At 43.7% G+C, this 106,815-nt stretch overlaps 4 protein-coding genes across 5 annotated transcripts; 3 read left to right on the plus strand and 1 right to left on the minus strand.

The window, feature by feature from the left end:
* Positions 1–13,645: 13,645 nt before the first annotated feature.
* nr2e1 (nuclear receptor subfamily 2, group E, member 1) lies at positions 13,646–19,876 on the plus strand. 2 transcript variants are annotated; one of them, XM_061091855.1, is made up of 9 exons: positions 13,646–13,706; positions 16,250–16,395; positions 17,130–17,217; positions 17,543–17,778; positions 18,315–18,461; positions 18,760–18,856; positions 18,973–19,122; positions 19,352–19,457; positions 19,714–19,876. In XM_061091855.1, the coding sequence occupies exons 1-9, from the start codon at positions 13,646–13,648 to the stop codon at positions 19,874–19,876; spliced, it is 1,194 nt and encodes a 397-aa protein (XP_060947838.1). The 2 variants fall into 2 exon arrangements, with proteins under 2 accessions (XP_060947838.1, XP_060947839.1); XM_061091856.1 differs by having other exon boundaries at positions 13,649–13,673.
* A 1,317-nt stretch (positions 19,877–21,193) lies between these two features.
* snx3 (sorting nexin 3) lies at positions 21,194–33,619 on the minus strand. The gene is made up of 4 exons (XM_061091389.1): positions 33,418–33,619; positions 25,276–25,371; positions 24,904–25,028; positions 21,194–22,386 (listed from the first exon to the last, which is right to left on the minus strand). The coding sequence occupies exons 1-4, from the start codon at positions 33,577–33,579 to the stop codon at positions 22,281–22,283; spliced, it is 489 nt and encodes a 162-aa protein (XP_060947372.1). The 5' UTR covers positions 33,580–33,619; the 3' UTR covers positions 21,194–22,280.
* Positions 33,620–33,635: 16 nt separating this feature from the next.
* On the plus strand, positions 33,636–59,080 carry afg1lb (AFG1 like ATPase b). The gene is made up of 15 exons (XM_061092031.1): positions 33,636–33,662; positions 33,802–33,928; positions 34,351–34,500; positions 34,722–34,960; positions 38,154–38,208; positions 38,354–38,455; positions 38,709–38,836; positions 43,560–43,659; positions 46,533–46,591; positions 54,250–54,332; positions 55,211–55,281; positions 55,627–55,727; positions 56,616–56,756; positions 57,582–57,689; positions 58,230–59,080. The coding sequence occupies exons 1-15, from the start codon at positions 33,636–33,638 to the stop codon at positions 58,374–58,376; spliced, it is 1,638 nt and encodes a 545-aa protein (XP_060948014.1). The 3' UTR covers positions 58,377–59,080.
* A 3,746-nt stretch (positions 59,081–62,826) lies between these two features.
* foxo3b (forkhead box O3b) lies at positions 62,827–105,959 on the plus strand. The gene is made up of 4 exons (XM_061091143.1): positions 62,827–63,060; positions 63,298–64,008; positions 100,313–101,787; positions 102,526–105,959. The coding sequence occupies exons 2-3, from the start codon at positions 63,448–63,450 to the stop codon at positions 101,756–101,758; spliced, it is 2,007 nt and encodes a 668-aa protein (XP_060947126.1). The 5' UTR covers positions 62,827–63,060; positions 63,298–63,447; the 3' UTR covers positions 101,759–101,787; positions 102,526–105,959.
* Positions 105,960–106,815: the final 856 nt, after the last annotated feature.

Below are 106,815 nucleotides of genomic sequence, written 5' to 3' on the forward strand. Positions count from 1 at the left end.
TCTCCCGTGATTCTCCCCTTTTCCAGGGATTAGCCCTGACTTCGCCCGCTATACTGGCCACCGAAGTGCCCCTGAGCCCCGGAATGACAATTGACGCAGATCAAGGCAAGCCTATTCTGCGCCTTTTGAAAGAAAGGGACAGAACTGAGCCGGGTTTAAATGAAGGACTTTTAATGGGAGAATCAGATGGTCCCCACTGATTAGTCGCCATCATTTCACATTTCAGGTTGCAGGTTTTTTTGTTAGATACAAAAATGTCATATATTTTTAAAAAAAGACAAGATGCTGAATATCCCTTTTACGTTTAAAGGTCGTAGATTATTGACAAATTGAGAACCAGCAACAGATGTTAGTGACCCCCTGTGGAATTTAGGGACACATTATCAGTTGTGAACCCGTCAGAGTTAGCTATCTATTTGGTTTTAACACTGGCTTTGTACATTTCTATCTTTGGAATTTATTCTGAGTGAAGCGTTTTGCCTCCCCGGCTTTAGGTTTATCTTTCTCTAAATTCTAGGATACATCAGCAGTCATGGATGTGCACATCAGGGCTAAAGTTTCCTGGCCAACTACCTGTTTGCTCTCCTTGCCTGATTTGTGCCTGTGGAGAAAATATTTATTATTATTATTGTAGCTGCATAAATAAGACCTAAAGTTGACCAATATAAATTGCGATATTGCCCATTCATTACAGATTTTCTTTTTAAATGAAGCAAAACGATGCCTTTAACCCCTTATCATGTGACACTTGTCCATGCTGATGTTTAAGTCTGAATTAGCTAATTTAACTTTTTTACATTTTTTGCTTTACACGGTGTACGCAATTTAATTTGAATATTGTGTTTCAAATCAGACACAAGTAGTTTCCTCAAGACACAGAATCATATCGCTGCTTGACCAGTTTACAGGAAACTCTTTGTACTTTGATCTGCTCGTTTGATGGCATCTACAATTTGGAGTCAACGACAGGATTCAATTGACCAATCATGATATTATAGATTCTCCTGTAAACGATTTCAAATGTCTGACCTTCCACTTGATCGGCGCACACTGAGCATCCAGGGCAGCCCTAGTGTGGCCAATCAGGAGTCCTGGCCTCTCTCGGCATCCCACAGCTGCAGCCTCCATCTTGAAGGGATGGTTTCCCACAGGTTAAACCAATGATGATAAAGGCACATGTAGATCACTAAGACTGCATGAGGAAGATGATGGTTGGAGAGCTGGAGAAGATGTCGAAGCTGCTGATCATGTCAAGAGTGACAAGTGGACAGTGATGATAAGTATGATACGTGTGGAAATGTGAGTGACGATGATGATGATGAAGATGAAGAAAATGATGACAATGATTATCAGAATATTGTGTTGAGAATCACAGTGATGGTGGCTGGAGCAGACGTGCAGAGATGATGAAGACATTGATAGTGTGATGGCAGTGTTGATGCTGAAGATCAGGAGAATACAGTAGAGAAATCAGGGCAAAGCAGATCTGACCATAAAGTTGCAGATGAAAGGAACAGAGTAGATACAGTTTATTTGAAATATGGACGTAGACTAAGAGGTTTGCCCGACAAGTAGTTATTTAAAGATTTCCATTGAAAAATGTTCTACTGTTTACGTTGCATCTGGACGGATGTATCTTCTCTTCAGGTTTAGATGTACAAAATTTCCTAAAGGTGAACTCAGTGGTTTCCAACTGGATGAAACTTGGTGATAGTATGCAGCATGTGTCAGGGAAGAAGTCATTCATAGTTGGTGCAGATCCAGGACTTTTTTAACTCTCTTTAACATTGCAATTTAGGCCCTTTAAAAACATTTTCAGTTTTCTCAGAGAATAATTATTGGATTTGAATGAAAGAAATCAGGCATATTTAGGAAACTGATTTTTTTATGAGTGTGTGGGATTTGGATTTAATCGGTGGAGATATGTTAAAAAATGATTATATCAGGTTGGAAAATCAGCTCTAATGCAGCTTTTAAGGGTAAATGCTGCTAACACATTGATGCATTAAAACTAACAAAAAAGTTCACAAAAGTTAATAATGTGTAAGTCACAGGAGCAGGTTAGCTAAATTAGAACTTTTAGTTTTGATACTGAAAGTATATTTACCTACTGTTTTGTTACCTAAGTGGGATCTTGAATGCAGGTTTTTCTACATGAATTAAGTTGCATTATGTCGCATGATATTCTGAGTTAGAATAATGTGAGCAAGGAACAGCATGGATGTGCTGACAGTGAGTCTATCGGCTCTACAGGTGTCACTGTCTCAGCGCTGCAACAGTTTGACTCAGTCTGACCGAGCAGATCTGCTCATCATTGGCACGTCACACAAGAGAGAGTTTCATGTATTTGCCACGTCTCCCTCAATCAGGCATCTCCGCAGCACTGTGAGAAGTTAATCTGTGTTGATGGTGTGTTGTGCACTCTTCCGTGGGCCGGTTAGGCTGGGATCTCTCCTGGAAAGACTGGTCTGTGCTCAGATAGAGGGGGGATAATTACCAAACACGCAGCCGACAGCAGTGACACAAAAGCCGCTTTGACTTCCTCACTGCTGGTCGCCTCCAGGGGATGGTCCTGCTCCCTGATCACCCTGCTTGCCCAGACTCACTTCTCATCACTCCTGAGAGGCAGAGACGTCTTGTTCCATAACAAGACACGAAACTGACTTCTTTCAGCTCCAGTGAACTGGACATAAACCCAGTCTGACAACCTCCAGTGCCCAAACAGAACAGAGAGGGGACGGGTGGGCTGGGGCAGAGGACAGGAGAGGGGTGGGGGCAGCACTCTCTAAATAAAGTTGTTATTCACTGGAATCTTGCATTTGGAGAAGAAACTCCAGCAGAAGTTGACTTGCATAGTTCCCCAACAATAAACTGTGGCGTCCGACATGTGCATCTGTCTGTTTCAAACCACTTTCATCAACTTTTTATCTTTTCCCATGAGTAAAATTGATGATTCCTGAGCATGCCCCCCCCCCCCCTTCTCTCAGCACTCAGTGTGTTACAGCAATGAAAGCACGATGTGCTGTAATGTAATGGGCCGGGAGTGATTGTTTCTGACAAGCAACAAAACACATCGTCCCTCCCCTCAAATTAGTCCCCCACTGAGGGGGGATGGGGGGGTTCATGCCCCAGTAGATGCATGGACAGAGCAGCGTGACAGCACAGAGCATGAACATGCATGTGATTCCCAGCATCTGGACGTATAGGTGTGGGATTTCTTTGCTGCTTCCAGTGGTTTAGTGGGTTTGTGTGACTTTGTGATTAATGCAAATAAACCACAAGCACTGAAATCAAAGTCCAGTTCATTTTTGCTTTTCACTTCCGAGGACTTGTGTGATGGTATGTTGGCCTATGACATGAATGAATGACATAAAGAGGGATATTTTAAAGATCTTCTTTACTAAGAAACATTATTATTCACAAATGAATGTATCCTAATCTAAATGATGCAGCCCACTCCATTAAAGTCTTACTGAGTCACTGAAGTTAAAGGTTTACATTTTCTTCCTTATTGTTTTGGGGATATCGAAATAGGAGTGGAGTTGACGAGATACACTCACTATTTAAATGTTCACTCAAATTTTAAACTGTACAGAGATTAAACACATGGATTACCTATAAGAACTGTAGTTGTTATATTTGTGTACTAGTTAAGTACTTCTATTCAAAAAGAAAGTTGTTGAAAAACTTCAAAATATACTCTGGAATTTTGGAATTTTTGTTTCCCTACAAAGTTAAGTGTTTTGTATTATTATACATATTTAATTTAAATTTGTTTAAAAACGTTATTATAAAAGTTAATCTAACATGCATTTTTTAAAATAATATTTCACAAACAGGATTATTTATTTCAGAATATAATGTGCAACGGTTCTTCTTCTTCTCTCTAATTTATTGTTGCTTCACTGCCTTTTGTGGCCTGTTATCTCCACAAACTGTTGAAATCCTTCACTGCCTCAGCAGCCGCGAGAAATGTGTGCACGACGTCACTCGAGTGCTCTCAGAGTGCACGTGCTTGCTCGTGCACAGTCGGGAGATACAGCGTAAAATATGCAACAAAAACAATGGTCTTTGGCACCACTGGTGGACACGGGTCTGCTCCACCCGGTACCTTTGACAGTGTGTGAACAGAACCGCTGTTCTCAAACCCACATGTGGAAATGTACACAACCATGTTTGCATGTTGTTACAGAGAGTTAAGTAGATGTTGGTTAGTGTCATTAAAATGAAATTCATGAAGAAATTAATTGGATTTTTAAGATTAGCTGTTGGATTAACAATGCAGTTTGATAATTAGTAATGATCTTTAGACTTTTTTCTTAAATAAGCAAATACAACATATCTTTTTTTGTTTAATTTTAAATATGTCCTAATTGCTTTAAAAGTCAATTGTGGTTTAGAATAGAGAAGAATTGGGGGTAAAAAGTTACGGTACATGTTTGTGAAAGCAACATTTCAGCTCCTTGTGATCTAGCGATATTTATTCATTGTGGGCTTTAGAAATAATGGGCGGTTAGACCGGGAAGAAAAAGGCAGTTAGCTGGTCAGTTAGCGAGGGGTTAGCCTTAAAAGCGAGCCGTGATTTGTGAACGAGCGAGTAGGAGGAGTCGTGGAGGTCTTGGCGTTCAGGAAAGCCTCTCCTGGGCCGAGAAGAAAAGGATTTGGCCCGGTTGCAGGCAGCGATGTTAACTTTGAGTGGCCCCTGTGGCTCAAGCTCAGCACCCCCCCCTCTCCGCCTCCTCCCTCCCTCTTACTTCCCAAGCCCCCAGGTTGCCTTTGCATGACATCATCCCCAAACTATGCCCCCCATACCCATGTGAATCTGAGCTGTCACAATCGGCAGCCACCCCCCCACCATTAAACTGTACCGCGCCGCAAACCCATACGTTTCTTTTCTCCCCCCCCCCTGCTTCTCCTCACTCCCTCTCTTCTTCTACCACCAATCTCCTCCCTTCTTCTTCTTTTTTAACCCCCAGAAAGCCATTGTTTGAGTCAGGGCTTGATCAAAAAACTGTTGCCCGCCAACCACAGGGCTTTCTGTAAATTCAATAAGGCCACCTTAAAGATTTTCCTAATTAATGGATGACATCTTTGGCTGGAGGAGAGGCGAGGCATTCTGCTCCAGCTCGCTCTTTGTTCGCCTCCTAATTAACTTTCCTAGGTCACTCAGGTCCCCGCAACCTGAGAGTGAAGAGCCCCCATTGAGGAGGGAGTTGTAAACTTACTTTTTTTGCCTCGGCACTTAAAAGGGGAAAGCAACTATAGGGAACAGAAAATATCCTATTTAAGTCCTTTGTGAGTGAACTGCTTGCACATGTTCCAATAAAGGAAGTCTTCTAAATAAGCTGCCATGTTGCTCTCCGCTCCCCCCTTTTCTCCCTTATCCCACCTCTTTCACTCCCAGCTCCACAGAAAAGGTTATGAATGATAGCTCTGGGTTGAGGGGGGGGTGGAGGGGCTAAAGGACAGCATCTGGGCATTGTGGAGTGGTGGAGCATCTGAAACTTTGAGGGAATTTGAGGATGGGAAAGCGCTGAGCTGCTGGGTGGTGGGGTGGACGATTGAGAAAAATGTGGTGAATATGAGGAAAAGAAAAAAATAAGTGCCTCCTTGCCCTCGTCATTGTTGGGGTGTTTCTAAAAGACCCCATGTCTCCCAGCTGCTTTCATCACTCCTCATCTTCATCTTTCAAAGGCAAAAAAACAAGTCCCATAGAAACACAACTACGTATGAAAGGCCTTCACACGACAACTTCACACAATCTGCCGTGAGCCTTTGTTTAATCATAACTGGACGGATAGAGTCATTTATTTCATTATGAACAAGTAAAGACCCAATTAAATTGTTTTATTGTAACTGTTTGTAGATGCATCATAAGAACAGTGTTGATATTCATAATAATAATTAATAATTTGTATTGTGCAGTAGCATAATCAAAGCAACAAATCTTTAAATCACTTTAATTTGTTGTGTCATGATTGACTAAAAACATATTTTAATGCATTTTAGTGCAAAACAAGCTAATTATGTGAGTTAATGTTACACTCTGAGTTGCCTCTGTGCATGAAATATATATAAAAAAATAAAAAATTAAATTAGATTAAGATTAAATGAGATACCCTTAGATGGGATATGATACTATACGATAGATTAAGACGGGATAAGTGAAGATGCGATGGAATGCGATTAATTCTTTAAAAATCCCACATTGGATACATTTGCCAGTAAAAAATGAATTGAAAAGTTGAAAAAAAAAGCCAACAGGCTGCCCCTAGTGAGACGCCATCTTGTAAAAACAAATCAGTTAATGTTCCGAATTGTCCTTGAACCATTAGTCTAAACACGTCTCATTTCAATATCCACGTATTCCACAGCGTTTCTATCCCATGCGTGTGCTACATCGTGAAGCTAGATCAATAAATCAGCCAAACCAATATACTTTAGGTAATTTTCAGGCTTTACTATATATGCAAAGAACTAACAACAACACACTCACCCACAAATGACACATTCTCATCAATATTCCCATCATGTCACCTGACACACACTTATACACTGACCTAGATCTCCTCTCCAAAGAGCCTCATCCTGCACATTATAGCCCAACCTGAATACAGACGAGGTCACATGCCCTGATTCTATCAATGAATCACCAGTCCCCTGTGTGTGTGAGTGTGTGGGTGTGTGTGTGTATGTGTGTGTGGGTGTGTATTAAGAGCTGTGAGGTGAGTGTGAGGGTCCTGATGACAGCTCCTGTGCACCAGGGTCCCCGTGGGTTAATGACGAGTGGAAACGGTGACCCCCAGACCGTGACCGTTGAACCTGACCCGCGGAGCCGGCGGGACGGGATCAGGAGAAACGGGGCGGAAGCGAGACTGACTGCTGAACAGAGCTAGATAAACAGCAGAATGACTGTCAGAGTGACTCCAGGTGAACTGGGGCTGTGAAAGGAGCCGATGACAGCCATTCTGTCCTTAATCTGTCTGACGACCGCAACCATGCTCACACTGCTGCGGCGGCTGCTTTTTAAACACACTCGTTTAGACACTGTGTGTGTGAGAGAATGCCACATAGCCCATACAGTACGTGGAAGTTTGGCTTTTTTGTGCCACTACTGGGCAGTAGAAAATCCTTACACTGTGAAAAATGTGTGTTTTGCTAAAGCTACTTCACTTTTGTGCTGAATGATGCAGAGTTTGACGGAGAGATGATCATACATTTAAACCATAATTTTGAAGCCAGCCATGGTTCATGCTGCAACTTATACGAGTGAATACAAGATGTGGAAACTCAAAACCTTTGATTACAGTTACAACACAATCTAAATGGGAAGGACATAGACATTCAGGAGCAACTCTCAATGTAACATAGTCTAATTTATTGAGTTAGTACAAATATCCATACCTAATGAAATAGGAAATCACCAGACACCAGCTTATTGAAAACAAGCACAAATTGAATTATGACGATGCCTCAGAGCAGAGAGCAGTTAACTACAAACATCTGCCTGGTAAACAAAAGATAAAGTTGAAAAAACATGAATGCAATGTTAAGTTATTATACAGGTTCTCAAAAGCAACATCTGGAGATTGGTGTTTTTTTTTCATATTTTTATTTATTTTTAAATTGAAATACCTAACAGTCACAATTTTGAAACCGGTTTCATACTAACATTAATATTTATGGTGAGTGAGAGTCTGTCTTCTAATTTCTAATTGTACATGTAACATGTATCATGTATTATGTCTGCTGATAAAGAAAAGTATTAAAGTAAAATGTATTACCGTTCAAATTCAGAGTGAATGACCAACTTCTACAACTTATCCTCTGTTTATTTAGGTTGTGATCATTAATGTTGTCATAAAACATTATAATGACTGAACATGAGGAGTGAAAGGCTGTTATTGGCCTATTTGTCCCTTTGATTTTTATTGAATTATCATGTGAATCCAGAAAAAACAAGTTAAAAGTTCAACCTAAACTCCTGAAGGTAAATCCAGTGTTTGTAAATGTCATATTTAATACGTTACAGAGCATCTGACTTCATTACATATATTTGCATGTGTTTGATCACAGTCACCTCTGCTCGACTTAAACCTGTTTTTTCAACTCTGTTGCAAATCCTGGCACTTTCACACACCACAGGCCAAATATAAAACGAACTGTAGATACATTGATCACATGGCGGCCTCCTTGGCTCTCACATGTTTGTCTTTGCAGTGTGAACAGACTAAGCCCCTCTACTCAGCTGTCATAATTTGTTAACGAGTCTTTTCAGGGAGGGGGAATAAGAAAAAGAGAAGACAGGGGGAGAAAAAAGAAAAGAAGGCTCTTCACGAGTGACTGAAAGCAGAGATCCATCCAGAGAGGGAACCCAGGGGCGACATCAGACCGATTTCAGACCAGCCCGTGATGGCATCTCTGTATATTTTAATATTAATGACCTCGGCCGCAAAGCCGCCTCTAAGCCTCCAACAGGTGCCCCTGCCCCACTCGAGGCTGAAAACCCGGGATCATTCAACATCCCACTATCCACCACAACCAGCGGGCAATAAAGACTGCAAATGAAGAGGATGAAGGCAGAGAGGAGGGAAAAAAAGACATAAAGAGGAGAAGGGGAGTTAGAGAGTCAGCCATCTCTTGCAAATAAGTTTTTGAGTCACTTTCCCCAGCTGAAACACGGGTCGATATTCCCCCCCTCCCTTGAGAAAGAGATTGACTTTTGTTTGGAGTTTGTGAGAAGTGGGAATCAGAAGCGGGACAATGGGACTCCCCACGGTGAGAGGCTGAGAGGAGCCATCTCAAATCAGTCAGCCAGGGGACTGACTAATCCGTCCATTGTCCCTCCCTAGCCACCGGCCGCACATCAACACATTCGCCCCCCATTGTCCCCCACCCTCATGCAGCGGGATTTGCTCTCCCCAACAGCCAGTTTTGTCCACGGCAGTTCGAGCGGAAGTTTCTCACTGACAATTTGCCCCAAATAGATTTGTCAGAGCGTCCAACTGCACCGCACCGACTTGTGGGTTTCTGGGTTTGGGTCTGGGTCTCTGTCTTCCTTTTTCTGTGCATGTGGAGGTGTGCATGCAGGGGTGTGTAGATCTAGATTACACACCAGTGGAGGACCATCGGGAGTACAGTCATTTGAGTGGAGGTCCTGAGGGAATTGGACTTTAGGAAAATCCAGCCAGAGAGCGTGGATTTACTGTAACTAACATTATGTCTATGTTTCTTGATAAAATAAGTTCTGCTCCAACACATCCAGGGTGAAGCTGACAGGGACCAGTAAAGCTCCCAGTGTGAAAAACAATAGCCCCCACCTGTTGAGTGACGTTGTCTTATAACAGAACAGATACAGTCTTTACACTTGAGTAGAATTATGTCACAACAATGTACATTGATTGGGTCGTTTTTAAGTGGATTTGTCATATTGGGTGAAACTAAAATATATTGTCTTCACTAAAACTATGAGAAAAACAGTTACATCATCCTAATGTGCACTTGTCCTTAACAGAATAAGTTCACACAAAGCAAAACTATATCAATAGCAAATAAATAAATGAGAAAATTATGATAACTTTTATTTTACTGCAGTAGCTGAAGTCTCCTCATATATTTTAAATTACAGGCTGTAATTGTAGAGCAAAATATATTAATTCATCTTAATTCTGCATATTTGATATGTCTGCATGTTCATAAGATGTTATTAATCCCAGTAATACTTGTTATTAAGTCATTTACAGGTAAGTCTTACATCAGTTATAGGTCTATGAGGAGGACAGCATTTGAGTTGCCAGCTTTGACTCTTAGCTCTCAAGACTGAAGTTATTCGTGGTTATTACTTCTTCAGATTCTCTTCAGGTTTTGCTGAAGTCAAAGTGTCAAGGATCCTGCTGGAGGATAAACACCCACTGGGGGATTTCTCTGAACAACCTGGCAACCCAGTCAATGAGGCATTATTGAGATGATTATACTATTAATGCAGCCCATGAAAACTATTTACAAAAAAGGATATATTAGAAAGTGGCGTCAATATTTCAGTTTATGAAGTTAAAGAACAAACACAATGCCGCATCCTGATTTGGCTTAATTCCTGTGTCTGTGTGATTGTCAGGATCAGAGCAATTAGTGGATTAGAATCAGTCACAGTTTGAGATGCTGGGATTAGATTGTAAAATAAAGATGAAAAGGTTAAATGCAACCACGAGATCACTGTCAGATTTATACTTCACGTTGAATTCTTAAATAAATCAAGACTTTAGACCATTTCAAATCCAAACAAACACGTAGACAGGTGACCTCCATATGTTTACTGACTTCTGTTCCTGAACTGTCCTTGGTGCTGAAACCAAGCTCCGTATTTTACTCTTATTTTAAAAAGTGTAATCACATTTAACACTATTGAGTATGAATATTATCGCAGAGAGGCCTGTTGACATGTTGAAGAAGTTTCCCGTGTCAGCTTGAATCCCTTCACTCAGCACACTGACTGTATCTCTCACCATTGCATTAGTGGAGACGATCATCTGCTGATAAACACCAGTGGGGCCGTAAGATGACTAACAATGATCTCCCTGGTCATTTTAAAGAGGGTGGGCCTTTAGTCTCCTTGATTATTTGCTCCCCATTATTTGCTCTCTGGAGCTTAGTGACTTCTCCCGAAAGCCAATTGCTTTCCGCCTGGTTGGATATAGAGGCCTGCACAACAAGTGATAGCAGTGCCTACAAGAGTGGTTCAACTATGGCGCACGGGCAGGCGATGATTACCCACAGCAGCAACAATGGGAAATCAACTGTTAATCAAAAAGTGTGCTTTTATATATTTTAAATTGATGCATTAAACGAGTAAAGCTCGGATTTTGTCATTTCAACATGAGATGAGGGGGGAAATACTCAAATCAAGCCGCGAGTACATGTGCGTAAAACATGACAACAGCTCCTTTACACCTGGTTTAATTGGGTTTTAAAACTTTTTCTCTGATATGATCTTTCTGTATTACTTTGCAGTGACTTTCGTTGGACTCTCACTTGATCCTAGTTGTTAAAGTCGATCCTATAATGCGTCAAGTATCCGCATACTGATGCAGAGCCCCCCACCCATAAAAAAAACAGATACACAATCCACTGCCCCCTTTGTCAGCGTCATTTCATTGACTGCTGGAGGAGAACAGAGTCACTAATACAAAAAAAGTGAAAGAGGCAACCCCGGCAACCATGATGTTGGTTATATTTGTGTAAAGGCTATCAGTGAATGACGAGGATTAGGACGAGTTAAGGAGATTATGTCACACATTCACCATTCGCCCACACCGGCAGCCACCCACACACATGCGCGCACACGCACATTCACACCACACACACTTCAGAAATTACTGCAAAAATGTTATTGATCTGCGAGAATGGAAACGTGATTTCTAGTGATTTAAATTCAGTCAAGTCCAGTCTGGTTTTCGGGGCGTTGACTGTGTCATTTTCTGCTAATTAATGAAAAAAAGGCGCGGTGGTCACCTACAAAGAGCTAATCCTTCAAGAAAAAGGAGAAGTCGGCGAAATAGTCTTAATGATAAAGGTGCATTGAAGCCTTTATTGTGCGGACCATTTATAGAAGATAATAAAACCCGGGAGCAAAGGCTTTCTGTGGCTCTGCAGGAGAAATCAAAAGGAATATCATAGTGATTTCTCTTCAGGCTTGTTAGTCTCCAGCCGGAGCTGCTCAGCTAAAGGGCAGGTTGAAAGACACAACAATGGCTAATTGCAATTAACTACGCCTCTCCGCCTCGCCCCTGTCCGCTTAAATCGACACTTTGTGCGTCCATATGGCCTTCAGTGTACCGTGGGAATGAACACAATTAAAAACAGAATATGGATTTCTGGAGTTACCCGGTGAAAGCGCAGCAAGCTGTCAAGGTCAGAGTGTCAGTGCGCGCGGCCTCCGGCCTCCGGACAGCCGAGCACGGTGTGCACCCTCCCCGGTGTCCAGCTCCCAGTCCCCGGCCACAGGCAGGAGGAGCTGGAGGTGCTGGGGGGGGGGGCTGGGAGGTGCTGGGAGGTGCTGGGAGGTGTGCAACCCGAGGCTGGAGGGAAAACCACAACCTGTACACGCACGAGTTTGAGAAAATTCGAATGAATAACGCTGATGATAATGATGATTGGTTTAGATATTTAGTTTGATTTGGATTCAAATTGTTAAAAATAAATTGTGTTGACAGTAAAATGCACCAAAGAAGTGTAAAAAGTAGTTGAGGGGAAAGTGGAGTTTAATAAAGAGAAAATGTTACGTATAAAAAGTGCATTATAATATTATTAAATGAGAGTGCTCAGGGCAAAGTGGAGTTATGTATGAAACTGTTAAAAAATAAAATAACAATAACAAGAAAGTTATTATTATCGTTCTCATAACGTTAAACTCTTATCAGGATTGGATGTTTATTTATTGGTTTGTTTTAATTTATTATTAATTTATGTATTTAATGTGGCTCACTATAAACTATAATTTTGAAAATAGGAGAAAGTCCTATAATGACAGTATAATGTGGAAAGTCACATTTTGCTTTATTATACCTTTTAAATAGTTTGTTACTTCGACAAGTAAACACCTGATTAAAACGGATTAAAAACGAATTGATCAGGGTTGTTTTTTAAATTGATAAATTCTTCCAAATTAATTTTAATAGTTTGGTGGAATCAGTTCTTTCTTGTGATAATGTGACACCGATCAAGTTTAACTTCGATATAAGAGCTGCTGTATTTTTCTACCTGTTGACAGTTCTGAATGATCAGTGTCTATATTCAACACTTCACTCCCATAATGTGAACACATGGAACCAAACGTGATTGTTTCTGAGCTTCCGTAGAAAACACAGAGCGTAACACAGATTAACGTCTAAACCCTTAGTGAGATATTCACATCAATAAATATGGAGTAAACGCAAAATTCAAAATGCTGCAGAAAATATGTGCAACGAGCAACACGTGTTTTCCTCTCTCCTCTGGATCAATGAGCAAGGCACTTCACATCTCCTGCACACGCATTCACACCACCAGTCACACACACGCACACGCCAGTGACGTCAGGACTGGAGTTTGGAGTAGAAAGCCAAGTGGATGAAGGAAGTGGAGATCTCCACCCTCCAGCCTTCCCCTGACACTTCTCACAGATATTACCGAGGCTTATTTGGGGGGACTCGCACCACAAAGTCACATCGTGTCTTGGTTTTCAAAAAGTTTTCCATCCGCCACGATATCAGAAATCTGTTTTTTCTTTCTTTCTCGTTCTACTCTTCCCTGCTGCGGGTTGGTCGGTCCAGGCTCAGTCTCTCCATCTCTAACTTTTGTGCACCGAGCCGGAGCTCTGCCGGTCGCCGCTGATCCTCCTCTGTCCCTCGGGGCTGCACTCTGCCTCTCCTCCCGTCAGAAGAACCTGCACCTCGGAGGCGAAGACCGTCTGATGCCATGCACCACCGACTGTCTTCTACCGGGCTCGTCGATCGGAAATAAACTCTTGTCAAGTTGAGCAACTTGCGGGACTTGGAAACGCGCAGATCTCGTCACAAGAAAAGTGATTTGAAGAGAGAAGGAGGACGTTTTCTTTTTTTTCATTCCGAGCTAATTTTTATTTTTTATTTTTGAATAAAGTCGAGTATCCATGATGAGCAAACCCGCCGGCTCTACAAGTGGCTGTTTGGATATTCTGAACGTCAAATCAAGTAAGTGTCGCCTCTGTGTTCCCTGACGCTGCTGGAGAATACTGAGCAGCAGATTGTAAAAAAGGCCGTTCTCGACTTAAAGTCAACATAAAGCTGCTGCGCATGGATCCAACTCTTACTCTCATGTCATCAGAGCTTTATTACACTAATTCAAATAATTTCATTCCTCGTATTCGTTCAAAAAGCCGAGGAGTGATCCGTGTGGAGAATATCTGTTTCTTTCCCCGAGTGCGCACACACTCATTTACACACGCACGTAAACTCGAGCCAAAAGCGGATTCAGGCTGATTGGAATTTAAATAAACACATTTTCTCAAGCCTTTTTTGTTTTGTAGAAGAAATATAATAAAGTGCGTCCATGCTCTGATTTCTCCTTTTCATTCGCTCCATTTGCTTGATGACACTTGTTGCCTGTAATTTATTTTTTCCGTAAAGATTAATTATAATGGGGATCTGGAGGATATTTTACTTTTAATTTGATTTCGAGATATCCACAGCAGATCGTTCTCTTGTGTTGCCATTCAACCCACTTAAACAAAACTATTAAACGGTATACGTGTGTGTAAATGTTGTGCCCACACACACAGGCGTCTCTGCACTTAAACACACCAGTGCTATTCACTGTTTTTAAATTCAACCTTTTAAGATGTCCTCTTGATATTGAAGGATGTCTAGTGGTTTATATGCTGGGTGAAATTACACTGGGTGTCTTGTTTTGCTTAGTATTTGCAATTATCCCTCTGCAATAATTCAAATGGAATCTCTTATAATGTAAGGCCCAAAAGTTGCCTACTATTTTTGTTTTAAAAGAGATTCCCATTTTCTTTTCCGTGTGTTTCTTTCTGCATGTTTTACCAAATCCCCAAAACGTGTCATTCAAGTATAAAAAAAAGTTATATTTCTGCTGTATTCTAACCATTAAATTAGTTTCGAATACAACAACCCGGCCCCACAACATTACAGCTCCGTGTCATTATGGGTGGTCAGTGTGAGGAACATTTCCTTCTCTCAGTATAAAACTTAATTTCCAGTTCTTTCAGCAGGTTCTCGCCTTGATGGTGATTACGTTAATGGAATATGCCATATATCTTCAAGCAATTACTGCACACAATGGGGACGAATTGGACCCCCACAGCGGGAAGTTAAATACATTTCCCCCCTTACACAACATAACCGGGCGTCATTTTTATTTAACCGACTCTGCACTAAACACGGTTTTACATTTTGTTTGCACTTTGTTTTTCGCTATGAGCCTCTGCGCCATTTTGGCAATTTTTCATTTAAATTACGCATGGAGGTTTTATTCTGGGAGTGAAATGAAACCAGAGTGGTTTGTTTAATATCACCTAGTCAACAAGAGACTCTAATCAGTACAGTAATTATTTTTTTACAAGACATTCCTAGTTGGTTATGTTAGGCTACAGACTAGAAATGAGAACGTCCCTCTTTTACTATTTTTTAATTCTTGTGACTGACTCGCAATAGGCAATTCTCGCTCATATTAACCCCAAAAATACATAAATACAACTCTCCCTCCACTTTTAAAGCAGTGACACGGCTGTGGCCCGCACATGAAAGCCTATACATGGCCTTCTGATTCTTCATAATCTGCCAACTGAAGCCCTATAAACTCTCCCCTGAAGTCATTGTTTTTTGCTGCTGGGAGTTATTCCCATGCCACCCTTTTTGACGGGTCACTGGTGAATCAATGAGCAGGTGGCAAAACGTCAGTGTAATTACATAGACGGCGTTTCCCTCCAGAATAAAACACCCTCCCTCATATGCATACTTCTTTTTTAATAGATTTGAATACAAATGTTCAGCAAAAAAAAAAATAATCACATTTTTTTTCATCTACACCGGGGTCGATTTACATACACTTCATTTGAGTTGGTGAAACGAGTTGGTGCGCATTATTCTCATGGTGCAGTGTCACTCCCTAATCCTGGGGCCTATAGACCTGCGGGATAAAGCAGCTGTCGAGTCCCATTATGAAGGGGAGTTGGCAGCTTGTCGAGATCCAGGCAGTCAGACGAGGTTCAATGGGGGAAAATCATTAAGTTAACACTTTCCCCTAATGTCTCCATTGTGCGCCCTCGGGCTATTGTCTTAGAGAGCTCAGATATGACGCTTCCCACCGGACTTTATTCTTGAAATGTACGCGGTGAATTCCCATGGTCGAACGAGGCGTGGGGCGAAGTCCAGTGTGTGTGTGTGTGTGTGTGTTGTGGGTTTGTCCGACAAAAACAAGTCATTTGCAGGACGATGGTTCCTCATCTCCACCAGGGTCTCAACACAAGGTCATTTTGGGGGGTTTTACTGTACATCAACGAATGGCTGAAAAACTGCAAAACTAACTTCAAATTATTTTGCAGGATTTAATTGCAAAAGCAAGCAGGAGTTTCATTCTTTGCAATGTTTGTCCACGTGTTTTGTATCTTAGAAAGAAGCAAGTTGCCTTTGAATTGTATTCGTTTGAAATTGAGCAGAGTGTAGTCGCAGTGCTTGATCATTCATTTAACTGAAATACGGGCCGTCCCCAGGTCGGATTCTGGACATCCCATGCAAAGTGTGCGGCGACCGCAGCTCAGGGAAACACTACGGTGTTTACGCCTGTGACGGCTGCTCGGGATTCTTCAAGAGGAGCATCCGCAGAAACAGGACTTACGTGTGTAAATCTGGCTCCCAGGTGAGGCCTCCGCACAATTTATTCAAGTCATATATCCTCATGTTCTATTTATGTTTGAAGATGGCCCAAACTGGTTGTAAATGTGGGTGTATGTTTGATTATTTCATTGTATTATTATTCTTATGAAGCACGATGGAGGTACAGGCGAACACAGGGAATACAAAAAAAGAAGAGCCACATTAAAAATCAAACCAAGAGAGCATCCAGTGCTTCTAGTTGATCTTACATTTACCAAATGATATCCGAGCAACAAGCACTGCATTAATCTCCAGGGAAAAACGAGTGCTCTGGCTCCAAGTCTCATCCCAAACACATACCGGACGCTTTTACGCACTAGAGGTTAAATATTTACGCACAGATGTTTCCTGTTTGCTTTCCTCTCGTGGCGCATGTGTGAAGTCTCTCTTGATGAGACTAATTGAGTCACGCCTGGGGCCATTAAGCGTCGGGGGCTAAACACCTCGCTGCTGTAACATATCAGGTGTAATCCAATCTAATGTGATGACTCGAAGGCGAGGATTTAGGCAGCAGAGGGCGGGATGGAGTACTTATCCCGCGGGATCAGGCCGCAGTGGAGCCGCAGGGGTGTAGTCGATAACTACACGATAATAGCACGATCTTTCACCTGCAGATTGGCCTCCCAGGCAGATAATAGCACGACGCTTGGAAGCTATAAACCCCCTTTCTTTTCTCTCCCCCTCTCCCTCTCTCCCTCTCTCCCTTTCTCTGCACAGGGAGGTTGTCCCGTCGACAAAACTCACAGAAACCAGTGCCGAGCGTGCCGCTTGAAGAAGTGTCTGGAAGTGAACATGAATAAAGACGGTAAATGGGCATAATTGAATTACCACGTTGGCCATACACACGCCAGGCAACGGTGTTGGGACTGGAGGTGGGGAAAGTGCATTAAGGCTAATGATCCAGGCGGGAAAGTGATAATTACAAAGTATTTACCTTTTGAGCGATATTCATACTGATTATAGAGGATTGTTTTGTACAATTACAAACATTTGCACTTTGAATTATTGAAGGAATAGTTTGGAAATAAATGCAATAATTATAAAACATAGAAAAGTAGATAAACGAGTGATTACTCCTGCAGGGACCTCTCCTCCGCTCATGTGCTGCACGTTTGTGTCCCGTTTCACAGCCGTCCAGCACGAGAGGGGCCCCCGGACGTCCACCATCCGCAAACAGGTCGCCCTATATTTCCGGGGCCACAAAGAGGTGAACGGATCGTCGACCCACTTCTCGGGCTCCTCCATGGCCGGCCCTCCCTTCTTCACCACGGTCACGCAACTGGAGCCTCACAGCCTGGAGATGAGCAACGTGGCCACCACGCCGGAGAGACAGGCCATCGTTGGTCTGGCACAGCCCACCCCGAAGGTAGGCTACATTCTGAGATGGCTTAACAGTTATTTAATTAGATTTTCCCCCTATTTTTTTTATCTCCTTTGATTTGTATATTCTACTTTAGTTTCAAAAGTGAGTTTGTTGTGAATCTCTGATAAATAGAAATCAACAATCAATCGGTTTTCTTCAGGTTTTTCTGGCTATTTATAGTCATTTTTAAAAACCTTTAATTATCAGAATATACAAGTCCTTAATAGTTTATGATACCCCATTGATATTTGTATTATTTCCCAAATGTTATTATAAGATTACATTTTTTTTAGGATAAGGGTGAGAAGTTGAAATTCTTGTTCCGATTTAGCAGCCTGCTAAAAGCCACAAATCCGCCAATTAGGCTAGATTTCTCCCTGTAAATCCTTCCCGAGCAACACTAATAATTACAAAAACCTGCTGCTGGGGCTTTGAGTTTGATCATCGTCAAATATCCAGCAATTATCCGAACTGCAGTTTCGTGACAACACAAGCTGTTGCTGATACTAATGAAAATGATGATATTTCCATTCCTCCAGTATCCCCACGAAGTCAACGGGACCCCCATGTATCTGTACGAGGTGGCGACGGAGTCCGTGTGCGAGTCGGCGGCGCGCCTCCTCTTCATGAGCATCAAGTGGGCGAAAAGCGTCCCCGCATTCTCCACGCTGCCTTTATCTGACCAGGTACACTGTGGGTTCAAGGGCGCATTTCAAGCTTTCGATTTGGTCTTTATATTATGGGTCTATAGGAAAATAACTATATAGTTATAGTAGTCATATATATACTGTCAGATGATGGAAGCCAGGGGCCTTTCACAGGCCTAACCGAGAGAACAGCGCTGTGCGTAATATGGAATCCAACAGGTTTTACGCACGGGTTACTGTGATACTGTACGATCAAATGGGCTGAAATTTTTTCAAACCAATGCTTGATTCTGCTTTTCAATGTCGTTTTTAACCCTGCAATTCTATTTATTCGCAGCTGATTCTGCTGGAGGACGCGTGGAGGGAACTATTTGTTCTTGGCATCGCGCAGTGGGCCATTCCTGTGGACTCCACAACTCTTCTCGCTGTTTCTGGTGCGTATACGAGGCTCCTATCTGGTTACAGGCAACGACCAGCCTCATGAATGTTGAACAGTCAGTCAATTGCACATTTGAACTGCATAATGACGAGTTTCTATTTTTATTAACAGGAATGAACACTGAAAACACAGAGTCCCAGCGGATGAATAAAATCATGTCTGAGATTCAAGCACTTCAAGAGGTGGTCACCCGGTTCAGACAGATGCGTCTGGATGCAACGGAGTTCGCCTGTTTAAAATGTATCGTGACATTCAAAGCTGGTGAGTGCCATCATCTCCCTGGTTGTAGTTCAGCATTGTCATTTAACTTTAAGGCTCATAATGGAAACCATCGTTATTTATTTTGGAGTGCCCACATGTCCTTTCTGTCTAAACCTAAATCTGCAGAGGGGATCGAATGACAGCAGAAGTTCGAGTGGCTAATTGAACCTCGCGGCTTTATTTATCCAACACACCAGCACCGTTTTAAACCCTGCCTCTTTTCTTTCAGTTCCCACGCATGGCAGCACCGAGTTAAGAAGTTTCCGTAACGCCAGCGCCATCGCTGCGCTACAGGACGAGGCGCAGCTCACTCTCAACAGCTACATTCACACCAGGTGAGACACGTCATGAACCTGTGAGGATTAACTCACATGTGGCACCTTCCCCCTGCAGCCTATCTACGTTCATTATAAAGTTAATGAGGCAATAAGGCGCTGTGTTTTCCTGTAATCGTGCACATGCAGGTGCAGCATGTTATTCAATTGGCAGCACATTGGCACAGATGTGTGTTAATTGGAGACGCTGCTAGTGAACACACACAGAGGCCTAGTGTTTCCTTTCTGTCTCTTACCCCCTTGTGATGTGTTGCAGGTACCCGACTCAGCCCTGTCGCTTCGGGAAGCTGCTCCTGCTCCTGCCCGCGCTGCGCTCCGTCAACCCCACCACCATAGAGGAGGTGTTCTTCAAGAAGACCATCGGGAACGTGCCCATCACCAGGCTTCTCTCCGACATGTACAAGTCCAGCGATATATGAATTTCTCGCCATCTGTCCAGTGCGCATGGAAAAGAGCTGAGCCGAAGAGCCCATGCAGAGACTCACCCAGCAGTCGACAGAACGACAAATCCTAGCAGATGTAACCATGGGTTGATTTTTGATTTCGATTTTTTTTTTGCTAAGCACAAAATCTCTTTGGCTATATTTAAAAAATAGGCTCCATTGAAACAAAGACTGCGACACAAGCTGGAATTCACCGAGTAGCCAGTTAACAGTCTAGTTAAGGATTAGCCTGTAATGTTCATGATAGAAGTGACTTTATGAAACTGAAAGCTACAGTTTGAACGCGGCCTGAAGACTCTGGAGAGCACCTGTCTGACAAAGAATTGTTATATATAACGAAGTTTTTCGAGTGTCTGTGAGACCAATGAGCTTGATGACCAATTACATCTTTTATTGCTGTGTTCAGTCCCACTGGAGGAAAACCAAAAAAAAAAAAAAAAAAGATGGCGCATGCGTAATGTGGGGAAGATGCGAGTCGCTGTCCCTCGATCCGGTGCTGAAACCAAACGCACGGGGGCATCGATGAGGAGGTGGCAACTCAAATTATAAGGAGGCACAGAGGGCAAAGACTTTTAAAAGGATCCGCCTGCATTGCCCCCCCCCCCCCAACCCCACCCCTGAGTGTAAAAAGTACATTAATCTGAATATGTTTGTATTTAAGTGGTAACTGTCCATGTTTGTGTTGGTGTGTCCTGTTTGAGGCGCAACATTAAACTGCTTAGGTCGACTTTGTGAAGTTAGACACTAACACTGGAAGAAAAAAATTCAGCACTTGGGGATGTTTCTGTGACCTGTGATGTTTTTATTCTGTTGTAAATACTTAAGAGTTATAACTGTTTAGAGTTGTAACCAAGAGAATAAAATACACTGAATTAAACTGTTTTCATATCATCAAGATGTATAAATGATCAGCTGCAGTTACAAAGCAGTTTTCAAGTTATTGTGAATAGTGTTGCTTATCAAAGATTGAATTTTGTGGACATTGTTACATACAATTTCAATATATTTCCCGGTTGTAAAGGTGCTGAATTGCTTTAGTAACGAGTGAGTGTATTGTTACATGAGTTATCAAGTCACATTAAATCACAAATTAATCTATATCCCATCAATGAATGCATTAAACATTATCATTCATATGCTTGATCCGGCTCTAGAAGCAGAACATCACCTCTTCTCATAGAAAACATGAAGTGGTTTGCCTCCAATTGGAAGTCAGATGTAAGCATGTAGATGTCACTGCAAGAATCAACAGACCTCATTTTTATCACATTAAAAAAACTACAAGGTGGAAAATGTATTTAAAAATATATATTATAATGGGCCGACATGTTTAAGCAAACAGAAGCACCAAAGACATGCAAAAAAAGAGGATTTCATAGGTGTTAATCATACATCAAACATGAGTTAACTTGATTATTAGTGTTGTTGATTCCCTTTACAAGTACTTCGAACTATTTCAAAATCAAAACTCAAGGCAGTTTTAATAAATTCTAGTCAATAGGTCTGAAACCTCTTTGTAAAGGAAAGAGTAGATGATGTGTTTATTTAAAAAATAGACGTAAAAGCAAAAGGTTAAAATATCGGTTATAATGGCTGCAACAACTTGACAATCCAATGTGGCGCGGTAGACGGGTCAACAGTCCGAATCAACAAATGTACTTTCTGAGATATTTCACCTGTTTTATTGGAAAATCTTCAAAATAAAGAAAAATGGCACAGCAGTATACAAATCTCAAAATGCATATAGCCCGTAGAAATACTGCAGTTCCCTCTGTGTAAATTAAATTTTTCCTGCTAGAAAATCATCGTGATAACTGGGCAGGTGCTGGTTGATACACACACACACACATACACGTGCTTCCTTTTGAAGGGTGGATCAACCAAGTGTCAAGGCCCATCACATATATGTGTGTGTTTAGTTGCTAGTTATGGTGTATCGGATATATAAGATGGGAAATGTGGGTCTTTACAGGAGCATTGCATACATAGAAGTCTTATTCAAATGTTACTATATAAATGAATATATTCAAGACATAGCTAAATGATAAATACATAATATATCCATGTGAGTGGCATTTCCAGACATATAGAGAAATTACTATAAATTACTTTGAACCACAGTAATTGTGTAGAACATTCTTGACTCCAATTAGAAAGTGAAAACAAACACCGATCAGGGTCACTAATTTGACTAAAAGAGGAAGTGAACGATATTACTTTGTGGGGACGCGAGGAGGGGAAGTTGTCTTTGAAATGTTTATTGTCTGAGAGAAACCTGGAGCAGTGAAGAGAGCTTTGGGTTGTCGGGCCAGGCGGAGCCGAGCGGGGTCGAGCCAGACCAGGCCAAGCAGAGCCATCTTTTTGTTTTTTTCTTTTCTTTTCAGGCTTGTCGGATTTTGGATGGGGTGTAGGTCTTGTCCAAAGACTCGTCCTGTAGAAACATGTGCAGGCATCGTTCGTTCTGGGCTAAAGGGTGACCGGCCACTCTGAAACACACACAGGAGCAAAGGGCAGGTTTGAAGCAGGAGGATTTAGGAGTCCTTTGTAATGTGAAGGATATGAGGGAATATTTCAAGTGTATGAACATGTGAGTATATCTGCATGTGTTTACTGGAGTTATGGAACGCAGTGAACACGAGTTACATTTTCTAGGTTTAAGGTAAGATTTTAACATCGGCCATAAAAATTCATTTCAAAGATGTGCTTAAAAGTAAACAACAATTTTATTCATAATCTTGTGTTAAAATCCTGCACAATGAAACTTGTCTCTTTTTCTTCTTCTTCTTCTTCTTCTTATAAAAACAGAACATTGTAATTCTGTGGGCATTATTGCCAATTCAGTTGTTGTGTTATTGACATGCATACTATACTGTATACACCATGTAATATAAACTAATGTTCATGGTACACGCTTGTTACAGATAAACAAGAAATCAAAATACTTGTCAACAGGAGATAATACAGGAGAGGGATATAAAAGTGATTTATACTGCAAATCAGCGGTTTACCCAAGATTCAATAAAGTGTTCCTGGAGCTGTTTAAATAACATGCACGCATATATGGTTTTTATTAACAAGAGTAAACTACAATTAGTAACTTTTACAATGTTAACCCAGTACACACAATACCAATGTACGAATAGTGCGAGTATGGATTTGTGCCACAGATTTAGAATGGAAACGTGGTGTGTGTATGTGAGAGAGAGTAGGATGACTTGAAACAAGGGTCTCTATCTGGAGAAGTGCTGGGTATTCATCTTAAACACATGGCTACGAAGATGCTCCGAAAGCATTTGACAATCTGTGAAATAATCACAAAAATCAAAATGAATCTTGTTGATAAGATTCGGTAACGTGAACAGAAAAAGCAGAAATCATCATATCACAACTATGAAGAGGCCTATACTGTAAATTTAAGGACTGACTATACATTATATACTGACCTGTTGTACTGAACGGTATGTATAACAGACATTGGTTCGTGGTTATGAATGTGTGGTTGTGGCCACAAGCTTGTCTACTTTATTATAATATAAGTAATGAGTTTTTCTTTTCTGTCACCTTCAATAAACAAGAGAGAAAAATGTCAATTCCAGTAAAAATGTACTCATCAACTCCAACTCGGGAAATCACAGTTTTAAGGAATACAGTTGAAAAGTATTTGTGTTTTCCCCCCAACATCAATTTTTGATCCAAGTACGTTTTATTGAGATGAATCTGTTTATTACAGATGTATATTATCACATGCACTCCGTTAAAGCCATGCTGACATGAGGCTTCCCTTGAAGTCCCTTCAGATGACGCACAGCAGCTTGATGTGCATGAGCCTGTGCACCTGAGAGCCTCAAACATCTCATTTTATCCAGAACAGATCAACAGGATGACGTATGCATGTATGACCTCCAAATCGAAATATTTCAGTGAAATTAAGCTGCTCGGGCAGGAACCGACGGGTCAGATACCAGTGCAATCATCAGAAACCAGCTCTATTTAATAGGTTTTGGAAATTTTGCAGTTGACATTGAGGACAAGGTGCAGCAGAAGAATGTGAAAATCTGATGGTCCTTGCTTGCTTTTGGAAGCAGCGAGGGGTAAGCCCTTCTTTTTTCTATCTGAACCATGAATTACTCTACATTTGAGGATAGTTTTTTTCTTCTCTTCCTCACTTGTTTACAGTTCCTAGAAGATCTCTTCTCCACAATGCTCTCAATCACACATTAAAACAATGCTGCCAGCCATGTCGTCCAGTATTTCGTCTGAACAATGATATGATCAACAGCAGTTATTCATTCTCTGAGGAAAGTGTGTGTGTGTGTGTGTGTGTGGGGGGGGGGGGTCTTAATTGCCAGCACTTTCTCATCTCCTTGAGAAAAAAAACATATTTATGGATTTTAATTTTCTCAACTGTCTTTGCACACTTAATATTCCAGCAGGAAACATTGACGCATTTGCACATGAAACAAAGATAATGGCCAAGTCTGCAATCAAAGCAAATAATTACAGTCACACTGTAACTTTTATTGTTATGCAGCTGAAGACGAGGACATGCTGGATCAAAAATAAGCAGAGGTGCACACACCATCCCGTGGAACCAGGCGCTGTAATTTGAGCTGCAATTATCATAAATTACACATCAACAATAAAACAAATGTGGGAAAAATTATGTTCTGGGGTTCGCGCTCGAGTCCTCTTTGGTTATTCTTATCCTTTTTTTCCAACGTAATTAAAAAGAGAATTAAGGAGGATACTGACGGAAAAATACCTGCCCGTCTCTGCGGGTTCAGTTTGTTAACAATATGAAGAGAAGTGGAAAAGTTGAATCTACTTACTGCAAAGTGTTTCATTGTTGTTGAGAGTAAAAAAAAAAAAGACATCGCTAAGGAACGAGCATTAAACGACTGCGAGTACAAAGGGACAAGAATTGTAAGGAGTAAATTGTTTTGACCTTGTGGCAAAGTAGTGGAAGTTGGGAGAGAGAGAGACAGACGACGTGGAAGGCTTACTTGTTGAGAAACTGCTCCAGTCCCTGTCTTCGCTCCTCAATGAAGAGGTCATCAAATATCCCATTATCCCCTCGAAACGGGAACTGCCGGAAAAGAGCTTTTCCTGGGAGAGGAGGGACGACCACCTACGATAAAAGAGCAACCACATTAGCAGTTAAACAAGCAATTTATTAAACAGTAAAACAGTCTTAAAGTGAGTCTGTGTCATGTGGTCAAAGTTGAAACCTTCCTAGACAAACTTATAATGTCCAGCAGATCTTTCAACCGCTCTCTCCCTGATCAAGTGCGGTGCATAAACGGTCAAGGCTATATAATGATTTGATAAACCAAGTACTCGAGAGGCTTTGTGTCAAGTTACCCTCCAAGTCTCACCTTGCTCTCCCTCTCCAGCTCCGATCTGAGCCACTCGAAGTCACTGTATCGCCTTCGAACAAGAGACTCCTTCAGCTTAAAGATGGGTAGGTTGGTCTGCAAAGACACAGAAACACACACAGTTAACAAACAGATAATTTTCTGGCTCAATGAGTAATGGACCAATCCACTAACTAGCTCCACTCTATAGTTCTTTCTTTATTGCAACATGTTTTTCTCCTCAATGCATGTCAGAGTATTAAGTGTTCAAGGTGAAACAACAAATCAATTCATCGTTCAACAGAAAATGAATCAGAAACCATTTTCATGATCAGTTTTCCGTTTGTTTCCTGCCAAAATGCCAAAAAAACATTATGTGCAACTTTTCAAACATATTTGGGGTTTGGACTGTTGGATGGATCAGCAAGGATTTGAGGAAACTGTGATGAGTATTTTCTGAAATTGTATATTACAAACTATTAATTGATAAAAAAATTGACAGATTAGTCACCAATAAAAAAACTATCTTTTAGGTAAATCCTTGCTATACCCTTCACATAATCAAATGGAAAACATGACTTCAGGGTACACAGGAACACCTTGACATACATCTTGAGTTTAATGTCATTAGTAAAAACCAACATCTGGTTTAGTTTCACCCAGGAACTAACTAACTTAGTATTGGTCTCATTGCTTTAGTTACCTGTGGGTTTGGACACCTTGTGACGCAACTGTTGACCATAAACTCATTTAAATGTGTTCCCTAGTATGAGTTTAACACCAACAAACCAACTCCAAACTGTGTGCCAACAGTAAAAAGAGCGTAATGATCACTGCCATGAGGAGAGATTGTGCCAAAATGAAGAGAAAGTTAATTCCTTACTGCATTGGTTTCAGGTATAGCCTTGTGTTATCTACTCTGACTTTATAAAAATGAAGAGGAGACGAAATGGAACAAAGACTCCTTCAAATTGAGGTACACTGAAAAGAAACATTTAAACTGTCCTCCAGGCAAAGTTCACTTATGTTTTGCTCACCAAGGTCTATTGCTCTGAGAAGGTTTTTGCCATTTTTCCCCTCCCTCTGAGCATTCGTGTATACCAGTGCACAGATGTGTGCATAATTCTAAGTTGCTGTTGACAAGCACTCGAGAGCGAATTTCATATTAAAAAGAGGAGATGTTTCGACATTGACAGAGAACACTGAAGCAAACAGCACATTACAGCACAATGCCAAACCTCTTCACTAGTCCTGGCAGCACATGGCCATCCCATGACAATGTACAAACAAGGAGAGAGTGAATGAGCATTTCATTGGCGGGCCACATTCGGAGAAGGTCAGAATTCACGGGAGGAGGAGGAATCACAAGAGCAAGGCAACCGAGCAAGTAGGTGCAGCACGAATGCAGTTTGAACAGCAGACTGATCGATGAGCAGATGACCGTGTGCAATAAAGGGGATGGAGAGTTAACTAGAAGGCTGAGTAAATGGATAAGCAACAAAAATAAAAAAAGGTGGGGGTGGGGTAGGCTTAAAGGAAGAAAAGAAAAAGTGGAGAGGTTGGGAGCTTCATCTGGTCTGTGCAGGACTAATTGAGGAGGGAGGAGAGCAGGAGTGGTCTTTTCGCTCTCATGGCCTCTCCCTTTCAGTTTTTTCCCTCTTTATTTCCCCTGCTCTGTGATAATAAGTCAGATTTTCTGCCCTTGAGTCTCCTCTCGTGGTGTTTCAATGGGGAAAACACAGGCATTTTTATTTTCTTCCCCCTCTGCTCCTGTCCTCTCCCTTCAGAAAATTTGACAAAAAAAAAAATTCTATTGCTGATTGTGATATCTGTGAAACAAATGTCAGAAATGGGAATAATTCAAGTACAAAGTCAATGGTCATAAATTCTACCTTTAAAACATAATAGTGTTCCATTGCATTTCTACTGAAGATGCAATTCAATATAATGCCGCCCGGTACAACACCAACACTAAGACCTCAGGCTTAAACATATAATCTGAGATATCCCTAAAAAAACTGGTGAAAATAGTCTTCATTAAATGTAGAAATATGTGGAGCAGCTGATGTACTGGATTGAATTACAGTGTTTAGATGCTTTAAATGGTCCAACATCTAATTTTCTTATGGGTGTTAGTCAGAGAAAACCATGGGGGAAAACGTTTTTATGGAATTGCAGGTGTTCTGGGCAGAAAGGTGAAGTGAAATGAGTACAGAGGAGCTATAGGAGGGTTTTGTTACGACAGGTGTGTTGGTGCATACAATGAGTGTGCAGCACAAACAGGGTCGACATGGGAGAGTCTTTAGAATGCTTCTCCAGACGTCTCCTTCTGAAGACTCTTCCATGTTCCATTACATGAATTGTAATGACATTTTGGTTTCTTTTATCTTTGATAACATGTGTCATAAGGTTTTTTTCACATCTTATGCTTTGTGTTTAAGCAAAGATGAATATGTTCAATTCCTGCTTGTGTGTGACACCAACTGATTTTAAAGTCGGTCAGGGTTTTCAACCTTTCACTGTTAACTGTAACATGAGAGTTGTTTCATTCTCACCCCGTGACATGATATCAGTTTTCCCCACCATCACATTAGCCTTGAAGCTCCTTCTTAAACAAACAAACCATTTTGTAACCAGTTCTTTCCGTGACCTTTGTGGTGCCTGCATGAAATCAAAGCACACACAGAAGTCAGACCTTACTGCATTCAAGACATTAATTTGAATATTGTGGACATAGCTCTACTATGATAATAGGAGATACAATAGGTGCCTGTAAACTCACTTAAATTATGTCTGCCACTCCCTCTTTCCCACCAAGTTTTTCTGTATCACCCCAGCACGAAAACCCAGCTCACACACCCCACTAATTTCAAGTTCTTTCCAGGTGAAGTTGTCAATGAGCCCCTCACTCCTCCTCTTTCTCAGGTCACAGAAGAAGTGGATTATCTTAGCTTTATCGCCCCACTGCTCTAGAATTAACTTCACTCTCCTCTCACCGCGCTCTGTCCCTGCTGCGTCATGTTACCTCACAGCATGGAGCGCCACAAAGTTAATCCCCACCACAACAGATCACAGTTACAGGTAATCTGCCACCGCCGTGACTCTAATCCCATCATGTGCGCACAGAAAACACTTAACTGTGCACAGGCACACACTGACGTACCGGCGGTAGACGTGAACAGGTGTTAAGTCATACAGTTAGCAACGTAAATATAATAGCCCAAAGCATTCAGAGCTTGTACACACAGTGGAGCCATGTCCAGACAATGAGGTTATTAGGGCGGGTGTAAGGGAAGAAAGTCACCTGGCCTTTCAATCCTCTCACCTTCTCAAACCCTGTGATTAAGAGATTGGCCTTGCAGGACAAGGGGAGGAACGAAAACGACAGAACTGAAAATTGAGAGGTCTCACTCTCTCTCTCTCTCTAACACACACACACACACACACAGAAAAAGGCGGTGCGTGAGAGCTCTACGAGTCAAAGATCAGGTTTCCCCTGGCCCCTGTTCTCTTCATGGCTGGTTAGAGGTGAGGACCCGGGTGTCTCAACTTACTGGCCCCTGCAGGGATTGGGACATGGGACCAGCCCAGACCCAGCCTTGTCTTAGCATTTCATTAATGGTCTAAAAAAGGCACACTTTGCCTCTCTCACTTTCTGAGAGACAGAGTAAAAAGGGGCTGTATGAGAGTAAAGTTAGCGGAAGGACAAAAATGAAAAGCTTAATAAACACATCAAGGGACATATTTAAAAGCAGGCTTTAAAAAAAAAAATCCTCTCTCCAAAAAAAGAGCATAAAGCTAGTAGCTGATCTTTCAAAGTACACCTCCTACCTTTACTTTCCCTTTTGCGTGAACAAGGTGCAATCCACGCTTCATAGGAAGAGCATGTGACGCATAATGTGAGGGACACAATACCTTAGGCTTATTGAAAATGGTTTGAAAAGAGGCAGAACCCTTAAAAACAGCGAGGCAGAAAGACGGAGAGAGGGGACAAAGATCACTCATCTCCTGAGAGAATAGTTCAAGGCCACCATGCATTAGCTTTTAGCAGGATGGATTAAGTCAAGTTTGAGAGTGCGCATCCCAAACCTCCCCCATGCCCCCTTCTTACCCCTCCCATATACTCCCCTTTCAGAATAACAGCATTAAAAATGGCAACATAATACCATCTCATTGCATCATATTTCAAAACGGGGAAGACAAAAAAAAGACAGGGAACAAAAGCGTTAAGGCTATGCTTCTTTTGCTCTCGCCTCTCCATGTACTCTCTCACTCGCTCCCTTTGCTTGCCGGCCCCTGTGCCCTGACAGCCGAGACTCGCCGAGCTGGCAAAAAGCTGCTTTGTTGCCATAGTATCAACTCCCACTTTTGATACTGTCATTTCAAGTAGGATATGGTAGCCTTGATACAATATGTTCCCCATTTCCATTAAAATAGTTGTCGAAGAGGATGCTGTAGACTTTGGATTACACTTGACTGTGCCTGACAAGCACCCCCCCCCCCTCCCTCCCTCCCTCCGACCAAACACATACACCCACTCCCCATCTCTCTCTCTCTCCATTTTATTAATGACCAAAGCCCCCCCACCCAATGCCCAAATGGAAAAGAGAAAGAAAGAGAGAGGGAGAAGCTATGGGAGTAGAGAAGAGGAGGGGTAGAAGACTGAGTGAGAGTGAGAGACAGAGCTATAAGAGGCCTTTTATGTACTCCTATCCATAAACAAAGTGAGATCCCAAAGTTCACTCCCCTGAATGTGCTCTCTGGATGAGATGGGAACCAGCTAAGGACAAGACATTTTTATAATACCCTGCACCCCCTTCCTCACCCACTCTCGGTCTCACTCAGACACTAACTCCAGCCCCCTGTTTGCTGAGGGTCCAAACGCACTACGCTGCTTGAGGGGTTCCTCTCAAACCGGCAACAACCACAAAAAAAACCATTAAGGTGATATGATAGGACTGAATAACTTTAGGAACCATTAGGAACACGTGCAAACCACATCTACCGTTTTAGAAGCTGCATTTAAAATGAAGGGATTTCGATGAGAACAAAAAAACATTGTTTTCAACACGACCCTGGACATTACAAGTCCACTCAGGCAAAAGGAGATATCCGCCTCCTTTCACTATGAACTTAGCTTCCACCTCCTTTGGAAAAAAAAAAACCTGACTGAAAGAAGTAGATTGATCCCATTGATTTAAAATGCCGGGTGCAGGACTGGCTGTCAACAAGTGACTGTGTAACCTGCCACACAGCAAACAGTTGGCTGCTCACATGATAATCCAGTCCTTTTACAATTAGTTTCAACACAAACTTGATGAACATTCGAAAAAAAAGACCAATGAGTCAGAAGCCATTGCCAAATGGATAAACGTACTCATTTAACACAGAGTCTGGGACAATATTACAATATTACAGAAAGAATGAGGCCGTGCTGCACAGTTTCGCACATTCACTTATAGAAATTGTAGTAACTCCACTATGAACCAGACAACTGACTGCACACAGCTGGGAGTGAAATGGGATAAGTGGGCGATGGGATGAAGGCTGGTGAGGGGGTGGCTTTCTGCCCTCCCATGGGTGGGGGGTGTGGAGTAAGGAAGGGGAATAAACACTCTAGCTCCCCCACACCCTGGCCCTGTTTTATTCTTCTCTTCTATCAATGAGGGGATTAGAGAGACGGTCTCAGTGCGGCCACAAGGGCTCTCTCAATTTCGGACGGATAGCGGAACATCAGTGGGAACAGGGGACAAGGGAAAAAGTCATAAACAGAAACTGTAAAGCAAAATTAGATAAGAAATTAAAGTAGGCCTGAATATCCAAAGCACAATGGAAACCAAAAGACAAAGAATAACGAAGACGCGGTGCATTCCTGTTCCGGGAATCGCGGCTGACGCTATTAAAATGCTGGCGATGGAGTAAAACGCTTCTAAAGAAACCTGAAGAAAGGAGCAAGAGAGAAGCAAAGCAAAGTTGACACCACGTTTGTTGGGAAGTGAGGGATGCGCCGCTTCTTCTGTGGTCGTATGCAAAGCAGGGTCACACAGGGCTATGAGGTGCACAATAATGCTGATTACACGCATATGCTAATTATTACACGCTAATCAAGTACAGTAGCCTTATATTCAATGCTAGCGCCTGGAGACTGCTTCGCTTCCCGCAGCCCATTTCTTTAAGGTAAATGGAAACTAATAATACTCGTGGGCTGCTATAACCAATCTAAATACACCAGGCCACTAACTACAGGGGTGTCAGTCAACTGAAATGATGAGGGATTAGAGATAAGAGATGAGGCAATCAGACGAGCTGAGTGACTGCCTGACAGTTCCAGAGGAGCTTAAACATAAAAAATGCTTAATATAGAGTCCTGGAATGGCTGAAGCAATGCAAAATAGTATGTGGTGACAGACAAGTTGAAAAATATATGTGAAAGAAGCAATTACTGTCATATTCTGAAAACAATTCTGATTTAAATAGAACACATTGTACCTGTGTAGGCTGATGGTTTTCTTCAGTGTATAATGAACCAAACTGTGGTTACGTATAAAGTTGGAAGGCCGGTCATATACTGTAATTTTAACGATGCCAAATGTTGTTGTAACTCTGCATTCTTGACATTAGAAACAGAAGTAAAACGAATACTCTCAAAGATTCACTTCCACGGGAGCTTTCAACCTGTATCCACAATCTTCATCAGCAACATTGACCTAGCTATATCTCCATTGAACTGTAGATCTTCAAATATTGCATCGCTTTGAGCTCCTCTAGGACTTCTTGTCCATATTGTCTGCATGGAGGAGTTTGACATTGAGGGTCTGTCCATTAGCAGGTCGATGAAAACTGAGCCAACTCATCATCTGAGGAAGACCATGTGATGTGGTCGCAAGCTCCAAGAGAAGTGGATATGTGGACCTTGAGGAGATTTTTCATAATCATATTGTATGTGTTAATTCACTGAAACTCAGTGGATGTGCTTGTTAAAAATAGTCGAACAAGATTTTTTAACCCACATGATACAGGAGGTGTCTTTTGCAATAACTAGGACTGTTTAACTTTCCTCTCTGATTGCTCAATAGAGCTATTTTTATGGACGGCGCAGGACAATGACCTAACATGTCATTTTCCAAAAGCATTTACACAACAACCTTTCCTCGATTCTTCTCACAAGCATTTTGACCAACTACAAAAGTGTTTTACCAATGAATGGCAGAAACCTCCATGAGGAGAAAAAGCATTTGTGCAACTCTGCATGTTCTCCCGGGCCAGTGTAGGAGGAAGGAAATGTGTTGTGTGAAGGTGGGGGGGGGACCGGGGAGCATCCTGCATCCTGTCCACACGCACAGAAAAGCTGACTTGCTGACTTGTGTTCCCCTTTTACGTGACTTTCGATGAGTGATCAGTGTAACCAGGAAAGATGAAGCATCCTTAGATCGACCTCACGCAAGTTTAGTATTAGTGTGACGCGTGTGTGAGAGAAGGAGCAGACACACACAGCCCCACTTTCATGTAAAGTGTATCATTCAGCCTGAGCGAGCTCTTATCTATTCTTTCCAGTCAGGGGATGGGGTGTGGCCTGAGGAGAACTCTGAGCTGCCCAGGAGGACTTTACACTTTATTTAATAACTTTCTATCCATCCTACCACAGAGGTTATTTAAGTCCAGCTCACTTGTAGCCATGTTTATCATGTGAAGCGATAACACAGCTGCACTGGCCAGGACACAGAGGGACAACACTAATGTAAACAAACTCCCCCCTAAAGCAGGGCGATAGGAAACAGCCTGTTAGCATCATTACTCGTACTTGTAATTGATCTGTAGTTGTTAGCATTGTCCCCCTGAGGTTATTTTACATATAAACTAACATCTAGACTCATAACTTCGTCTCCCCTGACGTTAACTCGATGTCAGGTAGCTAACCACTGTTGGTTCTGACGTGGTTCACTAGCCTGCTAGCTAGCTAATGCTACATGGCGTCACGTTTGACCCTCGCTTTTCGTAACTACGCATTCAGATATTCTAACATGGACACTGTTCAAATAGCTGCGTCTTCGTGACTGTGACGCAATCGGTGTCAAGAAGCCTTCACTTGTTTTGAGCGCTGAAAAACGGCGGCTAGCTTCAGGTAGCTAGCTCGCAAGCTAACGTCATTAGCAACTAGCTCACCTTCAGTTTCACTTCATACGTGGTGTGTTTGCCCCTGCCCACCCCGATGGTCTCGGGCTTGATCACGTCGATCTCTAGGAAGTTACTCGGGGGTCCATACGCGTCATTTAGGTTCTGAGGCTTGGAGAAGAGCCGTCTTGTGTCAGCTATGGTATCAGCCATTTCTCCCCTGTCCTTCCAGCAGATCGAGATAGCGTGAAGCTAGACAGAGTACACATATGTACATTCCGCTGGTGACCTTCAAAGTAAGGCATTTGGCGGATATTGTCTCCACGAAAATGGCAATTTTAGCAGAAACATCAATTTTTTTATTGGACAGGACATATTTAGAGAGAGTTTACATCCACGTGAATATGTGTTTGTGTCATTTTGATCTTTTACAAGGCTGTAAAGCGTAACCACTTGTTTTATTTTGAAGGCACATCAAGCAGGTTCCGGCATCGCTCCGTCTGTCACCATGACTTCCGATCAGCTGAGACTCACCTGACGCTGTCTGGACCCCTGCTCCTCAGTTTGTTTACAACTCGCCAGTGGGCACAATAGTTTATTTACAGATATAATCATGCTTATATATATATATTTATCTGTAAACTCTTAAACTGTTATGGTTCATAATATATGAAAATACAAGCCATTAACAGGCTGAACCGATTATAATGCAGGTAATTTAATTGTAATATATATTTTGAAATAAGTAAAGAGCTCCACTTAGAAAGCAACCAGCATAATAATCAGAATTCTAATAATAATGTTAATAATAATAATAATAAACAAAATATATAATGAAGTTATAAAAACAGTGCTGTGTATGCACATACATTTCTTTTTGTTATTCCACCGCCATCATTTGTAATGCAAATAAATGATTTCTGTTTCAGGATGTGCTGCTTTTGAATTCCCCTGCATCCCCTTGCCTTGTCCTGTATGTGTCAGGGAATGTCAATAAAGCTTCAGCGGTTCAAAACATCATGGCGGCCTCCACGGTGCCTGCAGCGCTCAGATGCTTCATGAAATGTTTCCTCACAGACTCGGCTCTGGGCTCCAGGAGGATCTGCAGCCAGTCAGTGAGTCGCAGGGGAACAGGTGTGTGTCTCTGCGTCATGTTGTGGTGAACGATGATGTGTGTGTGTGAGATCTAAGATGTTAAAGCTCCTTCTAGTGCAGGTGACTCTGCTGCCACCATCACAAACAACCTCTGGGTTACTATCTTGACCTCAGCGCACTCTCTGTCCACTCTGATTCATTGACTTGACTGGGATCAGGGTGTTTTTAAACGCATGTGTCTTTTGTTGAAATGTTTCAAGGTGGCATCAGTCAGAGGACGTGCACTTCATCCTCCTCCTCCTCCTCCTCTTCATCATCATCTGCTGACAGTGTGGCTCACTATGACCACCTCACTCAGTGTGGATCCCTGAGGGAAGACGCTCAGCAGAGACTGGTCCTGCAGCAGCTGCAACAGCTGCAACACGACCTGAAGAAGTACAGCAACAGTACTGACTCCATGGAGGTCTGTGCCTACACTGACTCACTTGATAAATCTGAGGTGAATATATTGGCGATATACATATTCAAACACTTGGCATGGATTTATGATGTGATTCTTATGAAACATGTACACACACAAGACCCTCTCCTCAGCTCTCCCAGAGCAACAAGCACTACCTGTCTCTCTTGTCAGTTTGACATGTGGAGTCGACCTATAGTGTGTTAACCCCCGCCCCCCCCCTTTACTGTTTACTACTGCTTCACATCGGAGAGATCATAGTATATGGATGGCAATACGATTTAATCAATACGTAAGAACTTATCGGATTAAACAAAATAAGTAACTGGGAAAATAAAATGAGTCCATATTCAAAATAAAGGGAATTTCTTAGTCAATATGTTAAAGTGAACTTATAATGAACTTCAACTCAACTACAACTCTCAACCCAACCTCAAGGTTCACTTACTAGCTTCATCCAGAGCTTTCATTTAATGACACGGAGCGTTCATCATTACATGGACTTTGCTTCATTATCCTGAACGTGTCAGCTGACTCACAATCAGATAATAACATAACTGCAAAATGAATGCGGATGATATTATCGTTGCTGCTCCTGTACGGGAAATTCTTACTTTGCCTTCCCCTACAAGTGCATCAACAGATCCATGTGACGGACGACTGAGCAAACTCCATTCATGAATGAAGACCATGTGATTTTTTTGAGAGCTTATGGAAAAGCTCCTAAATTGAGGGTTTGGGTCAGTCGCTTTTTTCCGCTGTGGGAATTTATGAGGGCTCTATATGATGAATTTAGAAGTGCATACATAAAAAGAAAAAAAAAATATTCTGGTGCTCAAATAAAACTAGTGGAAATAAAACTAGTGCACGTGCTAGAAAACAAAAGTGATTTTTGACAAAGATTAGGATGACATCATGGCTTTTATTTAAAGGCTTTAAACAGTGAAGCATCTGGACTCGGGTTCTGTTATAAAGCCCCATTGACGTCTAGCATATGGAGGGACGTCCCAGAGGCCACGGCACTGTACTGGAGTTGTATCGCTGATGGTGGCCATGGGGCTCAGGTCAAAGGGAGGGTAGGGGTCTGGGAAGTGCATTGTGCATGTGAGTTTTGGAACGGCGTAATGTAGGGGGCTGTTGTTGTTTTTAGGTCAGGGGAGCTGACTGTCTAGTATTTGGTGGTGGGAGTGTTTTTTTGTGTGTGTTGGTGAGCTGGCACCAGCACACAGGGTTAGGCAGAGATTTTGGAAGGCAGCAGGGCAGACCTCCCGCTGGGTCCGTCCCGGCACCCCTCTCACTCTCTCACCATCCCAGTGCAGTAATGAGGGGATCCCCATTGTCTGGGCCATTCTTGTCCTTTTTGCTTTTGATTCGGGACTCTGACAAATACTTTGGTGTGAGGCTATCAACACCCCCCCTCTCTCCGTTTGCACCTTATTTCTTGCGCCGGCTCGCTCGCTCGCATACACACACACACACACACACACACACTGACTGCAATACTTATGCAATTATTCTGGCTTGAATCAGGTCATACCACTGTCCTTTCGGTGTCTGTTCTCTCTGTGAAAGTGCCGCCATTGTCCTCACTAACTGACCAAGTCTGTGAGGAGAGTACACTTGACTTAATATTGACCCAATGTGGCGTGGTTTTGCGGATGGTCGGCTAACAATGGGCCATTGTTCGGTGGGAGCCGCACTCTCCAAGTCAGACCTGCATCATGGAGTCGTCCTGGACACGGCCGGCCTCCAGCAGGACGGTACAGTTATATCAGTTAAACCTCGACTCGTTAAACCGCTCTATTAACCTCTCTATTGAGAGGCACGGACGCTCTGGCTGTTGATAAACATGTTCAAACGCAGGTTTCCCTGAAGTACTTTCAAAGCCAAAGTGGTCATGTCCTGCATGTGAACTTTCCACTCATGTGCCAGGCTATATCCTCCACCAGGAGGTGAGACAAGGCCACAGAGCTCAGCTAGACAGAGTGGCTGAGGGGCAGCCTTGTCCTTCTCCACTCTGCCGGAGCAGAATGGCGTCCAGCCATTACTGACAATTACCCCACCATGCCAGAGGGCAGCTTGGGAAGTCAGGGAGAAGTCACACACTGTTATGCCAGAGCAGACAGGAAAGGCTTGTTGCTTTTCCAATATTTCACTCCGGCACAGGACAGGCGGTGGACGGAGAGACGGATGGACGGAGGGGGGTGGATGGGGGAGAGATGAAGGGGAAGAGCAGGGAGAGGGCAAAGGGAGAGGATGGGTAACAAGTTTGTTTTTTCATTTAGTTTTCAATCCGCCATTGTCTGCATTTACCAGAGTCAAGTGCTCCTTGTGCGGTGGACACCGAGTCCCGTCCCCGTGGAATACTCACTAAATTCAATTTTAAGAGGACAATCCTTTCATTTAGTGCTGAGTTAATTCCAAAGCTATTTGCCGTTGCCCAGTTACAGAGAGGGAGAATCATCAACCGCACTCTATAAACGCTGTGTAATAAATCTGTAGTTTGTCCTCCTGAATATAACTAGCCACAAGTTATCATTACATGTCATATTCCAGCTGATGCATGTGTTTACGTGTCTCTGGAACTCTTTAGAGTTATTTGGCTTTACTCGATATTCTCAGCTCCGTCACAAAGAAGACTTCTTTTTTTCTTTTTTTTTTGAAGCAAGGATCTTTTGATGATAGGAGGCAGGCAGCACAATGACTTCCAGCAGCACCTCAATGCAACAGTACCGTATCACAATTAGCAGCGCTAAACAGACTGCACAGACAAGTCCACTCCATCTTGTATGGAGCCTCATCCAGTCCTCTCCGTTTTGTCTGACAAATCCCCCCATTGTTCCTCTGATGATGCTTTTCTTTCGTGGGAACCCTGGCTTGTCTTGTTGATTAGATCCCCTTTGTCTTCCTCCCCTGCAGCGGGCGAGTCTGGAGAATGTGAAACCTCACACTGTAGTGGTGGCTTAATGCCTCAGCATACTTTGTTTATTAAACGATGATTCAGTTGTGTATGGTAATGAATATAACGCAGTTTATTTAGGTCACCCGTTATATTGTCTTGTGCTTTTAAGAGGGAATTAATCTATGCATTAGTTTCTGGATGACCCCGGTGATTTGGGGTGAACTGTTGTTATGCATTGTTGTTTTTTTAATGACGAGCAATTGTGAAAAGTTCTGATATAACACAAGCTCACTATAGTTATTACCTTATTTTTCCTTTTGTTATCTCCAGAAGGAAGAGCCCAATCCACGACCACCCAAAGGTTTCTATATCTATGGAGATGTTGGTAAGATCACATTTAGAACATTTATTTTTATCACACAAATACATATTAATAAGGAATTTTATATGCTGCTAAACCTCTTACAAGATTTATGAGATGAGGATACAAGTGAGAAAATGACTTTGTCCTTATTGTCGCTCCCTTTCAGGCACAGGGAAGACCATGCTCATGGATCTGTTTTACTCCCACGTGGAAAACACCAGTAAAAAGAGAGTCCACTTCAACGGCTTCATGCTAGACATCCACCAAAGTTAGTATTCTCCTCCCACTCCACTGTGCTAACTGCTGAAGGTTGGCTTTTCGTGACTTCACGGAAGTTTTCTGACTCTCCGCTCGCTCCAGATCCTATATTTATCTCGGTGTTTGTCCTGAAGCCCCGCTGCTAATTGTCTACCATTATGCCTACAGGTGAAATTATTGCTTTATTCAGTGTTGTCAGCGGGTTTGGGCTGCCGCTGCAGGTGTGCTTTAAGACGTGCCTGACGTTTGTGTACTGCTTACAGGGATCCATCGGAGGAAACAAAGCCTGCCAAAACGAACGCTGGGGAATATGTTCACCTATGACCCCATATCGCCGGTTGCCATGGAGATCAGCAACGAAACCTGCCTCTTGTGTTTTGACGAGTTTCAGGTGAGCATGTGTGTTGCATGCACTGTTTGTGTCTTTTGTGTGTGTGTGCACATGCCAGTTGTTAAAAGCTTCTTGAACGTTAGCTCCAAGCAAACCTTACGGCTGTGCAATAAAACCATATCAATAAATATCACAATATAATTATCATAAATAGCAATATAATATGGGTTCAATATATATTGATATACCACAACCTTCACTCAGGAGCCAAAAACTAAAATAATAATAATATGACTTTTGTCATGATAATTATTGATATTGACATTTTTTTTATTTTTTTATTTTATTTTTTATGAATAGGATTTTTGGCCATATCACCCAGCCCTGTATCGACTGCACAGTTTTTTTTATTATTAAATTATTAATTGATGCTGATAAATAAACTAGTAGCTAATAAAAGATAACAAGAACTTTAAAAGATAATCAAACAGGAAAGACCATTCTTAAGGATTTTCTTGTGGTAAACGACTGTTAAAAAGGGATTCTATTTAAAAGTCTTCATGTTGGACATCCACAAAAAGTTAGTATTTCCCCTCCTACTCTCCTGAACTACTGAGGGTTGGCTTTCATGGCTTTATTGAAGTTGTCAATAGAAATAAATCTGCTAAATGTGTTTAAAATGTCGGGATGTTAATTGTTGTGTTGAAAATTCTTCTGTTTGCTCGTGCTGCTCCAGGTAAAACAAAGTTAATTCACACCGACAGCAGGAATGGGATGAGATGTTTATCTTTCAACAGGTGCTGACATCAGTATTTGGACACATTCAAAATACATTTATATGAATATGCTGGTGCAACAGCAAGCAGATATTGTTCATATTACTAAAATGAATGTGTGGATTCCATTCAAATGACAATATGGCAATATGAGGAAACAAAAAGTGTTTATTTGACAGTTAAAAAAACAAAACATTATTTTTGATTCTTTTATGTTGATAAGCCGTTTATCTGCGTTTATACTAGATTTTCTGATTATAGTCCCAGCTGGTGTCTTTCCTGTCTGGACAACGGTGGGTTTCTGGTCATCGTGTCCCCACAAAAACAGGACTGGGGACATCTAGTGGGCTTTTTGAATATAGTTTAATTACACAATGACTTCCAGCAGCAGCACAACATTCTCTCTGCAGTAGCATATAGTAAAGAGGTAATTTAATACAGAGGATTAATATGTGGCAGCCTGTCAGCAGAGTCAATGATCTCCGGTTGCTTGTCTGCACGCTCACATTTTCTCCCGAACCTTCACAACCAAGTCATCTGTAGTTTTTGTACAGTAAATACACACAACTAAAAGGCACCCTCAGCCATTAGTGCTGCAGATTTCTCTTTATTTTACCGGTTTCGTGTCAGAGAGAGAATCACGACCGAAGCGCTCGCCACTCTCTGCCCCGTAACCATTCATCCGCTGCTGCAGAGAAAGACGTGCGCCTCTGTCTTTGTCATCAGCGGCCAAACACATCTGTCTGCTCCTCTCGCCGATATCATTACAGTTAATGCGGGGGGGTCAGAGGTCACGGAAGGTGCGCTTTCTGTCTCTAATCACTCTCTGTGCATCTGCGAGGATCAAGAGCTGCTCCTTTTCATCCACCCGTCTTTCACATTTTAAACCCTTCGCAGCTTGTTTGTGCGTTCTCATTGATTTGTTTTGTTTGTGCGTCGCCTGCTTCGCCGCTCGCGCTCGTCGACTGTTGCTACCGGTGAATGGAGAGGGAAACAAGACGCCATGTGCACGTTGTTTGTGATGCATAAACAAGAGGTTGGGAGAGTTGAGGGGAGGGGGGGGGTCGATGGGGTGCGGCGGGGGGTGGCGGCGAGGGTCTATACCAATCAGCATCCTCCTCCACTCAGCCATGCAAATGAGGCTCTGGGTATCAGTCGCTCTTCTGCTTCCTTAAGTGAGTGGAGCTAGAAAGCGACTGGCGGCGGCGGGTCAGATGGATCTTATCCTCTTAAATGCTAATGACATTTCTCCATTCTCTTCATTAGCGCCGTGCCATTATCAGTAATTTGTAGCCCCCCTTCCTCCTTTTACGGCACCCCCCCCCGCCCGGCCGCCCGGCTCCCCTAATGAATACTCGCCATTGAGAGGTCGGGATGGAAAGATGGGGAAGAGGGCGAGGAGGGACGAAGACGAGTGAGAAGAAAGCGCTTGAGCGTCATTGTCTCAGGGCCTCAGTCACTGTGCAGCCCCTGTGAAATTGCTCATAGGTTGTGTACATAAAGAGGTGTAACATCAAAAGAGGTTTAATTTGGCACCCGTGTGGCTCGCCGCAAACTGACAGCCGCTTGAGTAATTGGATGCTCATTTAAATATCAGCATTGGCGGACGGAGATTGCACCATTATTTTTTTTTTTTTTTGTGCTCCACAAGTGCAACATCAGGCCCCTCCACCTTTTCTCATTCTGTGGGTACCCATTCTCTCTCCCTCTCCCCTTCCCCATTCAGCAATCAATATTGCCCCTCACACTATGCCCATGTTGAGGGCACATGAATAAACAAATCCAGGTTGTATAAAAGGTCATTTTTAAATGAGTCTTTTGAAATGAAAATAAAATCCTGCGGTCGGAGGAAATGGGGGCCCCTTCAGAGAGAGACACAGCCTTGGCTTTCTGTTGCTTCTCATTACACACACACACACACACACACACACACACACACACACACACACACACACACACACACACACACACACACACACACACACACACACACACACACACACACACACACACACACACGTAGGCGCACACCCACTAATTTGATGTCCCTAGCCACCTCTCCTTAGTGAAATCAAGGCTTTAACACAAATGTTAATCAAGTATTGGCAAGGGCAGTGAGGCTAATAAGCAAAAGCAGAAGACTCTCCAGGGTCTGAAAGGAGGCATATGTTGTGGGTATGGCCGTCAGAAGTGCCTGTTATGTACAGAAAGATAGGTAAGAGGGAGTAAGAGGAGAGGGCGGGACGCATGCATCACTGAGAAGTCCTTTCCTTTTTATCCGACACATGCTAACCCTCAAGAAGTTTCATTCAATAATGTGACATGTTAACTGTAACTTCAGCTTGAATTCAAATGTCAATAGTTTAATTTTCATCAATGTTACTGGGTCGTCATTTTTCACCACCATGTTAGATATCACCACACAGCAATAAGTGTGTAACAGAAGATCATTTTTATAGTTGAATCATATTAGAGGGAATCTTAGGTTCCTCCGCCAAAGAAGGTTATGTTTCCATAAGTGTTTGTTTAAATTGCACAGATATACTTGACAGGTTACCACAAAGCTCAGTGGAAGGATGAGCTCTGAGTCAGGGAAGAACCTCTAGGGCTTTTTTAGCCATTTTCGGTGATGTTTCAGAGAATAATGTGAGGATTTTTTAAAGGAAAAAAATTAGGCATTTTTACTGATATTAATGAGTGTATAAATAAAACTCTGTTTCTATTGAATTTAAATGCGGGCAACTGTCAGGCCTAGGCGGAGATCAGGCTCTACTGAGCGTCATTTTAGTTTGTTTGTCTGTTACCTAGCAGCTTTACATATAAACTACAGGAGGGATTACCACAACAGTTAGTGGAAGGATGCGTTAGATTCAGGGAAGAAGCCATACAATTTAGATTGTTTCATAAATCCTGAGGGAATGATTTAAGGATCTAGATAAAAAAATCTGGCATATTTTGGGGACTGATATCTATGAGTGGGTGAAATTAGCAATTTGATTTGAATTGAATAGGACTAGTGTTGGGCCTTGGTGGAGCTACTTGCTCTACGGGATGCTTGTAGTTTATTATTGTATTCAATGAGAAATGAAGCTCCTTTTTAAAGGATTTATGTGTGTGGATTTTTCTTTTCCAAACATTTTGTGATAGTTTGTTGCCTTCTTTGGATGTGGAATGTGCGTCTCATTCACAATTTTATGACGTTAAATTTCAATGAAATCTTCAAATTATTAATTTCTTCTCGTGCCAGTCTGTCATCATGCGTAATCAGGCACGTTACATACTGTACGTGCTGCTTTGATGAGTGCGCGGCACATAGTGACATGATTTCTCCCTTCATGGATGTTCAAAAGAACAACCGAGGTGAAAGAGGGCGAGATGAGAGACGAAGAACAAAATGAGAGCACTGGATCATGAATAGAAAGGTCAGAGCTCTTCATTTAACAGCCAGCGACTCGTACGCGTCCTTGCCGCAGTGCTGTCATTGACCGCTGTTTGTTGTGGACTCATGTAAATAATGTAGATGGAAAAGGTAAAGGTCGGTTGAATTGAGTTAAGTTCATATATCTGCCTGTACATGGGCATCTCGGGTGGAAGCTGAGTTTCCTGTCGTGACCCCAGTCTGGATTCACATTGCTCCTTTTGTCATTATTCTTGTTTTCTCCCTCTTGTTTTCTCGCTTGCGTTCAGTCGGTCTGGCGTCTGCTCGGCTGATTAGCCTCCGGTCCGCCGCTCTGCCTCAGCTACTTGTCCTCAGCAGAAAGCCGCTTTGTGACCATTTGCAGTCAGTTCAAGAGGTTTAGGTGTGCACGGATGTGTGCACGCGTGAATGGCCATGACCAGACACAAAGGATTGGATGAGCACACCTGAATGACACTAATCAACATGAAGTGTTAATAGCATGGTTTGACCTCACACACACTCGCACACACACACATGTGCAGTGTGGCAAGAAAAAGGTAAATTATACAGTGCATGAATGTGCTTCTTCTTCTCTGGTTCTCCTCAGGTGACTGACATCGCTGATGCCATGATCCTGAAGCAGCTGTTTGAGACGCTGTTCAAGACCGGAGTGGTGGTGGTGGCCACATCCAACAGACCCCCCGACGGTATGACCACAGCCAGGGTCCGAGGACATATGTGTTGTACTTTTCATTCGCTTTCAAACATCAGTTATACTGTAGTAGCATTAATCTTCTTAATTTGCCTCTAAGTCTATTCAAAAGTGAGTCTATTTTGAAAATAATCTTCCAGAACTACTAAAAACAACTTTTAAAAGGGTTACAGTTAAAAGTAAAGGGAAAGTTTAAATGTATAGTCTCTAGTTAATCTATGCTGATGGTGAATCCATTAATTTACTTCAACCTGAATATTTTTGCCAGGTTGAAAGATTGTAAAATATTCCCTAAAGGTCCACATAACGATTCAGTAAATGGTAAAAATACTCTCCCTGCAGCTAAATGATACACATAATATTCCTGGATCCTCAGTCACAGCTTCTGCTCCTCCTGTGACAAACTAACACCAACACATTCGAAGGCTGTTTTAACATCCATCCGCATCATTAACCTAATAGATTTATCCCAAAGTGCTGAACTCCAAGCAAGAATCAATTGAGCTTTTACAAGAGCGCACCAACTGCTTCCTATTCACGACGATTAACCAGAGAAATCCGAGCGAGAGGAACTTCTGATGCAGCTCTCACCTGTAGAGACACATGACGCAACCTTCACTTTGATGTTGCATTTACCGCCGTGCGGAGTGAGGCTGCAGGAAGACGCTGATCAAGGTGGATATAAATGCACGACGTGCCAGCTGACGTCTTTCTTCCTCCAGGAAGATGTCGCACAAATCCGTAAGTGGGCACGAAGCAAGATGGCTCTCGTAGACAAAAAACGCACGCCTCTGATATTTACTAGCTATTAAGAACAAAGAAGCCAAACCATGAAAACTTAATAGAGAGCCTACTTGGTATTAATTACATGGTTAATGGAAACGCTGAAAGCCATAAGAGACAACCAGACATGAAAGGCATGCATTTCCCACCTTTATTGATGTGGAGATGGTGGTAGCAAAAAGCTCTGGATGTGTTTAGAGGTGGAATTTAGAAATGGGATTCTGCTAGAATGTCTAAAGCAGTGTTTTGTTGTTTTTATGCACTTATAGAGTTTAATGAGATGAGAAGTGGGAGGGAAGATGGCGTCTTTAAGGAGAGGAACACTTTCACAGGACTTCACATCCACTTTATGTTAATGGCCTGAGCTCTGAATACATAATTTAATTGACGGTCTCCTGCACGCATCACTTTATAATAATAAATGTAGCATCGTGGTAATTATGGATATAAAATAACTTTCAATGTGAGTGAATAGGAGGACATGTTGGTTCATTTGCTCATTTGCTTTTTACGCTGAGATATCGATGAGAAGATCGAGACCACTCATGTCTGTGTTGTAAATATGAAGCTGACATTAACTTAGCATAGCATAAAGATGGCTGACCTGACTCTGCACAAAGAATAGACGGTACAAAGAAATAGACGTGAAGAAAGTGCCGGAAATCTATATTCTCCACTTGTTGCAAAAAGAAGTCTATGAGATGACGAGTCTACTACTCACTTGATCTTGTAAGGTCAGTTTACATTTTAACAGGAGTTTGAATCTTCTCTATCTCTAGGTTCAAGTCTCTCGGCCATAGGGACCAGAGTCTGAATCCAGGTTTTATTTTTAGTCTCTGTCCGTGGGGCAGTACAGAAACCTTGGGGATGGGTCAACGTTTTCCTTCAGCCTGTCAGTCGCTGCAATAGCTCGTAAAATATGTCTCCTTACTTAAAGTCTAGTGTTTTGGGTGTTGATCGATATATAGCTGCAGCATTTTCCCCCCAGTGTGGTGGCATCATGTAATTTATATATAACCACAAATATATTACATGATTGAACTTAATGCATTGAAACACATTTGTCCGCGATAAACTAGAAAAGAATGAGAAATTAAGATTAAGATACATTTATTTGTCCCAAACACAAGCACATTCATGCAATTGTAGGGAAATTTAACCCATCTGGTGCAGGACACACAGAGCAGTGAGCAGCCATGTACGGCGCCCGGGGAGCAGATGTTGGGGGAGTATGGTGCCTTGCTCAGGGGCACTAGACAGGGTAGGGAGAATCCTCTTGGATTTTTGGACAGATCAATCCAGGTTCGTCTTTTTATTGGTTCTCCGTGGAGTTGAACCACAGACGAACCAGAGACCTTTTCGGCCAATAGTCCAAGTTTCTGGCACTAGTCTGCCGCCTCTTGGGAGGTGCTGGTCGGCAGATCTAGCTTATTTTCAAGTCTCGAGTGAGTGAGGATAACGAGCTGCAAGTCGTAGCTTCGTATTTCCTGTGCAGACGTGAGTCCAATTGATCTTCTCATGTAGATTCAGGTCTCCCACGCAGCACAGTCCATCACAGTGTGGGAGTGCTGTTTGTGTGTCAGGTCCTACTGTAGCAACAAGCTGGAGCCCAAACATCAACAGCAACCACCGACCACTTGTTTGCATTCGCAGCTGGAGTGAGCTTAAACATCAGCGTGTGTGTGTGTTTGTGTGTGTGTTTGTGTGTGTGTCTTTGTGTTTGTGTGTGAATCCCTATCTGTTTTATCTGTCTATCAGGGATGCTACTTCAGATGTAATTTGTTCCAGCCGAGCTAATTGAAACCTCCATTCAGCGAGCTGCTGTGGACATTGTCCCCCCCTGAAAAGGCGACAGTCCTTTCTCTCGCCACCATTGTTTGGGAATGTAATGAATTTCATGTTGCTGCCGCTGCCGGTAGAGAAATCCATTTTTCTCTCCCCCTGTTCCCAGTGCTTTTGTCGTGCCTCCCCCACCCATCCTTCAGTTCATCAATAGACACTTTATTTGCCAATCTGTGGCGGGGGAATGACATTATTAGGAGGCTAAACAGCAGCTCTAACACAGGCCCTCCCATCCTCTTTCAGATCTGTACAAAAACGGACTTCAGAGGGACACCTTCCTACCTTTCATCGACGTGCTGAAGGTAGAGACAAAGTCATCCCTCTCCCTGTCTCTCTGGTCTGGTTAATTTATTCACTTGTTTATCACACACACGTACACAAGCTCGCATGTGCCCCTGTATGTATTTCTTTTTTTTTGGGGGGGGGGAGTTGCTGCTCGGTGGTTTGATGTTTTCTGCTTCCTGGATGCCTCGCACATGTGTCACAAAGCTGTCTTTGATCACTGAGAGACTCGCACACGCAGGCAAAGAAAGAGAAAGGCAGGGAGAGATGGAAAGAGCCCGAGCGAGGGAGCACAGGTAATGTGAACGGGACGTGGGCGGGCGGGCGGAGTGACTGACCCAGACTGCTTGCATTTCAAAAGTAAAGGGGTGGTTGGGGGGTGAGTCGGAGGAGAGGAGAGGAAAGAGGAGTGATACGGCAGTTAGCATTTCTAGCGGGAAAAAATCTACTTTGCAATTTAAGCAGGTAGCGCCATTATCTCGCCTGCATCTCAGATGATCATTGATGTGCTTGGAGTGATCGTGATCATAAATAGTAGCATCATTATTTGTTGTCATGCATTTTGCAACAGAGCAGGGAAGCATTCTTGCACCTTTTGTTGGTATTCAATCGAAATAGGTGAGCAGTGTCCCACCCGCAGCAGGTTATGACATAAATGCAAAACTTCTTTAGTCATAGGTCCCTCACCATGCCCACTCCTCAAATATGAAACACTTATACATTGAACAGGTGAGGTACAGTAAGCAAAGGGCTCATTAGGGCCCGAGCACTGATCAAAGGTCAGGTGAGGCCCTATTGAAATTGTAAGGATTATTATTATTGTTCAGGCAAATGATTTGGCTTTTTGAGGGCTTTACCATGCTCAAATTCTTACCAAAATTTGCAGAAAGTTAGAAAGTGGTGAAAATTTACGTATTCCCCTGGAATGTGTTCACATTGACCGGTCTTCACAAAAATCAATATACAGGTGTATCATGACCAGACAAACAAACAAGTCTGAAGGTGCAATTGGAAAAACACAACAGGAAGCCTGCTATTTTGCATTTAGTGGGCATTTTGGCCATATTTCACATTTTTACTTTGATGTACTTGTACTTAAAGTTGTTTTTTCTGTAAAACTATTATATGCAATGCACATAAATGTCTTTAAGGTGTAGCATCTGAGCTAATTAGGTACATAGGTTAAGATTACTACTTTTTCTGCTATTTAAAACTCAGTAGTTACATACAATTTTCAAAACCTATCGCAAACCAGATTGAAGGACATGAAATTTGACTTTATTTATTTATTGGCCTAAAATCCCCACTACTAGTCAGAGTCTATTCATGGCAGCTTCAACACCAGTTCCCATGACGTGAACGCGTTACCTGTCACGTCACATACTCGGCATTATTGATCTGCAGCATCCTGGCCACAGGCGGTCTCAGGGCCATCGGAACTTCAATCACGCACACGTGAATGTGCCACAACCAGGGGAGACCCCCGGAGTCACCCTGCTCCCGACCCACTCACCCAGCAGCACCCTTGCCCTCTCTAATCCACCCTCATCAAGGGCCTGAATGCCTGTTGTCCCTTTCTGCCCTGCACTGCCTCCTCTCTTTCAGGGTCCCATGTTCCCCTTTGTGAGGCCATCTGGTTTTCGGGGTGTTTTTGTTTTTGGTGGGGTGGGGGGGTGCGATGGCTTCTCTATAGCGACCTGTTCTGTAAGGTTGGAGCATGTTTTCGCGAGTCACGCTGCTAACTAGCTGACCCTTAATAGATTGAATTAATACTCGCAGGCGGTGGCGGTGTGGCTCCGGACGCAGCTCGCTCCTCCGTGCGCCGGCCCCAGACGCTTTCAATGGGGCCGTTGGAAAGTAAAGAAAATGGCCTCTGACCTCTCCTCCTCCCCGTCACCTGAGCCGGAGCGGAGGAGGTTAATCCTCCGTCTCTGGACGCCTCGGCTGAGGTCTTTATTTAACCGTTGACTTCTGATTAGTTGGGACCCCCTTTAAATCCCCCGGTTCCCCATCCTCCTCCCGAAATAATCCAGTTCCCTAATCTAAAAGATAAGAAGTCAGATCAGGCAGCATTTTTTTTTTTTTTAGAGTAGATCCACTTGCCAGGCACGGACATCACACAACTTCTCCTCCTCCTCAAAAGCTTTTAGTATGTTTTCTAGTTTCTCCATTCACGCGGTCATCTGTAATTTCTCGTCCTTTTTAGCATCACTCCAGACTCCATCAGGGAATCTATTCACTTGTTTCGCCTTCTCTTTCTCTGTATGGCAAAGCTCAGCGTTCTGTAAAATACAGGGTTTAAGGGCTTTTTTTTTTTTTTCCCTTTAATGGACACTGCCAGTATTGTAACTAAGACACTCTCTCTCTCTCTCTCTCTCTCTCTCTCTCTCTCTCTCTCTCAGAGGCCGTCCTCTCTCTCCACTTCACTTCACATCAGCCGTCCTCTCTCTACCCCTCTGTTCCCGCTCTTTATTCCACCGCTACCCTGCTCCGCTCGCTGGCTTTACTCACCCAAGGTCAGGTCTCTGTATATCTGTGGCAGAATAGTGACTTTATTTCCCCCCCTCGGCGTATGGGTTGCAGTTTTGATGTTCTAGGTGTTTGTAGAAGGGGGAGCAACATGACAACAACCCTGAGTATCTCTGGGCTTCCTGCTGTTTTAAACTCTTCTTTTAATTCGCTCTCCTCCTCCTATTGTTGTTGTCTCCGGACATGCTGTAATTGCTGCGTGTGGCGATAAAAGAAATGAAAACAGGATGAAGGAGAAACCGAGGAGCGAGAGGGATGTGGAGCTCCAGTGAAGACTTTGGTTTTGAAAAGACAAAAAAGAGAGAAGCGCTGGCTACCAGTTCAAGTCCAGGTCAAATCAAAAAAACGGAGGTTGATATTTGATGACTGTCATTGTCTTCCCGAGCATTTCATGGCAGGGCAGTGCCACTCGGGGGGGGGGTGGGGGTCTCGAGGGCACAGCGCACTTCTTTCACGTGCGTCGTCTGTTGCCTCTGAAAAACGAAACGATTTAAAAAAACATGACAAATCAATTTTTTCTCCCTTTCAACACGAGGAGCTCATTCTGGCTCCGTGTTCATTGTCTGCGATTGGGATTGATCCAGTTACCTTGGCTTGTTTCCTGCTGCCCAACTGATTTTATTTCTCCCTGTTTGCTGCACAAAGTCTGTGCACATGTCAGATGAGGGTATTCATGCAAACACGCTCTGGTTCTTTTAAAATTAATGTTGATCTTCTGCCCCTTTTTTCACTTTTGTAACCACAAGGCTGAAGAAACAACTGGATTTGAGATGTTGTGGAGTTTTAATAGATTATCTGTCTTTATACCTAAAAGAAAAAAGTTAAGATCCGCTTTTGGTCCAAACAGAGATGTTCTTCTCACTCACAGGAAATTTTACATATAAATAAAGATGTCCTAGTTATGAAGTCAACACTGCTGCAGATACCTTTTCATCGTATAAAAACCTGTTAATGCACTTTCAAGATTGATCAAATTTAAGGAAATTGCTCTTTACAATTGTGTCACTTAATAAATCACAATTACAGTTATGATCATTATGTTAATTTACCTGTAGTGGGACTAATAAATATTTATCTCGTCTTTTTCTTTTTAATAAAAAAAAGTGAGCGCTGCAGATGTTTAGACAGCAGCAGCAGCAAATAATCCAAAGATGCAGCTTTAGTTTCACTTGCTGCAATGCAAAACTTTATTTTGACGAGGTTGACATTAGTGTTTTATTCTCTAAACAAGGTTTAAAGTCTGTGGAGTTGTTCCACCGCTTCCTTGTCCCACAGCTAAAATATATCTCTACCAGTGTTCCCAGCATAGTCTGTATACAGGTACTAGGTTTTTGTGGCTCTAGAGGGATGTATATACCAAATCTGGTGAATTTGAGTTGTGTAATACCATCTACCTGTTGGCCAGGTACAGGAACCTGCAGCCTCTTCCTGAGTTTCAGACCGGGTTCGGGTTTTCTGTGGGGGGCCTCCACAGAGCTCGAGGTGGGGCGGGGGTGGTGGTGAGGCTGGGGGGTCCAGTGGGGGGTCCCGGATCACCAAAGGTGGGGCCTCCTGCTCAAAAGATGTTTCCCCAAGAGGAGCAGCCGAGGCAGGGGGAGGTTGTGAGAACGACCTCGCAGAACAAACCGTGGCCGGCCCAAGGCGGTCACACTTTAAGGGAATAGATCATTAGGTGTAATTAGGGTGTTCACATTGTCACGTAAACCCCCGACTGCCCGAGAATGAATAAAATCACCAGAGTGCACCCCCCACCCCACACACACTCTCTCTCTAACTCTCTCTCTCTCTCTCTCTCTCTCTCTCACACACACACACACACACACAGCAGTCCCCAGTTAGTGAAAACACTTTGATGTCAGAAGAGTCGTCCAGAACTTGCCAGCATAAAGGCAGTGTGATTTAAGCTTTCTCTCTTTTCTCCCCCATCTCTCTCTCTCTCTCTCTCTCGACCCCTCTATCCCTCCCTCCCACTTTTCTTCGGTCCCTCCACACAAGGCTGTAAGACACACATGGTTGAATGAACGACAACCTCTCCCCTCCTCCCCTCTCTCTCTCTCACTCCCTCTCCCCTCCTCCCCTCACTCCCTCTCTCTCTCTCTCTCTCTCTCTCTCACTCTCACTCTCTTCCCCCCTTCGTCTCTTTTTCAGCCTTCCCACCCTGCATTTCTTTGAGGCCTGGTCAATTCTCCGGGCCAAACAAAAAAAAAAAGAAGCATCAAATGTTTTCTGCTGCCGGGTAATGAGGGAGTGGACCTCATCAGGGCCCGATAGTCAGCTATCCTTGGCTTTTGTTGCAGCTCAATGGCACCGCGCTCTTTGAAAAAACTCAAAAGCAACTTTTTGAGGAGCAAAGGATGGAGAGAGATATGTCGTCCAGGGAGTGGGCACAGAGGGGCGTAAAAAAAAAAGAAAGAAGCCACTCTGTTTTCATGCTAAACGGCTGTCCAGAGGGAGCAGGGGACGGCTCGGACAATGGCCCGATTGGAGCTACATGTGTTCGGATGACTTTATTCTAAAGAGCCTCTGATTCTCACGTCTGTCATCTCACTCTCAAGAGACTCAGCTCCACCTATTGGACCAGCTTTCACACCAACAGCACAAAAAAGTCATGTTAATTAACTGGGTGAACTTACAGCTACAGCAAATATTTAATTATCAATTGAATCAGTTTAAGAAAAAAAATGTGAATATGTAAAAAAATGCTGAAGATCTGTTATCACAACCACCTGGAGTTTGAGGAAATGTCTTGAAATTGATTTGATTTGAATTTGTCTGGACAACAGAGGAAACCCTAAAGATGTTCAACTTATAATGAAAGAAAAAGAAAATAGTCACATTTGAGAAACCAAACCATGAATGTGTCCATGTCCACTGCAGGGACTTTTCTGGAGGCTCAAAACATGTCTGTGTCTTTTCTGCTTGTTTAATGTCACTTGACTCCCGGTCTGTTCCTTATTAATCCTCCTTAAATTAATGTTTAACACTTAATATGTCTTTGCAACAGTATAGCCTCAGTTTTGCAATTATTTACAAAGTCAAATTGATACTCAGACCCTTTTACGATTTCTCCCCAGTGATTAAAGTTAGAAAACTTCTGAGAGCTAAAACAAACTTCCAATACTGAGCTAAACACATGATTAAACTCATATATAAACAGGTGTATTTTTTGCACAATGCTTTACAAAATTCACAAAATTACAGTGAGAGGTAAGATCAAATCTCAAAGAACTTATAGATATAAAGCAATTCACTTAGTTCAAAGATTTTATTTTTGAATCAGTCAACCAATTAATTGACTGATCGTTTCAGCACATAGAATCAGACGGAGCAGTGCAGGCATTTTTACACTTTGCTATAATCTATCCGGTCTTTTCTACAGAATATACTAAAGGGACAGTGACAGGGAGATCAGGCGAAGACGCAAAGTATACTGTCTAGATCTGTGTGAGGAGGGGGTGGGGGGGGGGAGGTGGACCACAATGTGTGGGCGGATGAAATCTTGGAGGAGTGAGAACTTGACAATCCCCTCAAGATGGATAATCAAGTAATGACCCGCGGGGCCTCAGCCTCATCTGATTATAAATAACCAATGGAATCATCATCACTGATTGTGTTTCTCCTTCTGTTCCCTCGCTTCTGTTCACCTCCGTCAAGGGAACGCATCAGCAGTCTCTGCCTCCGTAGGTAGAGGCGCTGCACAAAGGGAGGGCGCAGGAGACGGCAGGAGAAAAGACAAACTGAGACTCTAATGATGTGGCGGCGATAGTGACAAGTTTATTTTTTATTTTTTTCGGTTTTTTTCTTCCCCTTCTCTTTTCTTTTCTTCTCTTTTTCTTTTTGGAGGGACTATTTACCCGTTGGTGGGGTCACAGTAGGTTGATGAAATGACACCTCCCTTTTGTGCGGGGGGGAGGGCGAGTTTGTCAGGTTGTTATTAAGCCTGATTCAGCCAATTGGCTCAGAGTGGGAACCCCGTTTGTGTGAGCGGACACGGAGATAAAAAGTTGACAGCGGAGAAGAATAGAGTATTTCCGTCCCCTTGCTTTGTGATGATTACTAATTATCCTGCAGCTTAAGAGGGCCAGTGGCAGAAATTCACTGATTTCATAATTTGCCGGAGCTGTCGCAGGAATACTCAGTCAGCTAGGTGAGGGCTCGGAGGGGATGATACGCAATTCCTTTCTTATCTCTGATGGAGCGGCAGAGATGATTATAGTTTGTGCTGCTCCCGCTGACATGAATCCTGTTGACGTTTTACACCATCTGGAAAAAAGTCTGATTTTTGAACAGCGACAGGAACAATGGATCATCTCACTAAACCGGGGAGAAGTGACACAAAATCTCCGAGGTGTCGGGGGGGGGGGAGCGAGACGCCGACTGGCCTCTGTGGCCTCTGCGGTTGCTCTTTGCACATTTTCATTATTTATGCCCAAACTGAGCAGCGACACAAAGTTCTCATCTGAGCGTTGGCATGAACCATGGGATTATAAAGTGAAAATCTGAAATCTAATATTAGAAATTCAAGAATTCAGATCACTGTTAAAAACACGTAGAAGCACTGATTCAGATATGAAGCGACATCAATCAAAACATGATGGCACATAACCTGATATCATTTTCAGTGCACATTTCCACTGCCCCCTTTTTCAAATACTCGCTTTACATGTTTTACAAATTCAAAAATTCAAAACTTGACTTCTGTTCAACTGTTCAAACCCAAATATGCCGTCACATTAGAAGAGCAGCAAATTCTCGCAACTATATTAGATGATTATGTCAGATTAGATTGACCCATATTATCATTGCAGTGTTAAATGTATTATATATACATATAATGAATGAATGAGAAATAGAATAAAACGCTGGATTATACTAACAATACATCTCTTATTAGTATAATCCAGTGTTTTAATAATTACTTTTGAAGGATGAATGGGTGGATCTACTTTATTGATCCCAAAATGGGAAATTCCTGTGTTATAGCAGTAAGGTATCAGGCACATAACACGCTATACAAAATATACACATATATTAACTCTACAAAAAATAAGGATAATAATGAACATAATATAATCAAATGACAATATATGGAATATTTGCCCTTTTGACAGATTTTACAGACTGTGTTTTTGTGCGTGTCTGTGTACAGGAGCAATGCCAAACCATCTGCCTGAACAGTGGGATCGACTACAGGAGGCAGGACCAGGCTGTGTCAGGGAAACTGTACTACCTGTAAGACACACACACACACATATACATACATATACACACACACATGCACACACCTGGGGTCTACTGATCCTGACAAGGACACAGTTTATGGTGGAAAAAGTGAGTAAATGCACACGTATGCACTTATATCTCCACCATTTGCACCTCTGTTTGCAGTCCAGCTTAGAGGTGCATCTGGTAAAGAGTCGACTTTAACCTGTATCCTCAACACACACACACACACACACACACACACACACACACACACACACACAGAGGAGGTGTTTGCATGTCATTGAGTTATATATTTTTAAGTGCAGACAGATGGATAAATGGGGAGATGCAGATTTATAAAGACCCACATTATCTTAAGAAACCCATGAAAAGAACGAAAGAGGAATCAATACGATGGTAGAAAAATGGTGGAGCTTTAAAAGCTAGTTTTCTATTTCCTCAATTTATATACGCTGTATATGAATTGAGGAAACGCACACAGGCAGAAGCAGCATGAATGACAGTGCGGCCGCTCATCGGCGCACTGCAGCTTTCAAGTGCGCTTGTCTTTTCACTGTATGTAAATAGAGCGCATCACACCCTTTTACCTGGAGTTAAAACACAAGCACACATACAGACACAAACACACACTTTAAAATCTCATTTAGCCGAGCGTTCAAGGCCTAATGCTCGTGTTTAGAGCCTAATATTCTGGAGTGAAAAGCTAAGTACCCCCCCGCTCTCCCTCTGTGCTACTCGATGTCAACGTTTGATGTGAACACTTCAGCGTTATTAATTTCATATCCCATTATTTCCCCTCTGCTTCGTTGTGTGTGTTTGTGTACGTGCGTGCGTGTGTGTACTGTGTGCGTGTGTGTGTGCGTGCGTGTGTGTGTGTGGTGCAGAACAGAGGAGCCTGGTGCCGAAGCCGCCTTGGATGAACTGTTTGAGGATCTGGCTTCAACACAAAAGAGCCGTAAGGAAGTTAAAGGAAAAGTAAAATGTGTACATTTATGTCATATCAATAGCAACAGACGGAGGTAGTGAGGAGCCACTTGTTGATATGGTTGGATTTTTTTTGCAATAATATATTAATTTACCTGTTTTTGCTCCACATTAAAAAGCCTTTTTCATCTTTGTTCAATAAGAAACGCAACGAAAATCTTCACTTCTCATTTATACGTTTTCTGAGATGACCTTTTATTAATCCATCCTTCATAGAATTATTTTTAACGTAGTGACTCATCTGTACATGTGACAGTACTGCGGCTCGATACGACTGGAGGGTCACCACTGTCCTTGGGTGTATGTGTTTCCATAGTAACAGGTCCTCGGGTGCTCACGGTGCTGGGCAGGGACGTGACTCTGGACAGGACGTGCGGCTCCATCGCTGACTGTACTTTTGATGAGCTGTGTGGCAGAGTAAGTGTTTTTATCCAACTGAGATTCATTGAAACGCACACAAATCTCAACATAACACCATCTTTAACTATAATCACTTCCCTTAAGGTATTTACAAAGAATTATAGAAGCACAAGAATCTATCAAAGAGTTTTAGTCCAACCTTTTCTTTTTGAGAGACACAAAACACATGCAACGACCTCTGACTGAATTCAAACCAGATATTCCAGTTAGACAGAATTAATTTTGGACCACCTGAGAACCCCAGGACGCCCCCGTTCTGTTTTGACTCACGCACACTCACAAAATCCACTCATCACTAATCAAAAACTGCGCAGATTCAAAGCACTTCTCCTGCCTCTTTATTGCCTCTCTGTTCTGTCTCTTCTATCCTCTGCGAACTCATTGTCCAAGCCTTTGCTCTCGAACTGAATCACCTTCCCTCCATCTCAGTCCCATTTTCTGCTCAATGTCAAAAAGCAAGTCTATTGACAATTTTGTCAATAGTTCAGCCCATTGTGCCTCAAATAAAGCGGTGGGGTACAGTAATCTACAGCGTGTGTGTGTGTGTGTGCAAAGTCTCAAGTTTGATGAGCAGCCGTGGGCTTTTGCAGGCATCCCAGCCTCAAGGCTTCTCTCCACATGTGTTGGCACATCCACATCACTTTTGAGAGCAATCATCCTGAATGGCAAAGAACCAAGGACAGGGACTAAAATGACATCAGCCTGAATCTTTTGCACAAGTTGCTGTCATTGCTCAGTCGGCACTCAGGCCAAGTGTAGATGCTGCAAAATCCTTAGTGTCTGCGTGTTATATATATTATACATATATATATTGTGACGTGCTGTCGTAGATTAGAAGCTTTACTCTGGTGTGTAACCTGCAATGGTGTTGTTGTGGTTTTCCAGCCTCTCGGTGCCAGTGACTACCTGGAGATGGCGCGGCTCTTTGACACCGTGTTCATCCGCCATGTTCCAGTGCTGTCGCTGAAGCTGAAGGACCAGGCCAGACGTTTCACCATCCTCGTAGACAACTTCTACGACAACAAGGTATTCATGGGCTTGTTACTCGGTGGACGTTCACGTGGCATCAGAAAAATGGGAAAAATGTATTCCTGAACGCCACCTCAAGTCTGAACAACAACTCAGAAAATGTACAGAAATGTTGGTGTTGCTGACGTCAGCCCCTGTAAAGCAATGAACATAATTTTATCATCACCTTTTAATGTCAGCTTGTTAAACGTTGCACTTTTGTGCCTAACACTATACTTTTTATCCAATGTAGACATTTTTTTGATTAATTTGCGAATACATTTTTGTATCATTTATGTGACTTTCATATATATTACTTTGCTCACTGAAGTGTATTTAAACACAAAAATACAACACACGTTCTTTTCAGCCTCCGGGTTTTTTTCCAAATTTCCGATTTCTTTTTAACATGTGAGGGCACTAATCTACGGCCACATCAGCCCAGTCTTTTTTATATACTAAAACGTTTATATATTTTATATTACATATGCTAATAAATGGCTGAAACTGACAAAGATATAGATCAAATGTTTATTCAGCACAGCAAAACATCATCCTTACGTCTCGTTACCATATTAGCATCATGTTAGCTGACTTTCTATACACTGTAAATTTATCAGTTTATCAAGAAATTTGATTCTGTAAAAGTCAATAATCCCTTAGATCCTCCCAGGAATGTAAAAAAAATCTCAAATGAGACTTTAATTTAAGTACTGTCGCCAAGCCAATGAATAAACGGCTTACTGCTTTCATTTAATATTGAATCACAGGAAGCCGACCTGATCATTAATAATATAGAGAGTTACTTCCATATACAAACTGTGTCTGTCTTATGTGTCCCAGGTGAGAGTGGTGCTGCTGGCGGCCGTTCCTTTAGACCGACTGTTTGCCCACGAGGGGGGGGACGACGAGAGGGACCGACAGCTGCTGGACGACCTGGGGCTCAGCGGGGTGAGATGACGTCAGCTGCCACAGACGTTAGAACGACAGGAAAAGCATCATCTTCAGTCAAAATCAACACAAACCTGAGCTTTCACAAAAATAAGTGTGTTCAGAGCCCCTCAGCGAGGATACACACAGTACATAAGGATACAGGATGTGTGTTGTTTAACTTGTTAAACTAGTCTGCGTCCAATAGAAAAGTAACCGGACCCGACCCAAAACGGACAAGCTTTCTGGTTTTTGTGTCCGAACGTGACCTGAGCCTAATAGACAAATACAAATGTTTTGTAAAACTGTTTTTCATCACCAATGTGCTTCTTTCAACTTGCTCAGTTCGACGTTTATTTAAATCTTTCATATATATTCATATTTGATCATTTGCGGAAACTTTAACTGCGAATAAGTCCCACAGTTTAAGTATTTTCTCCAATACAATCCCCACTCCTGGGCCTGCAGCTCTAAACCTTCCTTCTATATTCACTATCCTCAGTTTAGATTGGATTGGAGTGCATTCGCTGCTAACCCCCTGTGTCGGCTCCTTTTCTTCAGGAGGCAGCGGAGCGTCTGACTCTGTTCACGGCCGAGGAGGAGATCTTTGCCTTCCGGAGGACCGTGTCCAGACTGACGGAGATGCAAACAGAGGCATACTGGATTAAGGGAGACCGCTGTCACAGCAGAAAGCACAGGAACACCTAACATCCACTTCTGACTGCCACCATAATTATATACCTCCAGACAACACAGTACCTCAAAAACCACTGACGCTGTGTAAGCAAAAGCTTCAGGAACAGAAAAGATCAAGTCTATTTGGGGCGAGCCGAACTAAATGTTTTTAGGGAATAAGCAGTAGTTTACTCCAGTGCATCCAGGAAAGGCCTGAAATCCACTGTAAATATATAACAATGTAAAACTGGATATCAGTTTTCCTTTGGTTCTGACTGGTTCTGACTGTGTTTGTTATACCTCTTTACTCTCTAGGTGGTTTTCTCTGTTCCCCTCAAGAACTTATTTATTTAAAATAACATAGAAACCTCACCAGCTTGTGTGAAAGCAAAACTATGAGCTGCTTTTTTTCAGGGTGGAAGTCTCATTGACAGCAGTTGGCTACCGCCCTCTGGTGGTGAATGTGAAAAGGGTTAAATGTTCCCAAGCTTTCATTTTTCTGCAGCTCAACTGTATGATGCCTGATAGAACATTTTATAAAATGCTTCATGAATGTATGCAGGGAAATGCTGAGCCGCCTTTATGTTAAGACCAGTACCTGTCGGACTGTGTTTATGTATTAAAAGTCTGAACTCTAAAGAAACTAGAACTGATCTTAATTCAGGTTCTATTTTGAACACTGTACTCTGTTCTCTATTGAATATGGAATAAGTCTTACATTGGTTCAGGTGATGGCATGGAAACACCCTTAAAAATCAATGTAATAAACTGTTAAAAACAAACAAATGAACGTTTGCATTTTTGAATCCATACGTTCAAAGTAGTGTCATGCGGATGTGTCATTTTATTAATGAGCGAATGTTTAAAAACATGAATAAATGTAACAAAAGAAAATAAATTCAGCTCATTGTACTGACAATGATGCTGCAACCCCAACAAAATCTTTTAATCACATTTCACAAGATTTTGCACATGACGATTTTACTTCACATAGTGAAGGCCAAAACATTTGATATTACACAATTAGCGAATATATATAGTTTTTAATTTAGTGCATTTTGCAGATGATTAGATATACACTATCTAGCAGTAATTTATTCTATAGTTTGTTTTTATGTTCCTCAAAGTTGCAAAATGCAAATTCTACAATTATTTGTTAGATATAGAAATATAATACAAAGACCTGGTTTTTCATCTGTCAGTTATAATTAAAGGGCAGATATTTTACCTCTGTGCTGTAACGCCATTATGTGCCTGTAGGTGGCGGCAGAGGGCAGACATTAGTTGTAAACCTTGTTATTGCAGTCCATGTAAGGATGAGGTCATCCTGGTGCAGCACTCCAGCCTGGACCAGCCCAGCCTGACAGTCAGCAGCACCCACATGATCTCAGCCCATACCGTTACATGACACTGTGTGTGTAGTGTGTCCAAGCAGCCGGCGTCACGGAGCAACTTCAACATCCCCAGAATAAATCTATAATGTCATTCCAGTCCCGGGACAGTCACTGGCTCCATGTCCAGCCTCATACATGCACCTGATGTGTGCTGCTGCTGGCGTGGCCCCAGGTCCATCCAACCAGGACTCTTAATTAAAGAAGAATCAATCAGGGCATGTGCCAAGGTCCCTAATCCAATCAGAGCATTACGCTGTTTGGGTGGGGGAGATCAGATGCACACCGATTACACAGATGGCTGCCACACTTTGTGATTGTCTTAACTGGATGAATATTGCTGGTTTAGAGGAGCGGTCATGGTCTCCATCCTTTGTGGACCACAGAACAAAGATTACAAACCCTGTGTCTCTTTCTCATCTCATAAGCAGAAACAGTGTCTTGACACTTTGATGCTTTCATGTGACATTAAGGTGACTTTAGATAAAACGTAAAATGCTCTAAAATACCTGTAGTATGCGTTAAATGTCCTGTTTTTCTTTGTAAACATAAGCATGAATAGAATTGAGTTAAACAGCCGCCAATACAAGTCTTTTGGAAACTTGAACGGATTCCAGACATTGTGCTAATACAGTTTTTAAGTCACTGGATGTGCTGCACTAACCTTATGTTACATGGCTCCAACCTGGAGGACGTTGCATGTGTGTGTGTGGGGGTGTGGGTGTGTTTTGCTTGCTTGTGCACTTCTGTGCCCTTGTGCAGCACTATCAGGGCCTTCACACGGGGCATGTGAGGTGAAGCTGGCTCATTTTAGCTTCATGTAGAATTGGCCCAATGCCAGAGATACAGCAGCTTCGTATTTGAAGTTCATGTGTGACACACTGGTTCCACAGGACTCATCAAATATTACAGTTGGCACGTGTATGTCTAATCCTTATAAGCAGGTTCAATTCTGCACTTACAGTCAGTGTTGTGGTCTATAAAAATAACTATGAACAAATTAGTTTGAGGAACTTAATGGTGTTTAATGGATAATTCTGCTGACGCACTCAATAAACCAAAAGAGATGAAGTATTGAAAAGACAAAAAGCAAATATCATGTACTCACTGCAGGAGCCGAATCACGGAGGAATATATTCTGATTTATTTTCAGAGCTACATGGCTTTGACTTGAGAAGATTTTTTTATAAGCTGCTTCTCTGCACACACACACACACACACACACACACACACACACACACACACACACACACACACACATGCATACACATGCACACTCTCTCTCCCTGCACATCCAGTGGACAGACAACTCTGTAGTTCTCTGCAGGAGCCAAACTGCTGCATCAGGTATTCTCTTTGATGTGAAGGAAACAAAACAATCGCACAATGTGAGTGTGTCTAGACTGACTGTATCTACTGTAATCCTGTGCAGTGCAGCCTGCACCCTGATGCTGCAAGTGTGTGTGTGTGTGTGTGTGTGTTTTTAGAAATTAACAAACTGCAGTTGAATTGATGCACTCACCTTCATATACTGTAACAGTGACATATTGTGATTAGTCAAAACACCCATTAAAAAACAAATTGCACTGACACATGACAAATCCACGCAGCAATATTAAAGGTGTATCTTTGTTATGGTCAGCTGTGAACGCGCATTCCTGCACAGAACCGACGAGCAAGCGCACCTTGCACTGCACACGGTCCTGTGAGACAAAGAAGACGTGGTGGACGAGGCTGTTTTGATCCAGCGGAGGTGGAGGAGGAAGAGGAGGAAGAGGAGGATGATGAGGAGGAGGAGGTGCATCATTCACAGGATGAAGAACCATACAGGATCCTTTTCTCTGGCCAATAAACGGAATGACGTCAGCCTCAACTCCTAGAGAGGGGGCGTGGTCTAGGCGGCGTGACACGCGTGATTGACAGCCTGATTAAAGGGACCATCAACCTTCACACAGGAAGCAACAAGAGGATCATGGGAATATTAATGAAACCTGAAATCACCGTGAAGGCTGTGTGTGGTGTTATGTTTCACGTGCTTTTATTGTGAAAAACCACGGACATTAGTCACATGTGTAGCCTGTCAAAATAAATGAATTGGAACTGAATCACTTGTGATACTGTGAAACATAGTCATAAAATCCTTGTGATCATATGAATACTGGTCAGGATGTTTCATAATATTGAATAAAATAAAAATTACTTAAAAAAAATAAGAAAATGTCAGTACAAGACTGAAGTGAACTAATATATTAGTGATTTTTCACCACTATAGGTCTTTGCATAGGCCTATGGACTAATCCCAACACTTATAACATACATTTTTTATAGATGATTAATTGAATTAAATGTTCAATTGCTGCTTAAATGTTAGTATTTACTAGTTCTTTGTGGTATTTTATTAAATATTTTTGAATTGCACAATGCCTGGTGAAAAGATAATGCTTTTTGAATGTCAGCTTTGAAACGCACATTGAAAACAGCAGAGGTTGAGCCAAAGTGCTTTAAAATCATGGCAAAGAACAGTAACGATAAAGATAAGATTAGGAATAAAAGAAATAAGAAAACACAGAAAAAGTCATAAAGGATCAAAATAGTTTAAAAGAATAGAAGACAGAAATAGTAAATGACACGGAAGACAAGTCAGCAAAATAGACAAATGCAGTAAAAGCCATGGGAGATGAGTTAAAAAGATAAAGTGTAATATGTAATTATGATAAATAATGAAAGACATAAACTGAATAATAAAACAGTTCGATGTGATTTATCTGTGAGTCGCAGTCCTAAACTGGCTTTTTACACTTGTAGCACACCTGTGGACCCAAGTGTTATTGTACTTGACACCAGATTTACCACTATATCTACCACATAATTAAATGATCTTAAACACCAATGAGGGACTCCACATTATAAAGCGTCTCTTCTTGTGTCCATCAGCAACATGTCAGGACGTGTCCCTGCAGCCGAGCTGGCTTTGCAGTGTCTCTTTAAAAGGCGAAACCATGCACAGGATCCAGGGGGGGGGGCGGGCCTTGGTGGTGGACGTGCGTGCATGTGTGTGTGTGCACGTGTGAATGTGCCTGCATGTGTGTGTGTCCGTGTGCGTGCAGAGCAAATGGAGATACAGTAGTAACCCAGAGTGAGGTGGCAATCCTCCTCCACACTGACTTGAGGAGTGAGAAGAAGAGGAGAGTGAAGAAGATGGCAACGCGGAGGGACTCTGGACAAACCGGGATCTAGTTTCTTTTCTCTGGCGTGTTTTTTATTTTTTAAATATTTTTCTCTGGTGGATATTTCACTTGGATCCACGGAGCGAGTGATCGTGCAAGGTATTGCATTTAAAGAGTTGAGATGGGATGTGTGTGATGAGGCTGGAGCACTTTCTCCTCCTCTGATCTGCAGCAGGAGGATTCTGGATCTCATAGATCTGTTTTATTACAAGAGACATTTCTATTTACTGCAGCTCTTGAACGTGTCAGTCTCCCGCTGTGGTTTATTCTATGTGCTGGGTTTTGTTTGAACTCTGTCTCGGTTGTATTTTATATTCTCTTCGTGTTTTCCCACAGAAAATAACAAAGTTGCGCTTTGTGGAATAGCAACAAAGGACGGGAGGGCGCATGCATGGGACGCGACTTTGACAGCTCCTGGTTTCTTCACTTGTAACTTGGAAGCACACAAACAAAGCGCGGCCACGACCGAGACTTGATCCGGAGAACATGGCCGAGGCGCAGCTAGCCGAGCCAGTGCCGGACCTGGACGTGGCCATCGACCCGGACTTCGAGCCCCAGAAGCGGCCCCGGTCCTGCACCTGGCCGCTGCCACGACCGGACTCGAGCCTGGAGAAGCCGGAGAGCATCGAGGCGGACATCATCCCCGAGGAGGAGGACATCATCCCCGAGGAGGAGGACGACGAGGAGGACGGTGCCACCCCGACGCGCTGCGGGGGGCCGGCGGAGGACCGGGGCAGCAGCAGCCCAGTGGCCGCGGACGGATCGCTCTCCTCGCCCGGCCAGGAGAGCTCAGGCTCCCCGCTGTCCACGCACTCCCCGTCGGCCACCTCCGGAGCGCAGACCCCCAACAGCCTGCTGCAGACCCCGAGGAAGGCTTCGTCCCGCCGCAACGCCTGGGGGAACCTGTCCTACGCAGACCTGATCACCAAAGCCATCGAGACCGCGCCGGACAAAAGACTGACACTGTCCCAGATCTACGACTGGATGGTGAGATCCATCCCGTACTTCAAGGACAAAGGCGACAGCAACAGCTCTGCAGGATGGAAGGTAAGACTCCCTCACTCCTTCCCCCCCCCCCCAGCCCAGCCAGTCCCCCTCCCTCCTCCATCACAACAAAAACAAAAAGCATGTGGCTTGTGTACCCAGTGACGCACGCACCCAAGCGCTGATATTATTATGGGTCATTATTTGGGTGTCATCTGGGAGTCATCGGTGCTTTTCATTATCATTCGAATGCAAATTACAGTGCAGGTGGAGAAAACGAGACTAAAATCACATCGCAGGATATTTAAGCTCAATAGATGCATGAGGTTTGGTGACACGTGATACACAGACCTGCAGAGGTTTGATAGTAATTCGTCTGACTGCATTTGCATCAGATTCATGTCTTTGTATCTCGGTTCTTTTTTCCGGAGGAGTTATGTGTGCATGTTATTCCCTCGGAGGCCTCGGTCACATGTTTGGAATTAGAGCAAACAGAAACGTTGCAACCGGTTTGTCTGGAAACACACACTGGCTCATTTGGAGTGACGCAACCCCTCTTGTTTAAGACGCTCAGAGAGAATGAGACAATTACATAAGGCAGTTTACTGAAGAGCAGCAAATCCTCTAATGGGACAAGGAGCTGAATGTAAACAACACAATTGGACCCACGAAGCCAGGAGGAGAATGTGAGTCCTGAGGAGACCTCTCCTGCACGTGTAGCCTCCATGTGATCTGGCTCTTTGTTGGTGTGAAGATCTGCTTTTTATATACAGAAGCTGGATTTCCGCCGGGCCACTGTAGCCACAGAGGTATTGCCCTGTTTGCCATTTGTTATGTAAACCTTGGCAGGGACGCCTCAGTCTCTGGGGTCAGGTAGGCAACTGCCAAGGTTGCTGATCCTGCCTCGGGGGATGACATAACCACCATGTTGCTGCTGCTGAGTTTGGTTGAGCCGTTGAGGGCAAAGCTTCTTCTTCATGGTCGCCCCGAAAAGACACATGGAGCCCGTGAAAAAGAGAGAGAGTGAAGGGAGTCAGGGGGAGACTCGGCAGAAGGTCAGAGACCAGAGATTAACACCCAGGGCCGGCCCCATGGGGTGTGGAGCATATAGGCCATATTTTGTCAGGGCTTCTCAGGTTTGGCTATGTGATATGGTCCAGTGGAGAGCAAAGAGGGGGGGGAGTTGTATGTGTAGCCCCCACCAAGTCCAGGCCAAGTTCATCGTTACCATGCAGGGCTGTAAGTCCTGGAATTTCGGGCATGAGGGCCAGGCTGCCGGTGGTTTAGTGTTACGCACGCTCTGTCAATAAATGTCGGCTGCAGCTCACAGCCTGTGCCCTTTCTTGTCTGTTTCTCGTAAGGCACTCTTTTCATCACAGACTCAAGTTGTGTCTCAACAACACAAAGTTTAGACGCGCTCCTCTTTCGGATGATCCATCTCCACGGCACCAGACTGACGGACAGGTTCCTCTGTATTTGAGGCCTGAACATGTCCCAAGCTGCACTTTTTTAGCAAAAAACAGCCAATGGAACCAAAGCCGGCCTGCAGAGCCAGGTGTTCAGACGTCTACCTCCATACGAGGAGGTTGTCAGGGTCCCTCTGCTCTCCATTTCACTCTCAGAGACTCTTGGGTTTCACCTCCACACAGGGCCGGGTTTGAACACCTACAGTTTCATGCAGCCATGCAGGGCACCTTTGTTGAGGAGATTTGCTGAACAAATCCCAGTAATCCCACTGGGTTTCTCTCCCAGGTTCCCACTTACGTCACTCTGCTTCCTATCGCTCTCAGTTAACCATTAGCCCCAGTAAAGGTAGGTTGGAGACAGCCAAGAACACCACCAGGAAATCTTTCAACAATCTGAAATCTGAATATGCTTTTAATAGAAACATGGTGTTCACACAACAAAGACCTCAGTGTCCAGAGAGCCATCTCTGATTCAAACCCGATTGTGATGAGGAACCTCAACTTTTTTTGAATTTAATGAAATATACCTGTTAAACCAAGTGTCGGGTATCTAAGATTAATGATCTATATTTGGATCCTCATTCAAATATTCAAAAATTGCCAATTTAAGAATTTTTGTTGGGTTGTTAAATGAGAAAAAGGGGAAAAAGCTTTTATTTCTGTAGTGAAACTCAGATGATGTGTGAGTTTCAGGGTCTTCAACACTGGGTGCCATTTCACCTGAAAAAGAAAATAATACACTGCACAATTAAAATCATATTTTGTATAATAACAATTGGTCTCAAAAGAGCAGAGGTATTTCACAAATCAAATCAAATCTGAAAGTGATTCTTGTCAAATCAGTTACCTGAACTGAACTGAGTCAGGATATGGAACCGCGTATGACCTCAGCTGAACACTCTCATAGAAATAGCCTGATTGCATAAGGCTGCATTTGAAACCGTGGTCTTTTATAGAGCCGATACATTTTGAACTGAGTCAGAATCCCTCTTGGTGTGAGTGCGTGCGAGTTTGACGGACCGGGTGTCAGACCAGTTCACCTTTTTTATGGCAGATCACACAAGCACGTGTGAAGAGTTTTCCAGCACAAGTTCTGGCTTGAAGTTCTGGTTGCGAAGTTGCTGAAATGTGTGCTAAGAGAAGCTCTGGTATGGCGGGGGAGTGATGGGCTGCATCTCATAATAGCCCCCCTGTAAACATGCCTGTAACTCTCAGCGTGTAACTCTCTTTTCATCTGTGTGTGTTTTTGCATAATGAAGAGATGAGGTGTGTGTGTGCGTGTGTGTATTCGTGTATTCCTAGCTGCACTGAACTTTGTGCTCTAGTGTTACTTAACCTCGGTGTAACAGGCTCCCTGTTCCCAGCAGCTGTCCATCATGGGCCAAGACTTGGTTATGTCTCGGTGACATACACACTCGCACACGCACACACACACGCACGGTACATACAGTTCCCTCCAGCTCAGATAAGCTTGGCCGTGTTTGTTTTTTAAACCTGCCATACATTCCCACACTGACAGACATGTACAGACACATACGGTGCTTTTGCCCGATCATGTTCAGGCTTATCACCGGCGTCTATGCTGCAGGTAATAAGTCATACGTGGGGCTAAAATTAGACTTATATCACTAGATTACATTATCTCTAAGAACCTCGGCAGTGTTTATCGTCAACTTGAGATTATTGCTTTACACTTGCATCAGTCTTAATGTCTTCTAATAATTGATGGGTAGTTCCAGGTATACGATGTTCCACCAAAACCACAAATCAGTGAGTCACGATCCCGAGACTGAAACACACCTTTTTCTCAACAGAGGCCAAAACAAACAAAGGTTCATGACTGACACACACACACACACACACACACACACACACACACACACACACACACACACACACACACACACACACACACACACACCAACACACACACACACCACCACCATACAGTCCGCGTATTCCCCTATCTGACTTTGAGAAAAACAATCCCCCCCATAAGCCCACCAGCCATGTTGATTACCATTTTAATGGCCTCAGAAGCTGAATGTGTCAATTCTGCTGGACTGTAATTATTTATTATTCCTATCGGAGCGGGACGTGGTGGACAAAAGAGAGAGGGTCGACAAAAGACCCTCACAACATTAGTCTTTTCATCGGCTGTCCATCACTGCAGAGTGAAATGAGCTTCATGTGGGCGATAAGATTCCAGCGCCAGCCATGAATATTATCACAGGACTATTGGCTAGCGGCTGGAATTTAAACTTGTGAGCACCATCGGAGCTCCGAGAGATCACTGGCTAGTAAAGAGATTCTTATAATGCGTGTGCGTGTGCGTGTGCGTGTGCGTGTGTGTGTGTGTGTGTGTGTGTTGTGTGCGTGTGTGTGCAGGTACTCAATCAGGAGGCCTCTCAGATGGAGCTGGCAGCGTGCCAAAGAGCTGAAGCAAAAAAGGCAATAAAAAGGGGAGTGGAGGGGGTCAGAGGAGATCGGAGGGGGGTGCGTTAAGACAGCAGGAGGAGGAGGGAGGGGGAGTGGAGGGAGTAAATTAACAGGCTTTGCTCTAAATTGGTGTATTACAACTGCCCTCTGGCTGTGATTCCCAGTGGAGGGGTGGGAGGGTAGAGGGGCGACGGGTTATGGGAACCCACCAGCTCCCGGCACACCTCCAAGTGGAGTGGAGCGCTCTACCTCAACGTGGAGGAGAACCCCCTGGCTCTGTTCTAGTTCCATTTCCAATCAATGGACATGTTTTTTTTTCTTTAAAAGCCTTTAGGAGCTGCGATTTTATATCTGAAATTAGCCTACATTGCCAAAACTATACAGACATGGTAATATCACACCCATATGTGCATTTTAAGTATCTTATTCCAAAACCTTGTGCTTCAATGGACTGCTTGCAGCCTTCATTCTTCCCGGAAGACCTTTTTCAAGCTTTTGGAACCTAACCCCTAGCCCTGATGTGGTGTGATAACATCTGGCTCATAGTCAGCATCCCACTTCATCCCATAGGTGTCAGAATCAGAATCAGAATTCTTTTAATTGCCAAGATTATTTGCACATACAGGAAGTTGCCTTGGTGTGGTTGGTGGACATAAATAACAAACAGACATTAAACAACAATATATAAAACAATATAAAACTAAACAATATATACAGTGAGAGAGTTATGGGCATGTACAGTGCTAAGGTGCAGAGATTTTCTGGAATAGGCGGTGACCGTTAATATTCATTAACAAGGAAAACAGCTGTGTGTGTGTGTTGTTGTGTGTAAAAGTAACTCTGGTGACTTGTCAACTGAGGTTAAACTAAGAGGTGGAGGTTCTGTGCCCAGTCAGGTTCTGTGCACATTGTCAAGTAGGAATGGTAGAGGCCTTTGTCCAAGTTGTTTCGGGAACATGCTATTATCTCAAATATCACTGCGTGCTGTAGCTAAGTTTATTTACTTAAAGATATAGCTCCAGTCGTTACCCATGCGGACATTTTGGTCATGAGGACCATATCGCGAGGTCCGTAGCAGACTGTCGGATACAGAAACGTTGAATTCAAATTTAATAACATCCCATATCTCACTAGTTTTTTCTGTGTAAAATCAACACAGTGGAGTTTAAGTTGTTTCCATGGGAAGATTTAGTTAGTTAAGTAGCTTCCTCTCACAGTGTCCATCTGTCTGTGAAAGTAGACACACCATTCATCACAGTTCCTGTCAAAGTTAGTCCAGTAACGTACAGAAAAACATCCTGTGCGTATTCGTGTGTAAAATGTGAGCAGTCAAAGTAAAGAAAAGCAGATTGTTGTTGGTCTCTGGTTTTCCCGTCATGTTCCACATCCCCACCAGCCCCTCCGTGTCCTACTCCGCACGATCTGTTCTCCTCACAGACTCCTCTCAATTATTCAATGCGCTCGCGATGAATTCAGATCACTGTATTAATTTTTAAGAGCCTGTTCTCGGCTAAAGGCTCACCCTCTTTCACAGTTTCTGTCTCTCTTTCATCACTCCCAACTCTTTTCACTCCACTCTCATGCCATCCCTCATTATTCTCCAGCCCGCTCCCTCATTTGTCTCGATGTAAAACACAAGCAAAAAAAAACAACAAGCCGTCTCCCTGTTGCTCGCTGCTCCTCCTTTTGAAGCACGACTCTTGAAATCGGTTGTCGGCTCTAATGAATGGAGGTGAATCTTGAGCCTGGGCTCTCGTTACACTCCGTACGCCTTTGACTCCTTCTGCTCTTTTCTGCTCATCAATGAAACACTGCAGCAGTTTTTTTTGGAGACACTAGAGTTTACCTGAACAAAATATTCCAAAAAATACAATGTTCCTGCTATTTTCATCTCTAATAAAAATGAATTTTCAACTAATATTCCACTTTACATGCAGCCATGCATACTGTGATTAACATAATCAGTCCCTATGACGCAGGAATAAAGGCAACTCCCTTTCTGACTATATTATATTAATATATTTATCATCACCGGTGGCGAACGTAGACTCACTGCTTAATTTCTTAAAATGTAGATGTAATATTTGTGCAAATTCCAACAACCTGTTGATATCCAAGACTTTCATAAAATCTTTAAAAGGGTGTATTTCTTATCAATCTATCAATATTGTCTAATTTGGAATAATAGTGGAATATTTCTATGAATGTGAAGATTATGAGTGTTATTGTTGCTGTGAAAATTCAGATCGTAAATCTAATTCATATTCTAAAAACCCTGGTGTGACCCAGCTGCACTGAGTGCAAATCTCTGTTCTCTACATGATGATGAAAGCTGTAGGTGACCAGGTCACATGGATTGATGTGGGTTTTTTTAATGTCTGTTTTTCTGTTTTAAACAGACACAGGCCCAGAGAGAAACAGAAAACAGATGCCTGTACATGCCCAGTGCTTGATAACATCTAAAATACAAACACTTGTGTCCCACACGCTGATTACATGCCAGAGATGTGGGCTTGATTAAGGGGCCTTGGTTCTCTGCCAGGAAACCGTGGATTTCTCCCCCTTTAGATTGGGGTGAGGTGCTGCTCCAGGTTAATGAATTTAAGTATCTGAGGGAAGGACATTGATAGGTGCGGCATCAGCTGTAATATGTTCATTATAATGGTGAAGAGGGAGCTGCTTTTGCTTTACAAGTTAATTGGTTACTACCCTCACCTTTGGTCAAAATGTGTTTCCTCCGTGGGGTGTCAGGCTCGGATCGAGGAGCTTGGAGTGGCACCTTCACGTGGGAAGGAGCCAGCCGAGGTGGTTAGTGGATCTAATTAAGACGCCTCCTGGGCACCTTCCTTTGGAGGTTTTGTGGGCTTGTCCAACTGGGAGGAAACCCCAGGATAGACCAAGAACTCACCGGGGGGATTTTATATCTTCAATGACACCTCAGCATTCCCCTGGAGGAGCTGGGAAATTTTGCCGGACAGAGGTTTGTTTGCAACCGAACCCCAGATAACTGGAGAAAAATGGAGGGATGGTTGTAAGGCAGGGTTTTAACTTCTAGTCTTTTGCCTTTATGTGAATCACTCACCCAGCTGCTGGTGGCAGCTTCATATCAAGTCTGGTATCAATCTCATCATTTAACTCCCAGCAGGAAGACATCAGAACAACCTGTTCCTTAAAAGTCCTATCCTCTGCTTGTGTGTTTTAAGGCTGCAGTAGGGAGTCATCGTATCTTCTGTATTAGTCACTGTTATTCAGTTCAAATTGTGGAAGTAAGCAAAAAATCTCTCTGGCAGAATTTCACATTTTGTAATGTTCGGTTTATCAGCACTGGTGGTTCTGCTGAGGCTGTAATTTTTACACAGCCTGCATCCCAACAAATCTTAAGTGGAAATTTCCCAGATGATTCCTTTAAACTCTTACTGAGGTGGAAGAACTGTCATTTTTCACTGTCTTTCCAGAACCCGTTCAATCGCCAACATCTCTGCTATCAAAACACTCTCACGCTGCAAAACAGTTGCTCAGCAGTTTATACAACATCAGATTACCCTGATCTCCTCCGACTGCTGGTGCTGGAAACCAGTGTTTCAGCCAGATAAACTGCAGCAAAGCTGGAGTCGCCAGATCGGGAGCGGGTGCAATAGGTAGAAATGCAGCAAAATGAGAGATATTCCCTAAAAACACAAAAATCAAAAAGGGGATATAGTGGAGGTTGAAATCTCTTGACATCCAGGACATGAACATGACATACATCTGCAGTATGGGGATGTTTAAGGTTTTACCCTGACCTTTGACCTCTGTGGAGAAAGGTGAAGAGGAATCAAAAGTTGTAGTTTGGAAGAGTGACTATTAAAAAAGCAGTGTCTGGTGGCTGGCTGCAGTATAGGTAATAAGTACGGCCTCCTCCATAGTAGAACAGAGTGGGACCAAACTAAAAAGTCAAATACATATTTCTTAGAGATGGTGTCTGACATTTGAGGTAGTTTTTCTTATCAGGCTGATATATATATATATATATATATCCGTGCTCATTTTCCAGTAAGCTTGATTTTAATTAGTTGGTTAATGCTATAAAATGGGGTGAAACATGATGATTGACAGCTGAGACTATAGAGTAAAGTTAAAAAAGACTTTCCCGACTTCTGTGCCCTCAACTACTCCGGGTGTGCGTTTTGTGTGTGTGTGTGTGTATGTATGCATAAACACGTGCATACTTGTGTGGACATGACGAGGGAGGGGTTGTGACCTGTTTGTCTCCATAGCAACTTATAACTTGTCAAGCAGGTGGGGGCAAGACTCGCAGTTTGGGTGACAGCTGATAACAGAGTGAGCCACTGAACGTATCTCCCCTCCCCCCCTGTCCTTCCACAACACACACACACACACACAGACACACACACACACACACACACACACACAGACACACATACACATGCAGATGTAGTCAGACTGCACATACCTCCCATTCTGGCCTTGCTTCTCAGTTTCTCAGATAACCACATTGCTGAAAGTGGGCCCCTTGCCTCTCTTCCTCCTCCTACACACACACACACACACACGCACACACACATTCATACACATTCATCCACATATCATTTACACACCCTCTGTGTTTGACAAGCCTTGTTTTTTCACATGTGATTAGTTGTTCATGTATTGTTTGAGATACAAGTTATTTATGAGCAGTATTTTGGGTGATATAGAGGCGGGTATATGAGGATAGAGTACCTCCCCCTTTCATCTGTTACCCATCACATCTCAACGCGGCCAACAGTCATCTGCCCGTGGCTGATTTGAAGTTATCATCACCGACTGTGGCTCGCCAACTCGCGACTCGTGGCTTTTAAACTTTAATTTGTTTTCCTCTGAGCCTGTCTCTTTCAATTACACCACTCCACCTATCTGGCATCGCTGCGTCTGCACAGGCCGGGCTGCGCTACTTTTTCCCGATTAACATTTAATTGACTACGATAAAGCTTTCTGTGTCACAGAAGGCAGAGGGAATACTGGGGGTGGTGTGTGTGTGTGTGTGTGTGTGTGTTACTTTCACTCTGTTAAAACCAAGATTATCTGCTTTCCCTGCCCTTTTCACCCCCACACCCCCCATCTCTCACCCTGGATCCACTCCTACCCCTCCCTCCTTCTCAGTCAGGGTTAATCCAGATTGATGACAGCAGATTATGTTAGATTAAGTGTTTTGGAGGCCATAGCTGCTGCTAAATTGACATTACTCACCTGCGTGCGTGCGTGTCTGTGTGTGTGTGAGTCACAGATTTAGATACTTGTCATTGGTGATGATGATGTCAGTGTGGTGTGATATGATTGTTTCAGTGACTGGTTTTCTCAGACCAATAGTAAAACCAAGACACATTCAGTCTACAGTTATATAACACAAAGAATGCAGCAGAGTTCATACTTCCACCAAGGCCTAACCGTCCCCTTATGAAACCACATTTTAATTCACTATCCAGATTTCTATTTGGATCTGCACTAAGTGTCATACACTTATAAATATCAGTCCCCCAAACATGCCTGATTTTTTCAGTAAGATACATGAATTGTTTTATTAGAAATCAACGAAAATCTCACAAAATTCCGGGATCCGCCCCCCTTGATCCAAGCCGATATTTCCCGGGTTCTTCCCTGACCCGTACCGCATCCTTCCCCCAAGTTTCTTGAAAATCAATTAGCTCGTTTTTACGTAATCATGCTAACAAACAAACGCTGACGAACAAACTTCACCTCCTTGCAGAGGGAACATTCACATATTTCGAAAGAGGTTCCGACAAATATTTGGCTTTGAAAAAATGACTTTGAATCACTTTTTTTTGGAATATTTACCTACTATAATTCATTCAAGTGTTAGAAACGCTTCTATGAAGTCAATGTAGATTTGAACTTGATTCCCATGGTGTAGTCTGTTGTGGATAAGAAATCAAAGTGTTTTTGCGTAGCCACAGGCTCAGCGTTACAAATGGAAGCTCTCCACCTCTAAGGAGACGCCACTCCCAGATTTGATAAGCATTTGAGTGAAGCAGCCGGCCTGCCAACCACCTGTTCAACACACAGAGGTTTTGTGCACTCGGGATTCTCTGGACTCTGTGAAAAGCTGTAGGTAAGAGTCACACATGCACAGCGCGTCGGTTTCTGCTTCGAATTACACAGCTCGAGATGTGTTGTTGCATACATGCTCGGCTCCTCTATGCATCATTAGAACAAGGGAATGATGTTTTCTGTTCTTTCCGGGCATCTGACGATAGTTCCCATAATCTCCCTGCAGTGATTTTTGGCACAAAAGGCAGTCTCCAGTGTGTGTCTGTGTGTGTGTGTGTGTGTGTGTGTGTGTGTGTGTGTAGAACCTTTCAAGGCCTCCTCAGATGTGTGCATGTAGCTGGAGCTCCATTGTTAGTTAGCCACAAGGTCTCACACACACAAGCCTCTTCGGGCTAATCCCACTCTTCATGAAGTCACAGCTATGCCCCTCGACTGTGTAAGTGTGTGCGTGTGTGTGTGCGTGTGTGTGTGCGTGTGTGGAGGCAGGGTACTGTGGGATGAAGGCAAACCATTGTTGGGCCAGCTTTAGCCACCGAACACTGAAAAAGACAGACGAGGCCAATGGCAGGAGCTGAAGTTACATCAAAGTGTGTGTGTGTGTGTGTGTGTGTGTGTATGCTCAGTTCTCTTTATGTGTGCATCTAAACACGATGAAAGGTTTTACACAAACGCAAAAGATAAAAAAATCCCTTTTGTTTGTCTCGTATAATTTACACTTTAAACGTGTGTGGTAAAAAAGATCAGTTTCTCCGGCTGCTCACAACACAGTCGAACTCAGAAACGAGCAGTGCAAACACGCAGAGGATAGAATCTCAATTAGGCCTTTTTTCTTTGTCAAGTCACTCTTTAAAAGCTGGAATCCATGTGTTCTGGAGAACTCTCCGTTGAAAACCGGATCCATGATCTGTCTTTTGTTAACGGAGATCGTTTTCAAATGAAAATGCATTCGTATGGATGTAGCCTTAAACAGGAAATGTATTTAAATGAAAAGATATGAGATTAACATATTAAATCCCTCAGATGTTTGGATTCCCCATACCAGTATTCCAGCCTGTGACCTTCTGATTACAAAGCAGAAACCAGAAACAAGTTGGCACTCAGGATCTTATCACCACCATAAACATATGGGAGGGCAATAAATGACCCTGTATTCTAAAATAGGCCTAGTCCTAACCCAGATTAGAAGGTCACTGTGGATCTAGGGAGCTGCTCCTTCCTCCTTCAGTTCCCCCCCTCCTCTCGTCTTATCTGTTATCGTTTATGGGACCTAGGTAAACTCTGGTGTTTGCACACCTGGGTTTTATAAGGGAGAGTGGGGGGTGATTAGGCTCTGCAGATATGCCTGCAGAGCACAGCAGCAGATACGGGTCGATCTAATAAGCATGTCCCCATGAGTCTGCTGACGGAGCACAAACTGACTCCACTCGCACCTACAAACGTTTTTTTTTGCTAGTTTGTCATGTTCCATGTCCAGTAACCATATTATTTACATAGCAAATGCACTGGCGCTCCTTCACTTTGAACATTGGCAAAACAGCTTGTCCTCTGCAGGGAAAAGGTCTCTCTTACGAATTGTCATACACTAGTAAAAGTGGATTTGGACACGCCATGAATCAATGTGTTCTTTAGCCCATGCACCTGGATTGTTACAATACAATCTTACATTTCAGTCGTGATGTTGGTGATGCTAAGGGACTTTGGACGAACATTATTATGAAAAGACTCGAGGGCTTTAGAGCTGACAGAAGAATCCTCCCAATGAATCCATGTCTTTTAAGGCTGAGCTCAAGACTGTCGAGTTGGTGAAATCCGACTCCGGGCTTGTGGGCAGGGGCACGTCTACCTCAAGCTGACAAAGGGAAAGTTCAGGACTTGACTTCTGGCCCTGTAACCAAAAGAGAGAGAGAGCTTTCTGCGCAACCTCTCACCCGCAAACCTACAGCTTGTGTCTGACTTTGAGCAGCTGATAAAATGAGAGCGGTGGACCTCCTCCACCTTTTCCCACATATATAATGCTCCGCTGAAATTCAACAGCAGGGTGTTGCATTTGATGGTCAGCTCTAAAACATCGATGGTACATTGAGGATATGAGGCCAAGGTTACCGGGTCATATCCTCGGACCAACTTGGTGTATATACGAAAGGGGAATTTGGACTCAGCAGGGTTAATCTTTTTGGATAAGGAACCACTGTGCAGCTCTGAAATACACAAGAATCCTTATTTGTCTTGATTGTCTGTGAGAAATGTCCGATTGAACGTCCTTTACTCCACCAGCTCCCTATAGTACAAAGTCTGTGTAATGCCCCGTTGAGCCCATGTATGAATACAACAGGTCATTGTCTGGAGCGAGTGAGAGAGTGGTTGCGTTGAAAACATTTCTGTCATGCGACTGGTGCAAACCCGGACGATGAAGAATCATTTACAACACTAGAGAATGTCTAACCGGAGAGATAACCAGAGTGAAGAGCTTCTGCCGGTGAAACAGTCAGACTGGCTCAAGGAACCACAAGAGACTTGGTTGTTTGTTATGTAAACAAAACATTTTCCATTTCTCAGAAATAGCATGCGGAAGACTTTCCACGCTGACCAAGGGAAGCTGGATGTGCGTTCCCTAGCTAAGAACATGCAGAGGAGAATGCTCGATGAATAATGCGACCACTCGTCGTTGTAGCAGATCTCGCTTTCTTTCTGTCTTTGGTCTCCTGTCTTTCGCCGTCCCTCACCACGTGCCATGCTTTTATTTATTTGATGAGGGTAGTTGGGCAGAGAGAATGCCCCATAATGTGTGTGTGTGTGTGTGCATGTCTGGGTCTGTGCAGTTCATTGCTTATGGGGGCATGAAATCGCTCCAAAGCCCAAAGGCACATTGGGCACCGCTCGACCCAGACACAGCGCCCTCCTCTCTGTCTTACATACACAAGTGGATTTGCGTTCTCTACGCACAAACACACACGCACGCCCATTCCTTCAGCCCTTCCTTCACCTTCACCCTGTGTGTGGCGGTGCCCGTGAGCACTGTGATTCCTCTCTTGCTCGTAGCTCATCCCTCTGTTCCCACGGCGACCTTCATCCCGACCAGCGAGCCATCTGTCCATCAATCATTGAGTCCCTGGGTGCTGCTGAGGAGAGTAACTGATACCCGCAGTCACTGACCTCAAGACCTCTGGAGGACTCTCAAAATGGCTCCTCAGCAAGGACAGAATGCCAAATACACACGTAAACACACGCGCACGTTCGGGGGAATCACGCGTGCGCCAGAGCACACGCCTAACACACATGTACACTCGTAAATTTGCAGGAATACACCCAAGGAAGCAGCGCACAGCCAGGGAGACATTCTCTAGTGCACATTTCTTATTTCCATGCTCCGCTCCAGGCATTTGAATGTGAAGGGGCCCTGATATAGTGAAGGCTTTGTGCTCACTGTGAATATATAGGCACGTGTGTGTGTGTGTAGTACTGTATGCAGAGGGGGCTGGGCCACTAATACAAGGGAAAGCCCTGGCCTCAGCTGTTGTTGAACATATTCCCTCCAGAGAGATCCTCACTTTCCCTGCACACACACCCTCTACTTTCTGGAGGAGGCCTGCAGGTCAGCGTGACATGTGAAGACTTAAAGCCGGAGAGAGCAAGAGTTGAGAGGTGGAAAGTGGGCCTCTCACCTTCTGCGTCTCTCCTCCTCCTCAGTTTCCCTCCTTTTTATTTTCTTCCTGTCATTCCCTCAACATGTTGGTGTGTGTGGGGGAAGGGTCGGTACAGTCTTGGAGCTCATGTGATCCGGAGAGTCAAGCGAGCAGACAGAATTCGCCGTCCCACCCTGTTACGCTGTTACCATCTGCGTAAGAGACCCACTATAGGCGAGGATAATTAAAGGGGGGGGGAGTAATCCACCCTGCCGTGCTAAAATGTGGTTTCACAAAAACAAATGTTGATATATAAGACTTTACATCTCTGGGAGCTTTTTTTTTTTTTTTTAGGTGTGGATCGGATGACGCTTTTGGGAGGCAGAAAAAAATCAAAGCATCAGCTCCTTGTAATCTTGAGTTATGTGTTTAAACAGTAACATAGAAGGAAAAGTGAAGATAGAAGACACTGTAGCAGCCAGAACACATGTTGCACTTTCAGGAGAGGTCACCTCTTCTGAACTTTCCTTTGCTCAGTCACAAAGAGACAGATTTTGACCGACTTCAGACAAACTCTTTCCTCTCATTGTCAAAAAGCATTATGGGAAATGTAGGAAATAACATTTACTCGCACAGGTAGATAAGTAGATATGACAGGTCGAGCACAAGTGGGAACAAAGCATAAGGGAATTCACAGAGCCTTGAAATTTACAAGTCACATCTTATATCGCTGACAGTCACATATTCTTAACACCTAGAAATTAATATGACACTTGTTATCATATCATTTGAGGGAATCTTAAACCTTTATGACAAATATTGGAGAGAAATGACAGGAAATAAGGGAGAAGAAGTATTAAAGACTTGTTTGGACTTAAACTGTCTTAACCCCTTAGCTGCAGGAGTCCTGCTTCTCAATGGAGTCCACACTCAACTTAATACTCACAGAACGTTATTTTTCCAAATTTGATTCTTCGCGTCTTCATGCTTGAAATGTAGTTTATACGAAATGTGACATTTGAAGGCAAATGTGTTTAAAACCAAACTTTCCAATTGGGATAACCATGCTCAGGAGAGACGGACATAATTGAGTTGACATTTGCAATAACAAAGACGCTGATGATGATGTCAACTTGGAAGGACAATGAGATTTACAGTATTTTGTCAATAAGAGCTGATGCTGGAGTTTATGTACGTTATCTCCGCACCAGAATTCATTGTGCCAGCCCTTCTAGTTCTGGTTATTGGAAGTTTGTGGGGACGAGAGGATTTCATGCACGGTTCAACAATCCAACAAGTTAAAGGTGTGAAACATACCTCCTGTAAAACACTTCCAAACTCTACCTGTGGGTGTTCACGTGTGGCCCCATCACTTGCCTGAGAACTCTGCGATGGTGTAACGTTCAGACTGGAGGGTCTCGTCGGCCCCTCCACCCTCCTGACTGTCACAGCACAGCGTAATTATCCCGGACCCCTCACTCGGGAGAGAGCTTAGGGGGTTGAGTGCTGTCTATGTTTTTTTTGTTTCGAGTAGCCGGGTCAATAGTGGTCAGGAATACATTTTCATATGAGCACTTGAGTGAATGTGTGCAATATTCATGAAGACCCATCACCCCTGAAAGGCTCAGCTGACGTCTGAAAAGAGGGCGGCGGCGGTGGTGGTGGTGGTGGGGGGGTTGGAGGTGGAGGCGGCGAGGGGCATGTACGGACCACCACTGTGACTGAGACAGACCTGCGCCGGACCCTCCGGGAATAGATTGTTGATTATCGCCATGCAGTGACATCACTGTGTGGTTGAAAAGCTTTTAGTGTGATTAATGTACAGTGTGTGTCTGCATGTGTGTGTGTGTGTGTGCATGAGGATGTGCGAACCAGATACAGATCTGGTGTGGAAGACATGTTGTTGCATGCAAACGTACAGGCGGTGTAACGTAGCGTGTGCTTTTAAATGTGTTTGTCTCTGCACCCCCGTTGATTCAAATCCCATCTTGTCCCAGGGCACTATATCTTTATGTCTTCTCTCTTTACTTCCCATAATCCATCATTTCCAAAGTGTTGGCTCAGTTGTGGGAGCTGTATAAGCCTCCGTCTCTTTAAATATAGGTTAGTGTGCCTTGCGCTGCCGCACCGCTCCTCCCCCCCCGCCCCCTTGTTTATCCTTCTGTTTGCTTTTCTAGGCTTTTTTTATATTGTCTTGCCTTCGAAACACTGTTTTTCTCCTTCCTTCCTTCCTTTTTTTCGACGTAGCAAAAAAAAACCCGCTGGTTCTGTGTCGTGCGGATCCTTGGAAACTGAACAGAATAAGAGCAGAAATACAATATCTATGTTGCATGTAAATATAAATGCTAAGTGTTGCTCTTTCGCAGCTTTTGCTGAGCTGGCTGCAGTTTGAACTTTCCGTTTCGCCTCTTGCCAGGGATGCCCTCATCCTCTGTGTGCTGGCATCACGCAGTCCAAGGTGTGTGTGGGTGTTTGTTGTGGGTAGTTTGGTGGGTGTGTGTGTGTTTATGCGGGTGAAAGTTGTCTCAGTATCTGTGTCGTCAGGCTGTGTTTAAACGAGCTCAGGGTTTCTCCTGTCAGCGCCGTCTACACTGAAGCTTGTACACGTTTATTGATTTATTGTTTTTTGTCCGGCACAAAGTTCACACACGTGCGTTTTTTCTCCTCCTTACTTTTAGGAGAAAAACAGCCCGAAGATAAGATAGAAAAATCAAACACAGCTTTCTCTCTTTATGATGGGATTATGAGGTTTAGCAGCTACAAGATATAAGAGGCCAAGAGGTAAAAACTATGAATCCCCTTTGTCACTGGTCATCTGTCTTTTGTCTGCAATGGGAATGGATACAATCGGCATTTGCTCATAGATCAAATTACATAAATTGTATTGGCTTCGGGCCGTGATCATCAGCGATAGAAACATGACACCCAGGTGAGCGCACCATATTCTTCTTCCTTAACTTGGCCCTCTAGACACCGATGCTTCACCTTTCCCGGTGCAACGTTACGACATGCTGGGAACTTTTGTTTTTTTTTATATCGTTGGAACAGTGCAACAGCTTTCATTTTTGTTTTCGTATTGTGCAAAATTGGCAACACATCGAGGCGAGAGAGCTTCTCAGTTTCCAGTGCGATTTCGTGGCATCAACATCATCAACTATGACTCACCATGAAAGAAAACAGAAAGGCAAATTCCTCTACTGTCAATCTAAAATTAGTCAGTCATCTTTTTTTTTATTGTTTGTAGCATTTACCTGTGAAAGAGATATTACAAAACGGGTTTTTACTTAATTAAAAGGTTTACAGCTTTTATAAGAGTCGGAGAAAGAAGTTAACAAGTTAACTAAACACTTAAAAATCATCAAGACCTCGAGTGGTGTCGTGTTGTGGAAACTGCAGCAGTAAAAGCGATGCCACTTCTGATATTGTTGTGTGTCTCCTGTTGTTGTTGTTGAGGGACCACATCTTTGTGGAGAGGTTACATGTCAGAACAGGCTAGCCTGGGCTTTGAGCTGTGGAAGCAGCAGGGACGAATGTGGGGCACTAATCCCCTCTTAGCATTAGCCAGTATTAGCCTTCATTTGCCTGCAGGTGTAGCAGCGTAAGACACTGGAGGCCGAGAGCAAACCAGGAAGCAACAGCCGCTTATTTGTGTCTGTCTGAGCCTCATTGTGCTTCCACGCGTCGCCCTCACCCCCTTCTGTCTCTTCCTTTTCTCTCTGTGACTCTCCTCTGTTAGGCTCTCTCTCTCTCTCTCTCTCTCTCTCTCTCTCTCTCTCTCATTCTCTCCCCCTGACCCTGTATGATCACTGAAAACTGTATGGAGACAGTGCAAGAGCTCGTCGGAGACAGGCCCGCGCCATTGGCTGGCTGGCTCTCCACCCCCCACTCGCGATTGGCCGCGGGCCTCAGCGTAGGATTCAATCAGCTGGGTGGAAGTGTATGTAGGTCAGTGTGTAGCGATGTGAGCCTTCTTCTCTCTGCTCCCCTCTTCCTCCTTCTCCTCCTCCTCCACGTAGGTTTGGCAAACCGGCTGTTGTGTTAATTGGCCTCGTTCCAACTTTCAAAACCCAGAGACACTCGAGGCGAGAGCGGAGAGAGAGAGAGAGAGGGGGGGGGGAATAAAGCAGGGGAGGTTAAAAGAGGAAGGGATGTTGAGGAGGCGAGGGGGAGGAGAAGGAAGCGGGCAGAGGAGAGTGGAGGTGGGGGAAGGGAACGATTCACCATGTAGTGCCCTGTTGCACTCGACAGTGCAATAGTACAGTGTGTTAGTCAGTCGCACACTATCCAAACAGACAGCTGCTGGCAAATATAGCGGAGCAGGGTATTTATTTTCTCACGATTCGGAGCGAGGGTTAGAGAAGGACAGAGGGACAGTTTCATACCGGGGCTGGTGGAGGGAGACAGATCGGTATGGGTTGGCTTGATATTCCCCGGTTTCACGCCATGTGTGTGTTAGGTTTCCCAAGATGCTGCTCGCAGGACGTCGTGACGGAGGCTTGTTTGGTTATCTAATCTGCCGGGGTTCGACTCGGTGGACACAGTAAACCCATTGATAGGCGACTGCAAACCTGCCTCAGCCGCCCCAGGCTTCTTATTCCAGCTTCTCGAGCGAGCACGCCGCCCGAGGAGTCTGCTCAGCACCAGTGAATAATTCACGCTAACCCAAATTCTTCTATACGCCTAAGTGCGCCCCCCCCGACACACACATGCGCTGAAGAGCCCCACGTATGCTCCTTAGGCGTTGCCCATAGTAGCCTAACCCAGACGAGCAGAATAAAGTCTTGTACACTTCACTACTCCCTCTGCACCCGTGTCTGTCTGCATACCTCCCGTTAAAAGCACCCGGCAGCAGGTTGTGTTCTCCCCAGCCCTCCCTCCCTCTCCTCGCCTGTCTGTCTCCCTGTCGACACGTCTCGCCCCCTAAACACCCACCTGCATTGGCTTTTATTAGGAACCCATCATTTTGTACAGTAGCACTCAGTAGCATGTAAGATGTCGCCCAGCCCACATCAGGAAAAAAAACGACATTCCCGCCTGTCTGGTCTCTCCATTTCCTTTTTTTTTAATCGTGTGTCTCTCTCTTGTCTCTGTCCTCCTCTCACTCTGCCCTAGCTTTGAACTTGTTATGCTGGATGTAGGCTACTTGCCCCCACCCAGCCACAATCTTCCACACACACACATACACACACGCACACACGCACACGCACACAATCTCTGGGCGACTTTAGCCTGACTTTACCCTCTTACTCAGCCAGCCACTGACCCACTTAGCGTGGAATAGCGCACCAGACAGACAACAGGCTTTTCACTCCAGGGCACTCTGGGAAAACTAAGCTAAAAACAACAAAAGATGCATATGCACACACACTCAAGTACACCCACACTCACACACACACACACATACACACACAAACACACACTCACATGAACTGTGGACAAGCTTACTCAGAGTCTGTTAATGCAGACGATGGAACGCACCGTTTGCTTTGGTGCCATCCAGTATAGTTCCTGCACTGGTGGATCAAGTGAGGTCACCGATGGACACGTGTAATCTTACCGGGAAATGTTGATGACAGTCACATCTGTAGCGGTGTCCCAGTTCAGGGGCCAGAAGAGACCGTCTGGTCTAGGATCCCATGATCTGCGTCACCAGCTTGTCCCGCCCCTGCTATCACCTAGCAACAGAGCTGTAGTTGGACACTATGAGAAAGTTTTAGAATACCCCTTGGTTCTTTTGGCATGTGTATCGTTAGAGGTTTGGCTGAGATGAGGCGTGATACTTAAACACTGGACGTCTTGCCGGCCACATTACCTCTATGAAAAAATGTGTACTTGCACATCAAGGAACAATGAATCCTGGGAAAGGTTGTACTGGGAAGGATCATTCGAAGGATGCATTTGTCTGTGGCCTTCAAAATGGGACAGTCTAGTTGCACCACTATGATGCAATCGGTCTCAGCAGCAGCCCCAAAGGAGTCAGCCCCTGAATTGACACACAGCTTATTTAACCATATTTGTGTTGACCTCCATTGAACCTTCCCTTGTTGGTATGTGCTATGTGTGTGAGGAATAGTTCAACGTTTTGGGCAAATACTCAAATTCACCTCCTACATGTTATAGGTTGATCCAACTTTCATATCAGTCCGTTCAGTGTGATTCATGCGATCAGCTAGCTCGACTGAAAGCATTGTGAAACAGCAAGCATGGTCCTGTGTTATGCGCCTCAATGAGAAATTAGAGGGAAGATTTAAAGTGATCTGGTGCCGATGTGGCAGACGGCAAGAAAACACATTCATCCAATGATAGAAACTTGGTTTTTTAATGTTACAACATAAGGGCACAGCTCGAGCCAGTTCAGCTCTTTCTTCCTCTTCGATCTCGTGATCAAGTGGCAAGCGTCAGACCGACCGACGAACGTAGCACCACAACTTCCCTCTCCGTCTGGTTATTTTCGTCCGTGTGACTGCACGTGCCGCGCCACAGTGACCGGGGGTGCGGCCAGCATGTGAGTTCAGAGTGGCAAAAGTCACAAGTTGTAATTTTGGCCTGACCTTGCACATTGGACACCCTCCTTTTTTGTTCTTGCACAGGCTGCATGTTCTGTGCTTCACTCAGTCCTGATTAGTTTCCAAACCTGTCGTCGCCTTCTTGTTTTTCCTTTTTCTTCCGTGTCCCTTCGCTGTTTGAATGTATGTGCAGTTGTTGTGTGACAGGCATTCACGAGCGAGTCTTTCATTACCTCGTGCAGTTGTGTGTGTGTGTGTGGATCAAAGTGCTGTCAGCCAGCTTTGAAGCGAGGTTTTCAGTAGAACCCCCATGAAAGAATCACACACTCTGTGGTCAGTGTGATGTGAGCATGTTTTTCTTGTTTTTTTTCATTAGCATGTGGAAGTCTACCATTAGAAAGAGGCCGGCTCGTCTGAAAAGCCCATCAGCGCTCTCTCTCTCTCCCTCCTTCTGTCTTCCTGCCTTTTCTTCCTCCCTGTTTTCCCCCTCCGATCGCACACAAGCTCCAAAGAATGACCGGACACACCCCCTTTTTCAAAAGCGGCGAGCCCTCACCTCACAATGTGCATGTGTGTGTGTGTGAAAGTAAGCGTCGGAGCATTGGAGAGCTCCCAGTTTCTGCCCACTCCACGGATAAAAGAAATTAGAGGAGGAGAAAAAACAAAAAGTGATGTGGTAAGATGAGAGTTGAAGGTGAGGGGGGGGTTTTAGATTGAGTGATTATGATTGCTGTTAACCGAGAGAGCGAGACAGCGAGAGAGGGAGAGAGAGAGAGAGAGAGAGAGCTCACAGAGAGAAAGAGAGAGCCAAGTCTTGGCCTCCTGCCAGCCGGTGCCACCACACAGCTTTTGTTGCGGAGAGTTGACTTAGAAAGGACCTTTCAGAGCGGGTAGAGAAAAGAGTGGGAGATGACAGAAGAAATACAGAAAACTGACAATGAGGGAATGTCGGAGCGCGAGGAAAAAGGGACAGAATGGGAGGATAACCAGTCACAAAAGAGGGGGGCTGTAAGAGAGAGAGGACAGACGTATAATGAGACGGGAGGAAAAGTGAGGAACGGGAGGAGGCTTTTCCAACCAGACGATAGAGACTCATTCATGGGGCCGTACAGTAGATTAAAGAGATCGGGGATCAGCTACTACCCTCTCGTCCGTCTCCATCCCATGACCCCTGAACCCTCCCATGGAAAAGGAAACTTCACATCTGTAGTCGAGCGTGCTCTGCCGTTTATTCCCCCCCCCCCCCAGGTGAGGTCAGGGGAAGTGCACTAATGTCACCGTGTCACTAATGCAGCACAGACGAGCCGATTACCTGCTTTTAAGAGACCAGCGTTTCCTGTCACACATGCACGCACCTCTGTTTTAAAATAATGAACCGTTACCACTATTTTAAACTGAGCAGTGGCTGAATAGAGTAAACTGAGCTTGTGGTGGTCACACATGCATAAATACACACACTGTACACACTGTACACACAGACACAGAAAACATAGGGGGTAGCTGTGCGGTTGCCAGTGGTCTATTTATAACGGGGCAATATAAATACAGAGTACTGAGTCTGGGGGGGGGGGAGCGCTCGGCTGGCGGGAGGGCGAGGTGACGCTGTGGGGAGGGGACACTCTGCGATTCATTAGGGGCCACTGTTCACTTGACTGTGTGTGTGTGTGTGTGTGTGTTTGTGTGTATCCTCGGGTGTGTACGACATGCAAGTGGGTGTAAGGAAATACCAGGCTGACCTGAACATTAGTGAGTGTGTTGTGTGTGTGTGCGTGTGCGCATTGTCATGTATGAAGCAGAGCACTAAGCTGTGAGCGCCTGAGAGAGCCGGGACAAAGGCAGGAGTGAGGGAAAGGAGAGGAGGGCCTCTCATGTCCCCGCTGAACCCTCTCTGCACTGGGGGCCCGGTGCCCAAACTCGTACCCCCAAATAACCCCCCCCATCGCCTGGGGGTATTTAAGTTCACGCCACACTCGGGCCCAAAAATAAATACAGAGACTTCATAACAATATACAGTTTGCTTGAACGCCACTAATGAAATTCCAGGAGAGTCGCCATGGCGCTGAGGTTCACTTCAAGCGGCGACGACAGACAGGAGGTGTGTGTTTGCAGAGTTGAGCCAGGCGATGAAAAACAACAATAACGTTCACTGTGTAAAGATAAATAATGAGTTAAATTAGCTTTAATCCATTTGTATAGAAGAAAGAGCCAGGTTTGAAATTGGGGAGGTGTAATCGGATGTACGTGATGCGGAGAAAGAAGGTGAACGAGTACAGTAATGGAGTGGTGCGTCCCTTTTGGACAAAGGTGCATGTTTGAAAACTAATTGCAGTCTGGCTCAAAATCCCTCCGGCATGTCCTCGCTCTCCCACAGACTCTCCGACACTCTGCTATTTGATGTTTTTTTAATAAAAACCCCAGAATGGCCCACAGTTGAGCACATATCTCCACCAAGGCCTAACAGTCCCCTCAAATTCAATCAAGCAGCACCCAAATGCTACACACTCATATAAATGTGTCTGAAATTTGTTTTTCACCAAGATCCATGAATTATTCCCTGAGAAAGTGGTGAAAACGTCCAAAAATCCCCTATATCGCATTGTTAAAGAAAAAAAGAAATCTATCCCCTGATGCAAATTCTTCACATCCTTCCACAAAGTTTCGTGGAAGTCTGTTCAGTTGTTTTTGTGTCATTTTGTTTCCAAACCAACCAACCCACAAATGGACAGGTGAGAAAAACATTACCTCAGTGCCGTAAAAATGCCATGAAGAAATAGCATCGCAGAGAAAAATGAATTATCCCGACAGCGTATTTGCCAAAAGAGCTTTTGTCAGATTATTGTTGTGTTTGCTAAATTTGTTGTCGTTTTTCAGGGTGTGTCAATGTTTAGGATTTTATGATTTTTGCAGTAAATGCTCTAAAAGAGGGTTAGTGTCATACAAGCAGGATCTTTGTGCTCAAGATGAAAAACAGCCAAGAAGCACAAAAGAAAGTGGGCATGTGCTTCTCAGTGCGCCCTCCTATGTCTGTGGTTTTAAATCTCTCTTTAGAGTCAATGTCCGTCTCAAACACACACACACAAACACACACACACACACACACACACACACACACAGATGAAATGAGGGTTTAGTTTTAAGTCCCTCAATGTTTCATTGAATCCAGGAGATTGAGATGTAATTCTTCTTTCAACATCATGAAGGTTTTTAAGAACCTTGCATGAAAAAAGGTCAAATCTATGAATAGAGAAGAAAAAAGCTGCAGAAATTGAACCGCAGCTTTCATTTACATTTACTTGATTATAAATGTGGTAATATATAGAGATGAAAAGCCACAAATTGTGAGCCGAGAGCCAATAAACTGAGAATATACAGTGCGCTGATGGCTGAGCGAGGAGGACGTGTGGATTTGAGCTGACACAGCAGAGTCAAATTTGGCACCGTGACTGTCATCACCATCATCATCATCCCCTTCGACAATGATTAATAAGCTTAACGCACACAAAGTCGACTTGTATGAACAAAAGCTTGGGCATGCACTTTTGTTCATGCACGCACACAAACTCCTGTGCAGCGTTGTACACATGTTATCAGGCATAGTTACATTGGACACACAAACACAGGCACGCACACAGAGACAGACAGTGAACTGGGTCAAAGGGTCATGAGACAAAAGTGTTGCTGTAGAAACCAGGGTTTCAAAGGATCTTCTCCGTTTTTATCACCGCAGACGAGTGAGATCAGATTCACAGGAAGTGATGCAATGACAACAGACGTGAGGGGAGGGGAGCAGAGGGGTGAGAAGGGGAGATAAAGTGTGAGAGTGTGAGTCAGCTGGCATGATTTCAGTTGTATTGCGTTAATTATAAGAAACATCGGACGTCTGGTAGATGTGTCTAAAGGAAACTTTGAGCCACAAACTTTTTGCAGCTCGAACAAAGTAATAAATGCATGTGGAGAAATGGTCGAATGCAGAGCAAGATCGGAGAAGGAAAGTGAGTGAAGGCAAACTGCTGCTCGCTTTCCTTTTGTCTCCGGGCAGGAAGTCACGTGACTCCTCCGAGGGGCAGGGTCTTGGGGCAGCTGAGGAAGAAGGCCGGCTGTTGCTGGGAGAAAAATCTCCCTCGGCGTGTGTTTTAACAGGACGTCTGCATGCAGCCTGTCTCCGCCGCTGGGTGTTTGCCTCACAAAGGTTAAGATCTCTCCATGTGCTAAAACAAACACGTAAAGGACACAGATACTCTGTGTCGGTGTGGAGGTGAGTTTAAAAACCACCTCCCTCTCTCCAGCTGCTCAGCTGGTGTGTAGGAGGAAGGGAGACGAGAGGCCTGGAAGTGCTGACATCAGCAGACACACACACACACACACACACACACACACACACACACACACACACACACACACACACACACACACACACACACACACACACACACACACACACACACACACACACACACACACACACACACACACACACACACACACACACACACACACACACACACACACACACACACACACACACACACACACACACACACACGGTCAAACAGAAACACTTTATAAAGCAGAGGTGCTGGGCAGGCGAGTTAAACGGAGCGATTGACTCCATGAGAAACTGAGACTTTTCTTTTCCCAGTCCCTTCTCGCTGGTTCTGATGTAGTTCAGTGTTAAACCAGCAAGGTCAAAGGTCAAACCGATTCTCGAAACATCTGCAGCATAACTCACCATTGTTGGTTTAATTGACCAGGAGAAAACAATTGTGTTAACAGTTTTTTAAGACAATTCTGTTTTGTTAACATAGCGATTGCATGACGGCAAAGGGTGATCGGCAAAACTAAGAAAACAAAAACACAAATAGTGCAATAAACCAGAAGTATTCTTGACGTGTTTGTCATGGTACAACATATGGTGAGAATCAGTGGTGTGTGTGTGCGTGCATGGTGTACTGTATCTGTTTTTAGCACCATTAGAGTGAAGAGCCCCATGAACACCAGTGGGGCCCCAACACTAATCCAGACCAGATGTGAACTCCACCGCTGCACTCAACACGCACACGCACACGCACACACACACACAAACACACGCACACACACACAGACACACACACACACACACACACACACACACACACACACACACACACTAACGAGTACAAACAAGAAACAGCATGTTGCTGGTTCCAACATTCAAGCTCAACTGGATTGGTAGCCCCACTGTTTAGTTAGCCAACATAATTATCTGTAATGATATTATCTGCATAATCTGTTTGAATGAGATCGTACCTCACCTTCAGCGGAGTTGATTGAAGGTTTGAGAGGTTATTAAACTGTTATTAAACTGTTATTAAACTGTTATTAAACTGCAGAAGTCAACAGGTAGAACATAAGTCTATGCTTCTGCAACCCAAACTGTGTTCTGGAGGTGAAACCTGGTTGTATCCTGGAGGCACGAGGCCGGCTGTGTTGTGGAAACATGGCATCAAGGAGGCCGTGCACCTCAGTGTCACACTCACTACGTTTACATGATGGCAGAAACCCGATTTCGGCCGAAATCGGGTTTCTCTATCCATGGGGGGTTAACTGCTCTATCTCAGGGTACATGGCACTGAGAAATCCGACTCTTGTCCGAAAGCATTTGATACCCCGCTACGATAGGTGGCGCTGTTTTCATTACAGCTAGTGGTGATCCTGCCATTTCCGCTTGACCTCGTCACCACTAGCAACACAAAAACAACAGCAGCCTTCAACTCAGCATGCGAGACAGATGACGAACGGAGAGCAAGGTGAAGCTACGTCCCTCTACATGATGTTGTGCATGTTTACTCTAGGAGTACTGCGAATGCGAACGGCGCATTTGATTAGAATGGTAATGGCGAATGCCGGCCGGCACCGGGCAGCGACATTTTATCTACGTGTCGACTTCCGGGTCACGACCAGGGAGGGAGGGGGGGGGCAGGATCTCAAGCATGCGCAAAGACGTCTTCTCCAGTTGTTGTCTAGCTTCCAGAGTTACATGCGCGCGTTGTCCGATATACAGCCAGATCCGATCTACTTATCTGGGGGTGGTTATCCAACTTCAGTCGGACACAAGAAATCTAGATTTGTGGAGTTACATGACATGGATCTTCGATTGAAACCGGACAACGCCAGAAATCGGGTTTCAATCGGACACATGTAACCGCAGTGACTATAACAGACACACACACACACACACACACACACACACACACACACACACACACACACACACACACACACACACACACACACACAAGCCAGTGGCAGAGTTGTATGTATATCCTCGAGAGCTTGTTTTGATCAGCATACAGTTTGACACCAGTGCAAAATGCAAAGAGCAAATACTATAAATGCCCTCTAGTGTTGAAGTGGAGTGTGAGTAGTTTTTTTTAGTACTTTACATACAAAGTCAATACAAAGACGCAAATAGCTAACCGTTCAGCAACTGTACTTGTGCGGGTAACACCAGGTACGATTTCTCCTCATATTTGGTCTGAACACACAAATACAACTGTCATGAACCGTGACATCGTTCCTCTGCGTGTCGACACAATGTTTTCTTTTACATTTGACTCCCGGCAGATTATGTAAGGCAGCGGTTCTCAACCTTTTTGGCTTTTGGCCGTTTTAGATCGAAGCAAAGTCTAGTTTGTGACTGCGTGTCAGAGGTTATTATTCAATGTGGACATGAGCTGTGAGAAGTTCAACAAAAAAGTGACGTCTTCCCTTCAGGATGGTTTCATTTTTTCAAGATTTTACGAGGCGAAAGTATGTTGAAAGTTTATTAGAACCACAAAAACTTGAAAACTTTAATTTGGAACCACTGAAGCCCTCTCTTTTGAGCTGATGGTTCAAATGCAATTACGCTTTGTAATTATTTGTAATACTTTTGTCAGTAATTGTTTAATAATGTTATACTGATTGGAATTGGTCATTTCAAAATAAAGGGGCTTAGCTGTTCAGAGAAACGGAAGACAGTATAAAAGTCAAAAAAGCGAACGGATCTGATCTGAAAGAACCGATAACGATCAGGGAAGAAATAAATTTGTCATTTCCTTTGGGTGCAGAAGATTTACGGCCGGTGACCAGAACTAAATTTTATCTTCTGAGAAAAACTCATGACATACAACTCTCTGCTGGAAGAGTTGCAGCTTTACTTTGTAATTTAGTCTGATATCTGTATTTCTACTGAAAAAATCAGAGCTCTTTCATGAAACTTTTCCATATTTCCAGTGTATCAGTGTCCTCAGTTCACCCAGGTGCTGCCATTTTGTTCTGTGCAGAACACAATCTGGTTCTCAGTGGAAATACAAGTATGCAGGCAGGGCAGAGTGGCGTTAAGGGAGGCGATAAACCTCAGTCAACCCCTGACCCGAGCTACACCCATAAAAACAGCATGTCCTTTTCCCCACCGTCACTTCCTCCCTCCGTCCCCTCACTTCTCTTTCCCTCGCTCCTCTTCTCCTGCTTCTTCTTCAATTATTGAAGTAAACTGTCTCAATCTCCATGGGTTTTGCTTTCTTCTTGTTTCCCATACGCTGAAGGTCCGAAATGTTCCTCCAGATAAATACACAGGAATGATGTATTCACCATGATTACTTTAGTTCTTCCTCCTTGTACAAATGGTGTTCTATTAGAGGTGTGGTGCTTTCAGTTTATGGCATCACCTTTTCACTTCAGCCATCTCTAAATACTAAACTTCCCATGAGCCTCAGTGGCTGCAGCTTTGAAGAACAAGCCATGAATAAAATACCTCATAATACTTTCACAGTTGATCAAAAAATTAAATGAAACGAATCACATTAGCCAAACGTTTTTTTGTTGTTGAACCATATCAACATATTATATGTTGATCAAATGTTCAGGACTTTTACTTTGAAATTCCCGGATGCCAAAAATAAACGCCCTTGACGTAGGTCTGAGGTTTGAGGTGTGGATGACGAGCTCATTTCCCAACTGTTTTCCTTGACACCTGCACCAAGTTTTCCCGCAGGAATATCAACATTCCTCCTACTGATAATTAGATATGATAGTGCCCCCCCCCCCTTCTCCCTCGATCCCGCCACTCCTCTGTGCCTCTCGTATCACATGGCGATGTAATTAATCTTATAGTCACCCCTGTTAGTCTTGATAGTAAGGGAGCCCTCTTGTTCTCTGTCTATCCCTCTGACGTCCCTCTGTACTCTTCATCTAACAGTGTCTCTCTCTCTCTCTTTCTCTATCTCTCTCTCACGCACTCATACTCACATAGTTTGAATGTCTCATTAATCACCTGTACACACAGAGGAGCTCTGTAATGCATACCGCTGGGGTTATTGGTGGTCGGCCTGTCTTTTTCACCCTTCTCTCTCTGTACTTATGTACTTTCCGCACCACCAAGTCCACACCGCTGTGCTTTCATCCGGACTGCGTGTGTTTTCGTGTGTATTAGCGTGCGTCTGTCATCAGCGTGCTCATAAACCGGGCTAAATACGATAATCGCAGCTGGCAGACTTGCCCTCTGGTGCGTCTCTATTTATAGATGTCCCATGTTGAAATACTTGAAGTTCTTAAAAAGGGCAACAAGTCACCACGCTGCCATCGCCACCGTCATCATCATCGTGCCAGGGCAGAGGATCTGTCAGCCACTGGCCCACCGACTAACCCAAACAACATTCATGAAACTTAAATCCACCAGAAGTTTAGCACCATTTTTACGATATATTATTATTATTAGATGTTCTCTCTGACTGTATTTATAGGCTCAGTGTCCTGGGTGTATTTTTTTTATGTGTAAAAGATTTAACTAGCATTTCAAAAGATATACTTGTGAAGTAAAAATGCACCGAACCACTTTTCTGTTTCTGTTTCGATCCAAAACCAAATACCTATACTGATACCGATACCATTGCTATACAGAAACCAATGGTGGTGGTGATGATGGTGGTGGTGATTAAGAGGAATAAAGAAGATAATTGTACATTTGACAGGCAAGTTACAGAGTATTTAGGCTTTATAATAAAATTGTCCTAAGCTCACCCCTAATTTTCCCACTGTAAAGACAATGTAGGTCATTGTAAGCAATACTGCAAAATCACAGGATTTATAAGGATCAATTGGACAAAGAAGCTAAATGTACCAGGTATTTATTAGCATGAGAGCTAACGGAGACTTTTGTATTTGGTTGTTGGTCTGAAATAGTTTCTGAGTTGAATTTCCAGATGAGTGAAAGGATCCAAATGATTATTCCCGCGACAAGTATACGTATCATGACAGAATATTAGACCCACGCGCTGCAAACTTTATCCGCATGCGTGTGTGTGTGTTTGCTCTTGGCAGGAGCAGCTCCTCCGTGGCTTAAGGACTCTATGTCCTGGAACTCGGGTTGATAAAACCCAGCAGGGACATCCTGTGTCGTCCCAAAGCAAAGCTGTACTGAACTGAAACAAACAATATGTGCATCAACGTACATTGAGTGTGTGTTCCTCTTATCTCATCTCCAGTTTTTTCCTTTTTTGGCTTTGAAGAAAGAAATATGATTTTGATTTTCTGGATCCAAATCATGAGGATATCTAGTGATGTATTTCCCACACAGCAGCTGTTTCTTGCTTTTAATATCCCTGATCCTCCTTCCAGTGTGTGTTGGTGTGTGTCTGTCTGTGTGTGTGTGTGTGTCTATGTGTGTATCGAATTTCCCACCGTGACCATGAGCCACATGCTCTATAGGAACTGAGGTGACCGTACAGCACTGATCAAAACACACTGACCCACTGACGCCTCGCTCCAGGATAACGTGACGAGCCAAGCCTTTAAAACGGCGAGCACTGATTGGCTCTCAGAGGTGGGATGGGTCGACCAACTCCCCCACCTCAGGCGATCTGATTGGAGGAAACAGGAGAGTAAATAGGGAGGTTTTTTTGAGCATGTGGCCTGACACAACGCTGGATACACTAGATCCAGGCAGAGGGAGAAGAGAGGGAGAGGAAGACATTGCAATAGTGAGGTCTCTGCGATGACAAGAGGGGGCTTTTTTCATGATTGAGCAAGGTCACGATTCTTGGAAAGCAGTGTGTGTGTGATTGCGGGTTTGTGTGCGCGTGTGTGCGTGTATGTTTCCATGAAAACGTTAATCAATTCACAAAACGAGGAGCAGCAGGGCGAGTACAAGCAGAAATATACGCAGAATGAGGTGTAACATGATTCCTCCTGCCAAGCTCCAGATCCCCATCCAGCGTGTACACACACACACACACACACACACACACCCATAAATATAAAGTTAAACACACAATCTGGGACACCGAGCCGCTGGCCGGGAAACGCACATATGATTGAGGAGAATGGAATGTTCTGTCTGCAGTCCAGAGCTCAGGGCTGCTGGAACCCAGACCAAGTGTGTGTGTGTGTGTGTGTGTGTGTGTGTGTGTGTGTGTGTGTGTGTGTGTGTTTCTGTGGCTGTGTTAGTGTGTCTGTGGGTGTGTGTGTGTGTTTGTGCAGGGTCACAGTATAAATAACCATCCTCTCGCTGCAGCGTTAACGTAGACCAGCCGGGCTGTTTATTTATAAACTGGCTCATACGTGTCAGAGACCTGCATGTTGTCTGTGCCCGCACCTCACACCTCACAATACACTATCACAATCCTTGAGGAAAACATTAATACAAGAGAATATTTCATGCGCTCGCTGTATAAGTCAAGAAGTTTGTCTCTATATTCATCAGCTGATTTTTCCAAATACAGATTAGTTACACATCTTTATATACTATTGTGAACCATTAAATATAAACAGAAGTATTTCAAAATAGTTTGTTTGTCTTGAGGCGGTGTCTGAGAAAAAAATCCAAATACAACCTGTTTCTAGGGTACAGTTATACACTTCAATGTACATTAGATACTTCATATATTTTATTATTTTGTCTCTTTTTTTAACTACATCAAGCTCTGGATTTTAAGGGGATTTGTTGTTTTTCCAAATCTTCTGCTCTTGTTTAATAAACCAAACTGTTCATCTTTTTTTTTTTTTCTCGTATATTAAAAACAAAACGACAAGCTCCTTTGACTCTGTCCAGCCTTGCGAACTTTTTCTATTCGTCATGTATCTGTTATTGATTTTTTCGGTTGCTTCCTGTCACCTCACACACAAAGTTCATCTTATTTACATTGGCTAAAAAGAAAGAAAACATACAGGACAGACGAGTTTCATTTTAACCTGCAGCCCATCGTCCCTCCTTCATCTCAAATGGTAACTAATGCTGCGCAACTTGTCTACTTGACCCAGCAGCGGTCACTGTTGACATTAGACTCAAATTAGTGCTGGTTTACATAATGACTGATAAAGTGCGGTTCTGTTTGGCCATGACTCACACACACACACACATACACACACACACACACACACACACACACACATGCACATGGTGTCAGCGGGTGGTTAAGTACACCAGAGGTGTGAGGCTTAGGTCACAGAGTTTGTCCAATCGTGGCAGTGAAACAAGGTCAAAGGGGAGGGTCTAGGGCACATGAAGCTCAAAGCACTATGACCTTTGACCCGGAGCTATCTCTTGACTCTATGACACTGTGACCCTCTGACCTAACACTTTCCCTGCAGTACAGCACATGAAGAGCTGTGTGCTGAGTTTCTTGTACACGTGTGTGTGTGTGTGTGTGTGTGTGTGTGTGTGTTTTCTGTGAGTATTTCCTCACTCCCAGAGGTGAGGAAGGTCAGGTGTGACCAGTAAAAATGTTTCTCTCAGGCTCCAACAAACAAGAAGAACCAGATGACGTGAAACCATTTCATACATTTGAGTTCAGATATGTGCTGTAGCTGGGTGATGAAATACACTGGCAACACTGTGCAGTCCCTCCCTGCTCTGCACTGCCTGGCTACGCACACCAATTTCCATCCACCAATCACCACAGCAGAAACTGGCACAGCTACATCCAATTAGAGAGCATCCTTAGAATCATCTCCACCAATCGGAAGGATTTGCTTCTGAAGGACCTAGTGGCAGTAAATTTCTTCACATTTACAACATGCATCTGGGGTAATAAATTGATCTAATTCCCTCAGAGCCGCCTGGAAATCTCTTTAAAACACCTTATTTTCTTTTTAGCTTGCACACACCTACTACATTCAGATTTACATAAATGCACAAAAAAATAGGAGTTCCCACCTACGCACCTTAAAAAAATCTGAATAATGAGACAAAGGAGAGGGAGAGATTCCTAGCGTGGTTGCTGACAGTGATTAATTGTTCCCACATGTTGCTGATGGACAAAAAGGCCTCTGTGTTCCTGGGCTCTGGCCGCAGCTGGTGCGCACACGCACACAGACACACACACACACACACACACACACACACACGCACACACACACACACACACACGCACACACACTCACACACATACACACACACGTACACACGCATACAGCTGGGGCCCGTCTTACAAAGCAAGTTCAGCTTTGTCAGGCTACTTTAAGTTAGATGGCTTCAAAAATGTAACCCTGGTGAACCTGGACAACCGGTCTCATGAACAACTGATTCTCAGCTTTTCTAGTTTTGTAAAGCAGCAGCAGCAGTGAAATGGTAAATGCTTCTTATTTATACTGGTGCCTTGACCACTCTGATGACCTTTTGAAAGCATCATTCACATCATTCAGTGCATCTTTGTGCATCCATCACACATCACAAACACACTGTCGGCAAAGCCATCAGTGAGGCCCAAGGACACGTAGAACGAGAGAGACTGGGATCGAACCTGTGGACCCTTTGTGGATGAACTGCTCTTCCCCCTAAGCCAATTAATGGATATAGAAAACCTTTATTTGATGTCAGATAAAAGGAAGGGGGGGAAAATAAGGTCAAGAGAGAACATTTACTAAAACAATTGTAAACAAGTAGCCGTCCAGCGTGAAGAGTGTAATTATCCATTGCTAAGCTCTCGCTGCAAGCTGTAGTAGTGCATGTGTGTTATTTAGCTCTTGTGGCTGCATGGAAGGAGTTATGAATCATAGCTGCTGTCTCAGTGAGCTGTTTTTATTAATGGGCTTTGGGAATACCCCAGAGGAGCTACAGCAGTAAGCATACAGTTCCCCACTCACGCAGAGGAGGGCCATGGACAAGTACACACGAAGAGCATACATTCGTTCTGCTCCATGCACCCATACGGTGGATGTGAAATGAAATGCTGCTTGTGGTGTTTTACATTTAAAAAATCGAAAAAAACGTTTCATGGAGTTATAAGTTTTATCCAGAATAACTGGGTTTGTGCATCTAGTTAGTTGGAGGATCTGCTGGAAATATTCAGTTAAACCGATTTATACCACACGTTCCCTTTTTCACATTGCTGTCGCCCTTTTTTCTCACCTTCGCTCACAGTGGCCACCTATTTTTTTCCTTTATCACTCTTTCTTTACTTGCGTACATCCTGCTTCCTTTTTTTATTGCTGCTGCATCACATCGAGTATCATCGCACCTGACATTTGGCGGATGCGAGCGGTGGCACGGAAAAGAGAGATTCAACAAGTGGTGCTGTTGGAGCGGGAGGGGTGGGGGGGGCTTGGATTAAAAGAGCACGGGACGGACGGAGTGGGGGGGGGGAAGGATTGATGAAGTGTCAGGTTCTGGCAGGTAAATGTTTACAGCAGCGAGAGAAGGGAAAGCACATTCCATTCATTCTGCTCTCATTCAGCCAACCAGAAGTTCTCCTCTTTCCTTTACAAAGTCCGTCCATTATTTACATGTGCCTGGCAGCTGGAAACATTTAGCGATTGTGTTTGTGTGTGCGTGTGTGTGTGTGTGTGTGTGTGTGTTGTAAAATATTCAGTAATAAAGCAGCATTACGTCATGCCTCGAGAGATGCTGGCAGAGGATAAACACTGGTCTCCCTGGTATCTCTTCTCATCTTACCTCATTTAACAGAACACACCCACACACGCACACACATAAACACTTTGAGAACGTACATTCACATGCGCACACCAGTCACCATTACTTGCAGCTTTTTACGGATTTGCTATTGCACAGTTCTTGCTACAAACAGTACACATGTCTATTGCATTTGCTCTCAAAAGACTCAAGAAGCTACAAGTTCAAAATTGTATTTCAAGACACACATGCTGATGTTTATACTCAAATACACACACTCACGATGGGTCAGAGGTTCAGTTTGGCCCCAGAGATCTGACGTGCCAGCGTAGCGTTCACAAATGTAACTTAAACCGACTCGGTCTCCTCTCTGATTGAACTGCTTTTGACCAGAATAACAATCCAGACCAGATTGTCTGTAAACTGTTGCCCAGGAAAGACGGGACTGCTTCATGGAAAACAATATTGTGATTCCCATAAAAAATGAGAAAATGTTGGCCCTCGCCGGTTTGAACCCTGAAATCTGTTCTCTTTCAGGGAGTAAAAATATACATAGCAGGAAAACAGAGAAGGGAAAATGCTTGCGTGTTGTGGATGGCGGTTGGCTTGTTTATATGAGAGGATATAGCATAGCCCCAGCGTCCCTCAGGACCCATAAGAGCTGCGTGTTTGTGAAACAACAGAAACTGCGGAAGAGGGAGGGGGTATGGAAAGAAAAGGAGACTGAGGCAAAATAACGAATTCAACAAGGTCTTGAGTGGGAAGGAAAGGAAGTAAAAACAAGTTAGGTCATCATCACATATCCAGATTCGTAATTTCCCCAAAAGTAATAAGTGTAAGTGTTTGTCCCATTTCTCAACACGTGTGCGTCTTCATTGTCGTGTCATATAAGAACCGTGAAATGTTGTGTTGTTGAGTAACCAGATGGCTGCATGTGTGTGTTTGTGTGGGTGTCTGTGTGTGGGGGGGGGGGGGGGGACAAGATGGACATGTGTATGTGCATTGGTGTAATTTACAGACCGAGTGAGGTTGGAATTTCGAGACTTAAATAACTGTAAAGCCAGAGCTCACAACATACAGTTCTTCTTTTAACCGGTGCTAATCAAATTAGTGACTGAAACAAAGTGACATGTGAATGCTTTATATTGTGCAAGTGGAAACTCATAACGACTTTAAACATTAAAAGTTACGAGGCCTACGTTTTTTTTTCAAATAGTACTTTGTGAAACAGCTGTTTCTTAGCTTTGTGTCTATTCTTGTGTGTTTTGTATTAATCCACTTTGGTGGCATTAAACTGAAATATGTGGCTGTTCCCTAATCACAACTCCGATAATTATTGTTCATCTGGGACAAGGAGAGAAATAACATCCTGGTGTAAAGCAGGTGTAATGTTTACTGTGTTAGCATGCCAACGCTTCCTTATTAGCATGAAACACAACAACACGGACTGATGGGAATGTTGTAGGGGCTAAATATTTGGTCATGAACCAAACCAGCATCCTGAGGTGAACATGGATATGAGTGTCAGTTTTCACAGCAGCAGTTTGGATATTTCACTCAAACCACAAATGTCCATCTTGTGTTTGTGAAAGAGGAAATAATGGAAAAGTCTCTAGGCTTCATTTTCTAGGTACCGAGAAAGTTACCTGATAGGCTGCTAGCACGGCTTAATGTGTGTAAAACCGTGTGTAGAAGATTATCCATCTGACAACTATTTATGTAAACAAAGGCAGCAGCGAGGCAACAAAGGATTCAACAGGGTTCTTCTATCACAGTTTTGACCTTCTGTGTGTACATACAGCACAGCTCTGTGAAAGTCTTGATCATTACCAGGGGCTGTCATGTGCACCACTTCCCTAACAATGAGCCTCTTTGGTTCGCACAACGAAGGAGCTCAGAGTTGATCAATACACACCAGCCATGAGTCACACACAGGGGTGCACAGACACACATGATCTGACACAGAATGTGATTCTTACGCAACACTGGCTCTTTGTATGTATCATTCATAACGAGGCAGACGCCCGATTCTAAACCATTATTGCTCTTTTCTCTTTTATAGTCACAAGACAAACGCTACACTGGGAACAATGCAGGCATCAGCTCTGAATGCTGCTGCATGTTAGTGTGTTCCTGTCTATATTTAGTGAAACAATTGAAACAATGGGCTTTTTGCTTTGGGTGTCTATTCACCAAGAGCAACTGTTCATGCTGCTGTAGAATCAGTGGTGCTGGGTGGTTTATGGATGAGTGTTGTTGGATTTGATGAGGCGTATTCATTGAATGTTTTATTGGCAACAGGATAGAAAGAGTACAACGGATCAATATTGATGACAGTCATTGTTTGTGAAATTGCTTCTAAAGTATTTTGCACACATTGCTCACCACAACCTCCTCTGCTCCTCTCTTGTGTTACAGAACTCCATCCGACACAACCTCTCCCTCCACAGCCGATTCATTCGGGTCCAGAACGAAGGAACAGGGAAGAGTTCCTGGTGGATGATCAACCCAGAAGGAGGGAAGGGCGGCAAGGCTCCTCGACGCCGTGCAGTCTCCATGGACAACAGCAACAAGTACACCAAATCCGCCCGTGGCCGTGCTGCCAAGAAGAAGGCCGCCCTGCAAGCTGCGGCTGCTGCAGCTGGTGAAGGCGGTGGAGACAGTCCTTCAGGTCTCTCCAAGTGGCCCGGAAGCCCGACGTCACGCAGCAGTGAGGAGCTGGATGCCTGGACAGACTTCCGCTCCCGTACAAACTCCAATGCCAGCACTGTAAGCGGTCGCCTCTCACCAATTCTGGCCAACCCAGAGTTAGATGAGGTGCCCGATGATGAGCCACCTCTTTCGCCTATGTTTTACTCCAGTCCTGGCAGAGCCCTTTCTCCTAGCATCCCCATTCCAAATGGGAAAGCTGCGCCAGCTGAGCTGCCCCGCCTGGCAGACCTGGCAGGTACAATGAACCTGAATGATGGACTCACGGATGACCTGATGGATGAGTTGCTGGAAAACATCAACCTGGTGCCAACTTCTCCCACCCAGACTCCTCCAAATGGGTCCTCAGGGTTCAATTTTGGGTCCAAACCCACCGGGTTAGGCTCACCTACCACCGTCTCCTCTCCACCGTCCAACTCTTCTAATGGTGGAGTAAACGGCTTCAGTAACTCCATCTTCGGCCCCCACACAACAAGTTCCTCTCTACGTCCGTCCCCCATGCAGACCATCCAGGAGAACAAGCAGACTACTTTCTCCAGCATCAGCATGTCTCGCTTTGGTAGCCAGACACTACAAGACCTGCTCAACTCCGACAGCCACAGCCACAGTGATGTCATGATGACACAGTCTGACCCGCTGATGTCACAGGCCAGCGCTGCAGCCGTCATTTCGCAGAACTCTCGCCGTGGCCTCATGCTCCGCAATGATCCTGTAATGACCTTTGGAACTACCGGAGGACTTCAGGGCAGCCAAGGTGAGCTGCTGCAGAGTAACAACCACAACCAAAGCTCCCTGAGATCTTTAAACGGAGGCCTGAACCTTGCCAATGAGGCTAACACTTTGGCTAATGTTAAGCAGCATCTCTTGCTCTCGCCATTGGGAGGAAATGGGTCTTCCTCCATGCAGATCGACACCTCGATCTTCCTGAATGGAACAATCAGCAGCAGTGGGGGGATCTGTCAGGACCGTTTCCCCACCGACCTGGACTTGGACATGTTCAACGGCAGCCTGGAGTGTGATATGGACTCCATCATCAGGAATGAACTGATGGACGCAGATGGCCTGGACTTTAATTTTGACTCACTGGCCAACATGAACGGAGTCAGCAACTTCACTAGCACCAAGCAGACCTCCGAGAGCTGGGTACCTGGCTGATATGCTCAGGCCAGGAGGGAGCAAAGCAGGTATGTTTGTTTTTAAATGAATGTAGTATGTGAACATATCTTCTTAGATGTAGGAATTAGGGAAACAGTATTTCCGGGCCCCTTTTGTCAAAGAAATCTTAATTTGCATCTGCATAAGTTACATTTGGCGATTATGCTCTTTTCTTGGACCTGCCTGCCCTTCCAAGTGCATAGGTTTAAGGCCTTAGACAGAGAGGGCACCCTTCTCCATCCTTCCATGTGCCGACATGGAAAGATTAAGACAGAGAGGGCAGCAGAAAGACCCCCGAATGGAAACAGAGCCGGCATCAATGACAACAGAAATGTTATTGAATAAATCAAACACAACGTGAAAAGGGGGGAGCTGGGGTGGAGGTGGGTTGCAAAACGGCTTGGGGAGGAAGCAGCCGGGGTTGGCAGGCTGAAGCAGCTGAAATAAGGAGCCTTGTTTGAGCTTTGCCAATGAATACATGGAAGGTAGTCAGCTGAGCCATCAGCTGATGTGGGCTGGCTTTGAGATCAGCTGCTGTAGCTGTCAGGTGAGCTGAGGTTGACTTCGTGGCTGTAATGGCACCATGGTGACTGAGCACTCACTTATCACTGCAAATTAACCGTGTACAGAGGATTGGTGGTGACCTGGTCAGTTTTACAACAGAGCTAATTGATGCATCCCTAGAAATGGTTGACATTAAGTTACGATTGTTTTGAGGTACTGCACAGATACTCAGAAATAAAGTTCTACTCTCTTTCTCTCCCCAGGTCTGAACTGTGTACTGCAAGAGAAGATCAGATGTACAACATCCTTTTTGCCAAACCTGCCATCAGCACAACGTAAAATACAAACCCTATGTTTACAGAAGAAGACTTCCTCTCGAGAGCTTTACCTTTGCTCCCACACTGGTGAACTATGAGCGATCTGACAGACTCTAGTGATGCTGCACATATAAGCCCTCAACGCCTCCTGTGAAACAACAACAAAAAGAAGGAAAGCTACGTCAAACAATCACAACAAACTCACAAATCTTAGGGTTATGCAATTTTCCTTTGACACCCAGTCTGTTGATATCAATAAGAGACTCTGCCTATCAGAAGGGGTTTCAGGCGAAAAACGAAAGGACAAAATATCAAGCAAAGACGGAAGATGTGCACAGTGCAGTTATTCCCGTTGAAGATATTAAAAAAGTAGAAAACGTGTAAAGTGAAAAAATCAAGAAGTTATGTGGTGTAAATCCTTGGACGTGTTATGTTGAAAAGAAATCCCTCTGTTCTCACCTAGTGATTTTAAATGTTCAGTGTTTTTTTGTTTTGTTTCTGCATCATACATGTCTGTACAAAGAGAACTGGTGTATTGATAAAATGAAAAGATGGAAATAGAGTATGTTACTCATTGAGCAGCCACACATCCACACACACACAGACAAACTTACACGCTGGCCCCAGTTTGCAAGATATCAGAACCGTAGAAGTTAAACTTGCTCGATAAAACGCCATGCACGACCCATTTAGTTCTTATATCATGCTTGAAGTAAACTGCAACATAATGAGGGTTGTATTACAATTAGCTTCATAATACAATAAAAAATATTCTACTTTTTTTTGTGTATATCTAACTGTAAAAAATGTTAAAAAGTCTATAGGAAGAAAATCTCATCGTGGATATTTGTACAGTGCAGGGCAGTGGGAAGTTCAAGAAGGAAGGGTTGGGGGGGGGGTATTGTCAGTCTTTTCTTTGTTTTCTTCGCGTCTAGTGAATTCTGTTAAGGTCGTTTATCACAGCATATGATGTAGCCAAAATGAATACCTGTGTCCGAGGGTTGTGAACATTTCCACACCATAACAGGTGCTATTTAAACAGTGTTGAATCCTGTCCTGAGAGCAAGCCGTGCATTTAGTTATTTTTTTGTTTGCTTTTTCCTGTTTCTACCCATGACCTGCAGAAGCCCAAAGCTGCAGCCACATGTAGCACGGCGAGGTCGAATCCGTAGACGGCGGCGAGAGCAGGGTTTTTAGGCTCATTCCTCTAGAAGCCATTTGTTTCTCGAGTAAAAACAATAAGCTATCTCTGTATATTGCCAAATTACTTGAAACAAACAGTAGGATATGCTGGCAGCCAAATCACAGCACGCACATGCACACACACACACACCCATATACAGTATATATATATATATATATATATACTCCAGTCACCTACATAGATAGAAAAAAATAATACCAGGGATCTGTGTTAAGCTCTGCTGTTTTCTTGAAATGAGCTTGTGGGGCTTGTTATGCATATATATATAGAATCACTCAGGGGGGAAAGGGAGGCTTCCCGTTTAAATAGCATCAAGTCACATTCTAATGGTATTTTGACATTTCTTGATTGAAAAAAAAAAAACAGTAATGCTTTGTGTTTGTGAACTTGTATCCTGTGAACTTTTGGCCGTTGCGATGAAGAGGAGGAAGCGAGATAAATGTCAGACTTCACGCAGTCTGTTATTTTTTCGTTTTGGTGTCATAGCCGTTTCTCCTCTTGTCGGACTCGTGACACACATACACACATCCCCTCACGGACCCGCCTGGTGCTCCTGCAGGTGACTTCCTGTTTCTCCTGAGTAAGTGAGTGTGTGTATGTGTGTGTGAGCGCGTGTGTGTTTATCTGTCGTGTGTATTTTCTGTTGAATTAATCTCACAATGATGTGTAACCCCTCACTATCCCTCATGGTGCATACAGCACAGCCGACTGTATGCATGCATGTATTTATGCATCATGAACTGTGTGAAATGCATATATACTCGCTGTATGTCTTTATGTAGGCTACTCGTGTAGTATTTGACCCTTGGATTTTGTGATACCTCTAAAGGTTAAGTTGAAGAAATAATGAACAACCAGGTAGAAGGGAACACTGTTACCAGTGATTTAATTGTTGAACCAGATTTTGAAAATGGTGGAACGCACCATTGACGTAGCATCTGGAAACCCTGGTACCCCATCTCTGTCCGGGGTAGTGACATGAAGTGTTTGACCCACTGTGTATAAAGTGTACAGATGTGTGTATATCACTTTGAGGCCAAGGGAGAGGCGTGCGCGTGCATGGTTGCCTAGAATGATCTCCTGTGCTATCTGAGGTTTAGTGCATGACTTAGCTGTTCCCCCTTGACCCTGCCAATGGTGCCGTCCCTCGACAGAAATTGTAACACAGAGAAGGACCCTGTATCAAACGCACACTCTGTTTCAATTTTTTTAAATCAGGGCTTACAGAGCAGCACTTGAACCCCCCTCTTGCATTTGAGGGGTTTATTATTACAGGTGTGTGAACATTGACACAGACACGGGGAAAAGCCTCTTTTAACGGACGTTCCTCAGCCTCGCACTTGTATTTATTCCACCTGGGGTGGAGTAGGCTCACGTCCCGGTGCTTTCAGTGAGCCGCTAGTTATGAACTTGACACGTTTGAAACATCACCCGACAATGAGCTGGAATTTCCTACATCATGTCACATTTCAAAATTTGTTTGTTTTTTTGTTTGTTTTTCTGGGGGAGGGGGGGTAGGGGGAATCCTGAGCCATCACCCGAACTGCTAAGCATTTGAATGTATCTACACTGACTGTGCAGAATATTGCTTTAATCCTCCTGTGAAGACTGACAAGGTGAATCCAGGGAATGCTCTAATCCCTTCTATTTAAAGAAGGGTTATTGATCCCTGATAAACTGCAAAGGCGATCTCAATCGCAGGAGAGTGTTGCTTACATTTTGTACATTCAGTGCATTCAAACGTTTTTTTGGCTTTTTCGGGGAGATAGTTTAGTCACAGTGGAGCAGGCCTTCCACACAGTCAGTCAGTGCTACTACTTCATTGAAGTACAGGTCTTCTCTTCTTGTGCTCAACACACACACACACCTGCAGCACAACACGTGCAACTTTAATGCTGAGAAAAACAATAAAAACAATAGAAGAGACATACCACTAGATACCTTAATCACCTTTTTGGACATTTCCTTTTCATGATCTTGAACTTTTTCCATCCTTGTAAAGAGGCCCAGTCCAGCTCCCATCCTTACGCCCTCTGAACTTTGCCCTTTATTAATCTTGCTTCTTCTCGACTTGATGTTAGTGGGTATTTTTCCTGTGTATTCCATTTTGAATTGTAATCTAGTTTGTATAAGAAATGGCGCGCATGTAAATAAAGCTTGGTGAGGCTCCACACCCTTTCCGTGTCCTTCTCCTAACTCATTCTGTTTTTTATTGCTGCATAAATACAAAACAGTTATTCAGAAGTTCACAGCTCGTATCACAACAAGAGGAATTTCCAGCTCAGCAAGGAAAACGCAGCAGCCCTCATCTGCCTCACATGTGCTGTTAATTCACAAGATAACTATCCAGCTGTGCGTTTGTGTCTTGTGCGTGAACATATTTAACCTCACACTCCCTCCAGAAGATAAATCTCTCTCTCTCATGTCAGTCTGGAGGGATCGAAACAGCCAAACAACAACCATGTTCTTCTCAAGTTCCTGGAAGTCCTCTTGCACAATGTTTGTTGTGTGTGAGGCAGCATTAAACGAGAGCAGACACACAGCAACCCCCCCCTGATACCTGACACTGGGCTGGGTGCTTTTGCTCGGTTGTTGCGAAACATAAAGAGAAACAGGGGGGCAGTCAGATCTGGGGTGTTGTGACTTTCTCTCCAAAGTCTTAACTTGCATGTTTGAAACCTCCCACAGACGCAAACAACATGGAACACAGACCCTGACCTGGCCGCTGCTCTGACAGTCTGCTCCGTATTCCCCTTCCTGTCTTCCCCCTCTTCATGTGTGTGTAATTATGTGTGCATTGTTAGGATTTGATGACAACTGACTTTTTAATAATTCTATTTCTGCAAAACGTTTGAAAGAAATCTCACTCACAGGAGCATCTGTTTTGTCTTCTTAGGGAAAATATACTAATATATAGTATTTAAATAACAAAAAAGTGTTCATGAAAACATGATTTCTCATTAAATGAGTTTCTGAAGTCAATCCCACAATTATTCCATTATCTATCTATATATATGATATAAGTAAGATGA

This window comes from Limanda limanda, chromosome 18 (assembly GCF_963576545.1).
Source record: "Limanda limanda chromosome 18, fLimLim1.1, whole genome shotgun sequence".
NCBI lineage: Eukaryota > Metazoa > Chordata > Actinopteri > Pleuronectiformes > Pleuronectidae > Limanda > Limanda limanda.

Bases quoted from the DNA above. Each gene is read 5' to 3' on its own strand.
- nr2e1 (XM_061091855.1), top strand. From the start codon at position 13,646: ATGATGAGCAAACCCGCCGGCTCTACAAGTGGCTGTTTGGATATTCTG. The intron at 17,218-17,542 runs GTAAATGGGCAT...CCCGTTTCACAG, and splicing joins AGTGAACATGAATAAAGACG to CCGTCCAGCACGAGAGGGGC. The intron at 17,779-18,314 runs GTAGGCTACATT...CCATTCCTCCAG, and splicing joins TGGCACAGCCCACCCCGAAG to TATCCCCACGAAGTCAACGG.
- snx3 (XM_061091389.1), bottom strand. From the start codon at position 33,579: ATGGCTGATACCATAGCTGACACAAGACGGCTCTTCTCCAAGCCTCAG. The intron at 25,372-33,417 runs GTGAGCTAGTTG...GTGTCTTTGCAG, and splicing joins CGTATGAAGTGAAACTGAAG to ACCAACCTACCCATCTTTAA. The intron at 22,387-24,903 runs GTAAGCCTTCCA...TGTGTGTTTCAG, and splicing joins CTGGAGCAGTTTCTCAACAA to AGTGGCCGGTCACCCTTTAG.
- afg1lb (XM_061092031.1), top strand. From the start codon at position 33,636: ATGTACATTCCGCTGGTGACCTTCAAA. The intron at 54,333-55,210 runs GTAAGACACACA...TGTGTGGTGCAG, and splicing joins TCAGGGAAACTGTACTACCT to AACAGAGGAGCCTGGTGCCG. The intron at 55,728-56,615 runs GTAAGTGTTTTT...GTGGTTTTCCAG, and splicing joins TTGATGAGCTGTGTGGCAGA to CCTCTCGGTGCCAGTGACTA.
- foxo3b (XM_061091143.1), top strand. From the start codon at position 63,448: ATGGCCGAGGCGCAGCTAGCCGAGCCAGTGCCGGACCTGGACGTGGCC. The intron at 64,009-100,312 runs GTAAGACTCCCT...CTTGTGTTACAG, and splicing joins ACAGCTCTGCAGGATGGAAG to AACTCCATCCGACACAACCT.